Source organism: Festucalex cinctus, chromosome 6 (genome assembly GCF_051991245.1).
Source record: "Festucalex cinctus isolate MCC-2025b chromosome 6, RoL_Fcin_1.0, whole genome shotgun sequence".
In the NCBI taxonomy this organism is placed as follows: domain Eukaryota; kingdom Metazoa; phylum Chordata; class Actinopteri; order Syngnathiformes; family Syngnathidae; genus Festucalex; species Festucalex cinctus.
Genome location: NC_135416.1, coordinates 4,473,728 through 4,617,500, shown reverse-complemented (window position 1 = coordinate 4,617,500; position 143,773 = coordinate 4,473,728). Strand labels below are relative to the sequence as shown.

At 38.6% G+C, this 143,773-nt stretch overlaps 5 protein-coding genes and 1 long non-coding RNA gene across 19 annotated transcripts in view; 4 read left to right on the top strand and 2 right to left on the bottom strand.

The window, feature by feature from the left end:
• Positions 1–25,039: 25,039 nt before the first annotated feature.
• ednraa (endothelin receptor type Aa) lies at positions 25,040–51,317 on the top strand. 7 transcript variants are annotated; one of them, XM_077524778.1, is made up of 9 exons: positions 36,171–36,445; positions 36,560–36,633; positions 38,036–38,518; positions 42,588–42,715; positions 45,642–45,840; positions 47,035–47,187; positions 48,174–48,307; positions 48,430–48,538; positions 49,380–51,317. In XM_077524778.1, the coding sequence occupies exons 3-9, from the start codon at positions 38,081–38,083 to the stop codon at positions 49,515–49,517; spliced, it is 1,299 nt and encodes a 432-aa protein (XP_077380904.1). In that variant the 5' UTR covers positions 36,171–36,445; positions 36,560–36,633; positions 38,036–38,080; the 3' UTR covers positions 49,518–51,317. The 7 variants fall into 7 exon arrangements, with proteins under 7 accessions (XP_077380910.1, XP_077380908.1, XP_077380906.1 ...); XM_077524784.1 differs by lacking the exons at positions 36,171–36,445; positions 36,560–36,633 and adding an exon at positions 25,040–25,058; XM_077524782.1 differs by lacking the exons at positions 36,171–36,445; positions 36,560–36,633 and adding an exon at positions 31,761–31,782.
• Positions 51,318–53,757: 2,440 nt separating this feature from the next.
• Positions 53,758–59,274, top strand: tmem184c (transmembrane protein 184C). The gene is made up of 10 exons (XM_077525763.1): positions 53,758–54,319; positions 54,737–54,867; positions 54,941–54,977; positions 55,730–55,935; positions 56,440–56,514; positions 56,585–56,678; positions 56,764–56,876; positions 56,975–57,074; positions 57,884–58,055; positions 58,279–59,274. The coding sequence occupies exons 1-10, from the start codon at positions 54,203–54,205 to the stop codon at positions 58,578–58,580; spliced, it is 1,347 nt and encodes a 448-aa protein (XP_077381889.1). The 5' UTR covers positions 53,758–54,202; the 3' UTR covers positions 58,581–59,274.
• Positions 59,275–59,298: 24 nt separating this feature from the next.
• Positions 59,299–73,231, bottom strand: prmt9 (protein arginine methyltransferase 9). 3 transcript variants are annotated; one of them, XM_077525755.1, is made up of 14 exons: positions 73,157–73,231; positions 71,387–71,590; positions 71,134–71,282; positions 69,555–69,791; positions 69,291–69,458; positions 68,336–68,438; positions 68,045–68,154; positions 67,620–67,812; positions 65,182–65,365; positions 63,283–63,638; positions 61,535–61,857; positions 60,283–60,436; positions 60,057–60,179; positions 59,299–59,636 (listed from the first exon to the last, which is right to left on the bottom strand). In XM_077525755.1, the coding sequence occupies exons 2-14, from the start codon at positions 71,585–71,587 to the stop codon at positions 59,415–59,417; spliced, it is 2,523 nt and encodes an 840-aa protein (XP_077381881.1). In that variant the 5' UTR covers positions 71,588–71,590; positions 73,157–73,231; the 3' UTR covers positions 59,299–59,414. The 3 variants fall into 3 exon arrangements, with proteins under 3 accessions (XP_077381881.1, XP_077381880.1, XP_077381882.1); XM_077525754.1 differs by lacking the exon at positions 73,157–73,231 and adding an exon at positions 72,421–72,736; XM_077525756.1 differs by lacking the exons at positions 71,134–71,282; positions 71,387–71,590; positions 73,157–73,231 and having other exon boundaries at positions 69,577–69,706.
• LOC144021442 (uncharacterized) lies at positions 59,431–71,998 on the top strand. 2 transcript variants are annotated; one of them, XR_013284145.1, is made up of 5 exons: positions 59,431–60,441; positions 61,273–62,269; positions 63,291–63,579; positions 68,275–68,465; positions 69,326–71,998. It is a non-coding gene; the product is annotated as an uncharacterized LOC144021442 (long non-coding RNA). The 2 variants fall into 2 exon arrangements; XR_013284144.1 differs by having other exon boundaries at positions 69,277–71,998.
• arhgap10 (Rho GTPase activating protein 10) lies at positions 72,461–119,770 on the top strand. Of its 5 annotated transcripts, none has more exons than XM_077525760.1 (24): positions 72,461–72,615; positions 73,393–73,569; positions 82,199–82,294; positions 83,094–83,155; positions 84,552–84,623; positions 84,728–84,829; positions 86,974–87,084; positions 87,195–87,299; positions 87,757–87,886; positions 88,183–88,289; positions 88,391–88,485; positions 89,157–89,238; positions 89,377–89,419; positions 90,541–90,609; positions 90,933–91,007; positions 95,471–95,555; positions 96,752–96,810; positions 98,652–98,757; positions 101,634–101,793; positions 106,017–106,158; positions 108,687–108,843; positions 115,195–115,272; positions 117,531–117,622; positions 118,732–119,770. In XM_077525760.1, the coding sequence occupies exons 2-24, from the start codon at positions 73,416–73,418 to the stop codon at positions 118,818–118,820; spliced, it is 2,271 nt and encodes a 756-aa protein (XP_077381886.1). In that variant the 5' UTR covers positions 72,461–72,615; positions 73,393–73,415; the 3' UTR covers positions 118,821–119,770. The 5 variants fall into 5 exon arrangements, with proteins under 5 accessions (XP_077381886.1, XP_077381888.1, XP_077381887.1 ...); XM_077525762.1 differs by having other exon boundaries at positions 72,503–72,615; positions 73,396–73,569; XM_077525761.1 differs by lacking the exon at positions 72,461–72,615 and adding an exon at positions 72,626–73,128 and having other exon boundaries at positions 73,396–73,569.
• Positions 119,771–127,180: 7,410 nt separating this feature from the next.
• The window catches only part of nr3c2 (nuclear receptor subfamily 3, group C, member 2), a 76,576-nt gene continuing 59,983 nt past the window's right edge, over positions 127,181–143,773 (bottom strand). The window contains exons 6-9 of the mRNA XM_077523703.1: positions 140,450–140,594; positions 137,963–138,093; positions 131,416–131,573; positions 127,181–130,443 (exon numbers count right to left, since the gene is read on the bottom strand). Of these exons, the coding sequence (XP_077379829.1) occupies positions 130,288–130,443; positions 131,416–131,573; positions 137,963–138,093; positions 140,450–140,594 (590 nt within the window). The 3' untranslated portion in view covers positions 127,181–130,287. The remainder of the gene's footprint in view (positions 130,444–131,415; positions 131,574–137,962; positions 138,094–140,449; positions 140,595–143,773) is intronic.

Here is a 143,773-nt window from a genome sequence, read left to right as displayed (position 1 = left end):
AACAAATATTCAGAAAACAGATGAGGTACAAAAAATAAGTTAAATAATGTCTATTTATTTATTTATTTTTTGCTTTTTAATTCCAAAACAAACCTAAAAAAAAAAATGACTCAAAAAATCGGCTCTATGTATGAAAACGTGAAATAAAACAGGTTTTGTTTCCTCCAAAATTATAATATTATTTTTTAATTATTTTTAACATAACAATTATCAGAATTTTCAATTTTCAATTCAATATTGTACAAAAAAAAAAAAAGTCATAAAAATCTTGGACCAAATACATGTAATCACTTTTTCCTAATATATTTGACAAATTTTTACAAATTTGTCAGATAATTTGAATGCAATAAAGCCACCAAACTGTCGCATTCCTTTTAAGATATTTTGCACAAAATCCTGTTAAATTCTCAAGTTACTTGTATGAAATTTTATAGAAAATCCAGGTAATAACTTTAGATAAATTGTTGTTGAAAAATTCATATGCAAAAAAAGAATAATAATTCTACAATTTAGCATAAAGTTAAAAAAAATAAAATAATAATCATACAAAACTCCATGAAAATTTTCACTTTACATGTAAAATTTCTGTACAAGATGTTTCTAAATTCTCGGAAATCCTTTCGTATAAAATTTGCGCAAAGCACAACATACTTTTCTTATAAAATATAGAAAATCGTGTTTAATTAAATCAATTTGGGTATTATAGAAGCCATTCTAAAACGAGGGCATATTATTATTTCCCATTCATCCTCTTCAGTGTATGCTAATGCTAACCTAGCCTGGCGCTGCCCCCTTGACCACCTGTTGTGTCTGTCCCGCTAAATATTTCACGGCCCCTCTTGCGTTCCCGTGCTGCTTCCTCCGCCGTGCTTTTGATGTTTTTGTTGCGCGTTGGCCGCCCGTCTTCATCCTCGCCACGAAATCATCCTTCGCTTTCCCTTTCATGCGCCCAAAACTTTGCATTGCATTCGGACGCGGGGGCCGGAGAACGCTCTTTCCTCCCGAGCTCGACACGCGTTAACGTCTTTGATAAAAGCGACGGTGCTGAGGAGGTGCTGCTGGATGCCTTTCGAAAGGTCTCCGGGAGGCTGATTAGCATCGGGGAGCCGGCGAAGCGGCGGCTTCTCGCTAATGAGCAGAAATGCTACTTGGCTGCCATTCCACGGCTCGGTCAAGACTTGTTACAGCCGACGTTTTCATCGCACCGCCGCCCGTGCCAAATAACTTGAAAGCTTCGCTCTTCTGGAGCGGTCTTGGCGTCGGACGCTTTTTTGCTCGCCTATGGGGGGGGGTTAGGTCACACGTGTGCTGCTATGTGGATGGCAGCTGGCACGGGAAGGTTTTCATCCCGGACGTTTACGTGTGAGGAAAGTCAATTTTGCAGAGTAAATTTTACTCTAAAAAGAGTCTATTTTGTCCCACTCTAAACAAGAGCAAAATTTACACTTGGAAGAGAGTAAAATATTCGGAGTAAATTTTACTGCGCACTCGTGTTAATTTCATCAACGAAAACAAAACAAAAATAATTTCGTCAACACACATTTTTCACCAAATTAACAAGACTAGATTAGACAAAAACCCTCATTGATAAACAATGAGTATGCATTTTCGTCGACTAATGACAAAAATGTACCTCACTTCATAAAAACTGGACTCAAATCTATGGACTGTTATGATGTATGACGAGAGGCGTAGAACTCGACTAGATGAAAAACAACGAGAATGCATCGAGAATCACAAGACGCCAAGCCCCTTTGGGCTGTGGAGAGGCACAGCGGAACCGAGGTAATAATCCGGCAAACACACACTTCTCGGTTTGGCTTAAATAGCCAGTGAATTGATCGGATTGGCTGTGGCTCGACATGTGGGTAACAGGACTGACATGGAATTATCTGATTGGCTGTTGACAAGGAAAGGAATTAAAGATTCTTGACATCACATAGCGGCTTTCCAGTTGAAACCAGATGATGGATACATCAGTTCAAAACAGACACTTGATCTCACGGTCATGACCCAAACTTAACTCTGGCATGACCCAGTCATGACATGGACATTTTAGGTCATGAACAAAAACGAGAAAAAAAATTATATGATTTTTGTAAAATCTCGTGTCTCCTAATCTGTCACTGTGACATTGTCATGTGACACACAATGACACGCCCCCTTTCAAATCTACAGCTAGCGAGTGCAAGATGCACGAACACATGGGACAGACAGGAAGTGGATTCAACGTGAAAGGTGTATAAAAATAATAAAAAAAGTAAATTATATCTATAACGTAATATTAATCTAACGGCTATAACGTATCAAATATTGTAATTTGACCGCTAATTTATGGTGGCTAATTTACGAGCTCATCATAGCATGTAGCCACAGTAGGCTAGCCACTTGTTGACGTACTGCAATTGTTTGTCAAGTTGTTTTTAATCAAAAAGACGAGAGAAAATTTTACGTGAAATGGTTTTAGAGCCGAATATTCCACATAATCTGCTGACAAAAAAATAATAAAAAATAATAAATAGTATTTATTATTATAATGTTTTATACATTTATTTTTTTATTATTATTTTTTTATTTATTATTATTATTTTTTAGCCCTTGTATTTATTAAACAGGGGTTAAATGATTGCCCTGACTAAAACTGGACTAAAATGTTAACACAATTACGTTTTATTGGACTAAAAAAAAGACTAAAATGCTAAATTTATAGTTGACTAAAAATGGACCAAATAAACGGGATGAGGTTGACTAACTATGAACTGAGACTAAATTTAAAAATGGCCGATAAAATTAACACTACTGTGTCTACCCCATGACACAAACCGAATAACGTTTTTTTCACTAAGTCAATTTTAGTAGCACACTTTTTTTTTAGTACATTTTATTTATTTATTCTTTAAAAGTTACACAGTGTTGAGAAACGAATTCCCGACCTTTAGCTTTGATAAGACTGCCACTCTACCACCTGAGCTATGCCACTCCTACTGTTTGCTAATATCCAAAAGGAGAATGTTTATTATCATTATTATTATTATTATTATTTAAATAAACCAGCAAAATGTAGTCAAAATCTCTCCTTGCAAAATGTAACTGGAATTTCTGAGTGAAAAATCTTTAATAGTTTTTTTTTTTTTTTTCATGGGATAGCAGATTCTCTCGTACACTGTAAAAAATACTTGGAGTAAAATTTAGACTGAATATTTTACTCTCATCCAATTGTAAAATTTACTCTGTTTAGAGTGGGACCAAAAATGTATTCTACTAATTTTACTGTGTGACTCTCATTATTTTATATGTAACAAAAAATGTAAAAAAAAATAAATAATAATAAATAAATAAAAATAAAAATAAAAAAAATAAATTGGTTGAAGTTTAGTACTTGTAAAGACAAAAATATATACGATATATCAATAATGGTGTCCAATGAGGTGCTATTAATTCAGCATTGTTGGGCCTTGGTGGAGGTTCATCCTACTTTTTACTCATATGAGTCTTTTTTTTTTTTTTGAAGCAACAATGTATAAAAAAAATAAAAAAAATAAAAAAGTAGTTTGGAAGCGCCGCTCTTAATGAAATTCCGACTTTCGTGCCCCGGTGTCAGGCTCGGCTCAACGACGCCATACATCACTGTTTTTTGTTTTTTTCCTTTTGTGTCTTTTCCCCTGTTAGAGAAGAGTAGGGGGAAAAAAAAGAAAGGCGAGAAAGATCTAAAACCTTTTTTTTTTTTTTTCCTTTCGTTTCAACTGAATTTACATCTTCCCCTCATTTCTCCCGCGTCGGAGAATTCTAATGAAGGGCAGAGTGGGGATATCTACAGGGATGCGAGAGGACCTGGAGACAGGAGAGGATGCAGCCGCGGATGGCGAGAAATTTCCATCAAAAGTACAATCAGGTTGGAATTTTAAAAGTGAATGTTTAAGTAGTCCGCGAGATGAGCTTTGATTCGCGCTCTGATCAAACCCGAGACGTCTCATTCCGAGAATAATGATTTTTTTTTTCCGCCCTTAATTTTTTTGCGCTTTTTTTTCCATATACAGGTAGAGGCAGAAGCAAAGCCCAGTGGTATTGAAGACCCCCCCCCCCCCCCCCCCACTTCCCGTGTGAGAGCACGCCTGCCTTTCTTCTACCACATTAGATGCAGGCAAAAAGAATGGCAAATGGAGATGTGGCATCACAAATCAATGTAGAGCACCACATCGACAAAAAAGTGAAAAAGATAATTTTTAAAAATGTATTTTTACTCAGCTTTAGCAATTTAAAAAAAAAACAATTTTATTTTTCATTTTTACATTTTCTTCTTAAATTCTATACATGTTTTAAGGGGATTATCCATGAAAATCGGGCCCATTATATTTTTATTTTTTATTTTTATTTTTTTTTCCCCTTGGATGTGCGTTTCTTTACTTTTTATGGTGTAAATGCTGAAACATATGCTCTTGTGATTTTTATTCTCCACATTTTTTAGACACTTAACAATTAACTCCCACATAATACTTCCAATTTATACCGTTCAAAAAAAATAATTTGACACCTCCTGGGGTCTATATCGTCTGATTCCACATTACTTACAGTATTTGCACAATTTAACGTTTAAAGGGTTACTTCACTTATTTAGCCCATTGTTGCAATAAAAAGTTCATATTTTGTGTATAATTAATTTGATACTTTCATGATTTTTCAAGTACAATTAGTACCTTTAAAAACACATTTTGCAACTTGCTGTCGACTGAAAATGACATCACAAGGGCTCAGGTATCCAATCACAGCTCACCTGTTGTCTAGATTTGGTCATGTGACATTCACAAGCTGAGCTGTGATTGGTTACCTGAGCCCTTGTGATGTCATTTTCAGTCGACACCAAGTTGCAAAATGTGTTTTTAACTCATTCACTGCCAGTCATTATAGAAAATTTTTACATTTCCAATACTCACGTGATATTACATTCAATAATTATATATAAACCGAATCTACCAAATAACAGAATAGACTCCCTACTTTTTGTCCCGTCCCGTTCTTTTATAATTGACAGCAGAAAAATGTAGGTTTGCCAAAATACAGCCATTTCTCCCATGGACTCTGAAACTGTGTTTATTTCCTATAAAATGGGGCAATGATGTCATCTACCGGTGGTTGGGCATCAGTAAAGTTGTTTCCAAGTTTGATATTTACAGTGGAGCATGCTCAGATTCGCCCCCATTTAGCACCGCTCTAAAAAATACAATTGACAAGTATACTTGTCAAAGGCAGTGAATGAGTTAATTGTACTAATTGTACATGAAAAATAATGAAAATAACTTTATTAAAGGCAAAATATTAATGTTAGACTGCCAATAATAGCTAAATAAGTAAAGTATCCCTTTAAGATCAACTTTTCCCCCATTCATTTTCAATGGGACAGACATTGAACTTTTTCTAAGTATCACTTTCCAGTCCACGCCCACTTCCATTCATATAACTTATCATTACCAGGTGGCACAATAGCTAAAGTGCATTGTCCAGTAACCAGGAGGTCATAATTTCATAATTTTTCTCTCAATTTACTTCATAAGCATTCCGCATGCATTCAAAATCTTAGCATTCAGCTTTCAGCATTCCCACGCAATTTCTACAGAAATTGCACTTAGTCTAGTTGTGAATTCTTGTCTACATTTGTTTACAATAATCTTTAACGTTACTGATTAAAAAACGTGAAAATTTCACATGTATTAATCGAAAAAAAATTGTCATATTAGTTAGATTCCTGTCTCTTCCCTTTTGTTTGTGATTTTACACAAAATTTCACATAGAAGCCACGTGGGATTACGTAATCATTTGCATGCAATAGTGATGTGAGAATTAAGCATTTATAAAAAAAAATTCATGCAAAAAGTTTACATCCGGCATGCTTTCGTCAAGTCCTGTGACCAGGCGAGGCCGAGCAAGTCCGACGCTAATTTTCCTTCCCAGAAATTGCGGTTGCGCGACACAGTGCGGGAACGGACGCGTTAGCTTGCGCAGAGCGCGGCGTCGATACGTTCTCTGCTTTCGAAATGCGATCTGTCAGACAGGCGTGTTTTGGACTGCGAGCTATTACGCTTTCATGGCCCCCTTTTGTGCGCGCGCGTGCGGAGAAGGTTTCTGACCAATTATTTTCAGACAGATGCAGGGATGCAGAATGACTCGAAGCATCAGCTCTTTTTTTTCAACCCTCCGCCTAAGGTAAGGGGAACATGGCCGGAGGCTACGGCGGCCCCCGAGGGACATGCCATTTTTTTTTTTTGTATTTTTTTTTTTTATATATAAACTGCGAAACTGACATCTCTAATCTATTACTTGTGCTAAGTAAAACTTTAAAAGCATCGACGCCCACCCGACCTCCCCAAGCTTGGCGCCTGAGTGCATGTTTAGCATTTTATGAATTTGAAGTATTGACTTTTTACGGCAAATAATCAGCGGTCCAGGGACCCAGACACATTCTTTTGATGTATTCGGCTTGGCAAAAATCAATACGGGATGGAAGCTATTTTATACTGTCAATATATACATTTCCTATGAAAGAACTGTTTTTTTTATGACACTTTAAAAAAAAAAAAAAAAAAAAAAAAAAACATGCCTTGCGGGTTGCCTCCAGAAATGTTCCCCTTGGTAATGTGGAGGCCTCGTCGCAAGGTCACGCCGCTTGAAGGCTGTCACCTCCACTTAGCGTAGCCGCAAACGAATGCACCACACGCAGCGACGACGGCAACGTTCCCACAAGAGCAAATAGGAAGTCAAATGAAATAGTTTGTGATCCGCAAATTGGAGGATTGACGGATGACTCAAAGCTCTTCGACGGAGATCACGCCCGACGAACGTCCTTCGACGATAACGTGAAGCCGTGCGGTGAGTACGGCAAAACGGTACGGTACGCGTATGCGGTGTGCAACTTGACTAACGTGTACCCATAGGATTTTTTAAATTACATTTTTCAAGAAAAACTAAAAGTTGAGGATGCTATGTGTAGTCTAATCTATTCAATGTAAAAAATAAATAAATAAATACATGAATATATTTTATAATTATTATATAAATATAATAAATAAATTAATTAATTAATTAATTAATTTTTCAAGAACCAGGATGTGTTTTATCGGGATGAAAAATATCAATAATAAAATATTATATTAATAATATTACAACTTAAAGTACGTTTTTCCAAGATAATGTCATAATATTCAAATTGAGGATGTTCAATACCATTTTTTTTTTTTTTTTTCCAGACCGATATTTTTATTTTTAATATACAGGACTGTCTCATAAAATTTGAATATTGTGATAAAATAATTTATTTTCTGTAATGCAATTTAAAAAAAAAAATGTCATACATTCTGGATTCATTACAAATCAACTGAAATATTGCAAGCCTTTTATTATTTTAATATTGCTGATTATGGCTTACAGCTTAAGAACACTCAAATATCCTATCTCAAAATATTATAATATTTTCTCAGACCAAGTAAAAAAAAAATGCCATAATCAGCAATATTAAAACAATAAAAGGCCTGCAAATATTTCAGTTGATTTGTAATGAATGCAGAATGTATGACATTTTTGCTTATTTAATTGCATTACAGAAAACAATGGACTTTATCACAATATTCTAATTTTTTGAGACAGTCCTGTAGCATTTTCCTTTAAAACTGCATGAAATGAAGGACAATTTTCTATTCTTCTAATTTGTAGTTCATGAATCTATCGTTTTATTGTTTCTATTTTAAATATATGTTGCACTGAAAGGAGATACTTAAATATCTGTTTGTATAATAGCAATAAAGGCAACATATATCTATCAATATGAATTTCTGTCTAATCTGATATTTTTCTGTAAGCATTTTAACAATTGAGCAGATAAAGTATATTAGACACATGGGGAAGGCCAAAAAAAAAAAAGTCTTAATTCAGAAAGCGATATAGTTGAATATAACATATAGTTAAAACGATAACAAAAAATGATCATTGCTTTTAAGGTCACTTGTGTATGTAGGACTACGGTTGTCATTAGGGCCACATGAATAATTGAACGTACCCCACGGTATTCGCAGACTGACTCCAGTCCAAAATAAGGCACAAAAACGGGACAATGCCATTTCCCGGTAGGCCGAACGAAGCCTCGGGTTCCGCTTGCCAGTTCGTTCTCACTTGGACGACCATCAGTCACCATTTGTCCGCTTCCAACCGCTTAAAGACTTCAAATATCACAAACACACTTCAGAAATCCAAAACGACCTCAAGAATGACTCTCACGAGACCTCATCAATTCTGCTTCTCTTGATAACTCCAAAAAAAAAAAAAAAAAAATTGCCCTGAAGGACCACTTGACATGATCATCCACGAGGATATGTGGCACAACGAGAAACAATATGTGACAATATGAGCATCAAAAGAATGTACAAAAGCAGGCTGATCTAAAAGATAAACTTCATAACTGTGGGGTCCCTCAAGGCTTGCACTGAAGTCCCCCGTTTTTTCCCCCCTTTGCCAATTCAAGCCGAAAACTGAAACAGAAAAACTGTTCCGGCACCAAAAAAAAAAAAAATGGGGATAGAGATCCTCCATTCTGCTTGACCAAGCAGCCAAACAGGACAGTTTTAAAAATATATATTAATAAATAAAAATCAATATAAACTCCACAAGCGAGGGATCCCTCAAGGCTCCCAATGAAGTCCCCCGCTCTTTTTTTTCTTCTTTTTTTGCCAATTAAAAGCAATAAATTATGCAAGGAGATAAGTTATTAAAATGTTAACAATACACCAGAAATGTTTGGTGGAGATAATTTTTATTTTTTGTATTATTTTTTTTTGGGGGGGGGGGATAACGTGTAAGAGCAGTCTGCAATTAGCTGGCAACCAGTTCAGGGTGTCCCCCCGCCTACTGCCCAGAGCCAGCTGAGATAGGCTCCAGCACCCCAAGTATATTGAGTTAACCTTTCTTGCTGATTAAAACTAAACTTGGCTTGCTGATTCCAAAACTGTAGTCATTTTTTTTTTCTAGCACATCGAGTTTCTTCTCTGCAGCTTACCCTCCATAAAAGAAAAGTTCCACTGATTAGCTGTAGAAAGACTGTAGTAAGAAGAGACGATTACGTGCAGCTACATGGCAACGTGTTTGTACAGTCACAAAATTGAGAGGTGTATATCGTACATTTTCACAACAGCAGGTGGTTCTGAACAAGGGTCAAGGTTCACTATGCCAACATTTTTGTGACACTCTCTAGGACGAATGTAGAACTGTCAAAATTAATCAATTAATACGTTAGTATTAGTACAGCGTTCCCTCATTATAATACTTTTTGCGGCCTCTCTGTTTCACAGATTATTTTTTTTGTGGTGCAATTTGCATGCATTTTTCTTTTTTTTTTACACTTATGTACCTATTTCAATGAAAAAAAAATTATAAACTGTGTGGTGTGAGGTTTGCTAGAGTCTTAAAACATTTATAATAAATGTAAAACATAAAGGTACTTCGGGTATTTTTTGGAACCTAACCCCAGCGGAAAATGAGGGAACGCTGTCATCGATTATCAAATTAATCGACAACTTTAAATCCTTTATAAATTAAAATGGTCCAAATCCTCCAATTTCAGTCTCTCAACAGTAATTATTTTCTGATTTCTGTAGTCCTTCATCTAAGTTAGACTGATTATCTTTTGTATTTAATTCAAATAAGACATTTGCAAACATTTACTTTAACTTTGGAATGACCGAATCATTGGCTGAATTAGTTTCTAAAATGTTGGCGAGTGCAATATCAATTCCTCTCATTAATGTTGCTGAATTGATGTTTTGTTGTTATCACTAAAAAAACTAAACAAACTAATACTAATTGGTTAACTAATTTGCTCCCAAAGACGTATTTATTCGTTTTGTTTTTTTTGTTTTTTTTTTTTTTAAAATGCTAGAGCAGGGTTTGAGGCTTTGATGCAGCCTCTGACCTGAAGAGGTCGCTTAAAAGAAATGGTAGTTATTACAAAATTCGGCCATCAGGTGGCAGCAGAGTATAAGAGATCAACCAGGCCCACGTTGCAACAAGAAACTTGTGAATAATGATGAAAATTAGCTATATTCTAATGCTAATTGCTGCAAAACGGAAACAAATACAAATATACTTTTTTTTTTTTTTTTCCTGATGAAAGAAGAGACTCTAAACTTTCTTTTGGTATGTTCCATGTTTTTATAGCAGTAGAACACAATATTCTGTGGCCCTCGCAAAAATCAGTCCAAATCCAGTAAAACGGAACCGGGTTGCTTCAGTGAAAACGGCTGGGAGTGAATGAGTTAATAAACAATAATTAGGTGGGAAAATGTATTTGCATTTGATTGCTTTTATTGTGTTTTATTTTATTGTTTTTATTGCGACCAATTTGACCAGTAAAAACACTTTGTGACATTTTTGTCTGTGAAAAGTGCTTTATAAATAAAATTTACTGTACTTACTTTGATGTGAAATAAATTTTGATCCCATTATTTGATGGAATAATCAATAGTAACATCCCTAACGGATGTGTGGATGGCATGAACTAAAAAAAAAAAAAAAAAAAAGTTTTCCCAAGGATCCTCAACATCACAAACTGTCACAATGCCGGTTGGTTCTGGTACGTATGCCCCAAGATGAACAAGGGTTCCCCGTACCAACATTCTCAACATTTTGGTGACCCCCGACGACGAGGACGTGGACGGACAACCCGATCAGGCAGTATTTTTTTTTTCTCCTTTTTTTCGCCTGACGTCCGTTATGGTCCGTGTCATCGAGAGGCGGCGCTTCGACCCCTCCTGTCGGGGGCCCGTGACCGACAACGCTGGCGCCGGTGCCAATCTCCCTTCTTCTGCTGGCGGTTCCTGGACTCCATTCCGCCGCTAATTAGCTCTTCGGAGATTTCTCCTCATCCTTGGATGATGGCGGCGGCGGTGGGTGGGGAGGGAAGTTGTCGAGAGGGTTATCGGGGGCTTGCGGCACGGTGTGGGGGTGGGCTAAAGGAGAGACGAGGGTGTGGGGTGGGCGAATATTATTGGATGTTGCGGCTGCAATGGCAGGAGCGCGGATTTGTGACGGATGGGAAAATGGCACAGGTATAGATGCATGTAAAGTTCTTTTTATCGTGAATACTCACTATGGACCCCTTCGTGGCCCACGTCACGATGACGTCACCGTGTTTACTGGACGGCAACCGCTGGAGGCAGAATATTATTTGATTAATCTGTTCATTTATCTTGCTAAGTTTTATATTCATAAATGTAAATGTGCAAAATCGAAACCTATTTTTTTTCTGTTTATAAAAGAGATTGATGTATATTTTCAGTCCATTTCTACTTCCAAAAATAAGAAGGCTGTCAAGACTTTGATTTTATGTTCTCATTTTGGTATTTTTAATATTTCTTAGTTTAAGACCCCTGGCATCTTTTATGTTGTTATTGTTTTTCCTTTTTTTTCTCTTTCTCTTTACTGTTTGTGTGATGGGTTTTTTTGTGTTGTATTTGACGTATTTGGCTTTTGATTACAATTTTGTCAATAAAAAAAAAAAAAAAAAAAAAAAAAACCGCTGGAGGCAAAGAAGTGCAGCTAGAAGTAAACATCTCTGGTTGTCTGTTTATTCTATTCTGTTTTTATCAGTTTACTCACATATTAACTCAAATGGCCGTTTTCCACGTCTTTTCCGACGTGAACTTTCTGTGAAAATATGCCGACCGGTGTTAGAGCCACACGCCACTGAGGTGTTTTTTTGCCTCCAGCTAAGCCCCGCCCTTTAAATTGCGTCACATTGTTTACAAACTTTGAAGGGGTCTATACTAATAATAACAAGCAGGAGACTGCATATTCGTAGTTGAACGATTGACTGGACGCCACAAAGATCGAGTGCACGGCTGTGGAGACTTTTCTGCTGGATGCGGAAGAAGGTCTAATCTGGCCAAAATGGTTTCTACTCTAATACTGTCTTGTGGGTGGGCGGCTCACCTTAGCCCATGTGACAATGTGTGACTTGAGGATCTTAACTGGTTTCAACTAGATAAGTGTACTAGAGTGCAGATCGATAGGAAGATGCCAAGCCAGGACAGGTCACAGCGACAAAAGGGCCTAGCTCAAGTCACTTATCTAATCATTAAGAGACCTAATCTAACACGTGGAGGGATACATTGATAGACACAGTAGATTAAAAAGGTCCTGAATACATGAAGGAAAAATTAATTGAATATAAACCTCAGCTCTGAATTTTGCAGACTTGAGTCCATTAGTGGAGCAAAGCAAACATGGTGAAGTCGCATTAAGCTGCTATGTTGCACATAAATGAAATACATTGCCAACAGAAGTGAATTCATCTCCAAGCTTCAAATGTTTAAATCCAGGTTAAACTCTTTTTTTTTTTTTTAACTCTTTGACCGCCAAAAGCGTTTAATGACGTATTCTAAAATCCTAATGAATGCCGCCATAAACGTTAATTGACGTTTATAACGTTTTTTTGTTGTTGTTTTGGGTATTGATGTAACCGCATCCAGTTTCAACTAGTTTACGCTATGTGATGTCTGCACTATGTGATGTCAGGAATCTTTTATGCTGTATGATGTTTGTTGATGTCAGGAACTATCTCTAATTACTGGGTTAACAGCCAATCAGAGAATTCCACGTCAGTACTGGTACTCACATGTCTAGCCACAACCAATGAGATTGATTGACTGTATATAAGTGTCTGAGTATCGTGTGTATTTTGCCGGATTATTGTCCACCTGTTCCTGTGTACAGCGTACCTGAGTTTCTGTAACTCTCGATGTGAATAAATAGATAAAATCTTATTTGTGTCTGCGCCTTTGGGATCCAAACCTCTCAGCACACAACACAATTAGAGTTAGTTTTAGTTTTGTAAAATGTAGTTTCAGTTAGTTTTATTTATTTTTTTAAAAGCATTTTCGTTTTTCGTTTTTTAATTTTAGTTTTTTCGTTAATTTTCATTAACTAAAATAACCTTGCTTAGCTGTGAGCTGATTTTTTTTGTATTTTTTCTTGTTTCCCCAAATGTTCCAAATATTTTTTTTTTTTATGTTTGAAGGCAAACGAAATGGTTGTTACATGGACGGACCAACGGACTGCTGTTTCTCGGCTCGACCTTAAAGTGGCGCTCGGCCCTCGTGTCAAGCGCACCCCTACGAGGCTATTAACATGTGGACACGGGGGGTGTACCCGCCCGGCACATGAAAAGCAGACCCCCGCTTCTTTGTCTTGCCCCGTGTAAATAGCGCGCCCGCGGAATATGAAAGTAGCACTACAAAAAAAAAAAAACACGCAGAAAAAAAAAAAAAAAAAAAAAAAAAGATCAAGAGCGGGTCTCGCATCAAGGAGGACCCCGAGGATGTCTTTGTTGTCAACTTCACAAGCGGCAGATGAGGAAACTGGCAGAAGGGGGAAAGATGCCAGAGAGGAGCTCAAAGGGATCGGCGGGCGCCCGGGCGAGGTGATCGGTATTCCTCGGCAGTCTGCCTCCTGGCTCACATCAGCTGGCAGCCAAGCCAGAGGGCATAACAGCACAAACACACCTTGCACGCTACCAGTGGAGGGGGGGGGGGGGGGGGGGTGACCAGGTGAAAATAAACACCCGCTAATTACCTCGCCTCGCAAATAAACGTGCCAGCGCTCGACACCGCCCCCTGCGGGACCTCGCCGGTGGTCGCGGGTCGGGCAGGACACAAGTCGCTTATGTCTTCTTCGGGGCCCCTCGTTAGGGTTCCCCGGATGGGTGGGCGGGACGTGCGCAAAGCGTTGTGACGGCGAGCAGATGTCCTGGCAGAGGCCGGTCGGCGCCGCGGCGGCCAATCGTCACGCACGCACTCCTGCAACACCTGTAATGCAACTAGGAGACTAATTGGATTGTCCAACAAGTTATCAGGCATTTATGTGTAGGGCTGCTCGAGTATGAAGAAAATAGTAAAGGCATACTTTACTTATTTAGCCATTTTTGCCAGTCAAAAATTAATAATTTGCCTATAATAAATTTGATATTTTCATTATTTTTCACGTACAATTAGTACCTTTAAAAACACATTTTGCAACTTGCCGTCGACTGAAAATGACATCACAAAGGCAGTTAACCAATCACAGCTCAGCTTGTGAATGTCACATGACCAAACCTAGAAATCAGGTGAGCTGTGATTGGTTACCTGAGCCCTTGTGATGTCATTTTCAGTCGACAGCAAGTTGCAAAATATGTTTTTAAAGGTATTAATTGTACGTGAAAACTAATGAAAGTATCAAATTAATTAGAAACAAAATATTAACTTTTTATTGCTTATAATGGGCTAAATAAGTGAAGTATCCCTTTAATCACAATTATTTGGGTAATAATTGAAATTCACGATTAGGATGATCATTTATTTTTTTGGTCCAAAAGAAAATGCTGAAACGTAAAAAAAAAAAAAAAATATTAAGGAAAATAAAATTCTTAATATATTAACTTTTCACTGCTGAAAATTGTTCAATGAGTCAAGTATCCCTTTTTAATAATCAGTTGTTTTTATGATTATGTTGATTTTATAATTATTCATTATAATAATTACTATTAGACAAGGCTGTGGCCTGACTAAATAAGTGAATTGTCCGACAATATGCAAAATTCAACATTTAAATTTAAATCACGTGAGCGGCTTCCCTCATTTGTATTAAGATCAGATCAATCGAAGCGCAAGGCCGAGCTAGATAGCCGATAGTTGCGCCGGGCATTCACGAGTGGGCTATTAAAATATTTTTAAAACGATAACGATGATAATTCATTCAATGAATTCATTACGACAACGAAGCTGCCGTCCTGCACCTCAAATCAAATCCACCAAAATCACATTGCGCCACACGCACTACCATTTAGACCTGCTTCTACCGAGTCTTAAGAGTGGGCAATAAATCAAATTAATTCGATTAATCGTCATTTTAAAATTAGAATCGTTGACAAGGGCGGAAATTGGGCGTGTCGTAACGCCCATGAAGGCATCGCGCATCAACCGTCAATCTTTATTTTACTTTATTTACTTTCTGTGAGCAAATACTCAGATTTCACACAGCAAATGAAAAAGTGAAGTTTTGTCATGAAATTTTCAAAAATGAGTATAAATATGTAATACATCTATATATAATATATTCCTATTCATACTCATCATTGCACTTTTTTGCCAATATTTTATCGAGTCGCAACAATAAATGTGTTTTTGGCCCTTAACTCATTTGCTCCCAAAGACGTATTTATACGTTTTTTATGTTTTTTTTATGCTAGAGCATACAGAAGGCTTTGATGCAGCCTCTAAACTGAAGAAAACACTTGAAGCAATGCTAGTTATTACAAAAAAAGCCAGCAGGTGGCAGAGTATAAGAGATCAAACAGAGCCATGTTGCAAAAAACTTTTCCCCACTGTTTTAAACAAAATTGTGATGAAACTTAGCTATATTCTAATGCCAATTGCTGCAAAACGGAAACAAATAGAATTTTACTTTTTTTTTCCTGATGAAAGAAGAGACTTTAATCTTTCTTTTGATATATTCCATGTTTTATAGCAATAGAAAACAAATACTCTGTGGGCCATGCAAAATCAGTCAAAATCCAGTAAAGGGGTTTGCAACTTTGCATCAGTGAAAATGGGTGGGAGTGAATGAGTTAATGAAATACGATATAGAATTTCCTACTCCAACCACAAAGGCCTTGAGTTTATGCGAAGGGCCAACTAATTTGAACAGATCGGAATATATTTTTCATGCTCAACAAAAATCCATTAAGTGTTAATGATAATATTCACGGTTATTCGGCGTCATGTAAACGGATCAATAGGATGATGAGATGAACCTTTAGCAGACGGCCTGCGGAGACCAGCTAACTCGCTTCAAGGCTGCGTCTGATACAATATGAAATTAATAAATTTCATAAACATGCATAAGTCATGCCTTCATAGAGGAAATGTGATTTTTATTTTATTTTTTAACGGTCCTAATGAGAGTTTTCCCCTCATGTCTCCTTCTCCTGCTGGAGGTCAAAGCGCTCACATGATAATATGGATTGAATACATAAATGCAAAGGAGAAGAAGAAGAAAAACAATTAGCCAGGCATCAATAGCGTCGATCGATAACCATGTTGGTAATTATCACTTTTGGGATCGGGGAGATGCTCTTCCCCCGTCATCGATGAGGCCTAATTCGCAGGTATGACCCGAGGGCCGAAGGAATAAATCAAAACACATCAAGGTAAAGCGCACGCATGCTCAATTCCTTTATGGAGAGTGCCAATCGTTAAATATTATTTGCCGGCACGCGTCAAATATTAAAAAGTTGCTCGCTTGTGTGTGTGTGTGTGTGTGTGTGTGCGTGCATCGTGATCGTGTTTTCATTAGTTCAGGGAGGTATGATAGATTGTTGACGTTCTGAGAAATGATGTCAAAAAATTTTTGAGAATGTTTACGTTGTTAAATCAAATAAAGTTATTAAAATATATTAATTAAGAAACTTTTTAATAGGGGTGTCAAAATTAGTGTGTGAATTTAAAGTTCCATAAACGCCACAATTTTTTTTAATGCACGATTTATGACTGCTGAGAGAATACGAGACGCAACGCAGCAGGCACGTTCACGTCAAAATTTTGCAGCAATAAATGTAATAATAATGCATATATATTTGTGGAGACTGGGGTCAGGTTGTATTTTAGAATTAAATAAAAATGTGCAGAATTTCACAAGTTACTTCAGGTTAAAGATTCGATAGGTCTTAATATGAAAAAAAATAAAATACACCGAGCTGTCACCATCTTACAATTATGCCATCTAGTGGCAGAAAAATTAACTCAACACAAATCCATATCACATCTTTTGGATTTTAACTCCATCCATCCATCCATCCATCTATCCATCCATCCATCCATCCATTTTTGACCGCTTATTCCTCACAAGGGTCGCGGGGGGTGCTGGAGCCTATCTCAGCTCACTTTGGGCAGTAGGCGGGGTACACCCTGGACTGCTTGCCAGACAATCACGGGGATTTTAACTCAATTTTATGAGTTATTATGAAATGACTGCATCAACGACTAATAGATTCAGCCGTATTCCTATTAGTTGACCTTTTTTTTTTTCACTTTCATGTTAACAAGAGTATGAAAACTCAGGAAGAAATGTTTATTGTACATTTTATTGTACACGTAAAACATAAAATTACCAGATTAACTCATTAGCTCCCAAAAACGTATAAATACGTCATATTTTAAATGTTTTAAGTGTCCCAAAGACGTATTCATACGTTTTTTGTTGTTGTTTTTTTTTATGCCAGAGCATAGAGAAGGCTTTGATGCAGTCTCTCTACTGCATAAAATGGTTGAGTGGCAGCAGAGTATAAGAGATCAACCAGGCCATGTTAAAACTCCCACAGTTTTCCCACAGTTCTAAGCAGAATTGTGAAAAACGATGAAACTTAGCTATGTTCTATTGCTAATTGCTGAACAGCGGAAACTGATAGGAATATAGTTTTTTTTCCCTGATAATAGAAGAGACTCTAATCTCTCTTTTGGTATGTTCCATATTTTTATAGCAATAGAACATAATATTTCGCGGGCCTTGAAAAGTCAGTCAAAATCCAGGAAAACACTTAAGTGAAAATGGTTGGGAATGAATGAGTTAATCATGAGTAAACTATTGAAGTCATGTGATTAATTACAATAAAAAAATAATAATAATCGCCTGATGAACCTAATTTTTAATAATAAAATGTGAACATGACAGCTATGAATCAGGTTCTATCATGTATAAGAATGCATGAAAAATTGAAAACAAACATATGCAAAAATAAGAGTATTGAAACATTTAACATTTAAACATCGTCACACGCACACACGTTCACTTTTAAATATGCTATCGGTGATTTTAACTGTTAAAATGTGACTTCAACGCAGCCTGTATAGTTACGAAAGGGTTTAAAATGACCAGATTTTGACCCTTCCTTTTACCCGTTCACCATTCGAGCCCGGGCATCCTGTTTCATGAGTGATGGCGATCGGAGGAGACACATTTCAGAAGGAGAGTATCTCCCGACGTTACCTACGCACTGAAGGCCCACAAATCATCATTATCATCCTCATCCTCACGTCTGCCGGATGGCTCCATTGATTTTCCAAGGCCTCGTTCCTTCCTTTCCTTTCCTTCCCCTCCTGCTCCTTTTTCATCTCCTTTTGATGATTAATTCACAGAAGCAAAAGAGCAGTGGCCATTGCTTTGAAATCCTTAACTGCTCACGTTCAAGAACCATCTGAGCACGAGAAGAAGAAGAAGATGACGACTAACAGCGCGGGGAGTGAAGTGGGGGGAGTGTGGGGGGGGGTTTGTTGTGGGCGCCAAGGACTTCCGTTGACTGGCGTGGCTTTGGGATGACGACCAGACATATTCTGACAGATGAATAGATACGTATAAGGACCGGTCAAGCGCTATAAGCATCGCTGCCTTTGAAACGTCATCCTGGAAGAGAGAGGAAGAGGATGATGATGATGATGATGATGATGATGATGATGTAATCCAAGCGTAAGTGAACGGGAAAATGTATGCGAGGAAACTGACCAACTGGACTCAGAGGAATTCCACTTTTTCTGAGAATAAAATCAAATAAAATATGGGATGGAAATGGAATATGCACTATAACACATGCACGCACATACACACGAACACAGTCTCCATTTCGATTATTATTAAACAACGACATCAAAATTTTGCATTCAAGTCATGCCTCGCATTCTATGTGTACCTAATATTGTGGCCAGTGAGTGTCACTTCCATATTTGGTCACTAGAGGGCGCCAGTACAAAAGTCAAATTACTAGAACGTACTGAGCTGACCAGATTTTTGAGCACACCGTGAAATTTTTGATATTTTTTTTTAATTAACTCAAATAAATTATTATACATTAATATTAATAATAATTAATTATTATACATATATTATATTATTATAAATTACATTTAGTCTGCATTTACTTCTTTTTTTTAGTGAGTAATGTTTATCAATATTCAATTGAACAGTAAGTGAGCCAAATTGGTTTGAAGAAAACATTTTGGGGGGGTGAATTGCATGAAAAAGCATTTCGGAAAGTTACAAAAAAAATTTCCCTGACGCCAGTCTGGCATAGCATGAAATTTCGTGGACCTATCTATGATTACAAGATGCACCAAAAAACTTTAAGCACCCATGCCTTAAATTTGTCAGGATGTTGACCATTTTCATTTGAGCACATTTGATTAAAAGGGGGCCTGGGAAAAAAAGGAAAACAACAAAATCAGCAGTGTTAGAGATTAACAATGCGAGTGTTCAATTTAACAAGAGAAAAGTGTTATATGTGTCCATGCCAAGGTTATTTTAGTTAACTAAAACTAACGAAAAAATGAAAACTAAAATTCCAAAAACAATTTCGTTAATGAAATAAAATAAAAACGAAAATGCTTTTTAAAAAACGAAAACTAACAAACTACATTTTATGTTTACAAAACTAACTAAAATTAATTACAATTATAGCAAAAAATGTCCTTGGTTTTAGTCTTTGGTAATTAATTTAATGATAAGCCTTTGGGGAGGATTTTAAATGTGATTTTAAGTAGATTTATTTTGATATTAACCGGAATAAGGATGCTTGAGAGTGTGTCACGCGAAAGTGATGTCATCAAGCATCAGCCAATAGAAAAGCACCTTCAGGTGACGTCGCTCCCATGGTGTTTTATTTATTTATTTATTTATTTTTTAATAAATCTGATACATGTCGCATATGGGCAAAAATAATCTGAATTTGTTATATGTGGAGCGAGGATGTAGTGGATGGAACCGGTGGCGGAGAAACAAGGCAGGGAGACAGATAGGAAGGGAAACGTGAGGAACTTTATTTACAACCAAGACGGTGATGGACATGACGGGACGGGACGTGAGCAGAATTGTTAAGACGTGGACGGACTTGGCAGGACAGACTGGGCATGATAGGACGACTTGGCTAAACGTGCAGAGGCCTGGCTAGACGTGGAGAGACTTGACCAGATGTGGAGAAACTTAACCAGACGTTGACACTACTAACATGGCTTAGCACACCTCAACTGGACTGGACAAGACAAGACAAGACAAGACAAGACAAGACAAGACAAGACAAGACAATGCTCCCACAACGCGTGAACAAACACCACTCACTAAATACAACACAAACGAGACACTAACAAAACACACCTGGGGAACAGAGGGCACAAATTAGCAACACATATGGGGAGGGGAGACACACAGGTGGACGAGGTTAACTATGACGAGACTAGGGGAGAATATAATAATTGATAGTAACACCGTGGTTAGACAAATTCTCTGTTTCTTAACTCATTTGCTCCCAAAGACGTATTTATACGTTTTTTTTTGTTTTTTTTTCTTTTATGCGAGAGCATGAAGAAGGCTTTGATGCATCCTCTGAACTGAAGAGAATGCTTGTAGCAATGGTAGTTATGACAAAAACGGCCAGTAGGTGGCAGCTGAAGATAGAAATATACTTTTTTTCTTTTTTTTTTCCTGATGAAAGAAGAGACTCTAATCTTGCTTTTGGTAGGTTTCTTGTTTTTATAGCAATAGAACACAATATTCTGCCTTGCAAAATCAGTCACAATCCAGTAAAACAGCCAGGAGCGAAGGGTGTTGCTTCAGTGAAAATGCCTGGGAGTGAATGAGTTAAGAAAAGAAAGAAATAAGGACAAAAATAAACTTTTCCCCTGGCATATTTTACAGTTGTAAAATGTTTGGACTACTTGAATTTTTGTGTGTTTTAATTGATTGTGTATTTTGTGTGTAAATAATGTTTTCTTGTTTTTACTTGGTACTTTGAAGCTGTTTTGTAAGTGATGTGAAACTAAATAAAGTTTTGTAAAAATCGGACGACAAAACCGGACAAAAGACAACATAAACACCCAAAAACTAAACCAAAACCCAAACCCCCAAAATCAAAAACATGACAAAATTGAGTTCTAGACAGCGTTACGTCAAATTGCAAAGCTTCTTTTTTTTTTTTTTTTGCCAAAGAACTCCTTTTCCCGAGTGACCCCGAGGAATTGGCCCGCTCTTACAGGCGTCCATTTTGATCCCGATCCGAAAAAAAAAGACGCCAAACTGTTGCCGCTCCTCGCAGCAAAACTTTGCGAGCAAACCGACTTCGGGCCGCCGTCCAACACGAGCGTGCGGCGGGTGCGTTTGATCCCGCCGACTCGAGCGTGTTTGTTTGGCCCGGCGAGAGAGACGAGCGAACGATAAAACGAGTCGTCGGGAAGCTCCGGGGGTCGCTCGCCGATGCATTTTTCAACGCGCGATTAAACATATCGATGAATATTAACAATTAGCCGCCCGTCTTATTTCATCCGACGCCAGATCCAGGCGCTGTTTTTTACCCACAAGGCCCCCGCAAACCTGACTTCCATCTCTTGTTTGATACATCTCTTTCCCCAACACCACCAAGCAACACATTCAAAGACTCGTTACAATATACATGCTCCATCTGGTCAAACTTGGTGAACTTAAAATATACCTGTCAAGTGCAACTTTAAAGTGTGAGCGCAGGCCGAATCCACCAAGGCCTTCATTAAAAGGCAAAGCCCCAATTTCTTTTTTCCCCCCCTCCGTCTAAATGAGGATTTCTGCACAGGCAGACGAGGAGCCGGGGGTCTTCGCTAGTGGGACCCCGGCTCGTGGCTTTCATCACTTACAGCGCTCCTCGGCTGTGAAGTTGCACGGAGAGGCATCTGTCTCGCTCCGAGTGGGAGCCAAAGAGACGAGGAGAGGCGAGGGGAGGTGAGGGGCCGCCTTTTGTTCTGGCTCTTAACTCATTTATACACACGTACATTCTCTTGCAATTGTTTTCACTCTTTTTTGAAAACTATTTTCTTGTTTGACTGGGAAAGATTCACAGATAGTCAAGTTGATGAGTTAATAAAAACAAAAACAAAACAAAAACAGGTGTGTAAAATGTTTGATTGCATGCTTTTTTATTTTTATTTTTTTTTATTTTTTTTTTTATTTTTTTTTAAAGAGCTCAGAATTGTTCATTCGGTAGTCTTACTGATTCAACGTCTTATCATCATTGCTCCTTTTTTTTTTTTGATTTTGTTTGATTGCATGCAAATAAGGAAGAATAGATGAATCGGCGTTGATCTCCGCACAACCAAATGAAAGTAGGAAGAGACAAAAACTGGCCTAAAAATGACACAATACTGACATCTAGTGCTGCTTTCCTAAAATTACATGAGGGGGGAAAACAAGCACATACAAGTGTAATATTCATATTGATTAAATGCATAGTAAATCCTGTATGTCAATCAATTAATAATATTTTTTTTCTTTATGTACTTGTATATACAGTACAAGTACTACTTGATTTAAATTGTTTCACTCATTTGTCATAAAAATAGCTGAAAACTAATAAAAACATAAAAAAATAAGATAGCTGCAGAAAAAAAATAAATGAAAATGAATGTTTACCATATGTAAAATTAGGTTATTGAAAACCCACCTCTCACTTTCATTCATTTGTCAGCAAAATTACAATATAGAAAAATAATACAGTACAGATTTTACTCATTGTCTGTGTTTTGTTTGTTTATTGTTACGTCATCAACTGCACTGTATTCTCTTTACATGCAAAAAAAATTATAATATGTCACATTGCAATATTTGTTTATTATTTAAATGTTATTTGTCTAATTTTTTTTAAAATTATTCATATTTAATATTATATAATGCTCAAGAGTAAACTACAAATATTTTCTCTTACAATATATACTTTACAGTATTAATAAGTCATTGTCATAGTAGAATTCCATTCTTGAAAAAAAAAACAACATTCATTTTTATCAATGTTTTTTTTTTTTTTCAACCCTTGAACATTAATTATTGTGCACTCTTCATGTAGCCTCAATTCCACAATATTATCCATTTAATATTAATTTATGTCCCAAAAAACAACAACATAATATTCAATCTGCATAATTTATCGTTAATTACTTTGATTAGTTTAAATATTACATCTTATAAGATTATCTAGACAATTTTAAAATATGTACCATAAAAGATTTATTATACATGTATTCTTTATTAATTAGTTACGTAAAAATTTAGTTTAAAATTGTGATTTACTGACTTGCGCTTACATCTTCAATGCAGAAGATTCAAAGCATTTTTAGAAGATTAAGGAAGTAATTAAATAAATAAAAAAATAATATTATACGTTTGAATTACATATTTGGGGACTATATTCGACTGCTGTGACAACAAAACTGCACACAAAAACGCTGAGCAAGTCACAGGAAAGTATCAATTTTATTTTGAAGATGTTTTGCGTGTTATGAACGCCACTGAGCGTTTTTTTTTTTTTTTTAGAAAAACAGTCTACAACCGAATGACTTCCTGTCATTTAACTGTTTATTTTCTCTTTTTTCCTTTTTTTTAAATTTTTGCATCCAGATATTCTAGGCGCTGAGCCAAGAAGGCCTCGCTGAACTCTGCGAGCAGTCGCACATTTCCCACGATAGATTCCAAGTCATTTATAGCCAACCAACGTATATACGGGACACTGAAGGCTCCCGTCATGGAACAGATTATAAACCCGATGTTGTGCGACGACGGACATGATTGCTAAAAATACACGTTTGTATCTTTCTTTTAATGCAGAGACAATTGGCTGAATGGTGGTGCACGTTCCATCATGGCGTCATCACATGTCAGCTGTTCGTCTCCAAAGCAAATAGCTTGGAAGGTCAAAAATGGTCTATTAGACAGACTGGAGTCCTCCAAGCGTGATTTAAAAAGTAGTGACATGAAAACAAGACAGTCTTGTTAACTCATTCACTCCCAGCCATTTTCATGTTCTATTGCTATAAAAACCTGGAACCTACCAAAAGAAAAACGTGCCTCTTCTTTCATCAGAGAAAAACAAACAAACAAACAAAAAAAACGAGTATGGTATATTTTTTATCTGTTTTTATGTTTTGTAGCAATTAGCATTAGAATTAGCTAAGTTTCATCATTATTCACAAACCTGTTGAAAATACTGGGGGAAAAAAAGAGCTTGTTGCAACATGGACCTGGTTGATCTCTTATACTTTGCTGCCACCTGCTGGCCGTTTTTTTTTTTTTTTTGTAATAACTACCATCGCTTTAAGCGACCACTTCAGGTCAGAAACTGCATCAAAGCCTTCATACAAAGACTCTAGCAAACAAAAACCTAAAAAAAAAACGTATAAATACGTTTTTGGGAGTGAATGAGTTAAATAGACAACAAAAAAAGGATTCGCTGTTTAACAGGCATGAGTAGAACTAAAGTTAAAAAGACACAGGACGTCGGCCATATTGGGTAGTGTCCTTTAGCTGAGCGGGACATAGATCAAATCTTTCCCGTGTTTATTTTATCTTAAACAAGAAGGACCGAATTTTGGATAACTCCCACCCACATTTTTTTTTTTGCCCATTTTTGGGTTGCTGTTGTTGTTGTTGAGTCAAAAAAGAGAAACGCAGCCTCTTGAAGCCATTTCCTAATTAAGTGTTACCACATGGAGGAGAAAGCTTCTATTGACGCAGTCGCATGTTTGTCATTATGTGCTACGGGAGCAAACCACCACACGGAATTGACACATAAAGGCTTATTACTACATTAGATTACACCGGAAGGATCCGCAACAGGAAGTGAATTGAAGCACGACATCGCGAAACACAAACTGTTTAATTCTTTACATTCTGTTTATTATTCTCTTACATTATTAAGTGCAATATTATAGAGCGCTACGTTTGAATACATTCCAGCATTTTGTTTGTTTGTTTTGTTTGTTTTTGGTGGTGGTGTGGGGGCTGGAATGGATGGATGGCATTTCCATTCCATTACTAGTGTAAGCGTCAAAAGGAAGGTCGTGGAATGATGACGGAAGAGCGAGGCGACGAGGGGAGGAGAAAAGGAGTTTTTAGGAGGTTAGTCAAAAATACGCAAGAACTTGTACTGCGTTTGGGGAGCAACTCCTGACTGGTGGTCACTGTTATGTTCTCTATCGTCGTTTCAGGTAGGCAGGAATGATGACACGGGTGATAGAACGGCAACTTTTTAATCGGCTCCGGAGCTGAGCAACAAGGCAAAAAAAACAACAACGGACATTTTCAAAACAACGCACGCACACTATGCGTGATGACGTCACACACGTAATTACGTGACGGCGTACATATGAAGAAATTACAGTCGCGATACACTCAAGAAGCCCTAATTGAAACATCTTACATACATACTGCCATTCGTTCTGTGGTTTAACTCAAACTGTGGCGCAAAGGAAGCAAAAGTAGCCTGAAAATACATACACACTGGAACAATCGGCACCGCGCCACAAGGTGGCGCTTTCTTTTCTTTGTTGCCTTTTTGGCGATGAATGTTGGGTTTTTTTGTATTGCCCGGATTTTTCCCTGAACGGTCTTTTAGTAGTGCGAGGTGGCGTCGAGCCTGCTCCTTTTTTTGTTGTTGTTAGTTTAAAATAAATGTTGTTCACGTAAGTTGCTCTCCCTTTTTTTTTTTTTTGCTGCGTCTCCACGCATTACAACACGTAATCACACACACACATACTGGGTGTGTTTTCCTAGCGTAATTAAATCATCCCATGTTCTGTCTATGGGAAGTCCCCGGAGAGGCCCCATACTGACATTCCCCCCCCGCAGGTCAACAGGGTGCATGTTTCCCTTGGACATGCTTCATGAGACCGCTCGCTATATGCAGGACAAACTGCAATTGTGGCGCAAAAGGGGGCAGTTGTCCAGCTCAGACTCTTCCCAAGCAACCCCCGACCATCAACAAGCAACATGGGTCCATGATTAGGGCTCCACGCTGGGTGGCCTCGTCGCATTCACAACTCGCTAGGGGTCATACGAGGGCCCTTTTCATGTGTGCTGCTAATGTATTATTTAAGAGACGGGTAATGACACAGAGAGCTTTGGAGTAACGCCGCACTTTGTTTTTACAGATGGATTTAGAGATACAGCTATTTCTTTGTTAAATGTGGGAATGTAAGTCAGTAAACGGGTTGAGGATTTGACCCAGCATGTTGGGTGAAGATTTTAACCCAACGAGGGGTAAAAAACTACCCACACTGATGTGTTTCAGCTACCAAGAAATGGGTTACCAGGTTATAAATTTAGTTGTGGTTAAAAATAAATACAAATACCAACATTTTCGAAGAAGAAGAAGAAGAAGGCTGCGATTGGCTGACAACCAGTCCAGGGTGTATCCCGCCTACTGCCCAAAGCCAGCTGAGATAGAATCCAACCTGGAGTGAGTCTCCGTAAAGCTCTGATTGTGCCACAAAACATCCCGAAATTTGTTACCAGCTGCGTTTTATTGAAAAACTGCTCTAAGAGGGGTCGGAAAAGTCAACGAGTTGGCGATACCAACCACCCACTAAAACCAAAGTGATAGATTTGTAAAAGTAAGCATTACGTGTGCTGTAATACTTTGTCTTGAGTGAAATTTAACCAAAAAACGTTAGCGAAACTTTTATTCCATTCTATAAGGCTGTTTTAGAACTGTTTGTAAATTGGAGGGGGCGGGGCATCTTTCCAAGAAGCAGCAGTGAGTTGCAAAGCAGATTACATTTTGATTGCGTTTTTTTTTTTTACCATGACACACGCCTGCCTTCGTCTCCCTCTCGGAGTAAACAAGCACAGGAAATGATGTCTGCTCGCCCTGCTACTTTTTCAAAGCAGTTTGGCACCTCGTAAATTTTATGTAAACAAAGTGACTGCGCTTTTGAGTGTTGAACACTTTCCTTCTCTGCGCAAACGCTCACAAACTGAGTCACAAGCAGCGCAGTAAGGACTCGAAGGAAGCCGGGCGCTGTGAAAATCTACTTAGCCTGCAGTTAATGAGGCATACAATGTACAGTGAACAACTTAGTTGGAGGGGCCGTGCCCATTTCCTCAACTTTAATCACCTCACACAGGAAACAGCAGTCAGAGAGCGGCCGACCCGCTATCGCTCTTTCCACACTACGGCCGATTCCGTATCGGACGGCGGCCATCGATGCCAAAATACGCACAACTTGTATTTGATATCATAATTTGAATGCACACAGTGTATGAGCCACAACTTCATAAGGCACAATTTAGCAAATTTCTTTTTCTTTTTTTTTTCTAAAATCTATACTTTTCATCAGTTCACGCTTGTGGGCGTCATTTGTACGAATTCTTGCCCAATCTAAAGTGTTGAAAATGGTTTGTACTCCTTGATGATGCAATATTAATGATGGAAATACCTCATTTTTGGGGTCTCCTGAAAAGTCAGCCATATTTTTGTCAGCGATTATTTTTTAAGCGTTTGTTGTCCCAGCTTAAAAAATTGCTAACATTTCTATTCCTGAAAAAAATTGAAGCCGATTTATAATTTTACTATAAATATCACATACTGAAGATGACCAGATTTTCACATCCTCATCATCATCATTTAAAAAAAATCACTACTTTTACTTTTCGTTGTTGTCACTTAGTGTTAATTTTGTCTGCCATTTTTAAATTCAGTCTCAGTTTTAGTCCAATTTCAGTCACGCTTGTTAGTTTTTTAAAACAGTTAGTCAACCTCATACCATTTTTATTTAGTCCAATTTTAGTCGACTATAAATATAGAATTATAGTTTTTATTTTAGTCCAAGAAAAGGTCATTTTATTTGTCCAGTTTTAGTCAACAAAAACTGTCAACGTTTTCGTCTAGTTGTTGTCAGGATTTTACTTTTTAGTCCAGTCTAGTCTAGTTTTAGTCTGGTGAAAAATGCGTGTTGACCAAATTATTTTTGTTTATTTTTTGTTGACAAAATTAACAATAGACAAATTGATCAATATTTTGTGAAAAGACACGTCAAAATCTCAAAGACGCACGCTCTGAAGCATTAGAAATGATTACATCGTTCCAGTTTAAGTATTCGAAAGTATTCAACCCCCCCAAGATGAAGTGAAGAGCGTCTCAGTGTTGTGTTTCTTCAAGCTTCCTGGATTTAATTTTCAACACAGGTGGGCCCCTTAAGTTCCCTTTGGGCCCTCAGGGTGAAATACGTTTCCCATTAAGAGGGTCAAGGGTCGCTTCGGTGCTTGAGGCCAACCGATCGGGGGGGCGCTTTAGATAGGCGCATCCCGCCAATGGCGGCTAATCAGCGCCATTACCCATCAAAGGTTTTATCTTTTGCTTCGAGTGTGACGGATTTGCACTCCTAAAATGGAGTCGAATTGATAAAGTTTTGTTTGTTTAATCACAGAAAGTCACCCAGAGCATAATTAGTCGTTACAGAGATGTGAGATTGTGACTGTATTATCCCTGAATACACATGGAAGACATGTCACGTTTGATAAATTAGCTCTTTATCGGCGCCACATGCTTTCGAGACTTGTCTCCTTTCACCTTTGACCTCTCCTTACTTACGATAAGCTTTCGAGGGGCCACGTTCGCGGTGCGAGCGGATCCCTGAAGGAGCTTTTACGGACCAGATGAGTCCTTTTGCGTTTGGTAACCGGAATACAAGCACAAGCCAGCGTGGTGGTCTGACGAGACGTCATCAACATTTGAAGAAGTTTGCTTTTAATCAACACGCCTTTGGACCAAACAAAAGAAGAAGAAAAAAACGATGCGTGCATAATTACAGCAAGATGCGACTAATCGAGTCAAGATATCGGCGGATAGCCACACGATGAAGCAATCAAGTAACGTTTACAACAGGCAAAGAAAATCTCAGCTTTTCCTTTTGCTACGACAACCGCAATCCCCCTCGGCGATTCTTTCTACGGCGAACAATCGGCAGACCGCCATGTGTCGAAGGTCACCATTCAAGAACCGCACCAATTCATTTGGGTGTGCTCAAAGGAGTCACACACTACTGCTTGGAACGTACAAAGATATTATTCAACTGTTTTGACACTGAGACCACTTAACTCATTCACTGCCAGCCTAGTAAAAATTGGTCTACAGCAGTGGTGTCCGAACTACGGCCATTTGCGGCCCGCCGTCCATTTTTCAAAAATGTTTGGAGATGGTCAAAGTAAGAAGGGACTTTAACTCATTCACTGCCATTGACGGAAAAAGACGTCAAATGATGCTTTTTTTTTTTTTGCTGGGCTGGCAATGAATGTGTTAAACTATTTGTAACCCGCCTTTTACCCAGCCTCCGGGAACAACAACAACAACAACAACAACAACATTTTAGCGTTACAGGAAGTAGAAAGTACAGGGCCACTCGCTTTTTTGTGTCGGAACTGCCTCCTGAGGGGATAGAAAGTCTTTTTAAGCACAAAGCGATTTCGCTATAGAACCAATATGCCACCATTCAATGCACGTTCCATATCGTTACATGAGAAATGGCCGTTACCACAGGCAACAAAATGTTCTATCCGTCCGCACCACCAAACCCGCCCGTGTTTTTAAAGTAATATAACTACACCGGGCGTCCGTCTACCGTAAACATCGTGAGCAGCTCCTACAGAACAGCGAGGTCTCGCGAGACGGGACTATTCCGAGAATTGCGCCTCAGAAGCGAAACGCTCTTCAATGGAAACGCCGACAAATCGAAATTGCGCTTTATCGAATTAGAAACTTCCAGCTGACGTCACCGCTTAGCTGCCGCTGCGCCTCCCGGAGGGCAAGCATGCCATAACAAATGAATGTTTGAGAGCTTGATTTTTGGTGAGCGTTTTTGTTAAAAGGTGGGAAATATGTCAAATGTCACACAAAAAAAACGCCCCGAGTAGGACACGACATTACTGCGACTCATTAGGCGTTTTTCCACCGCCGGAACTTTTGGAGAACTTTTCAGTTTACTTTGGTAAAATTCAGTTTGGACGTTTTTCCACCACCAACAATTACCAGGGTAATGAAATTCCCCGGGGGGGGTTGGGCTTTCAATGACCACGGCTGACTGGTCAAATTTGGGGGCGTTGTTTTTACATTGGTCGATGACTCACAAAACGGCGATTTGCCACGTAGCGATCATTCATTCGTGTCTGCAGTCTGTTTTTGTCAGTTTTATAGGCAACTCGGTCCTCGCAGCTGTGTTTACAAAAACACCACATTCAAATTGTCTGCAGATGTTTCTTTTTTTTTTTTCCTCCAAAGCTGACACAACCAAAGTTGACCTTTTTATGTTGACAATAACAAATACGGTAGAAAAAACTTCTAGTTCTGAGTATTCCAATGGCATGATGTTGAAATGATAATTTCAATTCGCAAGAGTTCAGTTCGATTCAATTTCGATTTTTCACGGTTCCATTTGAATCACTTCAGTTAAATCTGATATCGATTAATTATGAAACATCAATTATTCGTAAATGTCAAGGACACATGATAAAAACCCTACAAATATTACATTACAAAGTAAATTTTGCAGAGGCAGTAACTGGTCAAATGATTGAATTTATTGATGAAAGTATCACATGTTATAATCACTTAAGTGTTACGCAACATTGACATCAGCAAGGACGAGATGAAAATATTTTCATAACTCCAATTTACTAATTGTAAATATAAACTTAAAAGAGTCTGACTTGTCTTAAAGTGCAATAAGTCAGGACTTTCATAAATGTAAAAATACTGTTAAACTCACGCGAACAGTAAATTTGAAAAAGTCTGACCTGCCGATCCCGATTTTTGCCGATACCGTTTTTTTTTTTTCATTACAAGCAGCGTATACCCTCAAGTGTTCCAATCTTGTTTTATTGGAAAACATTGAACAATATCGGCAAAATAATACAAATGGGTTGTTTAAACTTCACATGAAGTAGTTCTCTCTTTTTAGGGGATCGGCCGATCACCGCCGATAAATCTGCCGGAAATTCGCGCCGATAAATCTGCTGGCCGATCCATCGGTGCACCCCTAGCAAATTTCAAGAAAATAGTAATATACAAAAAATAAAAAATAAATTGGCCATTAAAATTCTATTTTCTTAAGAATGTATGGGAAGAAAAGATATTTAAATAACCGATTCATGGCTTTACGATTCGATATTGATCTCCAAATGGAAAATCGAGTCGATATCAATTATTCGATTTCGATTCGATTTTTTTTTTTTTTTAAACCAAGCCGTATTTTGAAGTCATTTGGCTACTTTCGTAAAGCTTGATTGACATGAAAAAAAAAATCACAAGACTTTTCGACTGAAAAGAAAAAGTTTTCCCAAATTTATGAGAAAAGAACACAGCCAATTCTCCGCTAGCTGTTTTTCATCCGATATCATCATCATTGCTTCCCAGCCTGCTAATTAAAACAGCTTGTTAATATATTGATATTATATCCGAAAAGAAGAGCGAAACGATGCCGTAACAACGCTTAAACTTTTTGTTTGTGCCCCAAATTAATGACGCCTGGCAATATATTGAAATGTCTTCCTTCTGTCACCGCCTGTCACAGTAGAATTGGCCTCAAACCTCCTTTCCCTTCTGTCTTTCTCTTGCTGAACCGCTCTCTGTTCTGTTCCGTTTTTTTTTTGTTTTTTTTCCTTTTCCCCTTCTCGCAAGTGTCCCAGTTTAAGAAATTGCTTACATCCTCTACAGTCTGGGGCTGGCTGGAAATTTCCCATCGGGCATGTACCGATACGCGGAGAAAGAGAAGGGAGCAACGCTTCGACAGATGCCATCAGAGAACAAGCGTGCGAATTACCAGGCAGCCTGCCATCTTGGAGTTCACACGGAATGGCATTAATACGCGATTAGCATCCGAACAACAACAACAACAACATGAAAGCTGTGCCGCGGCGCCGGCGTCGACGGGGGAGCAGGTAAAGGTTTCATCATTTATATATTAATGGCTTCACTAACAAAGAAAAGTTGAAATGTCACGACGATGGAGGGACTTTGGAGAATTAAAAAAAAAAAAAAAAAAAAAAAGAAAGAAAAGGGGGGGGGGGGTAGTAGGCCGTCAGCAAATCACATCCCGATGAATTAAATATTGGCCACTGTTGACCATGACTTATTAAGCAGGCGTGGCATATTCATGAGTACAATTAAAGACGACACGATCCGGTTAATTTTGAATGCCGGTAAATATTGGCATTACCCAATTAAGTCACGTCGGACCACGGCACAAGCGTCCGCAAGTGAACCGTGAACCATACGGGGAAAAAAAAAAAGTTAGAAGCGGCACAACGACGATGATGATGCAGACCACAAAAATCGCCAAACCTTTGCAAAAAAGCCACGACGGAATTGTGAGGCAAATTGGCAAGAGGGAAACAGTTATTGGAATTTTGTTTGCACAGTTTGATGGCACAAGCGTCAATTTAGACGAGAAATTTTAATTTACTTTTAGTTATAGTCTTTTGACTAAAAATCAATTATAGTTTTAGTCACAATTTACCTGATTCACCTGATTTTATTTTAATTTTAATCCAATTTTAGTCGACGAAAAAAAAGAGCAATTTTAGTCGACTAAATTGACCGTTTAGCAGATATTTTATTAAATATTAATTTATATAATTATATTATAATTATAATTAATTAATAATCAATTAATTAATTAAATGTAATGTATTTAATTTATTATTGTTATTATTATTATTATTATTATTATTATTATTATTATTATTATTATTATATTTAATTTAATTAATTAATTAAAAATAATTAGTTAATTATAATTATAACTATAATTAATTATATATTATTATATATTATTATTTTATATTTTAACTGTAGTTTAACATGCAACACACATTTAATTCAACGGTGTCTGTTATTAATCGTTTCCAAGAAACATGTTGAACTGACAGTAATATAACTTGAGTTTTCACTTAAATAAAAAAAAAGTGCAAAATTGCTCGAGATTAATTTTACAGCTGCACAATGAATGTAAACATGTTTGAACATGAAATAAAGTGAACACTGAACAGTTTGAGTGTTTTTTTGTTTGTTTTTTTCCTCCTCCAACCCGCATTTCATTCCTTCTGTTTGGATTGTGTGAATTTTCCTCACTGATTTGTTTTCATTTTCGTTTTTAGTCATTGACGAAATTATCAGTCCATTTTAGTTATCGTTATAAGTCTCAATGAATGGCTTCTATTTCATCTGAAAAAAAAAAAAAAATTATGAGGAAAATTTTTCGGCGACAAAATTATCAATGGCGCCGACTTGAGGAAAGGAGCTGGGAGAGGTGGTGACCAGGATGAATTCTGCCTTGCTTCCCAAGAGTGGGTATAGGTAATGATTTTCTTTCACAAGCTCACAGTACAAAAACAGGATTTGAACAGGGGTGTGTAGACTTTTGATACCCACTGTATGTACATTTATTCTGCCTTATATTTGATGGGACATAATAAAGATGCCATACATATCCAGTTGTATGTGATCGTCTCAACTATTCCACAATTTTTGAAGTGTTTTTTAAAAAGTGTATTTTTCCGATTGCCCTCTTCCTGCTCTCAGCACACGTCCCGATAAATGCTCCATTTCCAAATCCATAATGGACCTGGAAGCACTTTCCTCCCTCCCCGCGTTGCCTTACATTAAACTGTCTTTGCCGATCACTGGGGCGCTTCGTCATGGCTGAGAGCATCATCGGTCTTGATTGTGATTAGCACTTATTTGTATTTTTTTTTTATCTTACAGAGAATGGTCGCAAGTTGCAACCTCATTTTTATTTTTTTTATTTTTTTTATTTTTATAACTGTGTTCAAGAAGCAAATGTAAGTGGGTTATTTTTAGACTACCCTGAGCATGCAGTATATGCAGTCATGTGCTTCAATATACAGTAGATGGATTTGAGTGGTGCTCGGATGAGGTCCGTCATCATAGTCGTGATATTTTGATGCTAAATTGTATTATTTGAATGCAATGATGGACTTTTTGAAAACAATTATTCAGTTTTGTGTTATGCAAAAGAAAAAAAAAAAAAAAAACACACAAAAAGTAAAAGCACCATGTATGTTTTCTACAATTTTTCGCAGTGTTGCATTTTTGACAAAATTCTGATTTCAATTATATACAATAAAATAAGGGCCAAAATGAGGACATTTTTGACTTAACTTTAGCCAACAAATTAGCAGGCAAATGTGTTGTGCGGAATCAATTAAAAAATAAATAAATAAATAATTTGGGGAATTGTTCTGTGTCTATATTTTACTATACATGTATACCAAATCTTCTCCATATGATGAGAATAATTTATATTCTAAAAGAATTGAACACAATCCTTTAGAATATTGCTTCAGGTTATAAGAATAATTTTTGCATTCCCCCCCCCCTATATCTGCAACGACAGTACTTAAAATGTAAAGTAATTTATCGTTAAAAGACACCCAGTGCACTGGTAAAAATTGAGACAAAAAAAAAAAAATGCTATATTGTCTGTTGTGTTTTCGCTAACATATCAGATAAATGCATTTTAAAAAAATATGACCCGACAGGTTGGCCAGCTGATTTAATCAAACATTATTATTAGCACTTTAGAAATCTGCAAAAAATAGCTGATTTTTTTTTTTTTGTTGCTGATTATTTATTATAGTTTTTTTCCTCGCTATATCACATTACAACATAAGACAAGATAATCACGTTCAAGCATTGTAGTATTTTATCTATTGTAAAGTTAAATACTAAATAGGACAAAGATTGTTTTTTAAAAGTATCAATTGTTGTAAGCTTGAAGGGACCAAAAAATACGTTATTTTATTAATTATATACATTTTTTTATTTAATCGGTTGTCAGAATTTATTTCTGCCAAATATCTGAATGGGCCTCCCCAAACAAATCCATATTCATATTTTCTAATGTAAGGTGTTGTATCAATTTGTCTAAATTCCCTCTGCATCTGCTGTCCACGTGTGTAGAAATTAGAAGAAAAAAAAAAGCTCCAAGTAGTGATTCAGACCTTCCACCCACTCAGAACTTTGTAGCGAGTCAGCACAGGAACAATGACAGCTTGAGCTTATTTGGCCCTATCAGTCTATGTACGTGTGTATTCTTGTCTTCTTATCTTTGTGGGGCGCAACCTTTTGACCTCCAACCTATCCATGAAGACAAGTTTCTTCATGTGGACACATAAAGAGCCCAATAGGGTTGATGGAAACTAAAAATGTTGACTTTTGTTGCAGTTTCCTCGCTTTGGTATTGTGAGCATGCGAGTCTAAAACAACATATACTTTTTCAGCTCTAGTTATTTGTATTTACAAATATTTTACAGACATGTCATGCCGTTACACAATGTCAATTCACGTAGCAATTTTGTGCACGTGTGTGTTTTGCCACCCTGTGCGACCACACATCTCGCACATGCCACTTACAGCACTGTTTACAGTAATAAAAGTTGTGAGTGGACTCGAAAGAGCTTCCTTGAATGCTATCAGACTCTTGTCTTTCTATTTTTGTGTGGCACAACCCTCAAAATGTATAATGTATTGAAAATAATAAGTTAGCATACATTTGCTGCAATGAAGAACTGCTTCTGCTTGCAATGAAGACTGCTTTGCTCTGAAGAACCACAACATCTAACGCAGCAGAACGGTTCGAGCCAGTCTGCTGAGGAAGCCTGTTTTCTGTTAAGAAATGATTGCAAACTTGACCGCACGGGTACTCAGCAATCTTCCACTCACACGCACAACACATACATACATCATTCATATTTGGACGGTTGTAGTATCTGGAGTGGTTTCTGCAAGTACTTTAACAGGTGTTGTTTTTCCGGAGATAAACGAGAACAAAACAAGCACTATTTGCAAGGCTCGTCAATGAGCGCGCTTCTCTCTGACCCACTTCCGCGTTTCAGCTGCTTCGTATGTTGTTTGTATGTAATTTTTAGCTGTTATGTAATTTTATTTTATGAGAACTATAGATGGAAACTAGCTTCTATTTTTTTGTCCCTCCCGACCGCCAGGTGGCGGTACTGTAGCGTCAAGGGGAATTCCGTGCTGGTTAGAGCACCGCCAGGTCCAGCACCTGGCGGTCGTTCGGGACTCATAGAACCGAGTTACATTCGTAACTTTCGATTGTGCTAAATCTGGTGTAGCCATCTTTTTAATGTTACTGCACACTGTCCTTTTCATAAACTAAACTTCAAACTTCAAGTCACGTGGCCTTGCGGTCTAAAAATAACATTCGTGCGGCGGTACCCCATTGGAAAATGCGCGCCGCCATCTTGAGCGACGGTACGTAAATTCAAACTGGTCTTTCTGCTATCTTTGTATGGCACAAACATGGAGGACGAGAACCACATAAAACTATAGAATGAGCGTTAGAGCGTGTTCTCATGCGAGTGTATGCCTCGGAGATTAGTTTCGGCAGGCGTTGCCTCCAAGAAGAGTGAAGTGGGAAGCCCCCACCCCCAACCTCACCACCACCTTTCCCATTTCCAAAGGGAGGCCCGGTCTGTTACCAAAGGGAGGTGGAGATTTACTATCCCACCCAGTCAAAGTGTCTCTCTGTTGCTCTTGACACACACTCCACAGGAAACGGTGAGCCATAATGCGCCGGCACCTCGCAGCAGACGGCCGCCTTTGCTCGAAACCAAGAGGGGATCCCGGCTGCGGCTTTGATAGCGCGTTAATTACTCATGTGATGTGATACAGATGTCTGGGGGCTTCAGCTGAAAGTTTGCCTGACGCTTTCCGAGGGGGCCGGGCGGCAGATTTGATAAGAAGCGGTAGGTGAAAAAAAAAAAAAAAAAAAAAAAAAGAAGCCAAAACTGTATTTATTATTGATGCGCAGATCAATTTGCGTGCTGTCACGGGTCCCGGCGGGCGCGGCGCTGATGCTAAACTGTGATGCTACTTGAAGGGCTGGCTGCTAAATCGTTCTTTGTGTACTTGGTGACAGGCGGGACTTTGAAACGGGAACGACTCGGGGGCGAAGGAGACGCGACATGATGCAAAGGGCTTTAACCGTCAGGCTTGACAGCTTTTGAAAACTTTACCTACTCTTTTCACGTGACAAATGACACGGAATCTGTCGCCCCCCCCCCCCAGACATGTTGCATTGATTTTCACGTGAAATAGAGTCATCAAGGAAAATGCCGTTTTAGTTGAAGCTTCAGTGTTTGACAGGTGATTAGCCCAACAAATGGGCAAAAAAAAACTAAATACAAGTTTACATTTGTGATTCGATTTTTCAAACCGATTTTCTTATTGATTTAATAGCGCTGTAAATGAGCAAAGTTATAAATCAGTACAAGTAGGTTTAATCTTAATGCTGATTTGTTGATTCTTTGAATTGTAATAACTTGAATAATTTATGACATTTTATGGAGCATATGGAATCATGTTTTATTGGAGAGATGCATGCACACCCACTCATACCACTGGTGTCAAACTCAAGGCCCGGGGGGCCAAATTCGGGCCGCCACATAATTTTATATGCCCTGATTTTTTTATTTTATTTTTTTAACTATTTCCCTTTTAAAATACAGTAATAGCTTAACAACTCACCCTCGTGTGGCCACATGGGTGATGAGAGGTGCTGGGATACGCTGGGCTAAAATAAACACGGGAATCAGAGCTTTTGATAGGTCCCGTGTTTTTATAGCAATAGAACACAATATTCCGTGGGCCTTGCCAAATCAGTCAAAATCCAGTAAAACAGCCGGGAGCGAACGGGGTTGCTTCTGTGAAAATGGCTGGGAGCGAACGAGTTAAGGATTGTGACCAGATGTATCAAATATGACACAAATCAAAAAGTCAAGTGTGGAAGTTGATTTTCAATTTTTGTTTTTGTTTTTTTTTTGTTCAAAATGTCAAATAAATACTTTACTTACAAAGAATCATAATTTTCTCTCATGGTTCAGGCTTTATATGGTTAAACCCATTTTTTTTTTTTCTGTTTTTGCTCTGTTCTCAGTTTTCTCTCCATCATTCCTTCTCTCAAACCTTATTCCGCCTGACTGCATTTCCAATAAATATCCATCACATAGAAAGAACCACAGAAAGAGCATTTCAAACTGTCCTGTTCACACAAAAAATAATGTTCTGGCATTAAAAGGCATGCAGATGCACTGTTCAGCCGCTTACAACAGAAAATAATAAGCTTTTCTCTTCTTTGTGTTGCCTTAGCGATAAACTGGGGGAGTGGAATCAAAGCGCAGACAGCGTTCCATAATGGGCGACGCAGCCCTGCGTATGCTGCTGCTAATGGCCTGTACGGCGGCCAGAGGAATGTGCCAGATAAACAGCGCCGGAGCTGAGGAGGAGGACGCCGGGCCGGGATATCTCCAGCAGTCGTCCACCCTCCGGCCCAGCCCCGGGCCGGCGGTCCACCCGGGGGCCGCCGCGGTTTGGGCCAACGCCACGGTGGTGAGGAGGCCCGTGCCGCCGCCCATGTGCTCGGTGACCACCTCCATCAACGGCTACTTCAAGTACATCAACACACTGATCTCCGTGCTGGTGTTCGTGGTGGGCCTGGTGGGCAACGCCACCCTGCTGAGGATCATCTACCAGCACAAGTGCATGAGGAACGGGCCCAACGCCCTCATCGCCAGCCTGGCGCTCGGGGACCTCATCTACATCGTCATCGTCATTCCCATCAACGTGTATAAGGTAGAGTCGGCGGCACGTTCGTCTGGTTGCTTTCATGGCGGACTACAGCAGCATGAAAATATTTACCGTTGAGGACATTTTTAAATTTGAAAAGCTCCCTTGACGATTAATGGATTATCAAAAACAATTAGTGATTGATTTTTCAATCTATTAGTTGATGATTAATTGATTATCGTGGCATCGCTAAGTGTACAAATTTGGTAACTTCTGAGGACGGAAGAGACAAATTATCTCAAGGCGGGAAGCTGCAACGGTTGCATTAAACGTTTTAATTCTCTGGAGTAGGGATAGACCAATTATCGGCGCCAATATTTTGACGAATATCGGCATCGGCCATCAGTTCAGGGGGGTGGGGAGATCTAATTATTTAAATTTTGATATATGCTTCCATGGGAACTCTTTGCACCTTCTGCCTTTGTATGAAATTTAAACTAGAACAGTACAATTTTAATATTTCAGATAATTTGAAAAAATAAAATAAAATACTGTAGCAAACAATAGAGAGCTATTAAGTTTTTATTTAATTTTGTAGACATACTACTGCCCCTGGAAGATTCCTGAACTTTTTGTTAGATTTGTAAAACAAATATGTCTATTGATTAATATTTAAAAAAATAATAATAATAATAATAATAAAAAAAATGCCAATATTTTACTAACCCTAAAAGTTGTTCAATAAACATATTCTTTAAAAAAAAATAGCTGGAGTTTGTATATTTTTCAGCTCCAAATATCGATTATCGGCATCCATGACTACCAAAAGTTGGTATCGGCCCTGAAAAAAATCATATCAGAATATCATATCACATCAAGACCGAAATTACACAACTAAGTCAATCTTGTGAGTTGTTTAAACGAGTACAGACGGGAAAGGCGGGATAGGGCGCAAATAGACGGGAAAGCGCAATCAGTTATCTCGTCCCCGCCCCCCTCGTGTGGCCACATGGGTGATGAGAGGTGCTGGGATACGCTGGGCTAAAATAAACACGGGAATCAGAGCTTCGGCTGCACATGCGTGTCCCCTTGGGCTGACCTGGGACATTACTCACTATCCTTATCTGGAGGCCTTATGAAAATAGCCAGCAAGATAAATCACTTTTTTTACCCAAAAAAAAAAGAAAAAAGAAATGGTTTGTTTATCCCTCAGGCCTCGTTTTATTTTACTATCCTTTCAGTTTGTTAGTAACAGTAACAGTATTTATTCATGTTTCTTTTTTTTACTTAGAAAATAACCACAAAACTAGCATTCGAAATTACCTTGACATTGACGCTAGTTTTGTTAGCTCATCTATAGTGTTTTGTATTGTGCGTTAGCATTAAGCTAATGGACTTGTACAAGATAAAGTTAATGTGGTGTATTTAAATACACACCGTGTAATTCTCTTTTAGTTATGAAGTAAATTTCAACCGGATTTGGCACTAAAACATCTTGAAGCAAGTATTTGGCCTCTTCAAAAAAAAAAAAAAAAACTTCACTATTTGCCAAACTGCTGCTTGTTATGTAGTTTGTTGCCACCATGTAGTGCCTATAATTAAAATTGTTATTTCACTAAGTTAAAAAAAAAAAATCAGCTGAGTGACATATCTAAAAAAATGTCGACGTCTGGTCATTACCTCTCAGCCATTTAAAACTCCGCTTTTGGAACATAAAAAAGGCTACATGAAATTGTCCAAAAACAGGTTCATTATGTAATCAGGTAGAAAACATTAAAAAAAAAAAAAAGAAAGAAAAAAACAAAACAAAATGAAACAGGAAGTACTGTATTTCAGTACAACCTAGTTTGTGTTGAAAATTATTTTTATATCATTTGTTGTAATCCTGCTTTTTACGCCTTCACAAAGTGACAGCTGTTGGTAAATTTTAGAATATACATCAATAGGTCAAGAATTATTGATTTTTATTGTGAGATAAGTTAGTTTGGGAAAAAAAATGTGATTTGTTTGTTTAAGAGATCGGTGCAAACTATTTGTATGATATTTTTTTGTTCTCCATTACTCTTGCCCTAATGTATTATACAAGTTTACATGTGCTTGTATTATATTAAAAGGCTAGACTTTCAAAACAAGTTCAGAGTATCGGACAGTATATCACTGATATATTTCAAAAGCTGTCATTGGAAATAACAAAACAAAAATCCCCTCCCTTGGGAAATGTTCAAATGTTTCAAAAAGGGAACAAAAAATGGCCAACACAGAGGTCCGAAGGTTAACACTTTCAGGGTGATAAACGCATCACAAAGTGTCACAGTGACTCTTTAGGGAAAAGGAAGCGGGCAATGGTCAAACAGTGACGCAGTGGCCACTTTAAAGACTCTTCCATGTCCTCTTCCTTGGAGTTGTAAGCCCAAAATAGTCAAGGCAGACCTGAGTGCCTTTCCTCTCGCCTGTGGGAAAACTTAAACAGCTGGCGTAAACAATAGAAGGATCCAGGAAGCTACAACGCGGGGGCTCTTCCTTTATCTTAGCCTAGCTAATGCATCTCGTATCCCGCTGAAGGGAAAAGTGCCAAGACGACATACACACAGTACGCATTTCCACCGTCTTCCCTCGCAAGCTGGGCTGGCCTTTAAGAGCACCATGTGATTTTGGAACAGGATGCGTTGGCTATCAAATGAGACTTTAAAAGTCGGCACGGTAATGGGAGAATGCACGGGGAAGCTATTATGCTTCCAGGAAGAGGAAAATAGCGGACAATGGGTTAGTTTTGGATTTTCATTAGTTAGTAATTTCGCTTTGTTTGTTTTTTTTAAGTTAATTTTAGAGCAACAGAGCAAGTTTTTTTTTTAACTGCTTCATTTTTGTTTAGTTTTTGTTTTAGTATTAGATTTCGTTTTTTAACGTACAGCATTTTGTTAAGCATTTGTTTTTTATTTCATTCGTTTTTGAATATTTTTTTTAAGTAAAATATTTTAGATTGACTTTTTTTCAACGAAATTAACCAACCACTTCCAATGGGAACACTTTGTACACAATGTTTGGAAAGAGATGCTGCGCTGTTATTGGCCAGTCAAGTCAGTCATCATTTGTATTACTAGTGGTTGGTTCATTTTGTTGACTATTTAGTGGGGACGCAACGATATCCAAACATTACGATACGATATTATCACAATATGAAGGTCACAATACGATAATTATGACGATCTTGTGGGGAGGTTGGTGATACAAAAAATGTCACAAATTGTAAAAAAAACAACAACAACACAATATTGTGCTTTTTTTGCATTACAGCAATGCATATAAACAACCTACAATCTCTAATAAAACTTAATATTGAGGAACTTACTTGCTAATGAAAGCACGTATAGAATTCCTCCACATATTGACTCGGTTCACAAGCATATTACGCGCACCCTTCATCTGACCATTATCATGGATTTTAAACATAAAAGGGCCAAAACATGCCTTGTGAAAATTAAACTGCACTAAAAAAAAAAAAACTAGCCACCAGGGGGTGCTAGAACTGCACAAATGGAAATCAAACTGACTTTTTTTTTTTTTAACAGATGTGCTTCTTTTAATACTGTGACATGACGACGACGATATATTGTGGCAGTTTCAATATCGCGATATCACGATATTGCCGGTATCGTTACATCCCTACTATTTAGACTATTTACTGAACATGCATGTTTTTGGAATGTGGGAGAACGCTGGAGTACACTGAGAAAACCCACACAAGCGTGAGGAAGACATGCAAACTCCGCATAGGAATGAGATTCAAACCCAGACCCTCTCAACTGTAAGGCAGACATATTGACCACTAGTCCACTGCACTTCCTGTATTTTGGCCGAATTATTTTTAATCTGTCCATTCAATGTCTGGCTCTTAAAAACAAAACAAAACAAAAAACACATACTTTCCAGGTGTTATTGACATCAAAGCTGCACTCTCATTGGCTGGTCAACATGTCAGTCATCACATGAAGGTACCAGTGATTGGCTTGACAGCATTGCTTTCTTTCTTTCATCTCATCCAACATCCTGACTGGTCCAAAGTTTTTGGGGATCCGTGAATGTCACACATTTCTCGTCAATTCATGTCACTGTAATTTGTGTTTTTCTCTTGCAGCTACTGGCATCACGGTGGCCATTTTACTACAACGCCTTTGGACTGTTCCTCTGCAAGCTGGTTCCCTTCTTGCAGAAAGCCTCAGTGGGCATAACTGTCCTGAATCTGTGCGCCCTCAGCGTTGACAGGTCAGTGCTTAGTTTAACTTACATGAACGCTAATGGGCTCGGAAAAATGAGAGGTTTTTTTGTGTTTAGTGACAGGGAGCTGCAGAAATGACTGAGGACACTGTAATTTACAGTACATGCTAAGCAAGTACAACAGCCAAGGCCTAGCAAGTCCTGATATGTCCACAAGGTCCAAAAGTACATTTTTTTTTAACACTTTACTAGACATTGTCAAATATTTTTTTGCAGAAAAACAAATGAGAATGTGATTGCTAACAAGCTAGCCTTCCCTGGAATTCTCACCATGGAATTCTATAATTCTACACATTGTGTCATTGGGGGAGAGAAAAAAAATACAAAATGTGAAGGGCAACACTACTACTTTTATATATATATATATATATATATATATATATATATATATATATATATATATATAGAAAATATTTTCTTTGATTATTTTAAAACTTAAATGGGTCAGTTTGACCCACATGTCACAGGAGGATTAAAGATTATGCTATTTTATTTATAAATATATATATATATATATATATATATATATATATATATTTTTTTTTTTTTTTATTAGATTATCACTTTATAGAGGAACCTTGGACCAATTGTGCATTATCATGTGCGGGATGATTTATGATTGTTTTGTTTGTTTGAAACTTCTATTACAGATTAATGGGTCACTATTTTGGCAACATTAAGTACATTAAATATGTATTGCGGATGTAACGTATAGCATGGAAAGCGGCCCTAAGAGCGAACGCGTTGAGGTCAAGTTCCTCTCCGCTCGTGGTCGTTAATAGAAAATCCCCCCCCCCCCCCCCCCCCCTCCCCCGATGGAAAAAATAATGACGGCCGAGTGCGGCAGACACAACTGGCAAGATAAGAGGCTCTCTCTCTGAGGCTCTCATTTAATGACCTTCTATTATGGGAAACAGAGATGATGCGTTTGAGAGCTTGTTTTTGCAAAAGATGGTTCGATAAAAAAAAGATGAAGGGGGTTAGTTTAAGGTCAGGGTTATTGTAAGTCCCCAGGAAATTAAAGATGGAGTCGCTAATGTAATGTGAACACACATGCTGTACTTGATTTGATTTTTCATAAATCTCTACTCGGGTATTTATTTGTCTAATATTTTACTTTCATTTATGTTTGAGAACTGATATCTGTACTTTCTGTTTATTTTGTCAAACAAGGTTGGTTAAGCTTTTCAACATTTGTGGTTAACCTCAACTTAAAAAAAAAGATATGAAGAGAGATGGAAAGTCAAACATGGCTGAGATTTTGTTGGATTGATTGGTTGATTGAGATGTTTGGGACTTGTAAGGCATAATGGGAACCAGTGAGCATTAACGAAGGCGCAAGGGATTCTGAGAAACGAGATATTCCCCAACCACAGTCTTACTGAAGAGAAGTATCCAGTGTTGTCGGCTAGAAGAATGATTTATGGTCAAGTCAAGTTAAGTTAAGTTTATTTATAGAACATAATTAGGGTGACAGCAGTTGATCAAAGTGCTTTACACAGGATAAAAACAATTGAAGCACATAAAACAAGGTTTAAATACATAAAATGACAGTGATAACTATCATATGTATTGTAATGGTGAATATGTAGTGTAAAAACACCTGCTTTTGGTCTGTCTAAACAGAAACAAAAACACATTCATGTAAGATGTAGTTTTCAGTTGTTCTCACTAACTAATTTAGCATTTTTTGGTAGTCAGTTCACGTTAGCAAAACTCTGGGAACATGTTAGCATAGAGGCCCTAGCCAATGCTAGCTAGTCTTTTTTTCCCCTTCAGTACGATTGACAAAAGTGGGAAAATATGTTTAGTTTTTAGTCTTGTTTCCCCCCTGTTGTGCCAAGTTATCAAAACACATACTGTATATAATTGATAGTAAAAAATAAATGTTTATGTTTGTACTTAGTATTTCAGACTCAGACTCTGTACTTTTTTACTTTTACCAAAGTAGGCCTTCAGGATTCGAATCAGTATGTTTACCAATCTTTTCGTACACAAATATCTGTACTTCTATGTTTCAATATTAGAGGATGACGGAAAAAAGGGACGGATTCGTTTAGCGCTTCGTCAAATATACATGCCGCCATGTTGTCGAACAGAGAGATTCAAATGCGCCATGAAAAATATATTGTTTTGTCCATGAAATCTTGATGCGTGATTTTACTAAAACATTTTCGACAAGCGCTTTTCTATTAATGAAACAAACAAGCAAACAAGCCGACGGGCGGACTACCCCCCCTTCTCCACCAAAGACGGAGGCCGGGGTCTGTTCGGCGGCGTCACGTAGATAAATATTAGATATTTTAAATAAACAATTGATCATCTCTCCACATGGATTCTTGAAAGTTTGATGGGGCCATGCTGACTCGACAGTTTATGGTGCTGCTGCTTAGTGCGCTGGCATTTAGAGAGAGAGTGAGACAAAATCTGTTAGCTATATCAAGACTACGGAGACATTGAATGACTTACAATTACCTAAATCTATGGATGAATTGGTATATGGAGTGATGGGTAAATCTGAATATGGATATAACTGTGGATATGGCTTAAAAATATTAGAGAGAGAGAGAGAACAGAGCTCTTTAGCTAGCAAAATAGCTCGAGTTAGCTTTATTTTTAGCGAGCTTGATAGTTAGCACAACAGCTACCTACTGTACTGTATATAGAAAAGTAGAGATAACTAGTTGCAAAGATTGCTAACTTCAAGGATAGCATACCAAGCACACCAATACGATAGCAACATGGCGCCAAAACCCTGACTAATAGCAAAGCAGTACTTTGGTGGCAAGGAAATGTGCTGAAATGACAATTTGACTGAGAAACAAGCTTTGAATGTCAGGAAGGTGCTAAAATCAGCCTGTGTTGTTCATGAAAGAAGTTTTTTTTTTTCTCTCCGTTTCTTCCCGTATGGCAGGTACAGAGCCGTCGCATCTTGGAGTCGAGTGCAGGGCGTCGGGATCCCACTTTTCACCGTCATGGAGATCCTCTCCATTTGGGTCCTGTCGATGGTGCTGGCCATCCCGGAAGCTGTGGGCTTCGACATGGTCAGCTTCAACTACCGGAACGAAAGCCTGCGCACCTGCATGCTGCACCCCAAGTCCGATTTCATGGTGGTAGGTCCCACTTTTATCTTTTTTGACTGTTTGGTTATGACTCTGGGCCAAGATTGTGCTTCGTCATCAAGAAATTGTCAAAAGAGTTTCGTTTTGACTAGACAAAACATTTAAAAAGAAGATAAAAAGCACACCTGCCCGCATGTATTGACTGTTTGGATTTGGGGGGAGAAAGGGAAATCCACAGACTCTACAGTGCTTAGTTTTGGAGTTGATTGTAGGTTGTTGTCACCCCCTCCTCCTCTCACTCCAAGGACATAATTGATTACAGGTTGAGTACAAGACCTGAAACCTGAAACCACAAAAACCTGAGGCCAAGTGCAGATTTAATCCATATGCAACCTAATGGAGTAATCACTCTCAGACAGTAGAAACAACATACCGGCGTCTTAGTAAAAAAAAAACAAAAAAAACAAAAAAAAACATAAGGCACTAGTGGGAAGTAATGAAGCACAAAGACTTAATTACTGTACTTAAGTAGAGTTCTCAGCTATATGTCCTTGACGTATGTGTTCATTTGTGTGTTGACTTTTTAATTTTATTCCCTACATTTGAATACAGTTCTGTACTTTGTATTTGTTACTCTATCAATATAGGCTCGGCACTTTTTTCAACCTCCACAGATGACAGGATGTAAAAAAGATGTAAATTGAGAGAGGTAAAGTCAACAACGGCTGAGCTCTTGATTGATTGACTGATCGAGCTCTTGGGGACTAACGGAAAAAAACGAGGACTGCATTTGTTGCCATGTCAATGTAGTCAACCGAGGATCTGCATGAGGGATCAGTAGTGTAACTTACACTACATGTTAGCATATTCGGACTGTTTCTTTAACCAGATTTCCAATTCAACACATACTAGCTACTTGGCTAGCTAGCTGGTCCAAAAATAACAATAAAATATTGTTGTCATGTTATGAGATAAATATTGATTCTGAACAACTCAAGATGATGTACAGTTCCTTTCTCAATATTATTGATAACTGTTATGTGATCAAAGTGGTATTAATAGGGGGATTAAGTCGAGAAAATCCCCATTAAAGACCTAGGTAACAAATGCACAACCACTGCCAAAATATATTTTTTAACACAACTACCCGTACTTCTACTTATATACAGAGTGGGAGCATTTTTGCCTCCTTTGGTAGTATGACTATGAAAAAAAAAATATCTCAGACGAATGTTTCCTTCCTAGTTCTACAAGGATGCCAAGGACTGGTGGCTGTTCGGTTTCTACTTCTGCGTACCGCTGACCTGCACCGCCATCTTCTATACCCTGATGACCTGCGAAATGCTCAACAACAGGAACGGCAACCTGCGCATCGCTCTGAGCGAGCACCTCAAACAGGTTGGAGGGATTCATTCCAAAGCGTCCAACATCGTTTATGCCTTCCCCTTAAAAGTATGCAGAGGTTAGAATTCAGTAAAACGGTGTTTCCAAACCTACCATTCGTTTCTATGTTTTAAGGCTTTGTTTAGGTCAAGTGGTTAAATTTCTTCACACAAGGTAAATATTTAAAAACCCCAAGTGGAACAAATGCATCACGGGAGAGCAAGAACGTAAATAGGAAGTAGGTTTGGTGTACAGTGAGCACACGGATAGCTTGAGAGATGACTTGCTGAATAACTAGCTTGGTCGTTAGCAAAGTAGATAGCAAGCTACATAGCTTGGGAGACGGCTTGAAGAATAGCTAGCACGGTAGTTTGCTATGCTGGAGGGACGGACTGATGGACAGATAGCGACAGAGAGGTAGAAAGATAAGAAAATCTCGAATATTGCTTGATAGAATAGGAAGAACGCTAGTTAGCATGATAGATAGTTCTTGAGAGCTCCACGGGTAGCACGAGTGTTAACATCATAGCTTGATACTTCAAGAGATTGCTGGCATGACAACACAACATAACAGCACAATAAATAGATGAGAAGATAGATACAGTAGATGCCCACTGAGAGAGCTATCTGGATCATTAGTATGACATACGGCGGAATAGATCAACAGCGAGAGATACGCTGTGAAATAGCTAGCATGACAGTTAGCACAATAGACAAATATAGCTACAGTACCAAGATATATCATCTAGAAAATAAATAAATGATAAACCAAAGGCAAATATGTATTTGATTAGCCAATAATAATGTTTGAATAACACTTTGGACAACATCTTGGGAAAATAAAACGTTAGATTATCAAAGTACCGGAATGTTTTAACGAAGAACTCTTAATGGACTGTTTGCTCTCTGGCATCCTTGGTGTATTAACAGACCTCTCTGCTCTAATGGGAAAACCTCGTGTTTTTTTAATTTATTTATTCATTTTTTTCGCCTCGCTGCAGAGAAGGGAAGTGGCCAAGGCCGTCTTCTGCCTGGTCCTCATTTTCGCCCTCTGCTGGTTTCCGCTTCATCTCAGCAGAATCCTGAAGAAGATGGTTTACTACCAGAATGACGAGACGCGCTGCGAGCTGTTCAAGTGAGTCGGAGAGCACACAATGTTCAAATATTCAACTTTTTTCTTTCTTTTTTTTTTTTGCTTTGTATACTTGCAGCTGAAGCTTATCTTATGTTTTTTTTTTTTTGTTACTATATTTCCAGCTTCCTTTTAGTCATGGACTACCTAAGCATCAACCTGGCAACAATCAACTCCTGCATCAACCCCATCATCCTCTACTTTGTCAGCAAAAAGTTCAAAAATTGCTTTAAGGTGAAGTATTTACCGTATTTTCCGCATTATAAGGCGCACCTTCAATGAATGACATATTTTCAAACTTTTTCCATATATAAGGCGCTACAGTAGAGGCTGTGGTTACGTTATGCATCCATTAGATGGTGCTGCGCTAAAGGGAATGTCAACAAAACAGTCAGATAGGTCAGTCAAACTTTATTAATAGAATACAAACCAGCTTTCTGACAACTCCATTCACTCCCGAAATGAATTAAACAGCTGTTTTATTATTTTCCTCTGAGGTAAAGTATTAGTATTAGCCAGCAATCCAAAATGGCGGGATCTTCTGCCGATCGTGCAGGGTCACCAATAGCGTATTGACAGCGAGACCTGTTGCGGCTCAATATTAATCCATATATAAGGCGCATGATGGGCAGCTTTTGAAAGAATTGAAGGCTTTTAGGGTGCACCTTATAGTGCGGAAAATACGGTAAGTCAGATCAAATTTCGATTTGGGCTCCATCCTTTGGTAAACTCCAGCTCACATTTTCAAAAGGTGAACCGTTTGTCCAAAATAACCTCATTTTTTTTTTGTCATTTTCAAATTGTGTAAAAGTAAACGCTTCCTAAGAGGCAAACGTAAACCATGTGTTAAGCTCAAGCTCATGAAGTTTGACACGGAGATAATGACGTTACATCTGCGACACGTACGATATTTAGGAATTTGAAATTGGTTTCAAACTGCTGAGAACTGTTAAAAGATGGGCTGGAGACAAAACATGCCTCGAGGCAGGCCGAGCCCAAGACACTGACAAGACCTCTTTGCAAAACGCCCCTTTTGCGAAAACTCTCCTTTCCTCTCTCCACATGTTCCCCGCAGTCGTGTTTATGTTGCTGGTGCTACTCGGACAGCCAGCTGAGCAGCATCGGAGCAATGAACGGCACCAGCGTCCAGTGCAAAAGCCCCGAGCCCAACAACCTGCACACCGACCGAAGCCTGCGGAAAGACAGCGACTGAACAATCGGCACTCTATTATAAACAGTTAGCTTTCCCAAATATATGCATTATTGTGACACTTTTTTTCAAACATCTAAAAGGACTACTGATACCGCCTTGCATGAACCTGGCAGAGGCACCTAGAAAAAAAATAATAATGGCTTCAAAGTAACGGACAAGTTGCCTAGAGGACTTCAAGTCACGGGATGCGATTGAACTGTGAATTAATCGTCACCATTCCAGTAAAAAAAAAAAAAAGGGCAGCACGATGCCACACGATGGAAAAGAAGACAACCAGCTGTCAGAGGAAATGACGGCAAACGAGCGCTCGCGTCCATCCCAGGGGTCGGGGGGAAAACAGGAAAGCGTGTTAGTGACGATTAATTCTCCATCGAACACGCCCGTGGATGTACTCATTATTCATTTAGCCTCATTGTGTCATCAACTTTTGAGCTTAAAGTCGCTCGGCATCTTTGAATATTTCACGAACGAATGGTCACAGAGAGTACATAGGAAAAAAAAAAAAAGTTCCTCTCGAAGCAATGTGACGGTGACAGGATATTTACGATATTTACAGTATGCTCACGTAATCTACGAAACATGTACCTGTATGTCCACTTTTATAAAGTGCTTTACTAGGCAGTAATAGTCAATATTAATCAATGACAAAGACCATTGCATATTCACGGTCGCAAATTTTGGTCACGTGACCAAAGTTGGCAAAATTTGATGGTTGGAGTATATACCTGATTACTCACAGATTTTCACTATTCTGGTGATGACTGCAGTCATACAGTAGATTGCAACTCATTTGTGCTAAATGAATAATTGTTTTCATTATCAAGTAATGACTTACCTATTCGTGAATGAGCACATTTTCGATTGGTTTCCTTGCTGTGAGAAGGTTCTACGTATTTGGCGAAGTACAATACAGTAAGCTTCATGCTAACGTAGCTTAGCCTGTGATTGAAAACAGCTTGCCAAGCTCTGTCCAACATTCCAATTCTTGCCAAAAAAATATATATTTAATTGGAAAATATTCATATTTGATAGCCTGTGTGTACTTCCAGGCAGATTTTGCTCCACCAACCAAGCAAACTCTCTCGCTAACTACCCATTACGCTCAGGTAGCAGCTAGTTAGCCGCAACAAACGGAAAGATAGCATCGCCATTTACTTTGTGTGAATACAAAGTACAGATTATCTTGTATTTCCTCATTTACATCCTGAAAATTCACCCGAAAACCAAATACAAACACTTTTTTTCGTGAGTACTGGATACTTTAATTTTGTAAGTGTGTTCTAAGAGTGATGTGTTTATCTTTAGTCGGGAGTGTTTTGCACTGTGTACAGAAGGACCGTCCAAATATGTACAGATGCTGCCATTGCTAACACTGTTAGCATCACTTTCTTACCCCCCCCCCCAATAAATCTAGGTCCAGCGCAAGTTTATTTCTCCAGCCCGTGCTGATATCGGCTCCTCAGGGGGAGTCACAAGGAGGGCTGTTGTTTCCCCATTCGGCATCTGTGAGAAAAAGACGTCTGGGAGTGATTTGCGAGCACAAGCTGACCCGCTGTGACCGAGCGAGGCCCTAAAGGCTTCCTGATCCTCCGTTCGCAGAGGATGTGGGAATTTGAGACACGTCACTCGATTGTCATATGTTGCCAAAAACAGGATCAATGGGGGGGCTCGAGATTTTGTTGTTTCTCAGCTCAACGTGGCACGGATGTATCCATTTTAAAAACGATGACAAATTTGTTATGTTCAGATGTTACTGCAAAAATATTGCAATAATGTACTTTAAATGTTCCTTAATTTTCATAGTATTTTTTTTTTCCTGAAAACGGTGATAATGCTCACATACATTTGTGAATGCAAATTTTCAATATTTTAATTTTATTTATTTTCGTAAAACTGTTTCTCATAACTACAAGCTACACTTTTGTGTAAAATGATGCCATTCTGGTTCGTTTATGTCGTATCTATAATTTATTTTCATAGACTGGTAGATGTAAATTGCATCACGAGTGCAACATTCCATACACGTTTTGACTTTTATGACATTTTTTCACACAACTAGTGATAATTTTGTAAACAAAAACTAAAAAATATTTTCGTCAGCGCACATTTTTCACCGGACTAAAACTAGACTAGACTAAAACCCCCATTAATAAACAATAACTACGACCAAATCTATGGACATTTTAGTTCATAAAAACAAGATGAAAATTACATGATTTTGTTTAAAAAAAAAAAAAAAAAAGCCAACGGCTTTAACATTTCAACATTAATGTTAATCCGACCGCTAACTAATGCTTGCTAACTTACTAGCTTATAGCATAGGTAAAATGATTTTACTGACTAACATTGACAGTTTATGTTGACTAAAACTAGACAAATAAAATTATGTTTTCTTGGACTAAAATAAAGACTAAAATGCTAGATTTATAGATGACTAAAAATAGACTAAATAAAAATGACTCATAAAAACTAACAAATGTGAAACTGGACTAAAACAGAAACTAAATTAAAAATGCTGAATAAAATTAACACTACTCATGACACAAAATCTCAACTTCTTTTACGTTGGCGTTTGTGAAGAGAAACTGACGTAAGAGTGCACAAATCCCACCAAAAAGGCCTACGTATAGCAGCCATATTAAGATGAATACGTCATTGTTTAAGTACTGTAGACTTATGCAGTCCTCAAACAAAACAGGGCCGCACTTTGGCTCATACACCAACTATGAAATCAGACTCCTCCTTTGTCGTGCATTCTTATTATCAGCACCATATTCCCCAACTGTGAGGCACAATCTGCATGAAAGGAACATAAAACAAAAAAAATGGGATGGACGCCACATCCTCTAAGCTAAAACACCTTTCGGCTGTGATTAAACGCCACATATGTTTATCCACCCTAACCCTCGTGGCTTTACCCTGCCCGACCGTCCCTCGTGCGACTTGTGGCAAAGATGATATCTTATTCATAAAAAGCCAAAAGGAGAAAGTCAAACATTCATGAACAATCTGTCTGGAAACAACCGGGTTGGGGTTGGGGCGAGGGGGGTTTGGGGGGGTGCAACGGGGTAGAAAAGTTCTGCTTCTCGTGAAGACAAACATACAAGAACCTTGAAAGTCATACAATTTGTAATTTGATGGCATTTATGCTGGAAAATGCAACTTTATTAATTATAATGGCACTTTTTGACTATATTGTCATGTTACAACTTTATTATGGGGGAGGGGGGGGGGGGGGGGTAATAAATTGTACCCATTTGTCTGGCATAGTACACATTCTTACAACTTGATTTTGTAAAATTATAGCCTTTTTTTTCTGTAAATTACAACACATTTTGCTGATGAAAAATGATATAATGTATAGTTTCCTTTTAATGTGAAGAAACTCACCTCCCAGACATACGCCGTCGTCTTCCCCCTGCAAGATATGGTCAATGATGGTCAGTCAAGTACAATCGCAATCAATTTATTTTTCCACTTGTATGACTTGTTAAAGTTGCAAAGCACAACAATGACTTTGGTGGGCAGGAATTGGTGAGTCATTATACTTTGTTAGTTTTATTGAGTCATATGATTCCCTATTCTCCTTTATGGGGCAACATAATGCAAAAAAAATGTATAGCCAAGTATCTACATTTTGCCACCACATTGTTTTGTTTTCTTTAAATGATCTGCGTCAACAGTGCCGTAGTTTTACGGGTTTTTTTTTTTTAGTTTATTTTAGTGTTATATTCGTCTTATACAATGGATTAGTCTGGAAAAATATATTATGCTTTGCTGTAAAAAATTACCTGGGCAATAAAAATGTTTCATTATAGACACAGTATGACCCCAGAACAAATTATTTATATTTCCACCATCATGCGTGCTTTGGATCTTTTATTATGGTGACGATATGATGGAGAAATAATTTCGAAATGATTTAGTCTCTTTAAGCATTATTAGAAACATGGGCCTAAATGTTCAGAATAAAGCTTGTAGTTATAAAGTAGACAGGACCACATGACATGTTTATTTTTAATATGTTAATTTCTCAAGTCAAAAACAACCGGTAAATCTGACACATGCTGTACTGATTAACAATTGTTAATGAACATCGCCATCTGGTGGAAAGCGTGCATAACAATCAAACTATCCAACCCCTCCTACACTCGGACAAAACCCTCTTCACTGATTGGCTATCGGAAACAATACCACCAATCAAATCCTATTTGTAACCGGGGCTAAACCCGGAAGCAGGAAGCAGACGAAAGAAGGAAATAAGTATTTTGGAAACTTTGGGGGTTTACTACCGACGAAAACAGAGTTCAGATCATTTGGATTTGTTAGAAGATGGATCATTTAGCTTGTTGTTAGAATGGCGTTTCAATAAGAGATTAACATTAAGAGACTTTCGACAGCTATTCGAATACTGCCACGTACGTACGTTTGTTTACATGGCAAGATGACGGGCAAGCTAACACTAGCCTAGCCACCCGGCTAGGGGAAATTAAAGTCACATGAGTTGACAATTAACATGCCATCGCAACAATAACGGCGACTTTTACTCACTTGGGGGACACGGAAGGCTTTGTTAGCTTTGCCCAATGTTTCGTTAGCCGCTAAAAAACGTTCATAATTCGGGTTCTGAATATTATTTGGAAAAAATAAAATAAAAAAAAATAGCCTGGCGTCTTCATGCCACAATGCCTTGTTCATGCGGGAATTGGAGAAGATGGATTCGACCTCTGGTGGTCTTGTTGTATATTTTATTGCTGCTTGTGGTCTTGCCGCTGTGCGTCTGGGAACTTCAGAAGTCAGAGGTGAGTTGGCTCGGAATTGGGATGCCATTACCTGAGCGAACTGCATTATGGGGAATGTCGTGCATTAATAGGTAATCATCATCATCATAATAATAATTTTTAATTGAATAAACTATAATTATGTCATTTTATGCCAACGATTTAAAACAGTTGTGATTGTCATTCCACATTGTTTTTTATCATGTTTGTGCGTGTTTTAAAAGGGCTGGCGTATGAGCCGCCATATTGGAAAGGTATCTAAAGATGACTTGTCCTGATTATTATCATTATGTTATTATTGATGAACGTCTTTTTTTTTTTTTGTACTGGTGTCGGGCCTTATTATTGACAACCACTTATTTATTTTTTGTTGGACTCATCTAAAGTTTTTGTTTTAATTTATCATCATCATTATAATTATTATTATTCTAATGATAGGTTGGAACTCATAACAAGGCATGGTTCATAGCCGGGATATTTGTCTTCATGACCATCCCCATATCGTTATGGGGCATCCTGCAGCATCTGGTTCACTACACCCAGCCAGAGCTTCAGAAACCTATCATCAGGTGAAGAAAGCATTTTAATGTTGTCATGGAAAATGACATTTAAAAAAAATGTGTTTCCCTGTTTTCGTTATAGAATATTGTGGATGGTGCCAATCTACAGCTTGGATAGTGTGAGTTTTTTTTTTTTTTTTTTTTTTTTTTTTTTCTTTTTTTTTCTTTAACTCATTCACTGCCAGCCCAGTAAAAATGGATCTTTGACGTAGGGCTGCTCGATTATGGGAAAAATAATAATCAGGATTATTTTGGCAATAGTTGAAATCACAATTATCGGTTATTTATGTTTTGGCACAAAACAAGAAAATGTTTGTGTTTAAAAATATTAGGACCAAATTAAAAAAAAAAAAATAGAAACACTATAATTAAGTTTTGGACCAAACAGAATTTATAATAATATATATTTATTTATGTTGGCAAAAATGTGAAAGTTGGAGTGCAGCATATGCACTGTGCAGTAGGGCAATATATATTTTTTATTTTTGGTACAAAAAAAAATAAGAATTTAAACATAAAAAATATTAAGACAAATAAAATAATTTGAAACACTATATTTATGCAAGTTCCTTTTGGATGAAACAAAATTGATCAAATTAGTTATTTTAAAATTTAAAAAAAAAAGGTGCAAATGTATCAATTTAAACAACTCAATCTTTTTACTTTGCGATTATGCTGATTTTTTAATTGTGGAGTGTAATAATTGAAATTATAATTGAATTTCAATTAATTGCACAGCCCTACTTTGACGTGTATAGCCGTCAATGGCACTGAATGAGTTAACGGCCCATAGAACCTTTTACATTTACCATGAATGACAAATGAGGAAGCATGTTATTTTATTTTATTTTTTTCCCAAAAACCTTTGCAGTGGATAGCCCTGAAATATCCCCACATCGCCATATACGTGGACACGTGCCGGGAGTGCTACGAGGCCTATGTGATCTACAACTTCATGACCTTCCTGCTTAACTACCTGGAGAACCAGTACCCCAGCTTGGTCATGATGCTGGAGGTCCAGGAGCAGCAGAAGCACCTCCCACCCCTGTGCTGCTGCCCACCTTGGCCAATGGGAGAGTGAGTGTACTTCGTGTTAGCCAACGTTTCCCGTACGGCATTATTTCTACTCCGCTGGGTTCCGTTAAAAAGGTGGGTAAATGCTGAATAAATTCTCTTACTGCTGAGAGAGGAGAGGAACTGACTGATACAATTCACTCCTGCACTCTCTGAAGATTCCTCTTCTCACCCTCTCTCTCTTTTTTTTTTTGGGTTTCCATGCCCCTAGTTACATGGGTGTTCCAACCCTAAAAATCCAAATGCAAGGCATAGTTGGAACACAGTGTAGTTGTTTGTCTATGTGTTGTGCATGTGAGTGGAAGATTGCCGAGTATGTGTGGTCAAGTTTGCAATCATTTCTTAACAGAAAACAGGCGGCCTCAGCAGACTGGCTCGAACCATTCTGCTGCGTTAGATGTTGTGGTTCTTCACTTATTATTTCCAATTATTCCTACAATAATAAATTGTCAGTCATTTTCTTATCATTATATACAGTAAATATAATACGTTTCCTTTCCTCCAAAGGGTTTTGCTATTAAGGTGCAAGCTGGGAGTGCTGCAGTACACGGTGGTTCGACCTGTCACGACGGTTATCGCTCTGTAAGTCGCACGTCATCCATCTTTGAATATATTATTTGTTTCCGTTGACGCTTCGTTTTCGTCTCGGTAGCATCTGTCAACTATGCAAAGTGTACGACGAAGGCAACTTCAGCTCCACCAACGCGTGGACCTACCTGGTTATTGTCAACAACATGTCGCAGCTGGTACTTTGAGCTCTCCATTTGTATTATATCATATATATCATATGTGATGTCGTGTGTATGTAATGTTCATCTTGTGTGCGTCCAGTTTGCCATGTACTGCCTGGTGCTGTTCTACAGGGCCCTGCGAGAGGAGCTGAGTCCCATCAAGCCGGTGGGCAAGTTCCTGTGTGTCAAAATGGTGGTGTTCGTCTCATTTTGGTAAACGTTGTCATTTTTTATTTGTTTTTTTTAACTTATCATTTCGGGAGTTGTCGCACAGTTTTTTTTTTGTTTTTTTTTTAAATAAATACGTTCAGGCAAGCTGTGCTCATCGCCTTGCTGGTGAAGGTGGGCATCATCTCTGAGAAACGTACGTGGGACTGGCAAAGCGTGGAGGCCGTCGCCACCGGACTGCAGGTGAACAAATCGAGCGCACACGTTGATTAGTTTTATTTGTTAGCCACTTTTTTTATTACCTAGCTCAATTTTCAACACGAGTTATTTTGTTGGTTGTAGATAACGATTTTCTAACTGTACTTAGTTAACCTGATTATTTGTCAATGAGCTAATTAGCTAATTTGAAGGTTAGCGATTCAGCTAGCTTGCTCACTATTGTTGATAGGCAACTCGAGCATTAGTTATTCATTTGTTGGTTGTAGTCAGTCATCTTGATCGTTATTTCTTCACCTAATTTGTTGGTTGTGGTTAATTAGCTTGTTTAGTTAACTGGGTAGTTGGAGAGTCAGTTGGCTTGTTTACTGTTGTCATTAGTTAATAACTAGCATAAATCACAAGTTGATTGTTCATTTAGATTGTATGCTGGTTAACTTGCCATTAATTAGTTCTTTTTTTCCTCACTATTAAGCTAGCTTGTTCGCCCGTTGACGTTAGTCAACATTATCGTTAGGTTGTAGTTAGTTGACTTGATTGTAAATGTAAATGTAGTTATTCAGTTAGCATGTTCATTGCTGTAGTTAGCTGGTTGACTGTTGTGTTTAGTTAATTACTTACTTAGTAGGTTATAGTTAACTTGTTAGTGTTGTCATTCTTGTTGTTCAATTTCACAGTTAGTTATTGAGTTAGCTTGTTTACTGTTGACTTGTCATTCAGTTAGCTTGCCTCTAGTCATAGTCGGCTAGCCTGTTTAGCGATTGTCAATGGCCGCTGATGCCGTTTGGCCTAACGTTGACACGGTTTGCCTCCGTCTCGCCCACTGGCCGACTCAGGACTTTGTGATCTGCGTGGAGATGTTCCTGGCGGCCATAGCTCATCACGTGAGCTTCACGTACAAGCCTTACATCCAGGAGGCCGAGGAGGGCTCCTGCTTTGACTCCTTCATGGCCATGTGGGACGTCTCCGACGTCAGGGCTGACATCTCGGAACAAGTCCGCAACGTCGGTCAGTGACAGTTCAATTGTTTTATTTATATAGCTCCAAATCTTTCATTATTTACTTTGAGATCTATATGTACTGGAAGCTACAACACAATTGGAATAAGTGGGATTTTAAAACACATTAAATGTGAATAGAAATAAATCATCAGCAAAATGGTGGACTCCCTCTATTAGTGCCACAAATAGCATAGATCTGTCGGAAAATTTTCGTTTTTCTTACTTGACAGGCCGAACAGTGATGGGTCGCCCCCGGAAGCCGTATTTCGGCGAGGCGCAGAACTCCGGCGAGCGCTCCGGCCTCCTCTCGTCGTCGGCCTCCCAGGACGCCATCGGCGAGGCGGCGTCCGATCCGCCGTCGCCCGGGGGGCATTACCAGGGCATGGGACGGACACCCCACTCCCTGTCAGCACCCGCCGACCTCGGCCAAAAGCAGGAAGTCAAAAGCGACGCAAGCGAGGACGATGACGCCGGCGACGATGACGCCGGAGCCAAAGAGCCGACCCAAACGGATCTGATCGTCATCGCATAATGGTTAATAAATGGGCGGGACCCAATGACTTCACTAACTGTGGCAAACAAATCAATAACATGACAGCTGCAAGAATGTCCAGTGAGGGAATGACACTTCATTTTATGTTGGATCACACAACTGACTTACATCTCTCATTCATAAAACTTTAAAGTCATATTTTAAAGGTGTAGCCTTAGCCATTTAGCCTAATTTGTTACTTATTTGCAGGGATACTCACATTTATGGTGTCAAATTTCAAACGGTGTTATGTACTGAGTATTTTAGGGCCACACTGAAAAGACAAGCTAATTATACTACAAGAAAAATCACAGAATGTTATGAGAAGTCTTATAACCATTTTATTTTTTTTAAGGTGGGGTGGACAAATAATTTTTTCTTTCCTCAGTATAAACAATTTTTTTTTTAAAGAAAAAGCTGTACAATGTTCGTTAAGAAGAAGAAAAAAAAAAGCCTCCCCCATTAAGTTTATTAAAAACTACAATTCTTAAAAAAAAATGTGGAAAAAACGAAGTGCAGTACTTTTATTTGACCAAAATATTAATTTGTTCTCATTAAGATTATGACTGTTGACTGTTGAGAGGGAAAAAATACATCCTAGTGTGTATAATTTATTACTTTTCAATGTGGCCTTCATTCTAATGCCTTCCACAGCTTTATTTTTTCCAATAAAATCAACAACAAAACAACTTGGTTTGTTTTCAATAAAACACAATCATGCTTTTCTATTTGTATTTATTACTAAAATGTATTTGTATGTATTTTTGACGTGACATCAAAAGACCAATGGCGCCATTTAAAAGCATGCTACCAGTCGACGACGATGTTGCGACATCACTCGTCTCTTCGCACCTCTATGGAGATGCTGCTGTTGCGGAATTTGACGGCGAGCCGGACCTGCTCTCCGGCCGCCACCTCCAGGGGGCGCTGCAGGACCACAGCGGCCTGCTTCCAGTGAGAGTTCGGTGCTAGCGTGCTGACGCGGATGTCCTCGTCCAGGTGGATGTCGTACCAGAAGGGCACCGCCGTGATTCTGCCCGACGACGTCGTCCGGATCTAGAGAGAGTGGTCGTATCGAAAACTTGTTTGTTTTTTTGTATTGATTGTCGGTTAGTGTTATGTGTCACACTATTGCTAATTCTATTCTGATAGTTTTCTAGTATTTTTTTTCTGTCCGCATTCTTCTTATTTGATCGTTGCCATTATAGATTAAACCATTCTTTCTTACTCAACTGTTTTTCGCTGGTGCTAATTTTATTTTGTTAGTTTTCTACTTCCTCTTTTTTTTTTTTTTTTAATTCCCATTGACTGCTACTATAACGTCTTGCACTAGCTACTAATTAGCTAGCAGGCTGGTAACTTAAATCGAAACTAAAGTAGAAAAACGTTCTTGCAAGAGTTTCTTGTGCTGTTGCTAATTTACGTTTTTTTTGTAATTTTCTACTTCCTATTTTTTTCTTCCATTAATTAACCCACCTGAACCTCCCTGTGGTCATAGTTAGCGTTAGCGTTCATGAGGTCCAAAACAAAGAGTTCGGCTGGTTCACTAAGGTGTCGACAAGCCAATGTGGAGAAATCCAGGAATACGTGGACCGGAACCTGAAACACAGACAGGACGCGTACTTTAAATTTAGAATTTGAAATTAATTCATTTAATTTGCTCAGTTATTCAGCATCCACTCCACGTTTTATGGCTACTTACGGTGAACTGGTTGATGAACGGGGCGATGTTGAAACCGAGCGTCGCCTCGCGACCCTGGACGGCGCTCTCCAGCAGCAGTGTGTCCGACTCCACCAGCACGCCGAGCACCACCATTTTGTGCGGGTAGACGCGACCGCCGCGCTCCAGCAGACATCTTAGGTAAATCCAAAATGGGAACGTTGCGGACGGTTGTAAAATATGAAAATTCGAACAAAAATATGTCTGAATTGTTTGATGTTCTACAGCAGTGATTCTCTTGTGGTACGTGAAGAAAAATGTTTAAACTTTTTTTTTTTTTCGCATTAAGTACAGTACATATGTCAAGTACAACTCAGTTGTAATTAATTAAAAACTCATTCAACCGCAGCTATTTTCACTGAAGCAACAACCCCCTTCGCTCCCGGCTGTTTGACCGATTTTGCAAGGCCCACAGAATACTGTGTTCTATTGCTATAAAAATGTGGAACCTACCAAAAGAAAGATTAGAGTCTCTTCTTTCATCAGGAAAAAATAAGCACATTTGTATCTGTTTCCATTTTGCAGTAATTAGCATTAGAATAGAGATAAGTTCCATCATAATTCACAGTGAAAACTGTCAAAAAGAGCTTGTTTCAACATGGCACCAGTTGATCTCTTATACTCTGCTGCCACACTGGCCCTTTTTTTTTTTGTAATAACTACCATTGCTTTAAGCCACCTCTCCATGTCAGAAATCGCATCAAAGCCTTCTGTATGCTCTTGCACAAAAAAAATTACATTATTTTTTTATTATTTATTAATAAATATTTACACGTTTTTGGTCTTGAATGAGTGAAGTACATTTGCATTTCTAAGCCAAAGTCAGATTTATTGTCAATTTCTTCACTTGCTAGAACTACAAAGTAATGAAAATTTCCTTGTATTGGGTTTACTTTTGTTGGTCAGAAATAATGACGATTTTCCATCCATCCATCCATCCATCCATTTTCTTGACCGCTTATTCCTCACAAGGGTCGCGGGGGGTGCTGGAGCCTATCTCATCTGGCTTTGGGCAGTAGGCGGGGTACACCCTCAACTGGTCGCCAGCCACGCAGGCACGGGGAGAACATGCAAACTTCACCCAGGAAGGCCGGAGCCTGAACTCGAACCAGAGTCCTCAGTACTGGGAGGCGGACGTGCTAACCACTCACCCACCGTGCCGCCCACTATGATTTTGAATTTAACAAAAACAAAACAAAAAAAATTCAAAATATAAACAAGCTTTTTGTCTCACCTGGCCAGCGACGCCTTCTCCATCAGCTTCTGCCTGACGAGTCCGCACGTCTCCACGCAGTCCAGGAAGATGGCGCTCCACAGTTTCTCCCGCGAGGGCCTCTGCAGCGGGCCCTGCTCGTCCTCGCCGTGGTTGAGCCAGAACTCCAGGCTCCCCTCCGGAACGCCGTTGGCGCGCGCCAGCCGCTCCAGCACTTCCTGTTGCTTGCTCTTCTCCACCGAGCTGTAGGCCTTCACCCCGCCGTGGCTGGCGGCGATGAGGGAGAGCAGCGAGAAGCCCTCCGACACGTCCAGAATGTACAGAGGGTCCGCGGCGCAGGGTTCCTACACATTTTAAATGACAAAATGTCAGAATTTTCCGACAACCTAATTAGCAAACTTCTCGCTAAGAAATTCAGTGGTAGGGAGGGGGAAAAAAATCAAATAATTTGTGACATTTTGAGTTCACCGAATAGTACAGTTCCATTTAACTTTTAAGTACACTAACTTTTTTTTTTTTTTCCACTTGCCATCATCACATGCTATAAAGAATCTGTGACTACGTGTGAGTATGCCTTCAAGAGGAAACTTACTTGAGTAATTGGTTTATTGTATTTGTTTTATGAGTCCCCATATGTAGGTATACTGTTTAAAAATTATTCAAAATTATCTACAGCTCGAGATGACTGTCCTTACTTGGAAAGCCTGTACTGGGGGAATTCCAGTCGCAACGCAGCAGACACGTCAAAATTTAGCGGTAATAAATTTAATAATTCATATATTTGTAGAGACTGGGGTCAAGTTGCATTTTACAATTTGAAAAATGTGCAGAATTTCACAAGTTACTTCATGTTAAAGATGAGATTAATACGAAAAGAAAAATTCACAGAGCTGTCACCAAATGTAATTATGCCATCTAGTGGCAGAAAAAGGACCAACACAAATCAATATTGCACCCATATTTTTACAGTACAGTACATTTTTTTAAATTTTAAGTCAATGTTATGATTCATTATGAAATTACTGTATCAATGACTAAAAGATGGAGCCATATTTCTATTTAACATTTTTTTCCCCTCACTTTTATGTTAACAAGAGAATGGAAATTAATTGTACATTTTAACCCAAATCAATATCACACTAATTTTAACGCAATTTTATGAATTATTATGAAATTAATCTAAAATGCAGCCATATTTCTATTTAACATTTTTTTTTCTCACTTTTACGAGTATGAAAACTCATTTTATTTTATTGTATATTTTACTGTACCTTTACAACAGATATAAAATTTGCAATTAATTGTGGGTAACTATTACGATTCAAAAAAAATTTAATCCCCCGACACCCTTATCTTTTTTCAATTGTTAAATTATGATTTTATGATATTGTAACTTCATTGTCATGAATTACAACTGCCATTTTTCCTAGTTAAAAAAAAAAAAAAATCACTTTTTTTTTTTTTTTTTTAAACCTGGAAACTTATTCGTAAAGTTGGCAATTTTCCGTAATTTTGAACTATGTGAATTTGGAATAAACATTGTTTCCAATGGGCCATAAAATCGCATTGAAATTGCGATGGCGGTTCCACTGTATTGAAAACGAGCTGTCGAGGGATGTCCCAATTCTTTCCTCCATTTTACCAAAATTGTCCGACGTAAAAGGACCGCAACGCCCGCTAGCTGCTTCTCAACCATCCTCAACTTTGTCGCCTGACAACCCGTAATTATTATTATTCACCCTGGAAATTCATCACATTAAATTTCATACTTGTGCAGGACCGCCATCGGAGTCCCCCGTGCTGGTGGATTGGGCCTTCAACCGGCTGACGAGTTTGGACAAGGCGCCGGCAAAGCTGCGATGGTAGTCGGAATTGTTCAAGAGCGCCATTTCCGAGCACTCCAGCATGCAGACGTCTTGCTGTTGGCGCGTCTGGAGCGACGCCAGGGCGCTGCACAGCTCCGCTTCCGCGTTGGGGACGAGGCCGCCGGAGTCGCGGGGGTCCGGCGTCGCGCCCACGCCGATCTCCTGGCCGCCCCGAGACACGGCCACGCTGCACAGCCTCAGGTAGGCGTCCAGGCAGGACACTTCCACTATCAGCTCGTCGCCGCCTTGTAGGAGGAAACCTGACGGAAAGAAAACAACACATTCAATTGTTGGCTGGCAAAAAAATTGACCAAATTTGGAAACAGTAGAATAAGTGGTGCAGATAATTTTGCTGTCTTTAATGTTTTATAAACATTAGAACGAGGGGTGTCAAAATGAGTGTGTTAATTTTGAGTTAAATTAAAGTTCCTTCAACGCCGTCTTTTAATGCCTGATTAATGACCGCCCATTACTTGGAAAGCCTGTACTGGGGGAATTCCAGCCATCCATGTCAAAATTTAGTATTTATAATAATGCATATAGTATGTGTGGATAGTCGGCCAACTTGTATTTTAATTGTTTTTTAAATGTGCAGAATTTCACAAGTTCCCTCATGTTAAAAATTAACTCTTAACTCATTTGCTCCCAATAACGTGTAAATATGTTTTTCTTTAAATGTTTTAAGTGTCCCAAAGACGTATTTATACGTTTTTTTGTTTTTTTTTAATGCGAGAGCATACAGAAGGCTTTGATGCAGCCTCTCAACTGCAAAGAACGGTTGCAGAAATGGTAGTTATTACACAAACGGCCAGCAGGTGGCAGCAGAGCAAAGGAAATCAACCAGGGCCATCTAGAAAAAAAGCCAAATTACTTCGAATTTTAAATAGATTTGTGAAAACTGATGAAACTTAGCTCTCTTCTAATGCTAATTGCTGCAAAACGGAAACAGATAAAAACATACTTTTTTTCCTGGTGAAAGAAGAGACTTTAATCTTTCTTTTGATAGATTCCATGCTTTTATAGCAATAGAAAACAATATTCTGTGGGCCTTGCAAAATCAGTCAAAATCCAGTAAAACAGCCGGGAGCGAACGGGATTGCGAAATGTGAACATGGCGGCGAGTGAATGAGTTAATATGAAAAGAAAAATGCACTGAACTATCACTGTCTTACAAATGCAATTATGCCATCTAGTGGCAGAAAAATGACAACACAAATCAATGTCACGCTCACTTTTTACAGTAGATCTTTTTAATTTTAACTGAATTATATGATTTATAATGAAATTACTGTATCAATGACTAAAAGATGGAGCCATATTTCTCTTTAACATTTTTTCACCTCACTTTTATGTTAACGAGAATGGAAATTAATTGTACATTTTTAACCCAAATCAACAACAGTATGAAAACGTATTGTACATTTTATTGTACATTTTGAACAGATACAAAATTTGCAATTAATCATAAGTTAACTATTGAATTCATGCGATTAATCATGATTAAAAAATGTAATCGCCCAAATTAGAACTAAGAGTCAATTCCTGTATTTTTAATTACACACAAAATACAGTCACACTGCGGTTATATCTACTGTTAGAGCTGTTACTATCGAATATTTTTAGAATCGATTAATCTATAATTACTCTATAATCACACTGCTAGGTGCGATTCCAGCTTTTATCGGCCGATATTGGCCAACATGCCAAATATCGGCACCGCTAATCGGCCTATCCCTAGCCAAGATACCCTTGAGCAAAGCACCAAACTGACGTGAGACAGCCCCATTTGATTCCTGTTTTTACCCTTGCCGGCGTGCTCGGGGTAGATGGCTTGCTCCCAGCAGGTGTCCTCGTGGGGGCCCGTTGACAAGCCGCTCTCTTCGTCCAGGTGCAGCTGGAACCACACGGCCAGGGCGTCCAGCTCGCCCCCCCGCACCACCGGCAGGCGCACCCGTTGCACCGGCCTGGCGCTCAGACCTTCCAGCTCCTGCGAAGGACATGCAATATTCTGATTTTTGGACTGGCATTTAGGGATCGAAAAGTCCTACAGGCAGACGGAAAAAAAACAAAACAAAACAAAAAACTAAAAAAAAGTATAGGTCACATGAATGGTCTCATTTTGAATCATTTGAATTCGAATCATGTATTTGAGTTTTTCTGAAACTGCACTTGAGTCCCACTGAAAATCCATCCATTATATGAAGTGCTTATAATTCTGTATATTATTACATTCAGGTTTTTTTTTTTTTTTTTTTTAAATCGCATATAGACAAAAAAAGACAATATAAAAACTGTTGTGACGTTGACGAAAACCATTATCGGGTTGGTAAAAAGATCTCACCTCATATATAATCTTCATATTCAGTACTGTATACATATTCAATACAGAAACAAATATAACAAACACTTAAAGAGATACTTTACTTATTGTTTTATGAAACCGTTAAAAAAATATATATATATATATATATAGGTGTAGCAATAAATAAATTAATATTTGAACATCCTCGGGACAATTATAACATAAACCTAAAATAAAGTGAAACTCCACAGCCAGGAGGCGTTTACAGAGCAATACTGTCACCTAGTGTCAATTTAGAGGTACTGATGGAATTATAAAATCAATAGTACATTAATTAAATGTATTTACAGTACCACCTGCTTGGTAAAATGTAATATAAACTCTAACTTAATTGAACGTATTGCTTAAATTGAAGAAGTAAGTTAAGTCGGACTAGTTTTCCAAATTAAAAAACACAACTTCGTCACAATTATTTATTCCTTCTATATTCCCTCTCAAACAAGTTTTGTGCATGACGGTTATCAATAAAATAGGTTAGCTTGTCTGCAGTCCAATTGCCCAACGACGCAGCATCTGTGCTCGTCTGCTTGCGTGATGAACTTGTTCATAATCAAGTGTGGTAGGAGATAATGAACGAGGTAATCAATCCCTGCAGGCCAGCGATGATGCAAAATGTTTTGGTTCCACGAGACCAATGAGAGTGAATTAATTATGTCTTTGATTATTAAGCGGCGTAATTATTACTGCAGAGAGACTCAGAGAAGACTAAAGAGCACACAGGGACTTATTAAACACCGTCACATGTAAAGCCAGTGAGTGAATTTAGACACCACAAGATGGTGGCAAATCACTTTTTTTTTTTTTTGTAAAAAAATTAATAAATTATGATCCGATTAGAGCAAGGTTCTCCCCTCATTTCAACATGGGTGCAAATGATGGAGGATAGGTTACCCTGAAAAACAGGTAGCTGTCGCTGTACTACTTTCTTTTTTTTTTTTTTTCTTCGTGTGCTGTACTACATTCTAAGTTATGGCTGCTCAATTACGTAAAAAATAATAATCACAATTATTTTGGCAATAATTGGAATCATGATTATTTTTTGGTACAAAACAAGATAATGTGCAAGTATTTAAAAATATTAAGACCTATTAAAAAAAATAGAAAAACTATAATTGTGTAAGTCTGTTTTGGACCAAACAGAATTTATAATAATTTATAATTATTTATGTTGGCAAAAACTTGGAGTGCAGCATGTGCAGGACGATCATTTATTTTTTTGGTGCAAAAGAAGAAAATGTTTAAAACGTAAAACAACACATACAAAATATTAAGACAAATAAAAGACTAAATTTATGCAATTTCTTTTTGGATGAAACAAAATTTATTATTTTAAAATTAAAAAAAGGTCTAAATATCTAGATTTAAACAACTAAAAAAATTGTATTAATAATATTTTTTACGATTATGCTGATTTTTCAATTGTGAAGTGTAATAATTGAATTTCGGTTAATTGCACAGCCATATTCTAAGTCAAAGCAAAAATGTTACTATGAATATCCCCTGTTTAGTTTGCAATGGTTTTGTAACGGCAAATATTTTGACCACTGGAACATTATATCATTTTTGATCCTTCAAAATTAATGTGATTTTTATTTAATTTTGCTCTTAATTTGGTAGTGACAATAAAAACAAAACAAAAAAACAACATTGTCAAGATATGAATTCTCTCCTTTGTAAGAATCGTGAGCCATCACAAAAATTACGGTATCAGGGTTTTTCCTGTATAAAAAATTCAGAGGCGGCCACCTCCAGCCTGAGTGACTGATAACGAATGAATGCTTTAAAATGATAATAGTCATATTCTTATTGGAACTATTATTCTTATTATAAACATGGAATTATTATATGTTGCCTGTAAAAAAAATGAAAGTCAGCTCACCTGCACGTTGTTAAAGTCGATGCGGAGTACGGTGAGCGGCTCGGTGAGGGCCGTGTAGCCTCCGGGCAGCCTGCTGAGCCTCTCGGTGGTGTACGGCTCCATGGAGTCGTCCGGCTCGGTGCTGCAGCTCACCGGACTGCGCAGCTGCTCGGCCGACGCCAGTGAAAGACCGCCCACCTCGGACACGCAAAGCCTGAAACACACACACACAAAAAACCACATGCTAATACTGGTTCCCACGATGTAACGATAAGTGCAATATCGTGATATCGTGATATTAAAACTGCCACAATATCATTATCATGTTCACGATATTTACATGCCACACATTTGTGAAAAAAAAAGTCAGTTTGACTAACACTTGTGCAGTTCTAGCACCCTCTGGTGGCTAGTTTTTTTAGTGCAATTGAATGTGGTTTGTTTACTTATTATGCCGACGGATCTCCAGGCACTCCACGGCCATGGCGAATACGGTGGCTCTGGCGGGGATGACCCGACCGGTCGCAGAAGGGTCCCTCGATGCAGTCTCCCCACTCTGCATGAAAAATAATACAAATATGATATATGCAGTATTGCAACATATTACACTCAAAACAGAGATGTTTTTCAGTACTTTCCTGCTTCTTACTTGATACATTTTGTTTTTCTACTAAAGACTATGGCGGCCATTACCACCGCCTATACTAGACTCCTGCCATGACTGCTTTTGTCGATACCTGTGGAGGGAGTAGCAGGTGATGCCAGGCATGGATGAGGCTCTCGATGATGCCTTCTCCAAACAAGCCAGCGTCTACCGTCTCCGTCACCACCAGCGACACCCTGGAAGATCAAAAAAGAAAATTGAAGGTGGGCAGTAAGGGAAAGAGAGATTTAAAAAATTAATTAAAAAAAAAACTTATTTAGTGTCGATGGATGGATGGATGGATGGATGGATGGATGATAGATGGATGGCTGGATGGATGGATGGATGGTTGGTTGGATGGAAGATAGATGGATGGTCGATTGATGGATGGATGTTTGGATGGATGGATGGATGGATGGATGGATGATAGATGAATGGATGTTTGGATGGATGATAGATGGATGGATGGATGATAGATGATGGATGGATGGATGAATGGATGATAGATGGATGGATGATAGATAGATGGATGGCTGGATGGATGGTTGGATGGAAGATAGATGGATGGTCGATTGATGGATGGATGTTTGGATGGATGGATGGATGATAGATGAATGGATGTTTGGATGGATGATAGATGGATGGAAGATAGATGGATGGCTGGATGGATGGATGGTTGGATGGAAGATAGATGGATGGTCGATTGATGGATGGATGTTTGGATGGATGGATGGATGATAGATGATAGATGGATGGATGGATGATAGATGGATGGATGATAGATGGATTGATGGATGATGGATGGATGGATGGATGATAGATGATAGATGGATGGAAGATGGATGGATGGATGGATGATAGATGGATGGATGATAGATGGATGATGGATGGATGGCTGGATGATAGATGGATCAATGGTAGATGGATGGATGCTAGATGGATAAATGATAGATGGATGATTGATAGATGAATGGATGATAGATGGATTATAGATAGATAGATAGACAGGATATTTTTTTGTCATCCTTGCATAAGAACCCTGCGTGCACCTGTGCGGGATGTCCTTTGGCACCTCCATTTCCAGAGACTTCTTGTGGAGGATCTTGATGCCGCCGCCCATCCCGTTCGCCGCCACCACCTCGCAGGCCAGCTCGTACATGGTCTTGGAAAGCTCGCAGGCGTACACCTCGCCGGCCCCCGCCTTCTTAGCGCACATGCTGACAACGGAGGGAATTGTTCGGAAAAGACCTTAGCGATAAGGCAAGGCGACGTCACGCCCAACCACGAAACGTAGACTAGCGTCCGTATCTCACCCAAGGATCCCAGTGCCAGTACCTATGTCCAGTACGGTGGTGCAACCGCCGCGCACCGCCTTCTGGATGGCCTGCTGGTACTTGCGGTTGCGCCCGTGGTCGTTGAGCATGAGGAAGTGCCAGCGCTCCACCAGCCAGTTGGCCACGCGGTAGAAGTTTTCCCTGGCCTCCGGGAAGTCCGGCTTCAGCTTCAGGGCTTTGAAGAAATGAGCTGCCGCTTCATCTCGGAAGCCCATTCTGAGTTGTCAATAAAAAAAAAAAAAGAAGGGAGCTTAATATTATATTTAAAATAGTTAAATGAGCAAACTTTTTTTTTTTTTTTTTTTTTTTTTAAAGACATGCACCGAGCACGGCTTGTTACCATGACGACTTAAGGGGTAAAGTACACGTTACATCCACATTAGGTCAGTAATACCAGTAATATGAATTGAGTTTTCATTGGCAGAGGCAGCACTTCTTTACCAAGCTGCCTAATTGCACGTTCGTGGGTTTGCAGAGAATTATTAAAAATATTTAAAATAATAATAATAACCTGTCTCCATGGGTTAAGAGCAAAAGTACACATTACATCCACATTAGGTCAGTAACAACATGAGTAGAATTTTCATTGGTAGAGGCAGCACTTCTTTACCAAGCTGCCTAATTGCACGTTCGTTGGTGTGCACAGAATTCTTAAAAATATTTTAAAAAATTAAAAAAAAATCTGTCTCCATGGGTTAAGAGCAAAAGTACACATTACATCAACATTAGATCAGTAACAATATGAGTTGAATTTTCATTGGCAGAGGCAGCACTTCTTTACCAATCTGCCTAATTGCTCGTTTGTTGGTGTGCAGAGAAATATTAAAAATATACCAAATTTAATTTTCTGTCTCCATGGGTTGTGTTGAAATACTCGTTCCTTGGAGCTTTAACGCTGACACATAGGTGCTATTTGTTATCCCGCCAATGGAGTTGTGCATTGTTTGTTAGCAATAAGCTAAGCAGTGTTAAGCAAGGCAAAGCTGTTTTAAACACACAATGTGTAAACCTGTTCACTGCCATCATACTGGGTGCATGTCTCACTTTTTTGCTTGCAAGAAAAAAAAACTTTGTATCTCTGGGCATCACTCTGTTTAGAAAAAAAAAGATCAAATTTTTCATGAAACCCCCCCCCCAAAACAAAACACTATTGAGGTCCAACAGTCATCATATGTAAGATGACATCATGCAAGATTTCAGTCAACTGTTTATTTTTCTATTACAGTAGCTATTTTTATTTTATTTTTTTACATGCCGGTTAAATCATGCGGACGTCCCACCGGTGGCAACAATTCTAAGGGTTAACTTGAAAAAAACTAAATGAATAAAAAAATAATAATACTATGCCGATACTCCAAATGGTTCGAACAGTTTCAAACTTACTTTGGGTGCACCTTTTTTTTTTTTAGGCGTTTTCGGCAAAATTGCCTGAATAATAAGGGGTCATTTTGCATGTACATTAACTCATTCACTGCCATTGACGGAAAAAGACGTCAAATGATGCATTTTTTTTTTTTTTGCTAGTCTGGCAATGAATGTTTTAAGAAGGAGAAAATACCTGAAGAGGTGCTCGCCCATACTGTTCAGAATAACCTCATCTGCAGGGAAGAGCTCCAGTGCTTGTTCATAACAGCCAAACAGCTCCTGAATGCGGCCCGCCGAGTCCAGCTCCTCGGCCCATTTAAAGAGCGTGAAGCGGAAAGATTCCTACAAGAAAAAGAAAGAGGGAAAAAAAATCGTTTCAGGTATCAAGGGTACTTTTTGTAGCATATAGTTTTGTTTTTTTTAAGTTGAGTGCTTATAGACAATACCCTGGCAAAGTCCTTGAACTCGGGCGCCAGATTGAGGACCAGGAGGTAGTGCACAAATGCCGGTCCATAGTCTTGTCTGAAGAGGCACTGCTGGGCGCTTTCAAGGGAGCTGGAGACCAGTTCGTTCCTGGCCGGATCCTCTCGGGGCCGCCTCCGGGTTCTCCTGCCACCGTGCTTTGGCCTCGCGCTGGCATTAGGCATCGCCTGGAAACAGGTTGAAATTGTACAGAATTGATTGATCCTTATTAACGTTGAGGAAGAGCTGAAACAGTCAATAGCAGGGCACATTTAGACAAGAGTTCATGTTCACAAATTTGGACAATTTGTAGAGTCTTCAATCAACCGAACATGCACGCTTTTGCAATGTCTGTTTCAGAGAAAATCTATGTAAACACAAAGCGTGCCTGAGATATTTTGTTGTTAATCTCAAACTGTGATTAGCTTACTGTACAACTCAAGACTTTTTCTACACCTTGTAATGTTACTTTATTTTTGCTATTTTGCTACCGGCAATACTAGAATATCAAAATATTACAAAGGTATCCCCATAAAACATTTTTTTCCTTGTACTGTAATGCCATTGTACTTGCAGCAACTTACAGCATGCTAGCCTTTTACCTTATGCTCTAGACGTTTTTCTTTTAATATTATGACAATGTTTTTATAACTTGCTATTAACCTTATGAATTACTTTTTTTTTTTTTTTACATTCGTATTTTTGTCATAATATTATCATTTTATTTAATCTTGCAAAATTCCAATTGTATCCCGTATTTTTTTCTTCACACTATTTATAATCAACTCTTTGTATTAATCATCATACAATTTATATACCGTATTAGTTTATTTTTCTGTGTGCGCAAGGGGGTTGTCACTCGAGGGGGAAATGTTGTCATGGATGAATATATTGCAAAATCAGGACACTGCAAATAAGTTATATGTTGATGAAATGCAACAAATGATCTTAATTATGCGTCATTGACATTTATTACATTCAAAATGCAACTCGCCATGCGTCATTTTGGTTGACTTACCGTGAGCGAGTTTAGATCACAGAAAGATCGGATACTGATCGTTTCATAAAAAGTAAACAATACAAACGACGTTTTTGGTGACGTTTCAGAGACGCATTACGTCAAAATATGTCTTTAATGGTAAGCCTCCGTAATGTTCTTCTTCTCCAAGGAGGCATCTCACAGTCGGCTCAAAAAGGCAGAAAAAAATCACCAGTACGTAAGGTTACTCACAAATTCAAATACATGCGTTGTAAAACCGGGGCTAATTTTTTTTAGCAAGTCGGGTCCTTCCGGTAAATCCGCTCGGGTGTTAAACACTTAGCTAAACAAAAGTTCCGCCGTCTTCGACCCAATCAAGAACTTAATTTCCCCTTGACTTTATCACGTAGTCGCATTATCAAGTTCATGAGAAATTAGGTAATTTGAGAAAATCAGAACTATGGACACATATGACTATTTTTTTTAAGTATTTTTTTTAAATTATTCGTGTAATCTCATGATGTTTCAATTTGTTGACTGATAATGTATTTATTAAATCGCCGCGCAAAAACGGAAGTAGTAACGTAGAACCTTCTCAACGGCGCTGAGCACTCTTTGGCAGAAGTTTCCACCTACACGCACGCAGATGTCAGCAGAGTTTCTCAATCTGTCACTTTGCTAAGGTGGGGTGCGTTTGTTGAGGGAAAAGAAAACATGTACGCGGCAACTTTCTGACAACCGCCCCAGGTGTGTGGACCTTCTTCTACCGATTCACCTCGTTTCTTCACATCACCGCGCCTTGCTTTTGCTCGCTCCTCTCTGCCCTTAAAATTGAACAACTGAAGAGCAACACGGCGCGCGTGTCACATAGACTTGAACCATGCTAACCTACGTTAGCTTCTCCCAAGCTAACTAGCAATGCTGTCCGCTGTGGATTTGACCGAAAAAGCGTAGGCTTTATCTCGGATTTGACTTTTTTTTTTTTTTTTTTTTTCCCCTCCCTTCCAAAAGAAGTCGAGAAGCATACAGGAGACATGGGACTGCACCCGCTAGAATTCAGCGAATGCTATCTGGACAGCCCCTGCTTTAGAGAGAAGATTAAAGCTCACGAGGCAGAGCTGGACAAAACCAACAGGTTCATTAAGGAGCTGTACAAAGATGGCAAGAACCTCATCAACGCCACCAAACGTGAGTCGACTCCTATGTTGGCCAGCAACACTCTTTGCTGGGTAATTTTAGATACCAGTTCGGGGTTCAAGACGATCGTGTTGATTGGTTATAATTGTGCAAAGGTGGACAAGGCTTCCAGAACATTTCTCACCTGTACAGTAGGGGTGTGAATTGCCTAGTACCTGACGATTCGATTCGTATCGCGATTCACAGGTCACAATTCGATTCGATACCGATCAATCCCAATATGAATTTATAAGTCGATTGTTGCGATTTTTTTCATTCAAATTTAGAAAATACTAATCAGTCAACTTGTAGAGTGTAAGATTTGTGTGAAAATGTATTATTTATTTATCTGAAACTTCAGTCTTATACAGGTTGTAATCTGTTTCATGTTTGAACAGCGTTAAAATAAAATATTAAGGCTTAATGTTCCGTTAATATAACATTCTTCCATGCTTAAGGTGTGAACCCTAACCCGAAGTAAGACGTTTTGTTGAATATTTTTCCATTAAAAATGGAAGTTTAAAAATCGATTCAGACGCCTATTGAATCGATTCGAGAATTGCGCGATGTAGTATCGCGATATATTGCCGAATCGATTTTTTTTTAACACCCCTACTGTACAGTATGTTTGGCTGATTCCAAATGCCATGAAAGAGTTTAGATTGCACGAAGAAGTATCGTTATGAATGGTTAACCACCAGTTATTTAATCATTAATAGGAAATATGATAACACAAAATGATTTTCTGTAGATGTATTATTGCATTTTTCATGTGTATTCTACAATGAAAGATTAGGGAGACAACGTCAACCTGGAAGTTTTGTGCCTACATAGGTAGTTCTGTAGCCGTAACAGAAGTTAGATGGTACCTGTGTGTCAAAAAAAAAAAGTATCCCCTGAGGGAGGTAACGTAGCAATATTAGTTTTATTGCGATATTTAACATGTATCTAAAGAAATGAAATTTTTATTATCTAATGAAAGAAAAACATTTTTCATGCTACAAAATAAGCAACCTTAATGTAATCTTCGTTAATTAATTGTAATTATGTCTTGATAATTTTAAACTATTGGATGGCGATGCACATTTTAGTTAACATCTGACTGGTCAAATTCATATAAAAAGCATAAAATTCTGTCTAAAACTTATTGCATGCCTTTGCGATATCGATATTTTTTTCGATATATTGTGCAGCCCTAATTCACTCGCTTTCTGCAGTGGACTTGAGGTACAAATACAGGGCACATAACTGGCAGGGTACATATTCTGACAGGTCTCCTGTGAGAATGTGTACCCCGCCCCCATAACTTTTTTTTTTCTTTTTTTTTTTTTTTTTTTAGGGCAAAGGGGAACCATCTCCAATTTGCTACACTTGCTGAAAATGACACCAAGAATGAACAGAAAAAAAGTCACATGATGGCTATGGTTCAGATTTTTAAAATGGGAGGGGGATTGAGAGATATCCCCCCTCCCCCCAATAACTTATCTTTGGCAAAGGGGAACCATCTCAAATTTGCTACACACAAGTTTTTGTAGCATCTGATGGTGGGATGCTGTCATAACTACACCGCTGCCAACATTTTCCAGAGGGTGGTCTTGCAGATTTTAACTTGGCTTTCATTAGATTAGTGCTGCAGTACAGGGTGGAGGTGCACACCTTTGAGACAACATAAGATGTATTTGAATTCATTTGAAATGAGGTACAAAACAAAACAAATCTTGTTTGGGGACTGGATCCAAGTAATAATGACAGCAGACCGGAAATTCAGCTCACTCAGGCTAGGCAGACCGGGTGTTCGGGAAGATAGCATTAGCTATCTGTCATACCAGGTACCTGGAACTGGTCTAGAGATTCTCTGAACTTTTCCCCAAATTTAAACTAATTTAACAAAGGCATAAAACAAAGATCCAACTTGAGAGAGAGAAAAAAAAAAAAAAGACCATAGTGTTCTAGAATGTGCTGGTTCTGGATATTCTTAGCCCTTATTCAGTCAGACTGAAGCCGATCCGATACACTAATAAAACAATAATCCAACTTTTAAGGAAGATTAAAATGCCACTGCCAGAAGCCCAGAATGTCCTGGAATGTCCATATAAAGGCAAATCAGGACCAACAACTTTTATAAACCAATAAAAAAAAAAAAAAAAGAAGAAGCTGACAAGGATTCTTTTGATAGCGTAATCACACAATCTTGGTCAGAATGAAAATAGTCACATGCATGTTTGCCTTTTTTTGTGCCTTTTATTTAGCCACCACTGTTTCGATATGGTTGTATGTGACCTCACTTTGACCTGTTGTCCGAGACGCCAGGAGCTCATTGGGAAGTCAGTTTTCTCTCAAGTTAACACTCAAAGGTTTTTATGTTTTCACAGTAAATTTCACTCTATTTAGCGTGGGACCAAATAGACTCAGTTTTAGAGTAATATTTACACTTGGAAGAGAGTAAAATAAAGAATTGGAAAAAATAAAAGTGACTCAAGGGTGGAGGAACGAACTCACGAACTTCAGCTTGTGAGACAGCCGATCTACCCACTGAGCCACGCAGTTCCTGCTTTCTGTTGGTGTATCGCTCGTGTCAGCTGCAGATGATTCCATGGAATCTTCCTAACTCCCAATAGACCAAAAATTATATCTTTGGTCTCTTGGAGATAAGCAAACAGTAGGAGGGCATTAGCTCAGGTTGTGCTGTGACGTTCTCCCAAGCTGAATGTTGTGAGTTTGGTCCTTAACTATTGAGTGACACCCCCCCCATTTTTTTTATTTTACTCTCTTCCTAGTGTAAAACTGAAACTGAGTATATTTGGTCCACACAAACGTTTGTAATTCAGTAATTGGGCATTCTTCTTTGAACCTATGAATAACAACGGACATTTGACAGCATTTCTTTTATGGACTATGCAGAAAAGTGATCAGTTAGTCATGTTTTTCTAAGCACTGGGTGAAATCTCTCTATAAATGTTCTCAACTCTCAGTAGATTATCCCAGAGGAGTTGTGCCGTATTGTGACTCCAGCTTAACTTCACATAGCTGACCTTATGTTGTTCCATAGACCACAAACTCGTTGAGAGATTCAAGATTAGAACAGTCAATTTCCACACAAACAATTCATGAAACATTCCTATTCTTACTTTGTGACAATTATTTGTTGTTAAACGCCACCTAACACAATATATGCATACTTCTCCATTTGCTTGGTGGCACCTTGGCTAAAGATGCTGCTTTTGGACCGTCTCCACTAAAACCGCTATCGTTTGGACGTCCTCTCTTCTCTTCCCAATTGCCTGTTTTGCAGTTTGGAAATAAAGACGAAAAACTGCTCTCGTTTTGACCTCGGTACGATCCGTTGTTGCGATCGAGTGACGTCTTTCTCTGCAACTACCTTCCACTCCCACAGCTGAGAGGAAGTCCCGCTCTGGAAAGTCCTTGGGCTCGGAGAGGAAACTTGAAGCGGAGATGCCGGGGGCCAAGAGAGCGGTGACATGGAAGTGTCCACTAGAGGAGCAGCAAGCAGATGGGCTTCTGTTTCTCGGGCTTTCCTCCTCAGGAACCGTGTCCCGTCTGTACCCACCCCCGCCATTTAGGAAACATAGGTTTCCGACCCGTGTATCTAACTGACGGCCTTATTCGCGTTTGACCTCTTCGTTCCACTGTTGGAATTACCTGGGAGTTAAAAACCTGAGCGTCATTTCCACAGCCGGACTTCCTTGCGCCAATTGCCTTTCTCCTTCGAAAAAGAGCTTTGCAAGGGTCTGGGTTTTAAGAGTAGCCGGCCTCCGTGTGCTTTGGCCCGGTCTACTGCTCACTATAATCACATTACGACTTCTGCCAAAGAGCCACATCACAGCCTTTCATTAAACTTGCATTAGCTCCATGTTAGAGGTTTTCATTCCGCACTGGAGAAACAACAAGACTACAGAATTGCACTTCTGGGCATCATAAAGGAATCAACCACCGTTGGCGGTTGCGTGACCGCTCTCGCCGTTTTAAAAAAAGGAGATGCACATCTGCGACCAGCCACAGGGCCATTGTTGCCAGGAGGCCTTCCAGCATGACCTCACTCTCCAGACTTGTTTTGAGAGTCAGGAAACGTCAGATGAAGTAATGCATCCTCGGTGGGCAAGGGACAACAGGAGGGTTATGATCTCTGAGCAAAGCTGTGGTAAAGGGCGAAAGTTGGAGAGGGTGTACTGTGGGTTGGATCTGCGTTTTGGACTGGAAAAGATAGACGAGTGAAACAGGAAGGGGCTGTGGAAAAGCGAAGCGCGGTGTTGCTTTTTAAACGTCCGGGGAAGGTGAAGCTGCGACCGACCGGGAGTTTAGCAAGCAAAACAAACGGGCCACATCGGGCGGATACACAGAGGACATTTTCAGCGTTTAAACTTTGACATAGACGTTCCCTTTCTGCTTTGTTTTGGGGCAAACATTTGAATGCTCTTTTCTCCTACAGGAAACATTTTCCCAGCTATTGGCGAGCATTGCTAAAATAAGGCAACAAAAGCAGCTTTGTCCTGACGCTAACTGAAGATGGATGAAAGGAACTCCAGTTGATGCAGTACCCAATGTTTTTCATTTGAGTCCTTATGAAATAGTGGTGGGACTTGATCTACATTGTCCTCAAAAGAACCTACCCTAACCTAATGAAGATTTTTAACGAGATATGCATGTTGGTATTCTCCTTAAAATGCATCACAATTGTTTGCGGCCGTGTACTCCACACCTCCTCCTCTGAGTAAGGGCACACGTGTTTACGTGACACAACCAGGCCTTGTGCTTTTCAGCCCGGTCACAGAAAAGAAAAGCTTGCCTGTAACATCAGATGGCTGCAAGGTGGAGTCTCTGGCTTTCTGCAGAGAAACCGGCCAAGTTTGACAGTTCCCAGGTTTGCTTCAAAATGCAAAAAAAAAAAAGAAAAGGCTTTGGACTCCAGTGTATGTTTGTTTGTGGTGATTGTTCCAAAGACAAACTTGACTAGGCAAACTTGGCATTTTTGTTGAGCTTTTATTTCTTTAATCAGGGACACAAAAGTACATTTGCTTCTCTGAATACCGCCTGTTGTTGATTACTGCCGGCGTCTCATGCGTTCATTCCTTGTGTTTTATGTAATGAAGTCCGCACAGCTTGTCCTCATAATGTCCTGCTTGAACCATGATCCGCCCTTCACTTTGCTAAGACACGCGCAAGGCTTGCATCATCAAACTCTGGCCCGGTGTGATCCGGTGCATTGCACTGAAGATGCCGTCAGTCTTCTACCGAGCTCCAATATTAGACTCTTATAAAGATATGGACTCGCTGTCGATAACTCGCTAATTAGCATGGCTAACACCAGTTTGTTTTCACTTTTACGTTACTTTACAAAGTGAAGAGCACTAGAGAAATACTTTTACCTTTACTAATGTATGTGTAGAGTGTGTTCAATGGGAAAAAAAAGTTATTCACCAAATTGTTTCAAATGAATTCATTTTGATTCACAATGATACTGAATTTGCATCTAATTTAATGACATGCCTTGACAAGCATTGCACAAATCGTACATAATCAGTTATTTTGCCACTTGATTTGAATGATTTGAATTGGTTCAGCGAAAATATGGTTTGTCAAAAAAATTTGAGATGGATGTGATCAAAATAATCAATTAATCGACGACTAATGGCTTGATAATAATCTACAACTATTTTATTTTTAATGGAGTAATCATTTGGAGCCATTGTTTAACTTGTCCAAATCCTCTCGACAGTAAATATTCTCTGATTTCTGCAGTCTTTCATGAATGCAGACATCTTCCCGCCTCGTGTCATATCTTGTAGGAACTTATCTGCTTTATTAAGGCCGCGTCAGGGTACCTTGTAATGTTGTGACAACATGTTTGTACCATCAGTAGGAGCTGATGAAGTTTCCACTCTGGGTCTGTCAGAGTAAGTGCTTCGTTATATCCACGCAGGTTGCAAGAGGCCGATACAAATAACACAAAATCAAGATGGACCATAAAAACGTGAACAAGTTGTCCCCCTCGTGAGACGGATGATGTGTTTAGCATGTTATCTTTTTGTATTCATCAAAAGATCATCTCTTAGGGACTCCGCCTTGTCATATGTAATGTTTGACAAGGTGGTAATAAAAACACTGGCGGTTGTGCAACAGTTTGCTAGAGTAGTTGTCAGGCGGGGGTAGAGGGGGAAAAAAAAAAAAAAAAGTTTAAAACTAGTGGAGGTGCAAGGTGGCAGATTTCACTGACAGTTACCATTAGCAACCAGGCTGCAGTCATTCCACGTGCTGCAAAATAAGAGCTATTCGTGCAGTGAGCGCCATGACAGGAGTCACCTTTTATGGACTTGCACGCCCTGCTCTGGATTCCCGCACGACTGTGTGGTTAAGATTTGTTCTAGATTAACAATCGGTTCAAAGTCAATCGTAGTGCTCCATATACTACAGTATATTATGCTGCCAAAACAGTTTGCGGACCTGCAGGAGCTGCATTGTCAGCGGTGGAGATGTTACACTTGCGTATGGCAGCTGCTTTCAATCACTTCCTTGGAAAAATTCACTTGAATATTTTTTTTAGAATTGATGATTCCATCAATGATTAAATAATTGGTTATGTTTTATTTTGCATTAAAGTATATTATAAAACATTTTTTCGAAGTTTACTATTTATTAACCAATTGTTGTTTATTTGGCATTGTTTAGTGATAAAAATAATAATAATTAACAATTAAGCAATATCATGCAAGAGGGGTTGAGGGCTTGCAAACCGGTTATTGTTTTTCAAAGTAAAAGTGAATTTTTGCAAATTAATTCTTTGGATTAAACACAAAAGAGACTTTTAATTTTAAGAATGGTGCCATAGGATTATTCAATTGTTAAATAATTGACGATGAATTTGATTATCAATTAGTATTATGATAGCGTTATCTCCAGCAAGTGTAAAAAATGTTTACTTGTAGTTTGTTGTTTAGTATATTTGTTTGGTAAATTGGTTGAGTAATTAGTTAATTAGTTTGTTATTTGAACACTTATATAATTGACTGTTGGTTGCTTTGGTAGATTTGTTAATTTTTTGGGTATCCGGTTAATTTAATGGTTATCAAGTCAAACGGTTTGTCTAGTTAATTTGTTTTTTAATTTGATGGTTAGGTGATTAGTTTGTCTGGGTTGTTAGTTGAAATGTTGCATGATTGGTTGGTTGATTTTTTTTTGCAGGTACGTTGTGCTCATTTATTCATTTTATTAGATGGTTGGTTTAATAAAATAACTTTCCAGTTTGTTGGTTGTTTAATGACCAATTTATTTTTATTCGATTAGGTAACTAATGTACCGGTAGCCGTGTTCCGTATCACTAATCCTCATTTGGATCGCGGGTGAGCTCAAGCCTGCCACGGTTGACTTGTGGCGAGAGGCAGGGTGCACGCACGCTGAACTTGTTGCCATGCCAGTCCATTCCAGGGCACGTACATTATAGACAATTGACATTTTTGCCAAAATGCTGCCGGATCGGGCCACGTGAAACACATCGTTCTAAGAATTGCCACCGTTTCAAAGCCACATTCCGGAAACCTTTCTCAAAGACTTTTTTTTTTTTTTTTTTTTAGTCACACGCATTTTCTTGTATGTCTCACGCCATTTCCTCTGACTGGCAGTTTAGCCTTTTATGTCAACCACATGTGTTTTCTTTTGCTTAGTGATGAAGAGGAACCCAAAAGTTGCGCATTGGTGTTGCCCTCTGTGCTAAACTTGGTCAGACTGGCCGACGCGGCTCACACGTTAATCCACAGCATGTGTTTGCAAACTAGTTAGAGAACCTTGAGGTTCAAAGGTGACTGCAACTTTTGTTTGATACTTGGATCAGCAAGACAGTTTCTATGTTGCCAGTAGATTGTTTTCCACGGAACCCTTTCGTCAAGGCCAGAAACACGCCAACGCTTCCTTACGCTGCGCAACTCCAGTCTTAAAATACCCTCGCCGCATTCTGCCACGCTTCCCAAGGGGGGGACGCCACTGCCGTCGTATACATGCCAAGTCGGGGGAATCTCTGGAAATAGTTTTGGTTTGCCCTGTGTGTGAATGCTATTTGCAGAGGCATTTTCTTGCACTAGTTGCCATCGATGCGTGTGGATCGTTAGCCCACCACTTCACACAAGTTTTGACTCGCAGCAGGATGCCCAAGCCTGTAAGACAAACAGGATGTTTGCAAAGGGGTTAACCACTATGCATCGGAGGGTGATTTATGTTGTGCAACTTGAGAGAAATGGCATGGTAGAAAGGCTGAGTGAGTCGACCATTCACATTGCGTTTTCAGCTAAACATACCCAAGGCGGATGCAAGAAAAGCAACGATGTCATCAGAACCGTAAGAAGAGTCCAGTCAGATTGCGCTGATGTTATGTGATGTAGATGATGGAGAATGATGTCATTGCAATGCTGGCAGTTCAAGTTCCCTAGATTTGTTGTACAAATACAAATTCTGGTTCACATACACCAAGTACAGTCTAGATTGTTTGATTACTGCAAGCATTCTGAGCCGTGCTTATGCGTGATGCATTTTTTCAGATGGCCAATCTGGCCAGCAATTAAATAAGTCATTGTGTTTACTAGTATGTGAAAAAAAAAAAAACATGCTAATCATAAGTTTTTACTTTTTTTTAAAGAGTTGGGGATGGCTCAGCGAAAGTTCGCCCAATGCCTGGGAGAGTTTCAGTTCGAGTACATCGGCGACGCCAAGACAGATGATGAGCGGTGCATCGGTAAGTGTTGCATCTTTCCTACCTAACCGCTACCTGTGTCGCCACCAAATGAAAATGTCTGTCGTCTTTGGGTCTTCTCTGGCTATTCATTTCACGTCAGGTTTAAATATAATTGCGCTTGTGTGTCTTGACAGCGATGTACAGTGATTTAATGCTGGGCCAAATGTTTTGAATGCTTCTACGGTGAATCCTTACTATATCGCTGTTCATCTTCTGCTGCGCTCCTGCTTCATTGCACATTTTTAAGCAGCTGTTTTATTTATTTATTTTTTTGGCAGTATACAGAGTTACAGACAGGCCAGTTATTCAAACCCCCCAAAAAGTCTTAAAAAATATACTGATGGCATTCAAAACATGCTTTCCATGAAACCCGGTGGGAAAATTGGAAAATCCCCAAAACCTTGTTTAAACTCCAAAATATGAAAAAAATAATTTGGGGAAAAAAAATACTCAAATATACAAAGCCACGGGTTTCGAATCATTGACTCAATAAGATGCAATATTATTAGTCATCTGTGCACTGATTAGGGATGTAACGGGGATGTAAATCTCAGCTGAGGGTGGCATTAAACAGATTAATAATCTTTTTGTTTTGTTTTGCTTTGTTTTTTTAATTGTTGACTATTTGCCAAATATTGTGAGTTCACTGCAAGTCAAAACAAAAAATGTGTTCACTCGTGTCTTGAAAAACTGTTGGTCACTCACAAGATGCCTCTTATCTGCTTTTATGGACTTTTTTTTTTTTTTCTCCTTTCTTTTTTGCAACGTTATCAGAAAGCATTAAACTCGTGTTTTCCAGATGAGTCACTGCAGGAGTTCTCCTCATTTCTCAAGAACCTGGAAGACCAAAGAGAGCTGATGGTGAGCGCGACCAGTCAGAGCCTGTTTGAAAAAGTCCGGGAAATACCTGCATATGTGTTTCAGTGTGTGTAGTTCTAACCAGCCAGCTATGTATTAATGTCCATATTTGGTACTCATATCTATTAACGTCCTGCTCCGTCATCCAGCAAGAGGTCCCGGGAGGCAAATTTCATTTTCTCCAGCAGCAGCAGCAGCAGGGGGGAAAATGGGGGGAGAAACAGCCTGCTTCGCTGGGTACATGCATGCTGATAGTGTTGCGAGTCCTGCCTGTCTAAGGGTCAATGCCGCTGCACCTTCATGGGAGTGGCTGTTTTGCACTTTTAAATACAAATCATGCTGGCTACAAAGTCATCATTGTTGTTATTATGTAATTAGGAGACAGTCGCAAACTCATGACTTGGAAGCTGACAGCTGAACTGACCGCTTTAAGGGCCTGCGCTCGAGACTGTTGTGTGGTTAAAAAAGTGTGGGATGACATCACCGTAAGGAAAAGTGGGACGGGCTGCAGGCATAGACACGTCTCCTTGGCCACTATTGCAGGAGCAAGCACCCCCCGCGGGAAGTGGGGAAAATATGTTGCCGTTATTGGTGGGACTTCCAAAAGTTGAACGCGGTCCATTCCGTCATGATGGTTCACTTCCAAGATGTAATTATTATTTTTTTCCCCATGACAGCGTAATTCATAGAAGCCATTATTTAGAAAAGTGTTAATGCTACACTTAAAAAAAAAAAAAAAAAAACTATGAGATTGAAGTTTAAATTAATTTAAATTATTTCCAAAATAAAATATATAAATATTTTTTAGATTTTTTTTATTTATTGAACATATAAACAAGCAAACAGCAGAAAAACAGAAAATAGATTAAACATGATTCCTCCCCTCCCTCAAATATACACACATTACAACAAATATAACCCTAACGCCTATTGTAACTTTATTCTAAAAGGTTGACAACTCGTTTCTCGGAATTTTATGACTTTTCTTGTTAATGTTATGACTTAAATCTTAGAAATATAAAGTGTTCCTGCCCTATTCGCAGGGGATAAGGGTAAACAACTGTCTGTCCACAGAAACGTCCCGCTGTTGACAAAACAAACACAAAATGGCAAAATACAGGCTGGGAGGGTGGGGGTTTAGGAAAAAATCACCACCGCACATTAACAGAAGCCCAGAGGTGTAGTTTGAGAAGGAGTTCATGGGTATACATCCTGTATTTATATAGTGCATTTACCTTAGTGAAAACGGAAGACCCCGCCTTTAATTTTGTGAATATAGGATTTGAAAACAACTTTAATTTTTAGCTATGAGCATTATCAATGAACAATGTGGAGGGAGAAAAAAATCATTAAATATTAAAGATGTTAATGACATTTTGTCATCTTGCCCCCGATCTAGATGAGAAACATCACAGAAACCCTCATGAAACCTTTGGAGAAGTTCAGGAAAGAGCACCTTGGTACAGTAAGGGTACTGTATCCCGGTTGATTGCCTTTTTCCCCTCCTAAGCTAAAGTATTTTGGTTTGCTTTGATTTTCCCTTCACTGAGATTTCCACCACTCTTGTTGGTCCAGGCGGAGAGGAAAAAGTATGAGAAAGAGACGGAGAAATACTACAGCTCGCTGGAGAAGCTTCTCAACATGTCTGCCAAGAAGAAAGAGCCCCAGCTACAAGAGGTATTTGGAAGCACACTCGTGGAAAATGCTAAAGACGTTCCAATATATTTTGGCGACAATTAGTGATATAAAATTAATAAAATGAAAGGGGAAAGAAGTAACTAATAAATCCATTACATAGGTCCAAATATAGTCAACTAAAGGTGTGATTTTAAAATCTTGTTACGTAAAAAAAAAAAGAAAAAAAAAGTACCATTTAGTTATCTAGCAAAATTGCTACGCAGAATTCCAAGACTGTAATCCTAACTGCCTACAGACCAGTGAAAAAACAGAAATGTACATAAAAAGTAAACACCCACATAATTGGGTGAGTCTAACTTAATTTAAACATTATTGTAGTCCTGCTTTAGAGATTGAAAATCTTCTATATTCCATTCCAACTTTTAATTTTGTGACAAATCTCAAAGTCTCTTATAGCTCTTCAGCCTCTAAACTCCCAATGTTTAGATAGTCATTGTTTGGGTTCTGGTGTTCCGCCGCAAAGCCCCGTCGGACCCCGTGAGGCTCCCAGTGACGCAGCTTCTAGTGACAATTTTTCCTGGCTCCTTCGCAGAGGAAGCGTGCACTCTCTTTGACCGTAACACCGAGGTCAACTGTGGCCACTGCAGTGTGCGCCACAATCCATACCGCCATCTGAATGGAGACCCCTGGCCACCTCTTTCTTGCTTGCTTGTTGTTGTTCGCTGTCCCATGTGTCCATGTAAGGTGATAAGAGAGGACACTTGAAACTGTTGACATTGTGACTGTCTAAACTTTGCAAGGGTGCACGTCTACACAGTGACAATAATGAGTAGGATACCAGTTGGATATTTTAAACAGTAATGATCTGAACCACAGGAAAAAAAAAAAAAAAAGTTGTGTGACTTATGGTAAAGCTTCACAACAATTTTCTCAGTCTACTGTAGCATCTAAACACAATTACTTTTACTGCAATTTATTTTTTATTTTTTTGTTAGGCAGAATTTAGACAGCTCAATCGCGACTTGTGCTCAATCCATCTATCCATCCATTTTCTTAACCGCTTAGTCCTCACAAGGGTCGCGGGGGTGCTGGAGCCTATCCCAGATGGCTTCAAGGCAGTGGGCGGCGTACACCCTGAACTAGTTGCCAGCCAATTGCAGGGCACACAGAGACGAACAACCACTCATAGTCACACGCACATGCACACCTAGGGCCAATTCAGAGTGTTCAATTAACCTGCCATGCATGTCTTTGGAATGTGGGAGGAGACCGGAGTACCCGGAGAAGACCCACACAGGAGAATATGCAAACTCCACCCAGGAAGGCCGAAGCCTGGACTCGATCTTGCGTCCTCAGTACTGGGAGGAGGACATGCTAACCACTCATCACTCTTTTTTTTTTTATTTTTATTTTTTTTTTATTACATTTTTTACATTTGCATTCTCTCTGCAGACTTCTGTAAATGATATCTATGTTGTGTCACAGTGCGGGAAAATTCTAGACTGATTGCTGACAGACTCATTTTGTCAAACAAACAATTTCAAACTTGAAAGTGTTCTGGAGACACTATTTGTATATAAGAAATGAAAAAGTCATTTTTCCATATTATGTCCCATTTTTCTTCCTCTTGAAGCGAAGCCCAAAAGCTGAGGAAATCCTACTGAAAGCTCTTTATTATTGTTCATCCATTGATGTGTAAACAGCATTTTACAGCTGATGATAGCCTACTGCTGTTATGATCATAATACAGACATAATTATGGTGATTATCTCGTCGGGATTTCCTCCAGTTGCAGGAACATATGCTGAACAGTATTCACCCAGAGAGGCAAGTACTCTCTCCTCTTGCTGGTCTTAGGTTTTTCTTTTTTGTCCTTGAATTCTGCTCGTATTTTTGCCCACAAATGACTTTCAAGTCATCGCTGGTTGAATTTATCGTCCTGGAGTTAGAACGAATGATTCAGACTCTCCTTGGAGCATCATTCATTCCCCTTCAGCTCCTTCCAGCTTGGGGTTATTTAAGCCCCACGCTCAAATTTCAACCGTTTTTGATCGAGCGACAATGAGAGGACCCGCTTTGCGCCCACCGCAATATATTTCCACCGGATTCCAGACTTGCATCTGTGCACGATTATAATGGATCTTCGCCGCGTGTGTGTGTGTGTGTGTGTGTGTTCCCTCCAGGCAGACGTCCAGGTGGAAACCATGAGGCAGCACTTCCAGGAGGAGTCGCTGGACTACGTGTGCAAGTTGCAGGAAATCCAGGAGAGGAAGAAATTTGAGTGTGTGGAGCCAGTGAGTGACACGCCCCCAGCAAGATGTACTCTATGTACTAAGTGTATATACACTAGTGTACACACAGACACGTGATGGTGTCGTCAATTTGGTGTCATCCTCTTTTGCAGATGCTGGCCTTCTTTCAGACAGTCTTCACTTTTTACCACCAGGGTTTCGAGCTTGCCAAAGACTTTGACCATTATAAACGCGCACTACAGATCAATATCCAGAATGTAAGCACAGTAATACCATTCCAAACTTGTTGTTTCTAGTTTCTCCATGCTAAACGTATAAAGTGCGTGCTGTGGGCCCTAAATAATACGGCACGATTCTGTTCTGTGTAACCTAAATTTGTAATCGCGCTGTAGTTTATCACTAACCACAAAATGCATCAATACCACTATCAGTACTGATAATCTACTCTTAGTCAAAAAATCTCGAATGCTACACGCTAATGCTGCAAATTTTGCTCCGCAAAGTGGATGATGAACAGATATGACCTCCTCTCGGGCCACTCCTCTGCATTGGAATCTAGGCTCCGAGTTTACATGTCACATTCATTGACAGCTGTAAATTGCCCCAAGGTGCGCGAATGTGAATGCGTTTACTCGACATTTAGAATATGTACTCTCTTAGAACGCCCACCTGTCTTTTTCTCTAATTGCAAATGTCACGTCTCCTCCCTCGCAGACGAGGAGTCGATTCGAGGGCACGCGTTCAGAGGTCAACGAGCTCATGAAAAGGATTCGAGAGGCGCCTCAGGATTACAGACAGACAAGCCCGATCAGTTGCGAGGGATACCTTTACGTCCAGGAAAAACGTAAGGATTGCTATTCAATTGTAATATCAGAGGTTTTCCATCAACGTTCGTTTACCCTTAAAACCCTAGTTTGTTGTTTTCTGTTAATTTGCTCAATGTAAATATTGCACTCTGGAAAGTGCCTTGGACTTGTAGTATCAGGTTCACCAGTGCTATTTTTTGCCAGTGCTTGGTTACCGGTAACATACTACAATATACAGTATATGCTATATAGTGTACATTCCTATACTAACAACGTTAATTTAAATATGTTATCATCCTTTTGGATCATCAGCATATTTTATCATCCTTTTCAGGACCACCTCCTTTCGGTTCAAGTTGGGTAAAACGCTACTGCACGTTTGTCAAAGAGCAGAAGATCCTGCATATGGTGACTTTTGACCACAGATCTGGTGGAAGGAGTGTGAGTGCATTTCTGTATTGGACATTCAGACTTGTAGACCTGTTAAAAGTAGTTTTCTCACCTTGTAGTTTTCTTACTTTCTCTTTCGTTTTCATCTTTAGGGTGAGACGGAGTCAGTCACGCTCAGGTCCTGCGTCCGCAAAACGACAGACATGTTGGACAGACGGTTCTGCCTGGAGCTCGATATTACAGATCGGTATGGTTTGATTTTTTTTTTTTACTTTGAAATGGCAGCTGATAACCTGTTTACAGAGAATAGTAGCCATTGTATTTTGAGGGAAGTGTCTGTGATCCACGTCACGAACCATCAATTTTAATATTAAAATTTGAGAAATTTTTAATCCTTCCGGCAGACTCATTTACGTGCTTCTCTGGTTCTCTCTTGGTTAACATCAAAGTTTGAATGGGGCTTGGCAGTTAATAAATTCTTGCTTGCTTTTGTGCTATTTTAACCACCAATCGTAGCCGTACCCAGACTTATGAATTATTTTTTTTTTAGGTACATATGACACCGGGGCCCCCATACATAACTAAAATCTGTGTATAATTGATGCGTATTGAAATGGATTTAGTGGGTGAGAGAGAGACTAAACATTTGTTTAGTTAGATATGTTTTTATTAAAAAAAAAAAAGAATAAATAAATAATCACCTCAAAAATGTCCTGATAAAAATTCAATAAAACACAACAAAATAGGGAGTGAAGTATGGGGGGGAAATCCCTGGGGGAAAAAAAAAAAAAAAAAACTACAGGAATTCTACATTGACACACCCGGTGACTAATTGGAGAACAGTGTTCTTTAGCAGGATGGCCACAATTTGACGAAATACAGTGTTTGCCATGGCCTTCATTTTCTGGTGTCTCTCAGACCAGGCACAGCACTCACAGTGCAAGCTCTGTCGGAGGGTGACCACAAATTCTGGATGCTGGCCATGGGTGGGAAGGAACCTGTGAGTCAAACAACTTTTGTACTATGTCATTATCCGCAACTCACTATGCTATTAAACTGCCACCAGAGTGATTGTTGCGCTGACCTGTGGCTGCCCTTTATGTCACTTTGCCACAATAACAACTATGTCTCATTACAGGTCGGCCGATATCTTGGGAGGACCTATTCTAAAGAAAGAGGAAGTAAGTGTAATTATCGGGGTAATTATCAAATGTGTCGTGTATTCGGGTGACACAGAAAGGCATAGGATAATAATAATAATAATAATAATAATAATAAAGTCAAATAATTATGAGAATAAGGTTAGTAAGGTAATCGTGCCAGAATATTAACCCTGAAAAATTATGAGTGAAGTTTCGGTATTACTAGGAAAAACTCCTAATTTAATGTGAATAAATTATGAAAGCAAATGCTACAAGAATGAAGTTGAAATACAGGGGGAAAAAATACATATGGGATCAAGAAGATGGAAATATTACATGTATAAACAAAAAATATATATATAAAAAAAAACAAAAAAAAACTTCAACCCTTGTGAGGAAAAGCAGTTAAGATAATGGATGGATGGATAAAAAAAAAAGAAAAGAATGAGAAGTACATTTGTGAGAATAAAATTGTTAAAGGATTAATTAATGCTTTTATGAGACGGAAGTTGAAATAGTGAAAAAATAAAATTGAAATAGTACAAGTATAAGGTTCATAATTTTATGATAGTAAAATTACAATATCAGTTAAGATAATGGATGGATGGATAAAAAAAAAAAGAATAAGAAGTACATTTGTGAGAATAAAATTGTTAAAGGATTAATTAATGCTTTTATGAGACGGAAGTTGAAATAGTGAAAAAATAAAATTGAAATAGTACAAGTATAAGGTTCATAATTTTATGATAGTAAAATTACAATATCAGTTAAGATAATGGATGGATGGATAAAAAAAAAAAAGAATAAGAAGTACATTTGTGAGAATAAAATTGTTAAAGGATTAATTAATGCTTTTATGAGATGGAAGTTGAAATAGTGAAAAAATAAAATTGAAATAGTACAAGTATAAGGTTAATAATTTTATGATAGTAAAATTACAATATCACAAGAAAACGTAACTTAGATGAAATATTGGAATAAAACTTGAAGTACTACAAGAATAGCACTGTAATGTTATAACGAGTCATTTTCATCAGAATATGAAATGTGGAAAAGCTATCTTAGATGCGGTGAGTGGAAAAATAATTAAAGATGAAATTTGAACAAAAAGGTATCAGTTATGAAGTTGGTTTTTAAGTAATTATATTGTTCTCTTGCAGTCGACGCTCAGCTAGATGACGTAGGTCTGACTTTTGTGAAGAACTCTATCAGCGCCATAGAGTCACGAGGTGAGCACAATTCTGCAGAAAATTTAACAGCTTCATACACATTTTTACCAGGAGAGCTCATGCTTTTAAACTGAGATAAAAAAAAATACTAACAGCAAAACCATTATGGAGAAATTTGTTGCAGTTTCTCTCTGCGTACACCAGGGGTCAGGCATGCACCAGTTTTGAAAATGACTTCCCTTTGTTAGTCACAGTTTCTGTTGATGTAATTACATGTAAATTACTACTTGTCCTATAGTTATTTGTTTGATGTTTCTGCTTGTTCTCGTGCCACCAAAACCGTTGCAATGCCGCTCAATCAGCATTTTATGATCATTGCACAGGTATAAATGACCAAGGCTTGTACAGAGTCGTGGGAGTCAGCTCCAAGGTTCAGAAGCTCCTCTCGTTAATGATTGGTAAGTTGGTTTGTTTTTTGTTTGTTTGTTTATTTGATAGCTATGGTATTTTTATTAACAATTCAAAGCAGTTCCATTTTGTCTTACAAATGTGTGTTACATGCTTTCTTCAAAATAGGCCAAGTCAAGGTATACTGATAAGAGAAAAATGGGCACAAAGTTTTAAGATTGCATGAACCAATTCAGTTACAAGAATGAAATTGTGCAACTGCGAGGATAAAAAGTTTCATTTATTGAGAATAAATTTGTCATATTACAACAAAGTCATACTTTGGCAAGAAAAGCATAATTTAATAAGAATCAAGTGTGTAAATATGAGAATAAAATTGAAAAATTTCACAAAAATGAAAATGATCAAAAAACATGTTTTTATATTGGAAGAAATATTGTTACTTATTAACATTAAATCTCAATATTAGTGAAAGTAAATATTGCAGCAACAAAATAGGAACATACATAAATAAGTAGTACATTTAATTATTACAAGTAAGTGTAATATTTTGAGAACATTTTTTTAAAACTGAATAAAGTTATAAGAAAAAAGTAATTTGGCAAAATTGTCTACCATTATGACAGTAAAATTATATTTGTGTAAGAAAAGCACACTTCTGAGAATTAGGGTAAAATTACAAGAATACAGTCGTAATACTACACAAAAAACATCCAGTTATGCAACATTTTTAATATTTTGAGTCAGAATCCTAAAAGGATCAAGTAATAGTATTATAAAAAAAAAAAGTTGCTATGCTACAATTAAAATAAAATAAAATAAGTAACATTTTTAATTTCAAGAATATTTGAAATAATGAAAAAGCAAACTGCATTGTATCGAGAATAAAAGTACAGCGGTGTTACAAAAAAAATTGTACTTTAATTTTATGGGAATCAACTGCACACACACACACACACACACACACACACACGCACACAAGCCTCTTTTACACTCACTATCCTTCCTCGGCCCTTCATTTGCATATTCCAACATTCTCCTCCCCGCGTCCTTCCCCTGCCTGCTTGCGAGTTTGCTGCCTCCTCTCACAGGCGCGGGGCTCACTTTTCCAGCGCTGTGTTCAGAATGACAACAAACTCAGGCAGCAGGAGCAGCCAGGCCTGTCTCGTCTTCCACGAAGCTGCACACTCATGCTATACACAGTCCCATTAGCTGACACTCTACCCCATAGTAAAGCAATGAGATTCAATACAAGCGCTGTATCAAAAATGTGCCGTTACAAAGATAATGAGGCTCCTTGTCAGATAAAGATATGAAAGATTCTTGACATCACATAGCTTCTGACATCACATAGCATCTTACCAGTTGAAACTACATGCTGGTTACATCAGTTCAAAACAGACACTTGACCACACGGTCATGACCCAAACATAACCCTTGCATGGCCCAAGCATAACCCTTGCATGACCCTAGTCGTGACAGTAAACATAACCCTTGCATGACCTTAGTAATGACAGTAAGCATGACCTTAGTCATGACAGTAAGCATAACCCTTGCATGACCCTAGTCGTGACAGTAAACATAACCCTTGCATGACCTTAGTCATGACAGTAAGCATGACCCGAGTCATGACGGTAAACACAACCCTTACATAACCCTAGTCATGACAGTACTAAACATAGCCCTTGCATGACCTGAGTCAAGTCAGTACTAAGCATAACCATTGCATGACTAACATAACCCTTGCATGACCCTAGTCATGACAACCATTGCAGTGACTTTTGCGAGCTTTTCTGCAATGAAAATATATGATACTGGGGGTGATTAATTGATTGCTTTAATGAACTCTATAAACTAAGCATAACTTTTATTTTGGCTCATCAAATAGCTCACGTGGTGGCGCATACACGATGCACATTGACATCCACAGTGCTGTGTGGGTGAATCACACTTTAAACCCTGAGGACCCTCCTCCTCCTCCTCCTCCTCTTCCTCCTCCTCCTCTTCACCGTCTCGAATCTGTGGCCGGCATCCAATCGCAGTGCGTGTTACAGTACAAACTGAAGAGAGCGTTGTGTGTCAGACAAGACTGGCTGCACTGCACAGCATAACAAACTCTTAGTTGTCTGCTGTACAGTTGTGCAGCTTCAACTCCATGACATTTTATACTGTACCGTAAACATATAGGGATCATGAATTAAAAGTGAGACGTCCATCCTTTTGAATCTGGAAAGATAATGCAATACAACAAAAAACATTTGCAATGATTCAAATGTTAACAAGTTACAACTCAAACTACCGTAATAGTATTATAAAACAGAAAACAAAGATGACATTGAGATGACAACGAATCCACCCATAAAGACAGTCAAAGCATTAATTGTATTTTCACTGGTGGAGGCAACACTTCATCGCTCAGCCGCTGAATAACTAGTGTAGAAGATCCGGTGGCACATGCGCAGCTGACACATCGGCAAAAACAAAACACTCCATCCTCAACTTTTGACCATGTACCACCTGTCAGATGCTATGCTGTTAAATGTAACTCAAGTAAATCTGTGCAACAAAAGTATAATGCAGCTATGCTTACCTTTAGGCTTTGATATGATAAGTGTTACAGAAAATCCGCCATCACTTGAAAGTGGCTCTGGCTCTTCCGCCAACATAGCCTCTAAGTATTGGCGGCGAAAAAAATGAAATTGCCCATACTGTAAATATCACAAAACCCTAATTTTATGGTATAGGTGACTGCTGTAATTACTACTTTCCTATTAGCTTTGGATGCCAGTTTGTGGCACATTATAGGAAGTTACCACAAAAAAAAAAAAAAAAAAGTGCCTCTAGGTTAGAATACTTTCCACAGGAAAAAACACAAATGTGTGGTTTGTGGCAAGCAAACAGCAAATATGCGGTGGTGTACTATATTGTAAATCCCCCAAAAGTTTTTTTTTTTTTTTTTTTAAATTACAAACATTTGTCAAAAATAATCTAATCCGTATAGAAAGGTGTCTGGGTATGGAGTCTGCCCACCGTGGACCTGCACCACTGACTGTGAGGCAAAGAAATTAGTGGGATAAAGTACCCTGGAAACGGTGTCGGACAAAAATAGATGAGTAACGTTCCCGCGTCTGACGTGTGACGCAGCACGCTTCTGTGAGTTCAATTCCCAGCCCGACATCTCTCCAGAGTCCCTGCAGAGCCTCTGAAGTAGTGAGGGATTAATTAATCTTGTAATTAGTGTAGAACCACTAACTTCCTTTCACGTCCGCCGGGACCGAACGGCCCTCCCAGCTGCGGCGCTTTTATCGCCTCGTACGTCTCGTTACGACTTTTACTGTATATATTTATTCTCGCCTCGCTAAGAAAAAGTCCCAATTTGCTGTTAGATTGCGAGGGCCTATTCCCAGAGGTGTCAAGTACAGATAATAGTGTAAAAAAAAAAAAATTACTCTGGTTCAACTCCTTTACTTAAAGGCGAACGGCACACAAAATGTTCTCTGCAAGAGTGTTGTATGCGACCCCACTAGTCTCAACACGATAACCAGATGAATCCATATCCATCCAGGCCGCCATTTTGGAAATACCACCCTCAGCTGTGGTTTGAAATTGATGTCACACATGCCCTCGGGCTCGCATTGCAAACATCATATGAGCAAACTGAGACATTTGTGCTGTGACGCATGCATGTACGAGTCTGAGGGCAGTTTGACATCATCTTCAATCGACAGTAGTAGAGGGAGATGTTGGCCAAAATGGCAGCCCACAGGGATGGATGATAATGGATGGATTAATCTGGATACCATGTTTTGATAGTGCAGACTCCACTGGTTATGGCTGAAGATTTTATTTTTTGTTGTTTTAGTTAAAATAGGCCATATCTGAGGTTGCGTTTTCCGATTATAGATTTTTGTCTATTGAGCATGAATGCTCTTATTTAACTCATTCACTCCCAGCCATTTTCACAGAAGCAATCCCCTTCACTCCTGGCTGTTTTACTGAATTTTGACAGATTTTTGCAAGGTCCGCAGAATATTGTGTTCTATTGCTATGAAAATATGGAACCTATCAAAAGAAAGATTCGAGTCTCTTCTTTCATCAAGAAAAAAAAAGTATATTTCTACCTGTTTCCGTATTGCAGCAATTAGCATTAGAATCTAGCTAAGTTTCATCATTATTCACACATCTATTTAGAATTGTGAGTAATTGAGCTTTTGTTCAAAATGGCCCTGGTTGATATGCCACCTGTTGGCCATTTGTGTAATAACTACCATTTCTCCAACCGTTCTTTGCAGTTGAGAGGCTGAATCAAACATCTTTGGGACACTTAAAACATTTAAAATGGAATGTATTTATACGTTTTTGGGAACAAATGACTTAAAAAAAAAAAAAAAAAAAGTACTGGCTACTCCACCCACCTCGCTACAATTTTAGTAACAAAGTATTTGCACTTTATTTTTCCCCAACAACTGCATATTCCTAAATTTACAAGAATATCTTTTTCTGATTGTTTCAGATGAGAAGAGCAACGAAGTGGACCTGTCCACCAGCGAGGACTGGGATGTGAAAACCATAACCAGTGCACTGAAGCTGTACCTCAGGTAAGCTTCCGTCCAAAACGCTGACCACGTGGGAGCCCAACTGTTGAATACAACAACAAAAAAAAGCTTGATTATGCGTTTAGAAAAGTGCTACAGTTAATCATGCAAGGTCGCTCGTCTATTCCGCGCTCACCGACCAGGTTGACGTGTGTGGGTGAAGCATGGATATTAAAATGCACTTTGGCTTCAGCAAACCGAGGCAGTTTTAAATGTATGTATGTAAATGTAGGCTGTTTCTGCTTTAGGTTGACTCATTTGGAGATCAAGTTTGTCTCTTCTTTCAAATTGCCCTTTGAATTCATCAGTCTGTTCTTATACTTTTTTTTTTTAATGAGCATACGGTGAGAGCTCCCAAGGTCCAACACAGTTGTTTATGTTCAATAATCTCTTCCGTAGCAATAGTTATGAGCAGTAGAGTGATCAGCAAACACATTTATGGTCCAAAACCTGCATATTTTTGCAGTTTTATTATTTTTTTTCCTGGAACCTATCCTCTGTTATTCGCTGAAAATCTCAGCAATACAATTCTAACTTTGAAATCTTGGTGTTAATGTTTAATTGATTGATAGTGTTTTTTGTTTTTTTTTCATGTGCATTTCAGATGTCCTGTTTTGTTAGTGGTCCTTGAATGCACCTCGTGCACAGTCAAAAGTGAAAGTATGTTTCTGCTTCTCTCCCAATGCAGCTACTATTACTTTGCTGTTTAATATTCCCTAACATTTATTTTGGTGTGTTCATGCAAAAACTAAAACTCAAATGACTCAAACTCAAATTTAAATTCTACATGCAAAATGATTTGAAACGTAACATGTATTGTATTATTTGGTTCTTTTTCTTAAACTCTCCAGTTCATTCATTTGCTAAAGTCGATTACTTGGGAGTAATGCGCTCGACGCGTCTACTCACTGTCTGGCCTGCTGGGATAAGGCCAATGTCCTCAGTTTCCTCCGAGACTTAAAGTGCCTCTGGACAGCGTCCAGCTCCGCAGTGAAAGTACCTTCAGATGAACTTGGTTATCTCAACACGTGCGCCATCTAATTCCATCCCCCCCCTCCCGGCCCGGGCCACATTAATCATGACTGTGCACACATCCCATAAAATAGTTAGGGCTGCTATTTCTATCCCCCCCTTCTCGCCGCCCCTCTTCTCTCTCTGTCTCTCTCTGACTTATTTTGACTCTCCTTCTACCCTTGCAGGAGCCTTCCCGAGCCACTGATGACCTACGGACTTTACAAAGAGTTCATCAGCCCGGCGAGTAAGTCCCACCGACACTGCCGTTTTGTCAGAGTGCAAACACCACGCACAAAACAGTATTTGGTGGGTATTAAAATGGAAGTAGATGTAAAGTTTGTAATTATCATGACATCTATGCTAATTTGCTAGCCCATCTATAGTGTTTTGTATTATTTGTTAGCATTATGTGAGAAAACAGATGAAATTATATGGTTTGTTTAAAAAAAAATGTTGCACTTAATTTTCAACTGGGTGTGAAATAAGTGCAAGTCTCTTTTAAAGGGGAAGTCCACCTTCCAAAAAATTATTGACAATAATGATGTTATATGTGACCTCAGTAGTCTAAACATGACATTCTGATTACCGTAATCTTACATTTGTGGAATATGAGTTATGAAGCAAAATCCAGCCGTTTTTGTCCATCTCAGGGGCGGCCATTTTGCCACTCGCTGTCGACCGAAGACGACGTCAATTTTGCGCAGGTCTCAGGCAACAACCAATCACAGCTCACCCGTTTTCTGAAGCTGAGCTGTGATTGGTTGTTACCTGAGACTGAGCCCAAAATGGCCGCCCCCTGAGATGGATAAAAATGGCTAGATTTTGCTTCATAACTCATATTCCACGAATGGAATCAGAATGTCATGTTTAGACTAGCGAGGTCACATGTAACATATTATTGTCAAGAAATGTTTAAGGTTGACTTCCACTTTAGTAAGTTTTAATATGTTTAAAGCATGCAGAAAAGGTAAAAACTAACAAAAGATATGCTCTCGAATTGTGGATTTTTATTTATTTTTTGGTCTAATTCGGGTGGATGTGGAATGTATCTCTCGCGATTAAAGAGGCCTCACCGCATAAAATGGCAGTCATTACCCATCCATAAATTCCACGTATTTGTGAAAGCACTTCAGTTGAAAGTCTACACTTATTACACCTCGATTGGTTTATTTCAAGTCCTTTGGAGTGCTCGTTCCGAACACGGCGACAGACTGAGCCGAGCTTTTCTTAACTTCTTCTTAACTTGTCTCATACTCACTTCCTCTTCAGTGTTTGTTCTTGACACTTCTGAGAGTTCAGCGTCAATGTAAAGTGACATTCATGAGCCACTCAACTCGGGAACACTTATGCCCGTGCGTGTGGCTTTACATTTAATCTCTACATTTTTCTTTTCAAAACATCCTAGTATAATATGCTGTTTCATTTACCTACCGATGTTCTCCCTGACCTTGAACGGCAACCATCCTTATTTCGACTCGTGTATGATTTTTTGTTTTTAATTAAATGTTATTCAAAACAAGTGCTATAATTGGATGAGGTTTGACATTTTTATCAGGCACTCGCAATGAGAGGGAGGTTGAAAAGTGGATTAGCGGTGGTTTTTATTTATTTGTTTGACAGATGACGGCATCTTTTTTTTTTTTTTTTTTTTTTTTCTTTTCCCACGTCGCCGTTCCCATAGTAATGCTATCCGGCGTGGGCGCTCAGATGCCCATGTGTGAGGAGATATTTAAGCCATTCTTTTTTTTTTTTTTAATGTAAATCTGTCTCCTCTGCCAGCCCGTTAGCCCCCCCCCCCCCCCTCCATCCTCTTCTCCACTGCCAAATTCCAACCAGGCTTCACGCCGTATATTACCATTACGCCTCTTAAACGGAAATGCATCATCCCGTTGCCCTTAACCCCCCGTCCTAGAGCTTTATTGCCCCCCGTTGATTGCGTCCTTAAAGATCTGCTAACTTTTTATTTTTCGGAAAGTGTCGTATTAGGCGCTTCAGGCCTATAAGTGGAATTGATGGCATGATTACAATCTCCGCTCTTGGCTTCCTGCCACTTACTTATTCGATTTATTTATTTTTTTCAAACAGAGGGCGGCAGTCCAGAGTCTCGCATCCAGGCCGTCCACTGCCTGGTCCACAAGCTACCAGAGAAGAATCGACAAGTCCTCGGGCTGTTTATGAAGCATCTGGCCAAGTGAGTGATCGTCGTCCCCGTAGTGGTCATAGTTCATGCAATCTGCACCCTCCCGAGCTCGCAACTCGCTTCGTCCTGCCTGCCTGCCTGTCTGTCTCCTCGTTCTCACTCCACATGCTTCTTCTTCTCCTCCTTCTCCCTCACTCCCACTCTTCAGCCTTCACTCCCCCTTCCCTGCTGTCACTCCATCTCTCTCTTCGCCACCGATGCCGCCGCCAGCAGCCTTCGCGCGTTAGCGTGTTTCTTTCGCCTTTTCGTGTATTTTAACAAATAACGGCCCAGAGGGTTGTAGATTTGCTCAACTGCAGATGGGGGGAGGCATCTGTTAAAGGAGCTGACGATTAAGGACGTTGTGCAAGTTGCAAGAACAATTTTTGGATGCTAGATGGTCGTATTTTTCACAAATTTAAAACTGTTTCCAGGTGTCTTGATGACATGTCGGTAACGTGCAAAAAAAAAAAAAAACATCCAGAATTAAGAATTATAGCACATTTAGGTTTAATAAGGAAGTGAACACCATTATTCAAGCCTCCCAGAAGAATTAAGCCTGTTTGGAGTCTACGCTGCCACCTCATGAAGAAGAACGACTGAAGTGTAGAATGAATGATGTGTACAGCATTTTTTATTTTATTTTTTTTAAACATGGAGATGACTATGTAGCAGAGCTAGACTGGCAAGCAGGTAGACAGTTGCCAATGTATAAAAAAAAAAAGGAAAAATAATTCTCACTCATTCATACACTATGATAATCTGTTTGTCAAACAAAACTCAATGCAGCTCTGCTTACCTCTTGACCTAATAGTGTCTCAGACCGCTTAGTCCAGGCATCGCTTGAAAATGGTGGATCATCGCCCAGTCTAGCAGCCAAGTCGTGGGCGGAGAAAGTGCGGACACGGTTATTATGCAAATGAGCTTAAATATGACATTACACACCATCCATCAATCTATCCATTGATCCGTTCTATATGAGCAATTAAAAAGTCACTTTTCCATGCCCACTTTAAATCAATTATCAAGCTTTTGCTCAATAATATTGATTAAGCATTGGATGTCAAACTGCAACTGTATTTGTACTGTAGCAATAGCACTAATGATACATATTTTCACCCTACTCCTTACTGTACAACCCCTGGGTGATCAACAATTGCGCATCACTCTCTATCAGCGAGATTAGATCAGCAAGAAATAACGTTAGCTAACATTACAAGGTTTTACCTCTGCAAGCTTTTTATAAACTTAATATGAGCAAATTGAGGATAAGTAAATAATCCCACTCCTCCCTGAGGCGGTGAAAGTCTGCTGGATCTTATTTCATAGAATCCCACTGCGGGATCGGGCTCTTGTTGGAGGAAAAAAAAATAAATAAAAAAGGGAGCGCTATTGAAATTGAATTTGGATTATCCGGCGTGAAATTCTCCAGACTGGAGAGACTCTGAATATATATATATATATATTTTTTTCTTTCCTGAAGTTGGCGTGTGTGCATGTCCTGCAGGGGAAAAGGAAGCAAAGCCAGAATTTCACACTCCTATCTCAAATGGTTTCAGAGATGTTATAAATGCGAGTTGTCACCGGCGTTTTTGTCTTCAAAGGAATCATCGGGAGCTATTTAAGAAGCCGTTTCCCCTGCAGATGCGCCGCACTGCAGCGGAATTTGACTGTGAAATCCCTTCACCTGTCTTTAAAAAAAAAAAAAAAAAAAGTGTCTTCAAAACGCAGCTTTCCCCCGTAGTTTTTCCACCTCCTAACACTAACTAAAATGTTCCAATTTAATACAAAACTATTTCACGTCTTCCTTATAATATGCTTTGTAAAAGCGATAATATGGGTAAAAAAAAGTAATAGATTTGTTATAGTCATGCAGTGTTTAACTAATTTATTAGACCACCTGCCGTGAAAGCAAGCAGCCAGGATCTGGATGTGCTTTAATGCAGATGCTTTCGAATAGGAATGAGGAATTTCACATTTGAGTCTCCACAATGGGCTTCTTAACAGGTAAATAAAATAATAATAAAAAAATAAATAAATTCAACCTCAGTTTTTTTGTTTGTTTTTTTTTCCCCCAGAACGTAATTATAATTCCGCATCTTAATTAACTAAGAAATTTACTGGTTTTGGCCATTCCAAATACTTAAAGGGATACTTGCCATTTTTGGCAGTCAAACATTAATATATTGCCTATAATAGATTTGATATTTTCATTATTTTTCAATTACTACCTTTAAAAACACATTTTGCAACTTGCTGTCGACCGAAAATGACATCACAAGGGCTCAGGTAACCAATCACAGCTCAGCTTGTGAATGTCACATGACCAAACCTAGAAAACAGTTGAGCTGGGATTGGTTACCTGAGCATTTGTGATGTCATTTTTAGTCTACAGCAAGTTGCAAAATGTGTTTTTAAAGGTACTAATTGTACGTGAAAAATAATGAAAGTATCAAATTAATTATAGACAAAATATTCACTTTTTATTGCTATAATGGGCTAAATTAGTGAAGTATCTCTTTAAAATGATTATCAAACTTTGACCACATGCTTAATTAGTTGTGTCAGGGGCTTTTTTTTCCCCTCTCAAACTGTCCAAGTCCCTTTTTCTTGGGCAATGTACAAAATAATCATCACATCAAAGTTTGATGCCATTCCACACCCACTTAAGACAGTGTAGGCAAAAAAAAAAACAAAAAACTTTTCGTAACTGTCAATCTTCCTGTTCAGTTTCATGCATGGTTCCTATTCCTTGAGACTTTTCGTGCGTACCCAATTTCTTACCCTAATCTCCTACTTTCCTAACCCCTATTTTTTTTCCCCACCAGGATACAAGCAATACCAAAATGTTTCTTTTTCATTTCCTCTTAACTACAACCTACCTATAGCGTGGCTGCCCACAGCAAGCAGAATCTGATGACAGTGGCCAATCTGGGCGTGGTGTTTGGCCCGACGCTGATGAGGCCGCAAGAGGACACGGTGGCCGCCATCATGGACCTCAAGTTCCAAAATATCGTGGTGGAGATCCTTATCGAGCACCAAGAGAAGGTAACAACTCTCAAGTGAGGGCGCGGGGGGGGGCTCGGGGGGGGGCACTCTCTTAATAGGCAAATAAATATTCCAGATTATATTTGGGCCAAGCGTTCTCCAGATTTCTAACTTGTTGATGACTCACTTCATTGCTAATTTTCCATGCGTGGAGAGTCTCTTGCTCGTGGTTAGAAACCCTGCCAGTCTCGTCACCTACGAGCCAGCGAGCAAGTTAGCTAGCTCAGCCCTTAATTAAGAAGAAACGAAACGCACGCATCCAAACCCTCACTCGAGGGTGTTTTTTTTTTCGCCCCCCAACTCTTGGCGGCTGTAAACGTCAATCTGAATCCCAGATATTGAGCACTGATTTAAACATGTAATATGGCTACGTGTTCATTTGATCACTTAATCTCACGGAGCATTGTTACTCGGTGTGGAACCTCAAAGGAGGGAAGAGGAAAGGTTTGAGATTAGTTTTCTAATCTGTTTGGAGCCGCGCTTAGATCTGACGGTATGCCAACTAAGAGCTTTTAGTGTTGTGTGTGTGTGTGTTGTTTTTTTTTTCTTTTTTCCCCCGGCCTCATTAAATGAAAGATGTAAGGAGAAATCTGCCTGCTTGCAAACCTACAGTGAAGAAATGGGGAATTCAGCTGCTGTTAAAAAGATCAACACAGTAACGTAAGGTTTTAGTTTGCTGTCTTTAGGGCGAGGATTGAGGGAATGTATGTGAAAAGTTAAGATGCATTTGTTTTTTTAAGCAAAATATATTTTTATTTCAGGTTTATTAAAAGTTAATGCTATTTTATAAATATTTTCCTTTATTTCACACTAATTTATTCCAAGAACATATTGCAATAGTCCCTTTCATAGTTAAATCGGCCTAATAATTGCTTCCTCAAGCTACAAAAATCCCTTGCATATTCGCAATTCCCTTTTCAAATTCAAGTTGAGCCTATCTTCAGAAACTCAACTATTCCCAGTTTTTGTGCTCTAACTGAAAAGCCATGAAACGTCTCCAAAGTTCCATCTAAATAAGAAAATATTTTTGAACCCAATGTCAAGAAATCAGTATTTGATAAAGTGATAAATCCCAACTGACAGGTGAGCTTTCTATGGTACCAGTCTAAAGGTTGGACACTTTCTCATGCTATTGAAGGAGAGTTTTTGTTTTCTGGTAGTTAAGTTGGAGTAAAGCTAAGTTTAGCCTTGGTATGCACGCATGTTTGTGTATGCACACTTCTAGTGTGGTGTTTTTTTGTTTTGTTTTTTTGTTTTTTTTTTTAAATCAAAATCCAAGTTTCTCTGGGCCATTTATTTTTGGGGCAATATTATAAGATAAGTTTGAAAGTACAGTATGTTAAAGGTTTTTGGAACTATGGTTTGTGGTTTTAATTGTTAATACAGATATCTGACAGGTCATTTGTTTTTCTTAGACTTAGACTTAGACTTGACTTTATTGATCCCTTTGGGATGGCTCCCTCTGGGAAATTTACATGTCCAGCAGCAATAAGAACAGCTAATAAAATAAAAACTAATTCAATCAATCAATAAATTAGTTTATTACACATGAGATTGAATTAAATAAATAATAATAATAATAAAAATACAATAGAAAATAACAATTCAATCAATAAATAAGGTTATTACACCGGAGATTGAATTAAATAAATTAAAGTACAGTAAAGTGCCATATTTGTGAAGTGAAGTGAATTTTAAAACCAATAAAACGTCAATTTTGCAAATCTGAAGTCATTCAATAAACATTAAACACATTTCAACAAATTTAGGAGTCTGAATTTGGATTTTTTTTATTGAGGCCAATGCAACCCCCTTTTTTTTTCTTTTTTTTTTTTGAAAATGAAAATCAGCTCAGCTTGGTATTGGCCCTGAAAAAAAACATACCGTCTATCTCGAAGAAAACCCCCCAGATACTATTTACTAAAATACAGTAATCTTGTTGATTCGACAGTCATTAACAAAACTCCACAATAAATAACACTGTCTCCTGCCCACTCTTAGAATGCGGCGAGGGCCTTTTTGGAAGCTGGAGTGTGGAGGTTTGGACCGACCGACCGACTGATAGACAGAAACTTTCCACACACAGCCAGAGTCCAACTACAGACTGTCAATACCCTCCGATAGCGGAGCAGCCGCATTTTACATTCACCTCCATCTGCCCAGAGAAAGGCAGCCCAAAGTCTCAGCCATATCAGATTTCTCACTTTCTCTCTCTCTCTTCCTGTCTGCCTTGCTCCAACAAACTTTCTCTCTCATGCCATCCCCCCGTGCGTCTGCCTCGCCTGTTCACACTCGCGTTTTCTCTGCCACTTTCTCTCGCTGCAACTAAACCCCCCACCCCCTCCCCTCATATTCCTCGCACCACCACCATCCTCCTCATCTCTGTGATCCTCTCACAGGCTCTGTTGCTGAGGCTTCCACTCTCCTCGGCACACCTATTCCCTTTAAACTCCACTTCTGAAGTCTGTATGTAAACACTGCTCGGGACAAACCCTCCTTGAGTCCGGAACCTGTTTGTTTGATTCGATCACAGACCAGGGCCAGTTTCCCTAAAGAGGATACTTACTTTAGTTACATTTGGGTGCGGGGGGCTTTTTATTTATTTTTCAACTAGGATATCTCTCAGCTCCAGGGATCATCATCCGATTGTGCATCACTATAGATACGCACCTCCTGCATGTGCCTGGAGATTCATGCATTATTCAAAAACGAATGCTTAAGCAATGTTAGCAAAAGTCTCTAAAAAATAAAATAAAATAAAATAAAAATCATGACTTCCCATCATGTGCTACGTTCGAGCCTCTTGGAAATTGGATACAGCTCATCCTTGGATCCATCTGACCACGTCCTCCTCACTGGTACACTTAGGGTGGTACCCTCTTGAGCAGTGTGCCGCCAGCTGTTGTCTTGGTTACTGCGCTCCCAATTGCCTTTTCGATCATGATTGTGTTCCTTCCGTATACTTTGAGACTGCTCCCCTTACCATTCGCATGGCCATCCTCACTCCCGGAAGGTAAAATCTTGCAGGCTGAGGGAAATTGATGGTCATTTTGTATTTTCTTCCATTTTAGAATAATAGTGACAATAGCTAAGTGTTTTGCTGATGGTAAGTCATTCCAGCCTTGTCCAGGTCTACAGTCTTTTGAGAGTTCTTTCGCCTTGTTCATGGGGAAATAGAGCAAAGGTTGTCAAATTTTTTGGGTCCAGGGACTCCTTAGAGGGGAGAGAATTATTATTTTTTTTTCCAAGAACCCCCTTCATAATACTAACCTCACATAAAAGAAAATAGCATGGATACAGAGTACCCCTAAATAGCATGAAAAAGGTTGACTATTATAGGTATACTATGAGAGGGGGAAAAAAATGTAGTATTACAATAACAAATTCATATTTTTCAGGAAAAACCCATTTGGTGTTATAAAAATTGTCTTTTTTTATTTTTTATTTTTATCCTTGAAGATTAAAGGTGTATTTTTTCAACATTAAAAGTAGTTTCCATACAAAGTTGCAATATGATATTAGAGTCAAATCTTACGAGGATAGAAAGTCAGATTTTAAAGTAATATCACATCTTTTGTCCTGGAAAAAAACACCTTTATTCTCTTAAAAAAAAAAAAAAAAAAAAAAAAAAAAAAAAGGGATTATATTGGGGGGAAAAAATACCCATTTCTCCCTTCTCTCATTTTTTTTTTTTTTTACGGAGGCTTTATTCACAATAATACTATGCATTTTTGCACTTTATTCATGCAGGGATATCAGATTTCTGTGATAATACATAAAAATCACATCATAGTCTTTTATTGACCCAGTGCTCAGGTAGGGAGGAGTAATAATTGTTTTTTTTTTTTAATGGCATATTGGTCCCCTTTTTAACAATGATACATTCATTACATTTATATCGCAAATTATTGTGCGCATCAGCCTGCGGTAGCTTACATTGTGACTGAATTGCGGAGGGTAAAATAACTTCTTTCACCCAATAAAATGTGCAACTTTTTAATAACTTCTATATTGTGTGATTTGTTACACATTTTGATTGATATTCTCACCATTGCCATCATCATTTTTATTTTTTTTTTAACTCAAATTCAGGATTAAAAAAATACAACAACACTTTCCTTTTGTATATTTAGAATGTTTTGGTAATTCTTTGGCAACACATGCATCGATGCATACAATGAAGCGACTTGTTTTCAGCTCATCTTTTTCCATTGCGTATTCAGATCTTTACAGACGTTCCCGAGTCGTGGCCTCTCTCGCCCGCCGCCTCGGTCTTCTCCGCACCCGCGAGGCAGTCCAAGAAGCTGAATCGACAGAGCCGTCCACTGGCTGTCTACAACCCACAAGTTATGGACATTCAGACCGGTATGAGGTGCCACCCATCGTATCGTCTTCATCTTACTATACGCGTCCGTGCACGCTAGATTTGAACGATTGCAGATCACAGCGGTTCATTTTGTGAGTCGTGTTGAGGATCACCGCGTTTGACATTCGGTAGTCTGTATGACACCACATTGATTTGCAGCATCATGCCAGAGGCATCTTCATGCGTTTCGTGTCTGGATGTAGTCGTCTCTGGATGAGGGCAAACTTATTTATTTTATTTCAAATAAAACAGAAAACAAAAACTTGGTTAGACTTGGTTATATTTATCGGCTTGTCATGTCATGAGACAAGGGCCTGTATGATACCAGTGGTTGCCATAAAGAGGCGTGGAAGGTATATAGAAAAATAGACAAAAAACATCTTTTGACTTCATGTCAAAGGCAAGATTGATCAATTTTTATTTACAATTACTATCGTGAGGAAGTAAACCAGACTCTATTTGAATTCATTTTTAGGACATGGGGAGATTTTAATTTTCCTGGTTCTTGAATGGCAGATTGCTTAAATGTTTTAAAATAAATTAAAATGAAATATTCCTGCTCAGTGGAAGTACTCTTGGTTAACTGTGTTTGAGATTTGGTGCAGTATGGACACACTGACTTGATCCCATTCATTATTGACACCACAACCTTATTGAATACTTTCGGAAGATGTACGCCTACTTTTGCTGATAGGTTGCTATTTTTAAAACTGCACCAAACTGCAGACGCTCTCTCGTCTGTAGTTAATTAAAACATTTTTATGTATGATACATTATACCACCTCATCTTTTTTTTTTTTTTTTTCATCAAAGTGGACTGGACCAGTCTAAATCTACACATAGGCAAATTTTAATATCTGGGCTGGCCGTTGTAATCCCCATTTTAAGCTTTTTAAGCGGCCCCTGATAATGGATTTAGACCACGTTGTCTCATCCGTCGGTTGGTTTAAGGAAATTTAAGGCGGATAAAAAAACCAGAGTCTGAGTCTGTGTGAGTGATGCTACATGTGTCCGATATCCCTGACTTTGTTCGCACACTTTTTGGCTTGCAGCAGGTCATGTTTATGTCACAAACGGGAACAGGTTGCCGAGGTCAATCCGAGTTTGTCGTCGGGCCATGACGCAGCTTTTGCCAGCACTTAAATTTAATCCCACTCTCAGATACAGGTCATCAAAAAAAAAAAATCTCATAGGCTGTAATTTACAGTTGTGGTGTCATAGCTAATTCGGGTTTTACAAAGGGATTTGATTTTTTTTTTTTTTTTTTTTTCCTGAATCAATTTGATTCACTTCAGTGCAATCCGATATCGATTGTCAACAAATGATTTATTTTATTGATGAAAGTTAACACGTAGGGCTGGGTACCGATTCCTATTTCCAGAATCAATTTGATTCAATTCACAAGGGCCCGATTCGATTCGATTCACAGTGATTTTCGATTCAGTTGAGGAATTTATGCAGCACATATTTTAGACAGTCAAAAGTACCAATGCTGCAAAGAGTAGAAACGTCTTGCTCTAATTTAATGCTTTAGTAAAAATATGAATATTTACATTAGGAATTAAATCCATTGCAGTTAAATTTATCTTTTTTATTTAACAAGGCCTTATAAAAACTAAATAATAATTTAAATCAATTACAACCACAGTACAGGCTGTGTAAATAAATTGACAAAGCGGTGGTGGGGGGGCTGGGGGTCGATATATCGATACATGGTTTTATGTATCGATATTGGGATATGAAAAGGTATATCGATACGATATCGATATTTTAAATCCATCCCTGGAACACGTGGTATAATCAATTAAGTGTTACACAACATTGACATCAGCAAGAATGAAATTAATGTTTTCATAATTCTAGTTTAATAATTGTAAATATAAACTTAAAAGATTCTGAATCTGAGGTCTTTCATAAATGTAAGAAAATACTGTGAAATTCACGTGAGCAGTTTTTTTTCAAGAAAACAGTAAGATAAAAAGAAAAATTTGGCCTTTTAAAATTCAATTTTCTTAAGAATTTATGGGAAGAAAAGAAATATTTAAATAATCCATTCATGTTTTTATGAATATATATTGGGTACAAATAAGAAAATCTGTTATTTATTTATTTTTAAACCCAGCCCAAGTTTAAATAGGCGGTCAAAATGAATCTGCCACTATTAACAGGGCTGAATTTTGAGTTTTCTAATGTAAAATAAATGCCTCGGCTTAATAAAGTTTGGGAAACATTACACTAGGCCACCGCGCTGCCCACGTTCCAAATCAATACCCATAAAATCTGTACATAATTGTTTCGTAGGTTCCAGAGATGAGATGTATTATTATTCCCAGTGTTGCTCTCACTGCTGACACGGTGCTTATTCATTACGACGCCGTTTGAATTATTCAGCTCTTATCAAGGGCCTCTAACTGTAAACAGTTAGCCCACCTCAAAAATGTACTCTGCAAGACTGTTAATTGAGTAACACATTTTTAACGGGGCATTTTTATTTTTATTTTTTTGTTCACCCCATGGGTGTCATCAGCCTGCGACAGCGCCAACCTCGCCACGGACGAGACGTCGATGGGCAGCAACGAGTCGGTGTCGTCGCAGTCGTCGACCGCCTCGGCTTCGGAGGCGACGCCGACGGAGAGAAGCGAGAGCGTGCCTCACAGCCTCTGCTCGGCCAGCAGCAACTCCAGGTGAGTCAGTCTCGTAAAGCCCCACAGCCACCACCCCCGCCCACGCCACGGGTCCGTGAATGTCGTCCTGAATGTCGACGCGACAGATGAATTGTGGGTTCACGCTTGGCCATCCTTCTTCTTCTGCTGTGTCATGTCTATGAAATCACCTTGAAATCTTTTCCTCGCTCGCCCTTCGCCGACTCCCATCAGTGCCTGACAGAGGGGGAGATTATGCGCTTCCTCTTTCATTCTGACCCCTCTCGGCTTGCGCGTCTGCCTCGCAAGATATGCAGGAGTCCTTCCACAAGTTCTTATTATTCTTATGCGATACATGTGCCCTCATTTTGCATAGTAGACACGAGGGTTGTAACGCTATGCCAAAAATCACAGTTGATATGGGGTACTAAAAATGGCAAATAAAAGGGCAAAAATAACACACCGTAGGATAACAGGATCATCTTTTCGAGACATCCAACTATCCAGTAAATGTTTACATTTTAGGGATAGACCGATTATTGGCCTGTTATCAACTATCAGTGCAGATATTTGGCATTTTGACAATTATCAGCAACGACCTTTTTATGAACCTGAAAGCTGATAAAACTGGTATGTATCTCACTGAGCGGCGAATGCTTGCAAACATAGCAAATTTAGGGTTTGTAATATGTACACAAACAGTTTTTGGTCATCACAAAGACATTTACAACATATTAAGACAATTTTTTACTATCTGCGACGATCGTTTGAAACCTTTTACGAACTCTGACCAAAAAAAAAAAAATAATGGCTACATTAGCAATCATTTTTGGCTCAGTGGGATACAGGGAACTTTTCATTTATGATTTATTTAAATTTCCATCCTATGTAAAAAATGATGCTGATAGTGTGAACTTCCTATACTTTTTATTGTTTAAAAATGAAAAATTATAAACTGAAATTAAGTTGGAAGTTTGGAAAACGTTATTTACAGTAAAAATGGTTTACTTGCTGAGTTTTTAATTTAGATTTACACATGCTGATGGTCCTGGAAGCGCTGTACAATTTTTTTTTAAACAAAGCTGCCAAGTCTTTATATGTTTAACATTAAAAGAAAAAGTCAATTTTTGACATTTTTATTCTGTTTTCTCTTTTACTGCAAATGAATATCGGCTTGAAATATCAGTTATCGGCCTCCTTGACTACTAATAATCGGTATTGCCTTGAAAAAAGTCAATCACTATTAAATTAGTCTAAATTGTTTGTTGAGCAATAAAAAGTATGTATCTCCATAGTTTTCTTTTTATCTGAAAACAAAGATAATGTAATGTTGTTTTATGGCGTTTTGTCTGAAATTACAAAGTCCTCAAAACACGTTCCCAAAGTTTGTCCGTCTGTGCCCGTTTTGCTTCTTGACCCCGTGGTTTCCAACATACGTGATGTGGCGTTGGAAGGACGGGGAGGCAAGCAAGCCGGGAGGAGATCATAAATCTTCTCTCTTATTTGCTCGGCGGACAGGTGGCCGCGCGTTGGCCGTGTAAATCGTATTGACATTGGCCAGATATTCATCTTGTTTACCCCCTCATAGCCACAGCCCCTGTCCCTTTATGAAGACTTCCGCCATATGTCACCGGGTGTCACCCCGGTTTTGTTCGCTCATAAATTGAAGCACGGGCAAGATGGCGAGGATCTTGTAGTGCTGGAACCCGAAGCGTCAGCTTTGGCCTGATCCCAAAAAAAAAAAAAAAAAAAAAAAAAAAGAGCTGGAATCTCTTCTTTTGCCTTCATGAATGTCTTATCTATATGAAGGTGACTCTGGAAAGAGAGAGACCTTTCTAATCTGCATTGTTGTGTGTAGGTGCAGCATGACTATTCTTCAGACAATATTATCTCCTTGATTATTCACCCTCAACTGTCATCTGAGTGGGGGGGAAAAACAATCAAATCTTGTGAATTTTCCCACTATGGGACTGATAAAAGTTTTTTTTTTTTTTTTTTTTTTTTTTTTTCCATCTTATCTTCTTGGCTGCGCCCGCTGCCTCCAATGAGGTTCATTGTCAGCACTCCACCAATCTTTTTTCAAATTGGAAGGGATTAGTTTCCTTAGCAAGATCACAATCAAACCACTTAGCCGTTTCGCTACCAACGTTTTTCAGCGCAAGTCTTATTTTTCCCTCCTCTTCTACTTTAACACCAGTCGTCCGTGCACATGCCAGTGGCGGGCAGACTGGTGCGAATCAGAACGCTCATATTCCCTGCCCACCCAAACGCATCACGCTCGGCACGATGAGCTCAGCTTCTCGCTTTTACCCCCTTTTTCTACCAGAAATCCAATCGCTAGCCTTTTTTTTTTTTTCTCTTTCTTTCCTCGCCGTTAGCGGAATGACACTTGATCACCCTCCTCATCCTGTTACTTGGAGCTCCGTGCCGGGATGAAAAAGCCGCGGCTGCTGCGGGGCAGGTTTCCTGTCTACTTAACGAGAAGCAGCAGTCCACGTCTGCTGATGAATTTCTCGGCCGCTGCTAATCTGGCAATTGCGGGATTGTACCAAGGCCCATGAGATCTTTTAAAAAAAAAAAAAAAAAAAAAAAAAAAAAAAAAAAAAAAAAAAAAAAAAAACTTGTGCAGTGGCCATTCAGACCTACTGCGGACATTGGATGGCTGTAACGGTTTGTCCAAATCAACAAATCTTTTGGTACTTCTAGATTGAGAAACACATTTTATATATTGGGAAGGAGCTCATTTTAGCATCGGTAGCCAAACAAAATGACATTTTCACCCTCTTGTTAGGTTATGGCTCATATTGACCTATTTTGAAAATTCGGAATTGGAAAAAAATTGTCGAGCACAAAAATTGGTCTAAAAAATTAGAGTAGGTAATTTTTTTCCCCTCCAGTCCTAATTTAAGCTTTTTAACTCATTCATTGCCAACCCATTAAATATGACGTCCATAGCCGTCAATGGCAGTGAATGAGTTAATATAGACAGTTGTGAACATTATTGGACGGGGCATCAATTAACTCACTCGCTCCCAAAAACGTATAAATACGTTCTATTTAAATGTATTGTCTCACAAATATGTATGTATGTTTTTGTTTTTTTTTGTTGTTTTTTTTATCTGCAGAGAATGGGTGAAAAAAAATGGTAGTAATTACAAAAATGACCAGCAGGCTGAAAAGGAATATAATAGATCAACCAGGGCCATGATGAAAACAAGCTGTTTCCTCACAATTCTGAACAGATTTATATTCTAATGCTAATTGCTGCAATACAGAAACAGATAGAAATATACTTTTTTTTTCCTGCCGAAAGAAGGGACTTTAATCTTTATTTTAGTAGGTTCCATGTTTTTATAGCAATAGAACACAATATTCTGTGGGCGTTGCAAAATCAGTCAAAATCCAGTAAAACAGCTGGGAGCGAAGGGGGTTGCTTCAGTGAAAATGGCTGCGAGTAAATCAGTTAAGCACATTTTTCTGCCATTCGTGACTGTGTACATATTCAATATTGTATCATGTGCTCCTTACCATCGACCAAGTGTTACCTGTATATGTTTCCCCACATCGCCCATATCACAAAGTCCCCATTTACTGCATTTAATCATGTTTACTGAAGAAGCTTAGCTCTCCCGCTGATGGAGGAAAACAACAGATGAGCCACTGAAAAAGCTCGTTTCTATTTTTTGCCACCAGAGCAGCGGCAATGAGCGATTTCCCTCGCTTTGGCTTAGCCATAATTGTGACAGCAATTTTTTTTTTTCCCCTGATGAATCCGTTTTACCTCCGCCGCATTTAACGCGTTTCTAGGGCAACTACGTGTCCGCTAGCTGTTAGCGTAAACGTCGATTTATTTCACCGCTTTTAATCGTCCTACATCGCGTAGATGAATGTCGGTGACTTTCACCCCTCAACTCACCCTTCTCGGCTTTGGCCCAGGGAAACAGCGGTTGCGCCAGGGTCCGGGTTAATGAGTGGATTTGCTGCACGGCGGCGCAACGGCGTCCTGGTGCGGCTGAGCCCCGCAGTGGGCCAGTGCCGCTGCAGAGCTATAAATCACCCTCAAGCGGGGTCCCGACAGAGCGGCCACCGCTGGGTATGGACCGGTTGGGGGAAACCAAAACGAGAAAGCCTCGCAGAATATCCCAACACCTTTGGGCCATGTCTGTCCTCCACAAGGTAACCTCGCATCCGCTCGACCTCCAGCCCCCTCCCCAGCCATTCCCTCTAATTCCCTTGATTAGCGTCTCTATGGGAGCGGCAGCTAGGCAGCAATTTGCCCATTATGTGATGTATTAGCGCTGGCCTTGGGGCAGGCATGGAACGCAGAGGGACGCCTGGCTTCTACTCCCGCTCTCCTTGCCTCCACCTCGGCGTTTACCTGGACCCCCTGCCGGGTCCTGTACGTTCACGCCCAAGGAAATCGGCAGTTGTGACAGCGGGTGATGTAAAGCACAACTTGCAGACGCTGATGCTCCGGATTAGGGATGAAGCGGTACACCGATAAACCGTGATATGATTTCGGACGGTTAGTATGAGTGTTTTTAATTGTAACCACGGTTACTAACGTATTTTATTTAGCATCTTAGGGCGTAGTAGTCGACTTTTTGCGAATGAGACGTCAAACATAGAAGACAAACTGACTAACAGTGATAACAAGATGACATCAGAAATGTTAAGGATTTTCTGTGTTGAGTACGTAGCAAAATATTTCTCAGTTGACTGCTATATTGTTTCACATGCCAAGAGAAATAACAGATAATTATACTTAATGTGGAAATAAATGTGTAAATAAAGCAGTTAGGAAATTTGGCCTTCATTTGGAAAAATTACACATTGATTCTTGTAAAATGCAATTGTTTTCCTCATAATTTGTAGTTTTTTTTTCATGTGGATCAATAAAGAATGCCACTTGGCCTCCCACACTCTTTAGACATAAATACATGAATGAATGTGTACTATAACAGGGAAAGCAGCAAATAGCAGAAACAAATTGCTCCCCCCAAAAATGTTACTAATATTAACTCATTCACTCACAGCCATTTTCACTGAAGCAACCCCCTTTGCTCCCGGCTGTTTTACTGGATTTTGACTGATTTTTGCAAATCCCACAAAATACTGTTCTATTGCTTATAAAAACATGGAACCTACCAAAAGAAAGATTGACTCTCTTCTTTCAGAGAAAAAAAAAGTGTATTAGTAACTGTTCCCGTTTTGCAGCAATTAGCTAAGTTATTATAGCATGTATCAACATGGCCCTGGCTGATCTCTTATACTCTGCTGCTACCTGCTGGCCGTTTTTTGTAATAACTACCACTGCTTTAAACCACCTCTTCATGTCAGAAGCGGCGTCAAAGCCTTCGGTATGCGCTTGCATAAAAAAATAAAAATAAAAACGTATAAATCCGTGTTTGGGAGTGAAGGTCACAGTATTAAAAAACGTGTTTACACGTTTTTGGGTTTGAATGAGTTAAACATTTAAACTCTAAATATGCCACAAACCATGATCCAAAAACACTTTATCAGTCCAACACGCGAGACTTAATCTGACTTGATTCCAGCAGGACATGTTGAAGACTCTCCAGGTTTTCGCAAACAACCAACAAAATCGATAGCTTTACGACTTATTGCATGTATTGTAACTCATTTTAAAGTCTGTGTATTTGCCAGTCAAGATGCAGAATTGGTGTAAAGAGTTACGACGACGAACGAGTTGTGCAGTATAACAATGATGCGCTTCACCGTACTGCATAAGTTAGCTTATTTTGAAATAATATTCAGTAAATATACGACTTGTGGACAAATTTCAATGAAACTCACTGTTCCAGTATAACTCTGGGAAGTTTTGTCCCATAGCTACCTTTTATTACTACTAGGTTCTGGGGCGAATTTTTCTACATCTCGTGTTTGTCTTCAAAGTAATCTGCTCACTCACAGTTGCAGAAAGAAACAGAAAATATTTTACAACACTACGATTTTCCTCCCCCACTTTTCTTCATTGTAGCGTTCCCAATGCAACACACCTAATGTTGATGTAAGACTTGAGTACAGCACCACATGCCAACATGCGGTCATTGATTCCAAGGAAGTGGTTGGAGTGGAATCGATGGAGTCCCAAGTCGTCCGGTCGTTGTCAGCCTCCGCACGCTGTTTGAACGTGCAACACGCTTGCACTTAGTTAACTTTTCTTGTGCCTCCGTGAGGCACTGTGAAAGGTTCATGCTTGTTGCCATGACAACGGGGCGTACGCCATTCATTGCCGTTGCTACCCAGGCCTAATGATTCCACCAGTTTAATGGTGGCTCATGTCAGTTTTTGACATAAGAATGGTTTTCCGTTTCGTATAATACTTGGATGTATTTTTGGTGTGTTAAGATGTCATCTTTCATTTTGCAGAGCGTCCACGGCAGCAGCCTCCTGGTTGGGAGAAGGCCAGGATGTATGCACACCTGACAAAGAAAAGCCACTTGAGAGGTAAAAAAAAAAAAAAGAAAAATACCCGTTTCCTTCCACGCTTGCTCATTAATCTAACACTTAATTTTACCACTATTTGCATAAAACATGAATGCAAGCATCAGTCCGTTTTTCGTCAAATGCGAGGCACCTGAACACTCATTTGTCGTTGTGAGTTAACGGCGTTGAAATTGGGGAGCTCATTTGACTGCTTTTAGATGCGACGCAGGAAATTGTAAACGGCTCAGGGCCCTTTCCCCGGCCAGTCCATTAATGTTATGAACACAAATGTAGAAAATGTTTGTCAAAAATGTTAACCTGCAAACTCGCTGACCGCGAGCCTGTTGCTTTCCAGTTTTTTTTTTTTTCCTTATCCTCCTCCATTGCGCGTTGTTGTTGCGGCTCTGCAAGAAAAGAATATGAAATATTTATCGACCGTGCCGTGTGTTGGAAGCGCGCGGCGCGGCATCTACCTGGCAATGCTGCTGGCTTGGAGATAACACTTTGCGATGGCAGGCAAAACAGTTTTTTTTTTTTTTTTTATATCTTTCCCAGGAAAGAAAAGCTTTCCTCTATCTCTGCCAAATTCAGAATTCTCAGTTCCTTTTTTTATTATTATTTGGACTCAAGTGGTTTGATGGGAATCTGTTTACAAATGTTTTCGGAAACCGCGTCAACAGCAGCATAAAAGAGCATCATGAGGAATCTTAAATCCTCGGATATACAAAACCAAGCCTGGACCACATGTGGATTAAAATCAGATATAGCCATAAATTAGTGAAAATAAAGTGGTAAATTACAGCCCTTCTAAAATGTTTCTAATTAATTATATTTATAGTGCACACTACAAATTTACCACTGACTGTGATTGCTGAACACTTCAATATCAACAGTAGTCTTGAAAATATGATAGCTGGAGAGTGAGGGACAGATTTTTAACATTCAAAGCTTTTCTGTCAGTCATCGATGTATTTCGGCCTACTTTTTTTGACACCAATGTACTACTTTCCTACTAGACAGGGCTTTGGCGGCATCTTGTGGCATCTTAGGGCCTTTCAGAAGGAGCACAAAAAACAAGAATAGGTGAGTTTTTCAGCAAGGATAGGTGAGATAGGTTCCACAAGGAAAAAAAAGCAGCTCATTTCAATATCAATATAATATTTTCATATCATGAAAATATAGCAAACTATGGATAATGCACGTCATTAAACCCTTATGTTAAGCAATTCAGATTAGGTATGCAACTAAGAATTTTTTTAACTCATTCACTCCCAGCCTTTTTCACTGAAGCAAACCCGTTCGCTCCCGGCTGTTTTGCTGGATTTTGGCTGATTTTGCAAGACCCACAGAATATTGTGTTCTGTTGCTATGAAAACATATCAAACCTACAAACCTACCAAAAGAAAGATTAAAGTCTTCTTTCATCAGGGAAATAAAGTACGGTATATTTTTAGAATATATCTAAGTGTCATTATTCACAAATCTATTTAGAATTGTGAGTAATTAAGCTTTTTTTCAACATGGCCCTGGTTGATCTCCTTTGCGCTGCTGCCACCTGCTGGCCATTTGTGTAAGGACTACCATTTCTTCAACCGTTTTTTTTTACAGTTGAGAGGTTACATCAAAGCCTTTTGTATGTTTTAGCATAAAAAAAAGACATAAAAAATGTATAAATACGTCTTTGGGACACTACATTTAAAATAGAATGTATACGATTTTGGGAGCAATTGAGTTAATAATTGATTCATCTGTCAATTATTTTGTCGATTAATCAATGACTTGGATAAAAGAAACTCACTCTGTTAAATTTTTTTATTTTATTTATTTTTTCCTTTTATGTATCTGTAGCGGCACACCTTCACGAGTACCCGATACCTTGAAAAAAGGCTGGTATTGGCCTGATACTGAAAACTGGTGTCGGTACTTGCCCATCCCTAGCATAAAGTAAACTGGTGTGTCCACCTGTTGCTCTTGAATACAACAGAATATGTTATTACTTCTTGCCAGTCTATCATCTTTATAGCCCAGATTTTACACTTTGTTAGATCTTTATTTTCGTGTATGTTTCTTTTTTTTTTTTTGCACCGTACAGTTACGACACTCCTTATGAAACACTTAAATCAGTCATCAATCAAGCACATGTAGCCAGACGCTCATCCCTCGTTCTCTTGCGCAGACATGATCACGTATTAGGTCTCAGGTCTAGATTGAAGCGCTCGGTAATAACCCCCCACCACCACCAAATACCAGCCGGCTCACTGATTGCCTCCATTTTTCAGTGTCATGGGCAGGAAAGCCAAGGCGGTGTACCCGTGCGAGGCCGAGCACGACTCGGAGCTCTCCTTCCAGGTCGGCGCAATTTTCAACGCCGGTGAGTGTTATCGCGCAATAGCGGCGCACCCGCGGCCGGCATATTGGATTGGGAGGAAAAAGCAACTCCCAATCTGATCTTCCATCGAACGGAGAGATAAGACGGAGGGAGGGAGGGAGGGGGAGGAACCGGTGGATGGGAGACTCCGATTTCCTCCTCAGAGGACCAACAGAGACTTAATCACTCGCACAGGAAATGAGGATTAGGTCGTCGTAGTCCTGCTAAAGTCTTAATAGTGACTTTACAATCACTGTGGTAGCCTTTTTTTTTTCTGTTCTTTTTTAATAACATCTTTGGCATAATCTCCTGTAATATTCTTGTGCAACATTTCAGTACTACAATGAACGTAAGATCACGCACCTTGTTAAAGCAAGGTGTTAAAATGTTAAACGCTCTTAAACCTTCAGATTTAAAAATAAAACAAAAACATACATATATATATATATATATATATATTGATGAGAATGATCTTAAAATATTGTGTAAACGATTGAGTCCATAATGTCCACATTTTTTAATATAATTTTCGATTATATTTTAATATCCATTTTCATTTTCGCTATGTATGTATTTATTTATTTATTTAGCCATTTATTTATTTTGAATTTTGGCAGTTTTGGTCCTCCATAGCAATTGATTCGGCAATAACACGGCCACAAAAAGTTAGAACAATAACGGAGCCCAAATCACCCACTCCCGTTGTTCACATTTATTGGAAGCGCAGTCTTAAATTGGTGCGCCTTTAAACTGCCTCCTTAATCCTTTGTCCATCAAAAATGATCGCAAAATGTCTTAAAATAGAAACCACCACTCTGCTGACCCCTGTGGTCATATTTATTGGAGGTAAGGCCTTTCATCAAAGTGTCCTTAAAAAGACAGCTCTAGGTGAAATTCTTGGTGAGAACCAAAAAAAAACAAATCGTAGCTGTACTGTATAATTAATAATAATAATAGAGGTGACTTTCTTGACACCGTACAGTATGTTGGCAAAAAAACAAACAAAACTTGGACTCACATGATTCCCTGTGCTCTGTTCTTATTTTACCCCCGACCCCGGAACACCTTACCCACTACAACCATCACCCCCTCCATGTCCCGTCCTTCTGCAGTGACCCAGTCCAGAGAGCCGGGCTGGCTGGAGGGGGAGCTGGAGGGCAAGCGGGGCCTCATCCCTGAGAACTATGTGGAGATGCTGTAGCCTCCAAAACGGACACAATGATGGAATTATTATTATTCTCCTTATTCGCACCTGTTGTGTTCCCTCAAGCCATGGACCTTTTTTTTTTTTTTTTTTTTTCTTCCCCCTCTTCCGCCCACTTATACATGGTATCCATGAGAACCCCCCCCAACTCACACAGAAGCGTTTCGGTCCACCGACGTGCCTTGCCGAGCCCTGGATGTAAACGGGTATGTATGTATGGCCATAAATCAACAGCTTGCATATTCCTCACCTTCCAAATGAGGCGCACATTGATTTTTCTTTTTCTTTTTTGGGCTTCCAAAACTACTTTTAGACAATTGATGCACTTGTTGGCTTTCCTTTCAGAAGACACCCAAACATCACACCGCTCTCAGAATAGTGACTTTTTTTTTTTTTAATTTATTTTATTTTATTTTTAATGCCGGACGAGACTGTTCGCGTCAGCATAAGACGGTAACTTTCTTTTGAGATTATTATTTTTATTGGAACCAAGTGTTTTATTTTTATTTTTTTTAGCATTTTTTTAAAAGCTCGGTCGCCTATTCCAGGCAGAGACACTCCAGCAAAACAATGTCTTGATTTAATATGATTTTAATTCGACACCAAAAAAATTTTTTTTTTTAAAATGATTTTAGGGTAAATCAGCTCATAAGTGCAGTATATATTAATTTGATTTTGTTTAGTTTTTTTTGCGTATGGTATCTTGATGATGAATGTCGGGGGTTGTGTCACAAGTTTTAAAGGTTTAAGGAAGCACGTCACTTCGGTTTATGTCACCGGCGGTTGCAATAATTTCAAGTGTTGATTTGTGGTGTTATTGTTGTTGTTTGTAAAGGGGCTTGGATTCATTTTTATACACTTTTGGGGACATCCTCCCAACCATTGTTCAATAAGACATGTATTCTTGCAGTGAAATAAATGTTCAAATTGATAACTTTTAAAAGGAATTGTACTAAAATGATTGTTTCCAGGTCCATTTTTGCGATTATGTTCAACAAATGCAGTGCAATTGATCATATTATTTTTTCCCTCAGACTTGGGATACAAGTGACCCAACTTAAAAGGTTTTTGCACCTTGTTTATTTAAAAAACGCAGATGAGACTTTCAGTCCACTAGCATAATGCTAAGGCTAATTAGCATCTTCTTCTATGTTGTTGTGCTTTCACCATTTAAGCACCATATTGAACCAATGAATTAGCAACTATTTCAATCATGATATTACACAACTCACAGCCATATACACTTTATCCTCTGCAGAGAGCAACTGATATTAGTGCCGTACTGATGAGATCAGAGAGAAGTTTGGACGTGCCCCCACTGCAATATGGTTGAAGGCGAGCACACCCAGGAGTATCATTTAATTGATGCAATGTGACATAAACTGTTAAATCCTATTTAATGACGTCATTATTTTTGGTTTCATAAAATACAATATCTATTATCTACAATAAACTGATTACGGGTGACACAGAATTTTATGTTTTAGAAGATTAGCCATTAACTCATTCGCTCCCAGCCATTTTCACAGAAGCAATCCCGTTCGCTCCCAGCCGGCTGTTTTACTGGATTTTGACTGATTTTGCAAGGTCCACAGAATATTGTCTTTTATTGCTATAAAAATATAAAACCTATCAAAAGAAACACTAAAGTCTCTTCTTTCATCAGGAAAAAAAAAAGTATATTTCTATCTCTTTCCATTTTGCAGAAATTAGCATTAGAATATAGCTACGTTTAATTTTCACAAATCTATTTAGAATTGTGAGTAATGGAGCTTTTTTTCAACAATGCCCTGGTTGACCTCCTTTGCTCTGCTGCCACCTGCTGGCTGTTTGTGTAATAAGTACCATTTCTGCAACCATTCTTTGCATTTGAGAGGGTGCATCAAAGTAGCATAAACAAAAACAAACAAAAACGTATAAATATGTCTTTGGGACACTTAAAACATAAACATATTTATACGTTTTTGGGAGCAAATTAGTTTAGAGTGAATTTTGCCCAGATAATGGAATGGGAAACGTATCTGTGCTGACAATTTTAAATATGAACAGTTTTTGATATTTCCGGCATGAAAAATTGTGTGTGGGGAAAAGCCAAAAAAATCCCCAAGTTATGACTCCGTGAATTGTGACAAATTGATTGTAGCCAACAAGGAAACGAGTGTAAATAAAACAAAAATGTCGTTAAGATTCTGAGCACACCACTCGTGATAAATGATGAAAAATATTGAGTGGCTATTTTTTAATTTTCATGTAGTAATTAAAAAAAAAAAAAATGTCTTCCCTTGCGTGTAGCAGGCCTTTGGTGCTCACTGAGCTGTGTTTTGGCACCGGAATGATTTTTATCCACTCGAGTGTGTTTACACTGTATGTACTGTAGCTGCGCCGGCTCACACACACAATGATTACATAACAAAGCAAGCTAGCGCTAATGAGATGGGTGACATTTTTTTTTTTTCTTCTCCCCCCTCCATCACTGCCACCATCCACCCTCAGGGCCCTTCATCCGTTCCCCTCTTCCTCCCCCCTTGAAAATAGTGCTGAATCATAAACGGCGACGCCAGCCAGACTGTCTGTCAAGTCTCCGCCTCCTCCTCCTCCTTCTTCGTCGTCCTCTCCAACACTATCTGAATCATCTACACGTTCCGACTTTGGATGCTTACTTCAGTCTTGTCATTGATTTTTTTACATTTTTTTTTTAGGTCACAATATTATTTCATCCTCGTGATGATTATATCTTATTATAACCACGCGCGCCGATATTTTGTTTTCATGAACCAACTGCCAACAATCTCGGTTTGACGGTTGCTGTGTTTTTCGTTCATCTACAATTTAAGCGAAAAGCTCATTGGTGCAAAAAGTAAAGACAGAAGTGCTGTTACTTTGCTGAAATGAAAAAAGTACGAATGATTTTTCAACGAGCGGTTTTCAGCTGTTAATTTCTAAAACTTATGGAGAAAATGTTAACGTTTGAAAATTCAACACCGTAAAGTTACTTTTTCAAATAAATGAGCAAAAGTGTAATAAGCAATGATTTTCAATTACAATAAACAGATTTGGAGATAAAAACATTTTGTATTAAATAATTTTGATTAGCTGATGTAATGTGTATGTGTTATTTGATAACATCTGTTGCTAAAATGGAGAAAAGCACCAAAATAAACTTAAAAGCCACTAGCCACTACTTTGCTTAATTTAAAGGGATACTTTACTTATTTTGGGAGTCAAACATGAATATTTTGCCTATAATAAATTTTATATTTTCATTATTTTTCATGTACAATTAGTACCTTTAAAAACACATTTTGCTGTCGACTGAAAATGACATCACAATGTGCTCAGGTAACCAATCACAGCTCAGCTTGTGAATGTCACATGACCACACCTAGAAAACAGCTGAGCTGTGATTGGTTACCTGAGCCCTTGTGATGTCATTTTCAGTCCACAGCAAGTTGCAAAATGTGTTTTTAAAGGTACTAATTGTACGTGAAAAATAATGAAGGTATCAAATTAATTATAGACAAAATATTAACTTTTTATTGCCATAATGGGCTAAATAAGTGAAGTATCCCTTTCACCAAGTACGAATTATCTTGATTTGGGATAATCATGAGAATAAATTATATTTGAAATAGCTGAGCTACAATAAGTATTCAAGCGAAAAATTGATAACAAGACAACGTGAAGACAAAAGTCACTTGACATTACTTTAACTAGACTAAGTGCAATTTCTGGCGAAATTGCGTGGGAATGCTGAAATCTGAATGCTAAGATTTGAATGCATGCGGAATGCTCATGATACGAAGTGCAACCGTAACGTTGACACAACCGCGTCCCGTTCGGAGTATCGTTTCTATTGCGTCAATATTTTGTGAGCGTCGTTAAAACCGGACGTCTTCATTTCTCCTCGCTCAACGCTTCCTGGCGACGTTCCAGCCACGCTCTGATGCAGTGTCCTTCATCCTTCACCACCACCTCATCCGCCCCGCCTTTTTCCCATCCATTTTCCCCGCTCCATGACTCAGCTCCGCTCGGCACCGCCCACCGTATTACCTTCATGTGCCGGATTCAGCTTTACAAACTTAATATATATATATTTTTTTTAAAGGACAAAAGTGGAAACACTGATTGAACTGGAAGTTGAAGTACTTTAAATTGAAATAGAAAATATTTACGTAGGTTAACATTAGGGGTGGGAACTGTGGGTACCTCGCGATACGATGCGATATGCGATACAATAACGATTATTTCACGATTAAAGTTGAGAGTTGAGATATGACGATACCACGATTATCGCTATATTGCTCAGGTAATAAATAAAAGTAATCATAAAATAATAATTTTAATAATAATAATAGAAGTGAATAATAAATAAAATAAATAATACATAAATAGTAAAATAAAATATATATATATAAAATAAAAACAATAATAAGCTAAGTCTTCTTCGCCTGAAGACTTGCGTCCATCCCCCCCCCCCCCCCCCATTATGACGATACCACGATTATCGCTATATTGCTCAGGTAATAAATCCACAATAAAACTAATTATAAAATAATGATAATAATAGAAATAAAAAAAAATAAAATAAGTCAATATCAATAAATAATATATAAATAATAAAAATATAATAATAATAATAATAATAATAATAATAATAATAACAATAAATACCCAAGGTCATGAGTCTTCTTCGTCCATTTCCCCGCCACTCTTATGAGGCGCTCCCCCTAGTGGCCTGCCAAGGAATTGCTTAATAAGTCATGAACAATGGAGCCGTTGTGGCTGTATATTAACTACAAATATTGCGATACCGATAGATTATCGGGAGACAAAGTGTCACGATTTATCGTGATATCGATATAATATATATCGATATATCGTCACACTCCTGGTTAGCATCAACGTCAACACACCAGTGTACACTCCGGTTCTATAAATAGATCATTCTTCAAATGAATGAATTTTGATCAGATAAACTGGATTTTTCATTTGTTCAACTCTGAAACATTTTTCAGAAAAAGTAAAAATGTCCGGTTCAATTTCATTCGTTACTCACAAACACGAATAGCGAACGCAGATTTTGTCCGCGAGTCGGAGAGTTTGTCGTTAAAAGTATTTGTACTTGCCGTCGTACTGCAAACTGACAGCCACAAAACGTCCGAATGCAAACGAGTGTTTATATTGGGAAGACTGTAGAAAATGAAGGGAGGTGGTGGTGGGAGGGGCTGGGAAAAAATGGGCCGCCATGTGCGCGGGCGCAGCCGTGAAAAATCGTCCTGATCCAATAGATTCTTGTTTCTATGGCGCCGCTACAAGTGAAAGCGTTTGAAAATCTGGGGGAGATTTGGAAAGGGGGCTCGCGGATTTCAATGGGGTGGGAAAATAGAAAAATAAAGCAGTACAGTCTGGCAAAGAGACGCGTTTGCAGATTGTGAGGCGAACAGCGATTCAATCGCCGTTCTACCTTTTTGTGTTGTTGGCTTCCTCAGTCGTCCAGCGCGGCGCCGATGCAGCTGTTTTAAATTCAGCCACAGTTGAATTGGGTTCAATTTGGCCAGAGCAATAAGTGCTTAATACATGTCATGTGACCCCAACAAAAAAAATAAATGAAATGGAAAAAAAATAATAATTACAAATAAATTGTGAGGACATAAAATGTTAAATATCAAAAAGTATTATCGTCCATTTTTTTTAAAAGACTTTTGAACAGCTGAACTTAATTAGTGTCACTTTAAGGTGTGTGCTGATTGCCATTTAATATGAGATTGAATGTGATTGGTTGATTCTGAACAAAGCTGCATTACCACTAACGGGGTGTGCACACTTATTCAAAGTCATGACCATAGTTGTTGAACATCCCTCCCGGGTGTAAATATTAGTGCTGTCAAAATGAAAGCATTAACTCTGGAGTTAAAGCGAGTTAAAGCTTTAAAGCTTTGATTTATTTTTATTTTTTTAACAGAACTAGTAAATAAAAAAATAAATAAATAAAAACAATAGATGTACCAGAAGATCTAATAATAATTACTTTAAGTAAAAAAAATCAATCAGCATATTGTTTTTTTTTTTTAATAGCCTTGAAAGCAAATCAATTTTTCATTTTGAAACACGAAAAAAAACCATTTTGTTTTTGTGATTTAAAAAAATATATATTTGCCACTATTGATGCAGGAACTAAAAAAAAAAAAAAAAAAGCCATACATTCATGAAAACAATAGGATATGCCTCCAATGAGTAAAGTAACTAAAGAAGGGTTGGCTACCCCCGAAAAAATAATTTTGTTGTAATTTTAAAAAATACATATATATTTGCCCCTATTGATGCACTAATTTAAAAAAAAAAAAAAAAAAAAAAAAAAAAAAGCCATACATTCATGAAAAAAATAGGATATGTCTCCAATTATAAGTTAAAATACACGAGGGTTGGCTACCCCAAAAAAATTTTTTTGTTGTGATTTAAATATATATATATATATATATATATATATATATATATATATATATATATATATATATATATATATATATATATATATATATATATATATATATATATATATATATATATGACACTATTAATGCACTAATTAAAAACAAAACAAAAAAAACATACATTTATGAAAAAAATGGGATATGCCTCCAATAAGTTCCACAACAAATGAGGGTTGGCTACCCCCCCAAAAAAAATAAATAAAAATAAAATAAAAATAAAAGACATTTAAAAAAAAATCAGCAAATAGGTGAATCAACTGGTGCATAAATATGTAAACATATGTAGTTTAATTAAAAAAAAATAAAAAATAAAAACATCCAAACACGAGGTGTGGTGACTTGTTGATTTTTTTTTTAAATTATTATTATTATTGTGGTGCTGGTCAACAATAGCGCCTTGGATTAGGAAATCATCTCAACAGCAACAACTCAAAAAACAAAACAAAAAGATCAATCACTTGACACATTTTGTTACAAAATAAGAAATACTTCTTTTTAAAATCACATGAACAATGATGAGAGAGAAAAAAAAAAAGTAACAAAAAATTGAAGAAAAAAAAAAAAAGAAGGTTCTAGATGTCATCTGTCTCACATTCAGGTAGTAAAGTCTGTCACAACGTATATCGTACATTCATGTTTCCTTCCAACACAGAAAAGAAGACGAGTGGGGGTAAACGCGTCATTCCATACAAATGTTTTACACTCAACAGAACAAGAAGCATTTTATTTTGTTGTTGTTGTTGTATGTACAATAGTGTTAAACTGTAAATCGGGTGCGATTAAAAAAAGGCACAAGTTTCCCTTTTTTCGTTCTTTCCTTTGTTTCTTAAATACAATGTAAACATCTCGTTGTCATCAAAACGCATGCATTTATCAACATTTTACAAAAAAAAGAAGTTTGCTTTTTTTTTTTTCTTAGACAAAAGTACTTAAATATTATTTTCCAGCAAAATATAATTCTCTCAAAAATACTTTCCCATTCAACCTTATTTAGACGTTTGCCTTGATTCCTTACAAAGGACAAGCAAAAAAATAAAAATAAAATCATGTCGCTGTTTTGTTTTGATTTTCATAAATACAGTGGAACCTTTGAAGTAGCAAATTTACGTTAACGTAAACATACAAATGTAGCTAACGTCGGCTTTGCTTACATTGTAAGTTCACGAAGGGGAGTGGTTTCCTCCAATTGGATGCTTTTAGATGGGGCGTACATAATTATGCCCTATGAATCCTGCCTAGCAACAAGGCTTAATGTGACCAGAAGAGAATAAATTAGCATTTTGTCGTAAAACGGTAAACAAAATGACCCCCACCCCCGAAATAACCTAACATGACATGTGATACTGAGTCTGACATGGCTTTTTTATTTTTTATTTATTTTTTTTTACATTTTTTATTATTTATTTTTATTTTTTTTATTGATTGTTAAATGATGAATTCTGGTATTTCTGCCATTTGTTCCTTGTCAACATCACTTTCTTTTTTCCTTTTTTTTTTTTTTTAAGATCACAGTTATGACTTATTTTCTGTCATTTTGAACGATGTAAATATGGAATACACGTAGTTTCCGTTTGGGCATAAAATCCAATTGAAATTCGGATGGAGGCTCCACTGTTTTCAAAACGAGGGACGTCCCGATTCCTTGCTCCGCTTTACAAAAAATTGCCCAACGTAAAAGGAGCATAACGCCCGCTAGCTGCTGCTCAACCAAACCTCCTCTGTGCATTAATATTAAAAAAAAAAAAAAAAAAAAAAAAAAAAAAAAAAAAAAAAAAAAAAATAGGATATGGCTAATCCACCAACAAACACACGCACACACACTTTTCACACTGGCAAATTAGGGAAAATAGTTGTTTTTTTTTGGGGGGGGGGGGCGATTGCACTGCTAACGCTCCTCAGTAGCATGACCGTTTATGGGAAATATGTGAAAAACTCAAGTGTCCAAAATTATGGCGTAAAGTGTACCTTCCAAAACTTTCCAATAGCTCTCGCTAGTTAGTAGCTGTACGTTAAGCAGATTAAGTCTCCGTGTTAAATCAACTGTACAGGCTGTGATCGTTTGTTTGTGTGTCAACTGAAAGCATCTAATTTGTATGTCCAAATTTTGTGAGTTCTTACCTGAAACACAAAAGAATACTAGTTTTTTTTGTTTTGTTTTGTTTCTTAATTGGAGTGTTAAAATTAAAAGAAACTGAAAAATCCAATCTTCTTATGTATTTTTGCGGGTAGAATTTATTTGTTGGGTTGTTTTGTAGTTTATAATTTTTTATTTTTTTTTGGTGGGGGGTGACTAAAAATAAAATTTGAGGGTGTTTTCAGGTAACAAACATTTCCAATTTTTTTCAAAGAAAAATAAAAAAATATATATTTTGTTTACTTATTTATATAATTATTATTTTTTTTTTTTATGTATTTATTTCCCCCCCCTAAAACTAATTTAAAAAAATGAGGTGGGTGGCCTCGGATGAAAAAAAAAAAAAAAATTATTTTAAAATTATTCATATAATTTGGTGGAGGTTGTCTAAATATTAAAAAAAAAATACCCAAAAGATATTTATTTTGGCTAAAGTAGAGAAATTATATTGAGTATTATAGAATTATAGAATAGAAATCTATTGACAGGAAGAAAGTTATTTGTTCTGAAATATAATTTTGTTTGTGGATTTGTAAAGAATCAAAATTGCATCTAGTTGTTTCTGCTACAGTTTTTTTTTGGGGGGGGGGGGGGGGCTTTCTTTCTCAGCTAAAAAAAAAAAAAGTTTTTGGCCTCTTAATAACCAACTCACAAAATTGGGACATGTTTTTTGTTGGAGGGCGACGTGTGTGAGTTTGCATTGTTCATTTGAAAGTCAGTGTACTGTACAAATGTTTGGCCTGGCATCGATTATGAAAATGAAGCACCTTAATGTCAAAGTCTGAAAAATCAAAATAACGACAACTCTTATCAAAATGCTTTATTAATGGTATTATTTGTGGGAAGTCGGGTCACAAAAGGGGCTGACTTTGCTTGTGAGTAAAAACAGACGTGAAGTGCACAGCTGACACAAACGACTGAGCAACATGGCTGCCCAGCCGACCAATCCCTTAGCGGCATTTCAATTTTGTTGCTTCTTATTGTCGTGATTGTTCACCCTCCGGAGTGACTCCGTTAGCCGTTTGCATATTACTTTGGATTGTTTCACTGCACATCAGAACTGCAAAAATGTATCGTTGAGTCCAAAATAATTCATACCCCCTCCCAGAAGATTTGACGTTGGGCTGGAAATTGAGACAAAAAAGTGAGAAAATGTTTTGAAAATATAAAGTTGACACAATTTTAGTTGTATGACAGTTTAGTTTGTGTGATTGTTAAAATAACTTTGCTCATTATATTTCATTTCTTGAAAATTACAATTCATGTAAAGTTATTACTTTGTTTTTAATTGTTAGAATGTCGCAATAAATTCTACATTTTCGCAGATTAAAACTTTATTCTTATCAAATTATCGTGTTCTTGTAAAACAACTTTATTCTCATGTTATGTACTTTATTATCATAAGAATATTATAACTGTATTCTTGTAAAGTTTGGACTTTTTTTTTTTTTTCTCAGAAAATTACACTATTTCCTGTATTTTTTTCTCCCTACAGAATTATTTTTTTCACACCCAAATTTATTTTTTTTTGATTATTCTTTTACCTCATACCTTTAAAATAGTTTGCGTTTAAAAATTATTTTAAAAAAAAGTTTTTTTTTCTCTCTTATTTTCCCTAATCTATTTCTTGTAAAACAACTTTGTCATATTATATATTTATGTATAATTTGTATAATTACGTATAATTTCATTTATTGATTAATCAAATCAAATCAAATGTATAAATATGAACTATACTCTTACTTTTAAAAACCTTTTTCTTCAAGGTATTTCTTGTAAATCATTTCTCACATTTTTTTGTCTTTTTTTTTCTTCTTTTTTTCCACAGGATTTTCTTTTTCATTTTTAAGATTTTTTTTTCTCATAAAACTGTTTTTTTTTTCCTCCGCCCCTCTCAATTTTAGTGTTTTTCTCATTAAATTCATTAAATTATCCTTTTCATAAGTAGCTACTTGTTCCAAATGATCTTTTTCTCACCAAAGTAATTTTTTTTTTTAACTTTAGTCTTCCAATTCAGTATTTTCAAAATTCATTATTAAATTCTGTTTCTTAATCTTGCATTTACAACTTTTTCCTCATAAAAAAATATTGATCAACTTTTTAGTCGTGTTATTCAATATTTAGAAAAAAAATGGACTGTTAAAAAAAATAAAAATAAAAAAATAAAAATAAAATCCCCTCTTTCTTGCCTTTTATCCCGCATCCAACGCGTGCAAATAAATGGGCGGGGTTTTGAATCATTTTGGACTTGTGTAACACCAATTGAATTAGAAAGTGAGCTCATGGTGAAGCATGTACAACACGTTATACATGTAGCCCTTGGAATATATTCAACTAGACCTTTGGCCTTATAGTCAAGCGTGTATTTATATTTTTTTGTTGTTTTTTGTCTCCCCTGTAGTCCTGCTGTAGATACGCTGCGAAGCAAAATTCTATCTATTGGCTTAACATACTGTATATTGATTTGCTGCATGTGAGAAACTGCATAAGCCGCAGTTAATCGAAGTGATATTTTCTTTTTTGAAGGATTTTGAGTGCATCTGTGTCGTGTTAGTGTGAATGTAGCACGAGCACATCCGAAGGAAATGTATGGCTTTATCTCCGTTCAAAAGATAGTTAGCGTCTTTGGGGTGCACAGGGGGGTTTTATAAGGGGGGGGGCGGGGCCATGGCAGAGGGATATATTCCCGACTCCGCCCCAAATATTCCGGTCCTTTCTTTTCCTCCAGCGCGTTCCGACGATGCGCGCGCTCGCGGCGCTTCCCCCGTCGCCGCGAGTTCTCAGCCAAGTGTTTTTCAATGTTTTGTTTTTAGTTTGTTATTTTTTTTTTTGTCCCCCGTCACTTCTTGTGGAAGTAGATGGTGTGGGTGAGGCCCGACTCCACCTTTGGTATCTGGTCGCTGATGATCTCCACCAGCATCTCGGGGAACGCCACCTTCAGGGCCTGCGACTCGCGGAAGGTGTAGAAGCAGAAGTCCAGCAGGTTGGCCACCAGCTGCCGCACAAAAACAAACAAAAAATTAGATTCGATACAGAGCAGTTTCAAAGTTCTTATCAGACTCTTTTGGAAAAATTTCCAACAATGCATGGATATTTTTGTCATCTAATAATATCATGGTTTTACAGCTTATTTTTTCATAAAATGATTTTATTCTTTAAATTAGCATTTTTAATTTAATTTTAGAAAAAATACTTTTTACCTTTTTTTTTGTTGAAGACTTGTTTTAGTTCAATTATTACATGTACTTTTTTAATCATTAAATAAATTTGTCAACAAGTAGTACGCAAGTTGTTAAAAAGATTATTTTCAGTGGCCAGTGGGGCACACTTGATTCCGCCCTTTGAATTCTGCCTAGTAACAAGCTTTTTTTTTTATGTGACCAGAACCACGACCAATCCGATATGCAAATGTGCGACTTTTTGACACAACAAGTTATACTGGAGTCCAAAAATGAGCTCTTCTGGGGACGTTTATGTAGCGCAACCAAATTGGACTCTGACTTGTACCCTTGTTTATGGAGCGGAATGGACTTTGACCCCTTTCCAGTTCCTTTTAACTCGCCACAAGGGGGCGCTTGATGCGATTTCAGCATCTCTGATGCATTAACCCAATGATTAGCGTTAGTGAATTTTGGCAAGCGGGCCCTCTACAGTGATCCAGAAAACTGTCAGTTGGCATTGATCCGCCTTCTGTTCTGGTCAGCCGAAATAACCGCAACCCCTCGGGGGGGGGCAGATTGGGATGCAGTAATCCTTATTAGGAGCCGCTGCATCAGCCAACCGCCAAGTATGATCCAAATCCGCTCTGCTGCCATTCCAGAAAGGAAAAGAAAAAAATTCCAACGATATCAGTGGCGCCCAAAATTGCCAGCGAACACCTCCCTGCGTGCGCGGCGCCGCCAAAAGAGGGGGCGGTACTACAGTAGGCGGCGGCTGGCAAGGCCCGCCGCGCCGGGGGCATACTTACACCGTGCATGGCGTCCAGTAGCTTGGTGAGCTGGAAGAAGCGCTGCCAGGTCTGGCCCGAGTTGTTGGTGGCCTTCCCCACCGAGCGCCGCAGCTCCTTGATGTAATTAACGCGCATCTCCTCGAACGCCGCCTGGTTCTTCAGACCCTCTTTGGGAACTGCGAAACGAGTCACCAGACAGAGGGGGCGGGGTTGGACCAATGACAACTAGGATGGCTTTAAGTTTAACCACAGTCTTAGATGGTGTTGTTTGACGAGCCAACTATCTTTTGAACGCACATTTTAGCCCCCAATACAACTTAACACGAAATTGGACGGACACGTTGATCATAACAGAGCACAAAATGTCGGAAAGTGAACAGGAAGTAAATCTAACGGAAAACAGGCTAAGAAAATGAGAAGAAAAAATAAACAAGCTCAACACAAAATTGGGTGGTCTACTCTCAAAAACCCGTGCCCGAATTGAACAGGAAGTCGGCCATTTTGGAGGCTAATTTTGTGAGAAAGGGGTGTGGAAAAAAACTGAAAAAAAATATATTAACCTGACACAGTTTTTACCAATTTACATGAACTTTAGAGGACAGGTATCATAACAGGACCCAAAATTAAATAGGAAATCTGCCATTTTGATTTTAAGCCACCATTATTGAGGGCAAATTCCATAAGAACAGGACCTCAAATGTTAAAAATAAATAAATAAATAAAATAGCCCCTGCAGGACCAGTTCCACCAATTCATGTCTATCGTAACAGGCACGAAAAAGTCTCAAGGACCAATGCCCAAAACTGAACAAGAAGTCGGCCATTTTTGGTGGCAAATTATAATTTAAAAAAAAAAAAAAAAAAGGCCCCTGGAAAGTTCCCCAACACCAATTTCACCATTTGACATGAAATTCAGTGGACATGTCTGTTGTGACCAGGATTATTATAGTTTTGGAATTTTTAATTTTAGTTTGTTTTGATTGTTGTTTTTTTAAATTTAGTTTGTATTAATTCGTTTTCAGGGTGGTTCTGTTAGTTTTCATTTGTTTAAGTTATGTAAAATTTCATTCTAGTTTAGTTTTAGTTAGTTTCAGTATTAGTTTTAGTTTTTTGTTTTTTTTGTTTTAGTTAACTAAAATAACCTTGGTTGTGACAGGACGCATAAGTCTAAAGTTTGAAAGCTGCCAATTTGGGCTAAATTTCCACTTTGTTCATAGACAAACACCTACTATGGAATTTGCCCAAATGAGCTCTGATCAAAAGTAGTCATACTAGATAGATGGGCGGTCCCTAGATCAATATGTGAAAAGCATGACGTCGTCCATTAAAATGAGATGTAAGGCCTAATAGGAAGTGTGGCTTCCACATTCCATCAGATTGTCAGTGGAGCTGGAAAACGTTAAACCAGCTGGAACGTTAGCATCTCGTAAATGCTTCACCAAAAAAACCCAAACTGCCTTTTTATAGCACAAGGTTGAAATTCCGCAACGTTTGTAAGAGCAACAAGTCTAGATGATGATGCGGCGGGAACGGCCGGCCCGTTGGCCACTTCCTGTCGGTTAGCATCGCGTCTGTTTCCGAGAAAGGGACGCTCCTAGGTCAATAACTCCAAAGTGCGCTTGCGTTACTCGTCCGATCGTTTTTCGCCTCTTTCTCTGCACAGATGAGCAAGCGCCTCGAGGCGCGCCGTTCGCCGGGAAGATCCAAAAACAGATTGGTGCGAGGCGGGCGGGACCTATTTCATGGCTGGGCATGATGAAAATGTGCTAATACCCGAAAGATGTGTTTGGACCTTTTGTTGTTGTTGTTTTATTTTTTCTTCTTCTTCGTCTCTTCCTGCTGACCTACATAAACCCTGAATAGAAACTGACCTGGCATTTCGGAGCGGTACAGAGGATGCGACCCCCCCCCATCCTTGAAACGGCTCATCCTCATATCGTGGTAATTGGTGCCAGAGACATTTTTTTTTTTTTTTTTTTTTTTGCGCTGCAAGTTACGCAACCTATTTGGAGGCCTCAATTCGCTGAAAACTTTATTTAAAAGTAATTCAAGAGTGAAGTGTGAAAGGACGCATGAAATAGTCCCACAGTTGACCATTTTGGTATGATGCGGCCATTTTGTGTCACCAGTTTCAACACGACATTTGGTGGACATGTCTATCGTAACAATATGCATGAAAGAGTCTCAAGAACCTTATGCCCGAAATAGAACAGGAAGTCGACCATTTTGAGCAAATTCCATATTTGTTTACGTCACCGTGTAGATGGAGTGCGGAGAAGCATTATTAATTTAAACTGATACTTTACTTATGTAGCCATTTTTAGCAGTCAAACATCAATAGTTTGCCTGTAATAAATTCGATATTTTCATTATTTTTCATGTACAATTAGTACCTTTAAAAACACATTTTGCAGCTTGCTGTCGACTGAAAAATGACATCACAAAGGCAGTTAACCAATCACAGCTCAGCTTGTGAATGTCACATGACCAAACCTAGAAAACAGGTGAGCTGTGATTGGTCGTTACCTGAGCCCTTTGTGATGTCATTTTCAGTCGACAAAGTTGCAAAATGTGTTTTTCAAGGTACTACTTGTACGTGATAAATAATGAAAGTATCAAATTAATTATAGACAAAATATTAACTTTTTATTGCTATAATGGGCTAAATATGTGAAGTATCCCTTAAAAAATATACGTACTTAAAGGGGACGTCAATATGTTCTAGACAGCCCTATGAGTCTAAATATGGTATTTTGTTTAATTTTGCCTGAGTGGAATATGAGTTGAGCAGCAAAATCCAGCAGTTTTTATCACTAACAAAAGGCAGTCAACTTGCCGTCGAGTGAAAATGACATCACAGTTGCTCACACAGCAACCAATCACAGCTCATCTTCAGGAAACAAGCGAGCTGTGATTGGTCATTTACTTGAGCAACATTGATGTCATCTTCAGTCGACAGCAACTGGCAAAATGGCCGCCCCCTGAAATGGTTAAAAATGGCTGGATTTTGCTGCGCTCATATACCACAAATGTAATATTAATCAGAATATCATTTTTAGTGAGGTCACATATAAGACATTGTCAAGAAATATTTAAAGGGATTCTTCACTTATTTACCCATTATAGCGATAAAAAGTGAATATTTTGTCTATAATTAATTTGATACTTTCATTATTTGTAACGTACAAATAGTACCTTTAAAAACACATTTTGCAACTTGCTGTCGACTGAAAATGACATCATAAGGGCTCAGGTAACCAATCACAGCTCAGCTGTTTTTTAGGTTTGGTCATGTGACATTCACAAGCTGAGCTGTGATTGGTTACCTGAGCCCTTGTGATGTCATTTTCAGTCGACAGCAAAATGTGTTTTTAAAGTTTGTACATGAAAAATAATGAAAATATCAAATTTATTCTAGGCAAAATATTGTTTGCCAAAAATAGCTAAATAAGTAAAATATCCCTTTAAGGTCGACTTCCTTTAATAAAAAAAAAAAGCTTATATCTGACCGTGACCAAGAACATTTTGTGTTCCAAGCGATGACTCATTTGCAGTATCATGTCTGCGCAGAGGTGAGGCGAACGCGCCGGCCGAACGGGGTCATCAGACACCGCGGGCTGGATTGAAACCTAAGCCCAAGGTCAGAGAGCATTAGCAGCTCCTCTCCCGTCCTCTTTACTCCCCCCGCGCGCTTTCGTTGGTTCCAGCCCAGAGGCGCTGGTCGTACGGCGACGAGCTCTGACAACGACTGTGTCAACACCCTCTTTCCCCTTCCGCCAGCTTGCTCTCGGAATGGCTGCGACTAACGGCGCTTTCCCCAAAAGTCGCCTAGGAGATGGTACGCTCGCTTGTGAAAATGAGTCACAACCGCTTCCCCGGGGGCTTCCAAATGGTACAGTCGCACTTTACAGTTTTCTCCGCTTGGGAGTAGAAAATGGGCTTTCTAAGCTCACCCCAGCCTAACCTTTACTTGCTTGAATACAACCGGTCGGAATACATTAAGGTAAAACCTCTCCAAACCAAATTCAACCATGCCCCGCCCTCACCATACCATATTTGGAAACCTAGCCAAAAACTTCAACTCCGCCCAAGAATACCCAAAAGGCAGTTGTGCATTGAACACAATCTCATTGTGTGTAGCTCTTTCTTCACCAAATGACAAATGAGAAAGAGGAAAATTGCAGCTCTTGGAGCGCGGCCGAGCTCGGCAGGGCTCGGTGGCAAATCTCCAGACGAGCAGCGAGCACCGGAGAGGGAGGCCACGGCAACAGAAGGCCTGGCGATGACCCCCCTTTGACTCTCCTTTTGTCTTTGTTTTTCCAAGATGGCTTCTTTTTTCGTTCATTGGTTTGTCCTTAAAGCGGTCGTTCGGATTTTTGGACATGAATCTGCATTACATCCTCACTTTTACCCCTGACGGCGTTCCGTGACACGAGTTCTGGTCCGGTTTTGGTCGAGAGGAAAGTAGTCCGGCAAGTTGGCTGGGATCACGGAAATAAAGAGGTTTGCTTCTCAAAAAAACTATTTGTGTTCAAAAGAGTGATACATTTGCATCACAAAACTTCGCCTGAGAAAAAAGTCAGACTCCATTACTGCCGGGCACTATTTTTCTGTTCGTTCGTATCACTGCGCCCTGTAACTATAACTTCGAACAGACAACTTGTAGATTAGTGCGCGTCTATCATGCTGTATGCAGCGCGCCGTGCAGTGATACGAACGAACAGAAAAATAGTGCCCGGCGGTAATGGAGTCTTTTTTTTTTTTTTTTTTTTTTTTTTTTTTCTAGGGTGAAGTTTTGTGACGCTTTATTTCCGTAACCCCAACCAACTTGCCGGACTACTTTCCTCTCGACCAAAACCGGACGAGAACTCGAGTCACGGAACGCTGACAGGGCTAAGTCAGTGCTGATCGCACACTACTAGAGGTGATGATGCAATACAGATTCATGTCCCAAAATCTGAACTATCCCTTTAAATCTACCCTCACTCATTTCATCCATCCATCCATTTTCTTGAACACTTACCCCAGAAACCCTTTTTTTTTTTTTTTTTTTTTTTTTTTTTATTAGAGTGGCGTGTATGAAGTCATTTTGACTATCAGAAGCCAATGTGTTCAGTTTTTTTTCTCACAGTGCGCTTTAAATAGGTAAATATGGCTTTGTAGCACTGTGACCCGGTGACTTCTTTTTGCAGTGACAACTATTTGGAACCAAAGTTAGCTAACTAGCTAGCTAGCTAAGTGCTATACTGTGCCTTGAGATTGTGTCCTTTCATTGTACTTTGGCTTCACTGAATATCTCAAGCCACATTTTAACGTTTTGGTCCATTTCGGTTTGGAAGCGTATATCTTAGGCTTAAAAAAAAAAAAAAAAAAGAAAAAAAAAAGACGACTGAATATGCTTCCTACTTCCAAAAAGATCTACGTCCTCTTTTCTCTGTACATTTTTTGGGCCCAAGAAAAAGTATCCAGCCAGGATTTCACTACCCCAAGTCTGTGTTTTTCTTTGTCAGAATATTTATGATATATAAAAAAACATAATAGCGTGATAATGGATACTTTAGTCTGCATGCATTCTTCGATTTTGTTTCGTGGCCTGTGCTTCTTTTTAAGTACTGCCTTCCAGCACGCGCGATCTAAACTTGAACTAAATTGAAAATTTGTGTCCTCTTTCCCCAGAAAACGTACACATTTTGGGACCTAAAGTCTTTTCAAGTTTGTTTATTGTGGCTACTCACTTATTTTTCTTTCTGTTTTTTAAAGTAATATTTCAGTCGACTTCAGTTCAGAACATCACGGTACGGTTTTGAATCATAAATCTTGGGCGAACACACTTATGCTACGTCCTAGGGCAAAAAGTCCTGCACAACTTTATTTTTTTTTTCATGTGAAAACCTATTGTTTGTCTCTCAGTGCATTTTGTCCAATCAGAATGTCTGGAAAAATCTCCGTCATCCGACTTTTTTTTTTTTAAGTGCATGCTGACGTCTCCATCCGCCATAAATATTTCCACTGATTGGCACCCGGTGTTGGCGGCTCAACGAAGTCTAGCCAGCATGCAGACTTCTCAAACTCGCCACTAACGCTTCTCGCTCCACCAGCGCCAGTATGTAAAATGCATGAACTGCGGGTCCCGGTGGACTTTTGAAACTTTTTTTTTTTTTTTTTGCTGTGTTTAATAGCCACTGACGGGTGTAGATGGTGACAGTCTGTAGACGTGATTGGTGGGGGGAGAGAAATTTGAAATGAGTGACCTCTTTTCCCATGACATATCGGGACCTACAAATGTCTGGGATTTGAAAATTACCCAGTATTTCACTCCTTGCTGAATTCAAATTGTATTTTTGGACAAGTGAGAGTAGAGGATGATAAACGACCGTATGAAACTTCAGTCTGCATTCGTTTATCTGGTGCTCTGTAAGTTTCTCTTTTAAGTCATGGCTAAATGTCCGACCATCCATCCTGAAAAGTCTTCCAAACCTTTTCTACTGAAAACCACTAAAGCTTTAAAACTTTTAGCATTTCGCGACAAAGCTGTACACGGGCTTGTAGCTGGCTGTCTTACTCACTTGTGCTGAGAAGCAGCAGGACCTTCATGGAGAGGAACTCGTCGTAGGTGAGCTGCAGCCGAACAAACTCTTGGCTCACCTGCCTCATGCCCAGACACAAGCTGTACATGGCGGACTGCTGCATCCGGTCCCTGGAAATAAACGAGGAAGGACGGTTAAGTGGTGGGAATCACACTTAAAGGAAGGGTCTTCCGTTTTCACTCAGGAAAATGCACCATATAAAAATACAGGATGTACAGCCATGAACTCCTTCTCAATCGACACCTCCGGGCTTCTGTTAATGTGTGGTGGTGATTTTTTTTTTCTAAATCCCCACACCCCCAGCCTGTATTTTGCCATTTTGTGTTTGTTTTGTCAACAGCGGGATGTTTCTGTGCACAGACAGTTATTTACCCCTCCAGCCAATCGCAGAGCGGGGGTTGGCGGGGGGCGTGTCGCTAACGGTCTGCAGACGGGGCCGGGCGAATTTGTCAGCTGCATTTGATTTTTTTTTCACTCACTCACTCACTCACTCACTCACTCACTCACTCACTCACACAAGAGCTTGAGTGAGTGAGTGAGTGAGTGAGTGGGGCCGGGCGAATTTGTCGGCTGCATTTGATTTTTTCACTCACTCACTCACTCACTCAGTGAGTGAATGAGTGAGTCAGACTCCATTACCGCCACACAAGAGTGAGTGAGTGAGTGAGTGAAAAAAAAATCAAATGCAGGCGACCAATTCACCTGGCCCCACTCATTCACTCACTCACGCACACAAGAGCGTGAGTGAGTGGGGCCGGGCGAATTTGTCAGCTGCATTTGATTTTTTTTCACTCACTCACTCACTCACTCACTCACACAAGAGCTTGAGTGAGTGAGTGAGTGAGTGAGTGGGGCCGGGCGAATTTGTCGGCTGCATTTGGTTTTTTCACTCACTCACTCACTCACTCACTCACTCACTCACTCACTCAGTGAGTGAATGAGTGAGTCAGACTCCATTACCGCCACACAAGAGTGAGTGAGTGAGTGAAAAAAAATCAAATGCAGGCGACAAATTCGCCTGGCCCCACTCACTCACTCACTCACTCACACAAGAGCTTGAGTGAGTGAGTGAGTGGGGCCGGGCGAATTTGTCAGCTGCATTTGATTTTTTTTCACTCACTCACTCACTCACTCACACAAGAGCTTGAGTGAGTGAGTGAGTGGGGCCGGGCGAATTTGTCGGCTGCATTTTATTTTTTCACTCACTCACTCACTCACTCACTCACTCAGTGAGTGAATGAGTGAGTCAGACTCCATTACCGCCACACAAGAGTGAGTGAGTGAAAAAAAATCAAATGCAGGCGACAAATTCGCCTGGCCCCACTCACTCACTCACTCACTCACTCACTCACTCACTCACTCACACAAGCTCACTCACTCACTCCCCGCTCTGCGATTGGCTGGAAGGGTAAACAACTGTCTGTGCACAGAAATGTCCCACTGTTGACAAAACAAACACAAAATGGCAAAATACAGGCTGGTTTAGGAAAAAAAAGTCACCACCACACATTAACAGAAGCCCAGAGATGTCGATTGAGAAGGAGTTCATGGCTATACATCCTGTATTTATATAACGCATGTTCCTGAGTGAAAACGGAAGATCCTGCCTTCCAGGAAGCGCTCTTCAGAACACATTAAATAGCAAAACTGAGAATCAACTGCTCAGATGGTACCAAAAAGCCAGGCTGGGCTGGAGGGGCGTGTGAGTAATTAAGAGTTTGAGGCAAGTTCTGCGTTACGTACGCCACACCACCTAGCTAGCAAAAAACTTTGACAGGCTACTAGTGCGGCTAATATGCTAATATATAGGTAATTTACAATCTCTCCAGTATATTTAACATAGTATAATTATGTAACATGTATGTACTGTAATATTGATGGACCATAGCCGTAACATACACTACGGTAATAATAACATACCAACATCAAGATAATAAAAGTTGATCTTTGTGCTGAGTGTCTGCACATATTCTCTCCAGCTCTTTGCCTGATTTTTTTAATTTTTTTTTATTTTTTGCTGACTCACTGCTCAAAGTGAGCTGCTGCTTTTCGCAGCGCTTTATAGTCTCTGAAAATTGTTTCTACTTGTCTCCAAATTGTTTTCCCTCGGCCGGAAGAACTCATCCTGACATTTGCGCTCAGGCAACTCACACACACACACACACAAGTCAGCGGCGACCAGCTGTAAAAACAATTAGTCGCTCAATTTTTTTCCCAGCCAAGCGTGACATCAGAATTCCTTTTTTTTTTTTTTTTTTTTTTTTAAAGAGGAAGAAACGTCCCATCGAGCACTAACTCAGTAAACAGGCATGTTATGGTGTCTTGTGATGGGATCAGGCAGATATTAGTTATAAAAACATTAGCTTTTCACAAACTGTCTATTGAAACCAGAGGTTTTATTTATTTATTTTGTTACGTGGTGGGCCCAGAACATATACGCCACTGTATGCGTGTGTGTGTACGCACTCGTTGAAGATGAGGTCAGGAGCGAAGTAGAGCAACTGTCCGTTGGTGTGTTTGTAGGAGCGCCAGCCGAGACAAAACGAGGACAGACACATCCACGAGTACTGGATCAGCGTAATTTGGTCCTCGATGGGCAGGCCCCGAAAACCTAGCGCAGAAACGCACAAAGTCAATCTCAAGTCCACTAACAAAGGCTTGACACATTTTTGGGGGGTTTGTCATGCATTCTGGTACAAATTGTTTGTATTGAACATTAACACTGTGCTTAAATATTGGATTTTAAAAAGTATTTAAGTAATGCTTCAGTTCTTAACTCTTTGGCTGCCAAAAACGTTTAATGACGTATGCTAAAATCCTAATGAATGCCGCCATAAACGTTAATTGATGTTTCCTAAGTTTTTCTTTTATTTTTTATTTTTTTTTTTTTAATCAATTGGCAGTGGAGCGCTGCCTGCTCAATGGGTTGTGGAATCCCAAAACACCCACGAACTATGGCCAGCAGATGGCAGCATTGTATCTCTTTTAAATCTGATGAAATCGAACGTTGTCAACGATGACGTGAACAATCAAAGTCTTTGTCACTTTAAATCTAATTCACAGTGTCACTAAACACAAAAATAGTGTCAATGTTGTGTAAAAAATAAAATAAAAATATTTTCACAAAAAGCATGTTTTCTCTATTTTTTTTTTCTATTTTTGCTTATGTCACTCAAATGACCTATTTTCAAATGGTGATTACTAAAGAACGGAATAAGGTAGAAACATACTTTTTTTTTTTTTTTTTAAGAGCTATGTAGTCGTAGCCAGAAATCAGTGGAAAAATTACTGTTGATATGCTAATCAAAGGATTTGGATAATTAAAAAATGGCTCAAAACGATAACGCTGTTAAAATAGTTGTCGATTAATTTGATAATCGATTAATTGATTAATTTTGACAGCTCTGGTTTAGTCAAGTGAAGTTTGCAAACTGAGCCCTTGCGCACTGTGATGTCATTGTCAGGCGACATCAAGTAACAAAATGGCCGCACCCTGACAATGGTAAAAACAGATGATATTTGCTGATTCGTTCGTATTCCACAAACTTTTAGATTAGTGTGACCGAGTAGAACCTACTACGAGAAAAAAAAATTGACTTCCTGTATAAAAAGTAGCTGACAAGTGTAAACAAACGAAACGCAGTTTCCCCTTACAGTATCGCACATCTTTTCCCAAGTGTTTCCTTATCGCTGCGATTCATTTGCAATCCGCACGTCAGGGGTATAACGCCGCATCTTGTGGTAACGTGCAAAAATCCCAGCGAGGATTCCAGTTATGATGCCTTGCGAGGGCCTCCAGAAATAGAAACAAGAACGGGAGCGCTGCCAAACTCTCAATCAATGCCTGGCGAGGAGCTCCACATGCGCCACATAACAACACCAAAAGGCAACTGAGGACAGACGAGCGACTTATCCGCCAGGCGCTGCGACTATTTGCGTCTGTGGGGACGTCGCTCGCATTCTGTAATACTATACGCGGGGCGCCTCGACATATGAGTTCGAGCTGTTCCGTCAATGCGCTTGTAAGTCAAAGACTTGTATGGTATTCCGTCGCCTTTGAAATGAATCGAAACGCCGTGAATCCGTTCCGGGCCATCCAATGGCGTGCAAAGGTGGGATCTCGCATCCGACCGAGTGAGGGCATCCGCAGCACCGCTAATTCACATTTGAATAGTGTGGAAACTGACAGTTTAGATTTGTTTATTTTTTTTATGATTTCATTTTTTTTTTTTAAATAACTTTTTTTTTTTAAGTGTGAAGCAGAAGTTTGGTCCTGAAATTTTTGTCCTTCATAAAACCCCCCAAAACATATTTAAACAGGTCAATTTGACATGCGATATAGTTGAAGAGTTTCACTTTACAGGAATTATTAATAAAATGCATATTCATAAGTAATAATCAAAACATGTTAACTCATTCACTCCCAACCATTTTCACTTAAGTGTTTTCCTGGATTTTGACTGATTTTTCAAGGCCCGCGAAATATTATGTTCTATTGCTATAAAAATATGGAACATACCAAAAGAGAGATTAGAGTCTCTTCTATTATCAGGGAAAAATAGTATATTCCTATCAGTTTCTGCTGTGCAGCAATTAGCAATAGAACATAGCTAAGTTGCATCGTTTTTCTCAACTCTGCTTAGAACTGTGGGAAAACTGTGGGAGTTTTAACATGGCCTAGTTGATCTCTTATACTCTGCTGCCACTCAACCATTTTATGCAGTAGAGAGACTGCATAAAAGCCTTCTCTATGCTCTGGCATAAAAAAAACAAAAAACAAAAAAAAACGTATAAATACGTCTTTGGGACACTTAAAACATTTAAAATATGACGTATTTATACGTTTTTGGGAGCTAATGAGTTAATATAATAAAATTTTGAAAAATGAACCAAAAAAGGCCAGCAAAGCGTTACTCTAAAATTCTGAATAATTATGCATCAATTGACCAACATAAAACTTTATAGCTAACATACAAAATTGCGAATTCCAAAAATATATTGTGAAAAATGTGCTTTTATGGGTTTTAATCTGCCTCGTACTTTACAGCAATCATGAATAAAAGAGGCAAATTTGAAAATAATTATTTAAAAAAATATTAAATTGAATTATTTTTAAAAAAACAAACTTCGTCAATTTGAATAGCTGTAATTTGAGAACATTACAATAAAAATCTAAAATAAAATATGTACTAAAATATCGAGAAAGCCAGTAAAAATGAACATGTAAAATAAAAAATCTTATATAACTCACATTGCCCCCCCCAAAAAATCATGAACATTGTGAATTAAAAAATAGAGGCCACAAATTTTGACTGTATTTTCACTTTAAATATTAAATAAAATAAAATGAAAAGTGGCCAAGAGAAAAAGTTTTATCGTGAGAATGTTGTACATTAATAACAAAACTTGATTTTTCTGTGCATTTTTTTTTTCCCCCTTGCGTAGCAATTTGACCAGCAATGTAACAGGACGATATTTAATACGCTTCTGACTTTCAAGCTAACTGGTTGATATTCCCCCACGGAACATCTTTATCTCATCTAACTGCACTTTAATGAGACGCATCAGAGCCAACATCTGGCCAGAGCGGTGATGTAAATGCCTTCGCTCTTATAAATCCCCATTTCTATTTAATGCTCAAATAGGATTTTCATTGGTAATCTCATTGGAAGATTTGCCGAACGGTTTCCAGGGCTTGAAAGGAAAGAAAAGCGGGAAGCCTGACAGACAACGCGAGCCGGCGCGGCTATGAATATCGTCTTCATTAAAACGTGCAATTGCATTACAAGA

What these genes read in the sequence shown, in the direction of transcription:
- ednraa (XM_077524784.1), top strand. Translation starts at nt 38,081, where the DNA reads ATGGGCGACGCAGCCCTGCGTATGCTGCTGCTAATGGCCTGTACGGCG. An exon ending in TTCCCATCAACGTGTATAAG is followed by an intron (nt 38,519 to 42,587) that starts GTAGAGTCGGCG and finishes TTTCTCTTGCAG; the next exon opens with CTACTGGCATCACGGTGGCC. An exon ending in TGCGCCCTCAGCGTTGACAG is followed by an intron (nt 42,716 to 45,641) that starts GTCAGTGCTTAG and finishes CCCGTATGGCAG; the next exon opens with GTACAGAGCCGTCGCATCTT.
- tmem184c (XM_077525763.1), top strand. Translation starts at nt 54,203, where the DNA reads ATGCCTTGTTCATGCGGGAATTGGAGAAGATGGATTCGACCTCTGGTG. An exon ending in TCAACAACATGTCGCAGCTG is followed by an intron (nt 56,679 to 56,763) that starts GTACTTTGAGCT and finishes GTGTGCGTCCAG; the next exon opens with TTTGCCATGTACTGCCTGGT. An exon ending in CCGTCGCCACCGGACTGCAG is followed by an intron (nt 57,075 to 57,883) that starts GTGAACAAATCG and finishes TGGCCGACTCAG; the next exon opens with GACTTTGTGATCTGCGTGGA.
- prmt9 (XM_077525755.1), bottom strand. Translation starts at nt 71,587, where the DNA reads ATGCCTAATGCCAGCGCGAGGCCAAAGCACGGTGGCAGGAGAACCCGG. An exon ending in ATGGGCGAGCACCTCTTCAG is followed by an intron (nt 69,792 to 71,133) that starts GTATTTTCTCCT and finishes TTGACAACTCAG; the next exon opens with AATGGGCTTCCGAGATGAAG. An exon ending in CCCCGAGCACGCCGGCAAGG is followed by an intron (nt 63,639 to 65,181) that starts GTAAAAACAGGA and finishes TCTTTCCGTCAG; the next exon opens with GTTTCCTCCTACAAGGCGGC.
- arhgap10 (XM_077525760.1), top strand. Translation starts at nt 73,416, where the DNA reads ATGGGACTGCACCCGCTAGAATTCAGCGAATGCTATCTGGACAGCCCC. An exon ending in TCGGCCAGCAGCAACTCCAG is followed by an intron (nt 108,844 to 115,194) that starts GTGAGTCAGTCT and finishes TTCATTTTGCAG; the next exon opens with AGCGTCCACGGCAGCAGCCT. An exon ending in AAAGAAAAGCCACTTGAGAG is followed by an intron (nt 115,273 to 117,530) that starts GTAAAAAAAAAA and finishes TCCATTTTTCAG; the next exon opens with TGTCATGGGCAGGAAAGCCA.